The sequence below is a fragment of the Doryrhamphus excisus genome, linkage group LG15, assembly GCF_037039965.1.
Source record: "Doryrhamphus excisus strain RoL-2023G ecotype Guam linkage group LG15, RoL_Dexc_Guam_v1.1, whole genome shotgun sequence".
Lineage (NCBI taxonomy): Eukaryota > Metazoa > Chordata > Actinopteri > Syngnathiformes > Syngnathidae > Doryrhamphus > Doryrhamphus excisus.
The window spans coordinates 17,477,538-17,615,708 of record NC_136371.1 but is presented as its reverse complement, the minus strand read 5'-3'; the positions used below and the strand labels follow the sequence as shown (position 1 = coordinate 17,615,708).

Sequence of the window (138,171 nt, the reverse complement as noted above, 5' to 3'; positions counted from 1 at the left end):
TAGAGCCCTCTAGACATAAAATAACACCCCTATAGTCACCTTTACACTTGTGTTACCTAGTATAGTGGACATTATAAGACAATATAAGACAGTGAAAACCTGTTTATGACCTTCTAAAACACTTTGACATTAAATTAGAGCCCTCTAGACATGAAATAACACCCCTATAGTCACCTTTACACTTGTGTTACCTAGTATAGTGGACATTATAAGACAATATAAGACACTGAAAACCTGTTTATCATCTTCTAAAACACTTTTTGACATTATTAGAGCCCTCTAGACATGATATAACACCCCTATAGTCACCTTTACACTCCTGTTAACTAGTATAGTGGACATTGTTTTTGCAATGGCGGGTGAGAGTGGTTTCCTCCCTTCTGCAGGCAGAGCACAGAGGAGGGCAGAGACCCCGAGACCATCCAGCACGCCGTCTGCAAGCCATGCAAGGTGGCCCACATGGTGGCCAAGCCCATCGTCATCCAGATTCCGGTCTACAAGAGAGTCCACGTCACCTCTTGGTGCAGGTGTCCTTACGAGCTGGTGGTGGGATGCACGTGCGTGTCGGCGAGCGACCGGAATGACGCCCCCCCGACCCCTGCATGTTGACCGTATCTTTAGCTAGTCCTCCATTTTGTTGTTATTGTTTCCCATGGAAAGACTCCCAAGGGTTCCTTATGATGCAAGTCTGAAAAAATATGGAATTTGATTTTATAAATTCCCATGTCTGCAAATAGAAGATGAAATATGGAAAAATATTTTTTCCAAGACTTTTTCTCACAAATTATGAACAACTTATTGGGGTCCGGCTCGCGGGGGCAGCAGTCTCAGATTGGGAAGTCCAGACTTCCCAGTCCCCAGCCGCCTCTTCCGATTCTACCAGGTGCTCACTGAGGGGTTCCCAGTCTCATATTGGGAAGTTTGGGAAATCCAGACCTCCCAATCCCCAGCCACCTCTTCCGGTTCTACTGGGTGGTCACTGAGGAGTTCCCAGTCTCAGATTGGGAAATTTGGGAAATCCAGACCTCCCAATCCCCAGCCACCTCCTCCGGTTCTACCGGGTGGTCACTGAGGAGTTCCCAGTCTCAGATTGGGAAGTCCAGACTTCTCTTCCAGTCTCAGGAGTTCCAGTCTCAGATTGGGAAATCCCCAGCCATCTCTTCTGGTTCTACCAGGTGGTCACTGAGGAGTTCTCAGTCTCAGATTGGGAAGTCCAGACTTCTCTTCCAGTCTCAGATTGGGAAATCCAGACTTCCCAATCCCCAACCACCTCTTCTGGTTCTACCAGGTGGTCACTGAGGAGTTCCTAGTCTCAGATTGGGAAGTCCAGACTTCCCAATCCCCAACCACCTCTTCCGGTTCTACTGGGTGGTCACTGAGGAGTTCCCATTCTCAGATTGGGAAGTCCAGACTTCTCTTCCAGTCTCTGGAGTTCCAGTGTCAGATTGGGAAGTCCAGACTTCTCTTCTAGTCTCAGGAGTTCCTAGTCTCAGATTGTGAAATCCAGACTTCCCAATCCCCAACCACCTCTTCCGGTTCTACTGGGTGGTCACTGAGGAGTTCCCAGTCTTAGAAGTTCCAGTCTCAGATTGGGAAATCCAGACTTCCCAATCCCCAACCACCTCTTCCGGTTCTACTGGGTGGTCACTGAGGAGTTCCCAGTCTCAGATTGGGAAGTCCAGACTTCTCTTCCAGTCTCAGGAGTTCCAGTCTCAGATTGGGAAGTCCAGAATTCTCTTGCAGTCTCAGGAGTTCCAGTCTCAGATTGGGAAATCCAGACTTCCCAATCCCCAACCACCTCTTCCAGTTCTACTGGGTGGTCACTGAGGAGTTCCCAGTCTCAGAAGTTCCAGTCTCAGATTGGGAAATCCAGACTTCCCAATCCCCAACCACCTCCCCCGGTTCTACTGGATGGTCACTGAGGAGTTCCCAGTCTCAGATTGGGAAGTCCAGACTTCTCTTCCAGTCTCAGGAGTTCCAGTCTCAGATTGGGAAGTCCAGACTTCTCTTCCAGTCTCAGGAGTTCCAGTCTCAGATTGGGAAGTCCAGACTTCTCTTCTAGTCTCAGGAGTTCCAGTCTCAGATTGGGAAGTCCAGACTTCTCTTCCAGTCTCAGGAGTTCCAGTCTCAGATTGGGAAATCCAGACTTCCCAATCCCCAACCACCTCTTCCAGTTCTACCAGGTGGTCATCTTGTTCTTTCGGTCACGGGGTGGAATCGTTCTTTGTCCCATGACACTCACGCTCCCACCTTCCCTCACCTGAGATACTTGAGGTTCTCCACCTGGGGCAGGACCTCATTCCCAACCCGGAGACAAACAACAGAGGTCGGTTACATATGGGAAAATGAAGCGTCTTCCTTTGTGGTTTTTCAAGGATTGTTGAGGCCAAATTCAGCATTTCTTCCATCAAAGATCTAAAAATGAGAGCAGAGCAGGAGGAGGAACGTCGCCTGTGAAGATGCGGTGATGTCACCATCCTCTGTGATGCAAGCGGCATCATAAAGCTCATCGGCCGCTTTGTCATCGAGTCAGAAGCAGCCGGAGCAGGAAAATCCCAAATCCAGACTCACCGCAGGAACCCAGCCTCTTCGCACTCCACCATGCAGACACAAGCGGAGACCGCCGACCCCCCAGCGGCGGCCCACACCCCGTCGCCCCTGCAGGAGAAGCTGGCGAGGAACGTCGTCAGCACGCTGATCATGATGATGGTCCAGCGCTTCCCAAAGAAAGTCAGGAAATCCATCGAGCAATACGATGTGCAGCTGATCATCGGCTGGATCTACCGGAAGGTCCTGAAGGAGGTCAACCTGGAGCCCCTGGCCACCCTGGACATGGTCACCTACAACAAATTCATCAAGACGGTCATCGAGGACCTCCTGCAGCAGTATCACTGTCAGGAGAAGCTTCTGGAAGCACTCATCTCGGATGAGCCGTCCTTTGACGACGTGGTGTCCAACTTTCTGACCAAGAACCTCCAAACCTTCAACCTCGCCTCGGAGAAGAGCAATTTCAAGAAGTTCTTCACAGCCCTGGGAAGAGCTTTACTCAAACCCAGCAGCCCACCGCTCGGCATACAAACCGCGTCGTGATTGGAGAACGTCTTCATTCATGTTTGGCAACATTGGCAATAAAATCTTGTCCTCTGTCCGCCATGTTTGATTCCCTCACTGTGCCCGTCCACTCCATGATTAACTTGGTGATCAAATCAAAAGGTTAATCACGTTACTTTAACTTCAAGATTAACTCAGTGGTCAAACCAAAAGGTTAGGCACCGTTACTTTAACTTCATGATTAACTCAGTGATCAAACCATAAGGTTAAGGTCCTTAATTTAACTTCATGATTAACTTGATCAAACCAAAAGCTTAGGCACCATTACTTTAACTTTATGATTAACTCGGTGATCAAACCAAAAGATTAAGCACTGTTACTTTAACATCATGATTAACTCGGTGATCAAACCAAAAGGTTAGGCACCGTCACTTTAACTTCATGATTAACTCGGCGATCAAACCAAAAGGTTAGGCTCTGTTACTTTAAATTCATGATTAACTCAGTGATCAAACCAAAAGCTTAAGCACCATTACTTTAACTTCATGATTAACTCGGTGATCAAACCAAAAGGTTAGGCACCGTCACTTTTAACTTCATGATTAACTTGGTGATCAAATCAAAAGGTTAGGCACCTTAATTTAACTTCATGATTAACTTGGTGATCAAACCAAAAGGTTAGGCACCCTTACTTTAACTTCATGATTAACTTGGTGATCAAACCAAAAGGTCAGGCACCTTAATTTAACTTCATGATTAACTCGGTGATCAAACAAAAAGGTTAGGCACCGTTACTTTAACTTCATGATTAACTCAGCGATCAAACCAAAAGGTTAGGCACCGTCACTTTAACTTTATGATTAACTCTGTGATCAAACCAAAAGATTAAGCACTGTTACTTTAACATCATGATTAACTCGGTGATCAAACCAAAAGGTTAGGCACCGTCACTTTAACTTCATGATTAACTCGGCGATCAAACCAAAAGGTTAGGCTCCGTCACTTTTAACTTCATGATTAACTCAGTGATCAAACCAAAATCTTAGGCACCGTCACTTTTAACTTCATGATTAACTTGGTGATCAAACCAAAAGATTAGGCACCTTAATTTAACTTCATGATTAACTCGGTGATCAAACCAAAAGGTTAGGCACCGTTACTTTAACTTCATGATTAACTTGGGGATCAAACCAAAAGCTTAAGTACTGTTAATTTAACTTCATGATTAACTCGATGATCAAACCAAAAAGTTAGGCAACTCAATTTAACTTCATGATTAACTCGGTGATCAAACCAAAAGGTTAGGCACCGTCACTTTAACTTCATGATTAACTCAGGGATCAAACCAAAAGGTTAGGCACCTTAATTTAACTTCATGATTAACTCGGTGATCAAACCAAAAGGTTAGGCACCGTTACTTTAACTTCATGATTAACCCGGTGATCAAACCAAAAGGTGAAGCACCGTCACTTTTAACTTCATGATTAACTTGATGATCAAATCAAAAGATTAGGCACCTTAATTTAACTTCATGATTAACTCGGTGATCAAACAAAAAGGTTAGGCATTGCCACTTTAACTTCATGATTAACTTGGTGATCAAACCAAAAGGTTAGGCACCGTCACTTTTAACTTCATGATTAACTTTGTGATTAAGCCAAAAGGTTAGGCATCGTCACTTTAACTTGATGATTAACTGGGGGATCAAACCAAAAGGTTAGGCACCGTTACTTTAACTTCATGATTAACTCAGTGATCAAACCAAAAAGTTAGGCACCGTCACTTTTAACTTCATGATTAACTTGGTGATCAAATAAAAAAATTAGGCACCTTAATTTAACTTCATGATTAACTTGGTGATCAAACCAAAAGGTCAGGCACCTTAATTTAACTTCATGATTAACTCGGTGATCAAACAAAAAGGTTAGGCACCGTTACTTTAACTTCATGATTAACTCAGCGATCAAACCAAAAAGTTAGGCACCGTCACTTTTAACTTCATGATTAACTTGGTGATCAAATCAAAAAATTAGGCACCTTAATTTAACTTCATGATTAACTTGGTGATCAAATCAAAAGGTTAGGCACCTTAATTTAACTTCATGATTAACTCGGTGATCAAACAAAAAGGTTAGGCACTGTTACTTTAACTTCATGATTAACTCAGCGATCAAACCAAAAGGTTAAGCACCGTCACTTTAACTTCATGATTAACTCGGTGATCAAACTAAAAGGTTAGGCGCCGTCACTTTAACTTCATGATTAACTCAGGGATCAAACCAAAAGGTTAGGCACCGTTACTTTAACTTCATGATTAACTCTGCGATCAAACCAAAAGGTTAAGCACCGTCACTTTAGCTTCATGATTAACTTGGCGATCAAACCAAAAGGTTAAGCACCGTCACATTAACTTCAAGATTAACTCAGTGATCAAACCAAAAGCTTAGGCACCGTCACTTTTAACTTCATGATTAACTTGGTGATCAAATCAAAAGATTAGGCACCTTAATTTAACTTCATGATTAACTCGGTGATCAAACCAAAAGGTTAGGCGCCGTTACTTTAACTTCATGATTAACTTGGGGATCAAACCAAAAGCTTAAGTACCGTTAATTTAACTTCATGATTAACTCAGTGATCAAACCAAAAAGTTAGGCAACTCAATTTAACTTCATGATTAACTTTGTGATCAAACCAAAAGCTTAGGCGGCGTTACTTTAACTTGATGATTAACTCGGTGATCAAACCAATGACTGAATGAATGAAACAGGTCATGAAAGACAAGTCGTATTTTCGCAGCGAGTCTTTCAAAATCCACTGACGTCATCACTCTCATATGCAAGAGGGTTTGCGTGACATCACGAGGCGGTCCTTTGTCACAGAGCGACGTCGACGCAACTGCTGAGAAGGATGTCACAAGGCGGCGACTGAAAAACGTACTCGAGACTCGGGACGGAGCGGACACAAGAAAATGGAATCAGACTTTTCTCTGGAACAGGAGGCTCTCCTGCCGATCGTGTCCAAATATTTTGACAAGATCTTGCCAGCCCAGTGGTGCCTCCTGGCCGTGGGCCAGTTTGACTCCAGCACGGGGGCCACGCTGGCCGACATGTGCACGGAGATGACCCAGAAGCTGTCCGCCGATGCCTTGAAGATCATCATACCCATGTTCCAGGAGCGCGTTGGGGATGTGAGGATCGACCAGGTGACTCCGGTTCTGGAGGGCGCCATGAACACCGCGTTTGCGTCGGCACTGAGCATTCCCATGCAGGAGTGCGACTTCGCTAACAAAATGGACTCGCTGCTCACGGATGAGATTTCCGAGAGGGTAAACCGCGGTTTGGCGTCGGCGACCAAAGTGGAACAGCAGCTGATGCCGCTCATCTACATGCCCGGGACCTTCACCAACCTCAGCGTGCTCTACCAGATGGTGCGTCTGGCTTGTGGGGCCTTGTGTACTTACCTGGGTCACGTGGAGCCAAAGACCCGTTGTTTCGGACCCTGCTGGCGCCAACCGTCACTCGGGCACACGCACCTTGACCACCCGGAGGTGACAGAAACCAGACAATCTCCGAGTTGGACGTCGTCCTACAGCACAAAGTCAAACATCAGCGTTGACGACACAACCGAAGCGGTGACCAAAATCCTCCGTAAATGGTCGGAACCCAAGGATGCTCAACCTGCGGTCTTACCAACGCCAAGTAAGACCAAGAACGATGTTCAAGACGCGGCGTCCGACATCGTCTCCACCATAGTCGCCGACCTTCACTACGCCTCACACGTGGACCGTCGCCCCAGCAACAGTAGAACCTCAGTCATCCCCCATTTTGATCTGAGGTTGATTCAGAAGACCTTGACCAACTTCTTCGGAATGTTTGCTCAAAAGACCCCACGTAAAAACTGCTTTGTCGACTTCTCGAAGAGACGATTTGAGATGCTGATGGCGGACGTGGCCAGTCAGAGTATCTGGAAGGATTCCGAGTTCCTGGTGAAGCTCCAGGGCTCCGCCGATGCTGAGGCGTCCGTTCCGGGTTTCCTTCCTAAGACTCCGGTCTATCCGCCTCCAATGAGCTTTGAGGCAATCCAGGATGACATCCAGGATTTGTACAACAGTTTTGCGGCGGCGGGAACAAAATCGGCAAAAACCACAGTAACGCTCCGTGAAGACATCACGAGGTTCTCCAAAAAGCTGAGGGATAAAATCTACACGTACGTTAAGGCTAATCAGGCTAATCAGGCTAACCAGGCAACCGCCGAGCTTGCCGCCAAGCCGTCGCTCGCGGGGAGGAAGCGCAAAAAACGTCACTCAGACGTCCTCTTCAATATTGTTGAAGATTCCGTCGGGAAGTTCTTGCAACAGGTGCTCCTCTGGATGGAGATGGAGTCGAGAAAGAGTAAGGACCGCGTGGACGGCGTGGACGGCGTGTGCGGCGCCTTAAACGACATAGACACGCTCATCACCTCCATCAGGAACGCTGACACCGCATCCAGTTCCCAGGACGACGACCGCAGCTCCAGCCAATCCCAACAACACGGCGTTATTGACTCGTCCGCTCACCTCAGCTCCGCCATGTTGGAAAAGCTCGCGCGGAGTCTTGTGAGCCTGGTGATTCTGACGCTGGTCAAACACTTCCCGGAAAAGGCCAGGAAGTCCATGGGACAGTACGAAGTCCAGCTGATCATCAGCAACGTGCATCACAAGATCCTGAATGAGGTCAACATGGAGTACGTGGCGGCCATGGACATGGTCGCCTACAGTAACGTCATCAAGAACGTCATCCAGGACATCATGCGGCAGTACTGGACCACCAAGAGACTTGCGGACGCTTTCAAGTCCAAGTCATTCCGGGAAGCCGTCTTCAACCATCTCACCAAAAACCTCAAACCTTTAAAATCCTCGTCTTGCTGGAGCAGATTCAAAAATGGGTTTTGTTTGTGAGTCTTCCAGGCCTGGAAAAAGCCTGGAAATCAAATCAAAAGGTTAATCATGTTACTTTAACCTCAAGATTAACTCAGTGGTCAAAACAAAAGGTCAGGCACCGTTACTTTAACTTCATGATTAACTCAGTGATCAAACCAAAAGGTTAAGGTCCTTAATTTAACTTCATGATTAACTTGATCAAACCAAAAGGTTAGGCACCGTTACTTTAACTTTATGATTAACTCGGTGATCAAACCAAAAGATTAAGCACTGTTACTTTAACATCATGATTAACTCGGTGATCAAACCAAAAGGTTAGGCACCGTCACTTTAACTTCATGATTAACTCAGTGATCAAACCAAAAGGTTAAGGCCCTTAATTTAACTTCATGATTAACTCAGTGATCAAACCAAAAGGTTAAGGTCCTTAATTTAACTTCATGATTAACTTGATCAAACCAAAAGGTTAGGCACCGTTACTTTAACTTTATGATTAACTCGGTGATCAAACCAAAAGATTAAGCACTGTTACTTTAACATCATGATTAACTCGGTGATCAAACCAAAAGGTTAGGCACCGTTACTTTAACTTTATGATTAACTCGGTGATCAAACCAAAAGATTAAGCACTGTTACTTTAACATCATGATTAACTCGGTGATCAAACCAAAAGGTTAGGCACCGTCACTTTAACTTCATGATTAACTCGGCGATCAAACCAAAAGGTTAGGCTCCGTTACTTAAATTCATGATTAACTCAGTGATCAAACCTGCCTGGAAAACTTTTCAGGGGTCTTAGGACTTTGGACTCGGTGGCCAAAATGGTGCTACATGCACTTGCTTGGTGCCCCAACTTGAAAGACTGTATTAGTCTACCGTTCCATCCGGTTCCGGTTTGGACCCTTTCTCGGCTCCCAGTGGGAGTCTTAGTTTAAAAGTTGAACCCCTTGTAGGACCACCACTGGAAGGTCGGAGATTTGGGGTCTTAGAAATATTTCTCAAAATGATTTCTGTGAATCTTTTACGTCTTCGAGTACACGTCTGGTCTAGAACTCTTAAATGGTTAATCTTCCCAAAGGATCCCGAGGCGTTCCCAGGCTCGTTGAGAGACATGGTTTCTCTGGGTCTTGGGTCTTCCGTGAAGCTTCCTGCTGGTTGGAGGTGCCCTGAACATTCCGGGAGGCCTTCTGACCAGATAGTCACATCGTCTGGTTCTTCTCAACGCACCTTTTCCTTGACGTCTTCCTGGAATCTCCAAGGGAGTTCCCGATGTAGGAAACTCCTTGTATCCATGATCTTTGGGTATTGATATGTTAAAAAATGTTGACGAATCCTCAACGGATGATTGGTTGCTAAGATCATTTTCATTTTTATTGTGATTAAAAAAAAACTAAATTCCATTTTTTTTTCACGAGTGAGATCATCGGAAGTACACCGGAAAGATACCTTATCCGACATGAATTCCCATTCCCGCCCACTGTGGGCCAACTTTATTCATCCCAAACAGTACAAATAATTCACATTATATCAGCAATAGAGCAGGAAAAATACATTAAATCTTCCCAATAACATAAATCTATATATGAAATATATAGTCTAGGCGTATCAGTTATCGGGAAAAAATCCAATATCGGACATCTTGGCGCACCAGCGACCAAGTCTGAGTGATGGGCTCCACACTTCCAAATTTTCAGTGGAACCGGCGTGACAAGCCTGACCCAAAATCCAAATCCAACCCAAAATCCCAGACCTTTACCATAGCCGTATAGCCATGTAGCCACGTAGCCAGTTAGCCAGCAAGCTAAAAAAAAAAAAACGCCGTGCTGCATGTTTCTCCAGGCATCCGATCGTGGGCTTCAATCAATATGATGCTATGCTAATGACATGCTCATGACACAAGACAAGCCAGGCATCAAACATTTGTTTATGTTTCTTTTATTGAGGTTCAAAAATGTACACTTCTATAAAGGCTAAGACAAAACAAATGCGTTCTCATACGTGAAAACAACGTGGAAACAAACACTACCTACAAATATTACGTCCTTCTTTTAGACATATTTGAACGCTAACACCATCTTGCTCATTCGTGTCCTTGGAAATCCACCTGGATGCGTCCTTTCAAACGTGTTCAAGTTCCTCTCCCGTGTGGTCAGTCAGGTTTGCGCTACTTGTGAATTGCCGAGCACACACTGAACAACAAATGTGGTTTCTCTGTTGTGTGTCCCAATAAAGTTATTTTCTGAGAAAAACTTTAACAAAAACAAACCAGGCAAGGAAAAGGTTTCTCTCCGGTGTGGATTCTTGCGTGTGTTTTTAAATCGAATCTTGTACCGCACACTGTGCAAGGAAAGTGTTTCTCTCCATCGTGTGTATTCTTGCGTGCTCCGTCAAATGTGACATCTCGGCGAAGTCTTCGGCGCAAACTGAGCAGGAAAATAGTTTCTCTCGATTGTGTATTCTCGTGTGTTTCTTTAAATCGCCTTTTTGGTTGAATCTTTTGCCGCACGCCGTGCAAGGAAACGGTTTCTCTCCGGTGTGTATTGTCGCGTGTCTTTTCAGAACACCTTTTTGAGAGAATCTTTTACCGCACACCGTGCAAGGAAAAGGTTTCTCCCCGGTGTGTATTCTTGTGTGTGTTTTTAAATTAATCTTAAGATGGAAACTTTTACCACAAAACGAGCACAAGAAAGGTTTCTCTCCGGTGTGTATTCTTGAGTGTTCTTTCAAGTTTGCCTTCTCGATGAATCCTTTACTGCAAACTGAGCAGGAAAACGGTTTTTCTCCGATGTGTATTCGTGTGTGTCTTTTTAAATCAGCTTTTTGATTGAAATGTTTACCGCAAACCGTGCAAGGAAAAGGTTTCTCTCCGGTGTGTCTTCTTGTGTGCACTTTCAAATTTGACTGCTGAGAGAATCTTTTACCGCAAAGTGAGCATGCGAAAGGTTTCTCGCCTGTGTGACGCCTCATGTGTAGTTTCAGATTCCCCTTGGTAACAAACGTTTTGTCACATTGAGAACATTTCCAGCGCGCGTTGTCGGCGTTAGAGGTCACGTCAGCTTCGTGGTCTTCGTCATCGGTGTCAGACTGCGAAGTGATGGCGTCGCTATCTGATAGCGGAGCTAAGAGGTCGTGTGCTGGTGATCCTCCGCCGTGGTCTCCATCGGCTTCTTTTGTCACGTGTTGAGTCGAGCTGCTGCACGGAGTCTCCTCCTCACTTTGGTCGTCATCATCTTCACTCTTCACGGGGACACTAATCACTTGGAACTCCTCCTGTCCATGAAGATACTCTCCCTCCTGACTGATGCTGAGATCTTCCTCTTCCTCTTTAATGTGCCAGTGCTGTAGCTCCTCCTGTTCTTCTTGAAAGTGGGAGGGCCGCGGCATTTCCTGTTTCATGTATTGGCGCTTTGCCTCCTCTTCTTCCTGTTTAAAGCGGCGGTGCCGCGGCTCCTGTTCCATCCGGTATTTCCACTCCTGATGCTCAGGAGGAAGATGTTGTTCGCTGACGTCTGTAGGACACACGAAGACAAAGTCATCAAATGTGAGACATTTCCTAATTTCCTATGTTGTGTTTATATGTTCGGACAATGTCTTTGAGGTTCTCATTAGTGTTCTTCACAGTACTTGGGGTACCTTCAGCTGACACGTGGTGTAGTAGCATACACATTAATATGCTTATATTAAGAAAATGGATCGACACAAAGAAATGCTTTACTAAGTAATGTTAATTAACAAATAGAAAGCTCATACACTTGTGAGAGTAAGAATAAAACCAACCTGCTCCGCGTAACACAGCTTGAGGCTTCATGGAAACAGCGTCCAGTAGTTAACGTTCTGCTACTTTGTTTGACGGAGTTGCTTTGTTCTTTCTTCAAACTACGAATTTTTCTTCACTAAGTCTTCAGTTAGCAAGAATCACCACAGCGTAAAGCATGTTTACACATTTATAACACTTCACCCTTGAGCTCGCTTACCGATGTATTGAAAACTTCCGGCTCTCTTTGTTAGCAGCTAGCTAGCTAAGCTAAGCTTCGAATTTCACTGAAATACTGACTCATTCTCACATGGATAAAACAGTCTCTCGCTGTCGTCCGTACTAAATATGTTTAGTAATTGTTCGTGGTGTTTTTCTTCTTCTTTTTGGTTTTTGTTGGTTGTGTTTTTCTCCGAAGACTACACGGAACGTTTTCAGGGGTGGCGGCAGTTGCGCGCATGCGTTGTCAGTGACATCACTTCCTGAATGGCTTTTCACACTAAAAGCATCGGAACATTACGTTCAACCACTGGCGTCATTAGGGCCTATTTGATTTATTTATTTTAATGTTCTTAAGCACCCCTAAATAATTTTATATTTTCTATTGATTTTTTTTATTTGTTATCGTTTTTTTACAAAAACGTATCTGTCAAATGTCATAATACGGCAAAAGGCTAATAAGCAAGCCAATAAGCATGCTAATGCTAGCCTACGAGTAGTAGTAATAATCAGAAGAAGAAGAAGAAGAAGAAGAATATGCTAATTAATAATATAATAATGGTTATTATATAATTGATGGTTGCAGAGCTTGAGCAGCGGTTTTGCAGTGTGGATTGTGTGTACTTGTGTACATTTAATGGTGGCCTAAAACAATTGAGTATCTCTACTAAATCTGTCCAAAAGTGGGAAAATTATATTCTGGTTCTTGTTCCTTTTTTGGGGGGGGGATTTTTTTTCAATGTCTAATACATTCATTCATATTTTATTTTATTTTATTTTATTTTATTTTATTTTATTTTATTTTATTTTATTTTATTTTATTTTATTTTATTTTATTTTATTTTATTTTATTTTATTATTTATTTTTTATAAATCTTTTACCGCACACCGTGCAAGGAAAAGGTTTCTCTCTTGTGTGGTTTCTTGTGTGTTCCTCCAAATGAGACTCCTCCACGAATTCCTGACCGCAGACTGAGCAGGCAAACGGTTTCTCTCCCGTGTGGATTCTTGTGTGTATTCTTAAATCACCTTTTTGAGTATATCTTTTTCCACATGTCGTGCAGGGAAAAGGTTTCTCTCCGGTGTGAATTATTGCGTGTCTTTTCAAATCAGCTTTCTGAGAGAACCCTTTACCGCACACCATGCAAGGAAAAGGTTTCTCTCCTGTGTGTATTCTCGTGTGCGTGTTCAAGTGAGTTTTATTCATGAATCGTTTGCTACACATTGAGCAAGAAAAGGGTTTTATTTTATTTTATTTTATTTTATTTTATTTTATTTTATTTTATTTTATTTTATTTTGTTTTGTTTTATTTTATTTTATTTTATTTTATTTTATTTTATTTTATTTTATTTTATTTTATTTTATTTTATTTTATTTTATTTTATTTTATTTTATTTTATTTTATTTTATTTTATTTTATTTTATTTTATTGTCACACACTTCAACAGTACTGAGTTCCAAGTGGGGCATTGCACTAAAGGTAGCACACCACAACAGAATGCATGCTAATTTATGTGTACTTTTATTGACAGATGTGCATAATAATGCCAACAATGCTGCTCATATTAATAACAGCAGTTTATATGCCTTGCAGATAAACGGACAGCAACAATGGCGGTCTTTTAGTCCACATCTTTGCTGCAAATGAATCCAATTTCTGTATCACATGAGGTGTCAAACCACTTCTCCTCTGGAAGGAAACAGAAACAAATGAACAATGTCATTCTCATATTGTGTCAAATATTACAATTCAGTGATTTAGACAATTTAGAAAACAGCTAAACTAAAGCACAACGCTAACAACAACCTATTAATAATAACATAATATTAATAATGACCCCAAAACCTCTCACAAAAGAGAAATTAATTCTGAAAAAATGTTAATAATGACATCACCGCATTGCCGCGTTACCTTTGGGTTTTTCCTATTCAAAAACCGCATACGGAATACAGGAAGTGAACAAGAAACATTGGAATCATGTGACGTATTCCATTGTCGCGTGTGCGCAGGTTCAAGTCAAAGCATGACCGTTGAAATATTGAAAATATTCAACAATTATGAAATATTCAACGTTCCTTTGGATATGAATTCTCTGGATGTGTCACGTACCTCCAGCATCAAATCGAAACTGAGTGCAGCCGCTACCGTCGGGCTCGTCACGTCCATAGTCTTCGTAGTCAGTTTCTGTACCATCAGTCCACATCGGGTCCTGGAAGGCAAAGTCCCATTTAAGCCGTGTCTCTATGTATCTATCTAATATCACCATGTACTATATATGGCAGGGGTCTCAAACACGCGGCCCGCGGGCCACATGTGGCCCGCAGGACACTAGTTTGAGTCCCCTGCCTTGATATGAAAGTTTAATGTTAGTTTGATATGGATGCTGTATGGTATCATGTACCCAGAAAAAATTATTACGTTTGATTAATGTTCATGTTAAAGGTTAAATAACTGTTAATAATTATCCTCACTATCTGTGTGGAAGTGGTAAGTTTTTGGTTATTTAAGTTTAAAGGAAATAACTTGAAGGCTACCGTTTAGGTGGCTAGCTCTCTAGTTTGCGAGTTAGCATGTGTCTCAAGACGCTGCAGTTGCGCAATATGTTGTAAATAAAAAATATAAATGTGACTATAGTCGTGTTTTGTCATGTCTACAGGGCTCTAATAATGCTTTGTTCATTTTAATCTGAAAAAAAATAATTTGTCTACCCTTAAGTTTTCTTAAGTTTTTATTATTTGCCGTTTTATTATTATTATTATTATATTTTTTTTATTTATTACTGATTGATTGATTTTCTTTATTCTTGATTTGTTTATTTATTTTTCATCTTATTTTGTGTAGAAAAATAAAAAGTAAGATATTTGAGAACAGTGGAAAATTTATTGTAGAAAATTGGAACCAAAGCGAAGTTTAAAAAAAAAATGTTTTTAATAAATGCATTTTTTCATTGTTTTTTTTCATATGTTTTTTTCTTGTAGAAAATTGGAACCAAAGCAAAGTTTTTAAAAATTTAAAGTTTTTAATAAATGCGTTTTTTTTTTTTTTTGGAAAACCTGAGTCTCACCCAGACCCGAGCTCCAGTGGCCCCCCAAGTAAATTGAGTTTGAGACCCCTGATGTACAGTATATCTTTGTTTTTTTCGTACTGTTGTCGTTTTTGGGAAATAAACCCTTGGTTACAGTACAAATCTGTGGAATCTTTGCACTTAAAATACTTTTAAGTATTACTTAAATACTTCACCGTGGCTAAATCATGGAGGCCGATCCAGCTTCTTCGCACGGTACCATTACCATCCCTGGCCAGTTCTTTCAGAGCTGCATTTTCCAAGCCGTTGTGGATAGAGGCCAGATTCCCACCGAGATGTTTGCAAATGCTCTGACAGGAGAAAATAAAAAGAAGAAATCATATTTCTTTAGACACAGAAAAATGTACATTTTGTTGCAGATCTTTAGAAAAGAGAAAATTTAGAGGGTTTTTTTTGACAAAAAAGTTTATTTTATTTTATTTTATTTTATTTTATTTTATTTTATTTTATTTTATTTTATTTTATTTTATTTTATTTTATTTTATTTTACTTTATTTTACTTGCAAGGAAATGGTTTCTCTCCGGTGTGTATTCTTGTGTGTCTTCCTAATTGATATTTATTAACAAATCTTTTACTGCACACTGAGCAAGAAAAGGGTTTCTCTCCAGTGTGTATTCGTGTGTGTCTTTTAAAATCGGCTTTCTGATAGAAGCGTTTTTCATTATTTTTGCATATATTTACAATCCATAAGAACAAAGCACTTCGCTTGCGTGTTGGTTTACCGTTTTAGCATGGTTAGCATGAGTGTATTTTATTCTGAAACTCACAACTCAGTTTCAGGTGTTTTCCGGTTACACTGAACTGTGCTTCCGGGAGCACTGAGCACTTCCACACACACGCTGAATAACCAATGTTGAAACAGACAAGTATTATTTTATTTTATTTTATTTTATTTTATTTTATTTTATTTTATTTTATTTTATTTTATTTTATTTTATTTTATTTTATTTTATTTTTTTTTGTTTGGTTTTTTTTTGACAAATATGTGCTGTGATTTTGGTGTTTATAGCTCATATTTTCAACAATGTTACCAAATCTTTACAGGATATGTAATGCATATTTAATCAAAGACATAGTGTTGGGTTATGTTATTTTTGGTTATGTTTATTATTATTATTATTATTATTTTCCCAATTTTATAGCATTTCTGAGTGCCTACACATGTTGAGGATCCAATGAAGACAACATTAAAAAAAGAGGCACGGTGCATGACAGCGGGAGTACCTCTGCATCGGCAAAGTTCCTGTCGTCGTTTTTGAAGATGAAACAACGATCATTGACTTGGGTCCATTCGTCAGGACAGTGAAGTTCTGCAACACAACGCTTACCTTAGCGCACGTGAAGACTAGACGTGAAGGTTGGAAGGAGAAACTGACCGTTGAGTAGAGGGTGAAGTTGCTGTGAAGAACATAACACGATGCATTCATGCGTCATCCCATCAGGAAGCCATCACGATGGGTCTGATTGTTACTTACGATTAGAGTCAAGAGTCCGCTGATCCAACACAGGAAGTAGAAGAAGTTAGCGAATGCCATCTGAGGACAAATCATCATCATCATCATACGAGTTAGCGACACCAAGGACAAAGAGGATGTAAAGAAGTGGGTCACCTTTGCTGATATTCGAGGGTGACGAGGCAACAAGGAGGCTGACTTATATACCGTACAGCAGCTTGGAACCACCCCGGAATGTTCTAGTGGACACAAGAACTATGTTCTTCATGACACCGGGCAGGTGGCATTCCAAGCATTCATGAAGATGATTCAATATTGCATGCTGAGCTGATAATTATACATTGTATTTGAAGCGACACCGTGCCCTGAGGGACGCCGCATGTGTTGTGATGCTGTGTGTGAGCGACGTGGCTTTGCCCAAGGGCGACAGTTCCATCAGTTGAACCATTGAACACATTGAACTATTATTATTATTATTATTATTATTATTATTATTATTATTATTATTATTATTACTATCATCATTGTTCTTTTTCTGATTATTACTCAGGCTGCACGGTGGTCGAGTGGTTAGCACGTAGACATCACAGCTAGGAAACACGAGTTCAATTCCACCCTCGGCTATCTCTGTGTGGAGTTTACATTTTACATTTTCTCCGGGTACTCCGGTTTCCTCCCACATTCCAAAAACATGCTAGGTTAATTAGCGACTCCAAATTGTCCATAGGTATGAATGTGAGTGTGAATGGTTGTTTGTCTATATGCGCCCTGTGATTGGCTGGCCAGCAGTCCAGAATGGACCCCGCCTCTCGCCCGAAGGCTCCAGCACCCCCCCTTGTGACCCTTGTGAAGATAAGCGGTAGAAAACGAATGAATGATTATTACTAGTCTAGTATTAGCCTGCTTTTGCCCTATTATATAAAATATATTAAAAAAATATTTTTTTGTAAAAAAAAAAAAAAACTATTAAAAAAAATCTGTAAAAAATATCAAATTATTTAGGGGGCTTAAGAACATATTTTATAACCTATTTTATTTTTCATTTTTTTTTAAAAATAGGCCTAATGACGCCACAGCTTTTTTTTGTAAAAAAAAAATCTATAAAAAAAAAATCAGTAAAAAATATCAAATTATTTAGGGGGGCTTAAGAACATATTTTATAACCTATTTTATTTTATTTTTCAATTTAAAAAAAAATAGGCCTAATGACGCCACTGCTTTTTTTTGTAAAAAAAAAAATCAGTAAAAAATATCCAATTATTTAGGGGGGCTTAAGAACATATTTTATAACCTATTTTATTTTTCAATTTTTTTAAAAAATAGGCCTAATGACGCCACAGCTTTTTTTTTTAAAAAAAAAAATCTATAAAAAAAATCTGTAAAAAATATCAAATTATTTAGGGGGCTTAAGAACATATTTTATAACCTATTTTATTTTATTTTTCAATTTTTTTTAAAAATAGGCCTAATGATGCCACTGCTTTTTTTTGTAAAAAAAAAAATCAGTAAAAAATATCAAATTATTTAGGGGGGCTTAAGAACATATTTTATAACCTATTTTATTTTTCAATTTAAAAACAAATAGGCCTAATGACGCCACTGCTTTTTTTTGTAAAATAAAATCAGTAAAAAATATCAAATTATTTAGGGGGGCTTAAGAACATATTTTATAACCTATTTTATTTTATTTTTCAATTAAAAAAAAAAAATAGGCCTAATGACGCCACTGCTTTTTTTTGTAAAAAAAATCTATAAAAAAAATCAGTAAAAAATATCAAATTATTTAGGGGGCTTAAGAACATATTTTATAACCTATTTTATTTTATTTTTCATTTTTTTAAAAAATAGGCCAAATGACGCCACTGCTTTTTTTTGTAAAAAAAAAAATCTATTAAAAAAAAATCAGTAAAAAATATCAAATTATTTAGGGGGGCTTAAGAACATATTTTATAACCTATTTTATTTTTCAATTTTAAAAAAAATAGGCCTAATGACGCCACTGCTTTTTTTTGTAAAAAAAAAAATTCTATTTTAAAAAAATCAGTAAAAAATATCAAATTATTTAGGGGGGTTTAAGAACATATTTTATAACCTATTTTATTTTTCAATTTTAAAAAAAATAGGCCTAATGACGCCACTGCTTTTTTTTGTAAAAAATAATCAGTAAAAAATATCCAATTATTTAGGGGGCTTAAAAACATATTTTATAACCTATTTTATTTTTTTTCTATTTTTTTTTAATAGGCCTAATGACGCTACTGCTTCTCTCCCGGAAAACATGAACGTGATCAACTAACCCAATCAACTAACCCAACCCGAGTAGGGTGGCAGAGAGCCAATTGTTTATTTAATCTACTTAGACAAACCCACCCTCTGCCTTACATTGGCGCGGGGGCACACATCAAAATATTTACAAAAACGTGGGAACATGAAGTCGTGTGTCAGAAAGCTTTGTCGTTTAACAGACAAGCCAACCTGCTTGTCACCCCCGATACTGCGGTCTGCGGTCAACATGAGTTATGAGTTCATTCATTTTAGGAAGCTAAAAAATGTAATTATGCTCGCATGCCTGGAAAAAAAAAAAAAAACATTTCACAAGACTTTATGACGGTGTGAAAAGGATAATACACTTACAAATGATGGTTGTGCCTCATACGATGCACGAATGATGCACAAATGATGAACGGAACGATGCACAAACATGCTCCAAGGCTCACATTCTAACCACTAATCCATACCATATAATAATATATAATAATATGACTGGAGCTTCAGTTATCACTTGGTAATAAGCCATACAATAGAAATAGCTGACGGCTAATTATGCATAACTCAGAGACACCAACAACGCTATCTGCTGACAGAGATGCAGGAAATAATTTACTATATGTCAAACCAGCATGACAAAGTAACTTCTGGGCGTGCGAGCTGACAAACGTTTTAACTTTGAAATCAGTGGTGTCACTCAAAAGGGACTGAGAATTTTTGCCTGGGGTCGTAAAAGAAAGATTTGTTTTCCAAATTGTGCTGGTAGCTTCAAATGCATCCTTTCTCCTCAGATCGTGGGGCTGCTAGTATTAGCCTGCTTTTGCCCTATTATATAAAATATATTTAAAAAATATTTTTTTGTAAAAAAAAAAAAAATTCTATTAAAAAAATTCTGTAAAAAATATGAAATTATTTAGGGGGGCTTAAGAATTTTATTTTTCTATTTTTTTTTTAAAAATAAGCCTAATGACGCCACTGCTTTTTTTTGTAAAAAAAATCTATAAAAAAAATCAGTAAAAAATATCAAATTATTTAGGAGGGCTTAAGAACATATTTTATAACCTATTTTATTTTATTTTTCTATTTTTTTAAATATAGGCCTAATGACGCCACTGCTTTTTTTTGTAAAAAAAATCTATAAAAAAAATCAGTAAAAAATATCAAATTATTTAGGGGGCTTAAGAACATATTTTATAACCTATTTTATTTTATTTTTCATTTTTTTAAAAAATAGGCCAAATGACGCCACTGCTTTTTTTTGTAAAAAAAAAAATCTATTAAAAAAAAATCAGTAAAAAATATCAAATTATTTAGGGGGGCTTAAGAACATATTTTATAACCTATTTTATTTTTCAATTTTAAAAAAAATAGGCCTAATGACGCCACTGCTTTTTTTTGTAAAAAAAAAAATTCTATTTTAAAAAAATCAGTAAAAAATATCAAATTATTTAGGGGGGTTTAAGAACATATTTTATAACCTATTTTATTTTTCAATTTTAAAAAAAATAGGCCTAATGACGCCACTGCTTTTTTTTGTAAAAAATAATCAGTAAAAAATATCCAATTATTTAGGGGGCTTAAAAACATATTTTATAACCTATTTTATTTTTTTTCTATTTTTTTTTAATAGGCCTAATGACGCTACTGCTTCTCTCCCGGAAAACATGAACGTGATCAACTAACCCAATCAACTAACCCAACCCGAGTAGGGTGGCAGAGAGCCAATTGTTTATTTAATCTACTTAGACAAACCCACCCTCTGCCTTACATTGGCGCGGGGGCACACATCAAAATATTTACAAAAACGTGGGAACATGAAGTCGTGTGTCAGAAAGCTTTGTCGTTTAACAGACAAGCCAACCTGCTTGTCACCCCCGATACTGCGGTCTGCGGTCAACATGAGTTATGAGTTCATTCATTTTAGGAAGCTAAAAAATGTAATTATGCTCGCATGCCTGGAAAAAAAAAAAAAAACATTTCACAAGACTTTATGACGGTGTGAAAAGGATAATACACTTACAAATGATGGTTGTGCCTCATACGATGCACGAATGATGCACAAATGATGAACGGAACGATGCACAAACATGCTCCAAGGCTCACATTCTAACCACTAATCCATACCATATAATAATATTTAATAATATGACTGGAGCTTCAGTTATCACTTGGTAATAAGCCATACAATAGAAATAGCTGACGGCTAATTATGCATAACTCAGAGACACCAACAACGCTATCTGCTGACAGAGATGCAGGAAATAATTTACTATATGTCAAACCAGCATGACAAAGTAACTTCTGGGCGTGCGAGCTGACAAACGTTTTAACTTTGAAATCAGTGGTGTCACTCAAAAGGGACTGAGAATTTTTGCCTGGGGTCGTAAAAGAAAGATTTGTTTTCCAAATTGTGCTGGTAGCTTCAAATGCATCCTTTCTCCTCAGATCGTGGGGCTGCTAGTATTAGCCTGCTTTTGCCCTATTATATAAAATATATTTAAAAAATATTTTTTTGTAAAAAAAAAAAAATTCTATTAAAAAAATTCTGTAAAAAATATGAAATTATTTAGGGGGGCTTAAGAATTTTATTTTTCTATTTTTTTTTTAAAAATAAGCCTAATGACGCCACTGCTTTTTTTTGTAAAAAAAATCTATAAAAAAATCAGTAAAAAATATCAAATTATTTAGGAGGGCTTAAGAACATATTTTATAACCTATTTTATTTTATTTTTCTATTTTTTTAAATATAGGCCTAATGACGCCACTGCTTTTTTTGTAAAAAAAAAAATCAGTAAAAAATATCCAATTATTTAGGGGGGCTTAAGAACATATTTTATAACCTATTTTATTTTTCAATTTTTAAAAAAAATAGGCCTAATGACGCCACTGCTTTTTTTTGTAAAAAAAAATTCTATTTTAAAAAAATCAGTAAAAAATATCAAATTATTTAGGGGGGCTTAAGAACATATTTTATAACCTATTTTATTTTATTTTTCAATTAAAAAAAAAATAGGCCTAATGACACCACTGCTTTTTTTTGTAAAAAAAAATCTGTAAAAATATCCAATTATTTAGGGGGGCTTAAGAACATATTTTATAACCTATTTTATTTTTCAATTTTTTTTAAAAATAGGCCTAATGACACCACTGCTTTTTTTGTAAAAAAAAATCAGTAAAGAATATCAAATTATTTAGGGGGGAACGATGCACAAACATGCTCCAAGGCTCACATTCTAACCACTAATCCATACCATATAATAATATATAATAATATGCAAAGGCCACCGCAAAGGACCCAAATATTCCAATTGCATTTGGTTTATTTGCTCAAAAGAATTTAACCTTTGTATACGCCTCATTCCGAAAGAATAGTACCAATCCCAATTAATATATAATGGGATTAACAGGGATGGAATATTCCTTTTCCCAATCCGATTGAGGTATCTTGTAGCCGCTCAAACGGAAAGCTGTCAGGGTGCGTTTTTCTTCTTCTGTACTTTAGCGCCATCTGTGGAACAGAATCTAAACCAGGGGTGGGCAAACTGCGGCCCGGGGGCCACATCCGGCCCGCCAAGTGTTTGAATGCGGCCCGCCCAATCTTTCCAAAGTATTTCATTTAAAGTCAACATACAACCTGGCATCATGGCCTGAGCCAACCTTTTGATGGTTTTATCAATTTCCTTTTTTGACATGGTCTGTTGTTTACAAAGTGCTCCTGAAAAAAGGGACACAAGCACATAATAATAATAAGTATTATTATTAGATTATTAGATTATTATATTAATTATTAATTAAATATTAATGATATATAATATTATTGTTATATTTGCATATTTTACATAATAATAATATAATAATTATTATTTTAATTTTATTGTAATTATTATAATATTTTATTATTTTTTAAATATTTAAATATAAATATAAAATAATAAATAATAATAGCAGATTGCATGACAATTTTACAGATACAATAATACCAGGTGGACTGTTACGTGTAAAATATATAGTCTGTCAACACCTACCTCAGGGGTCGGGAACCTTTTTGGCTAAGAGAGCCATGAAGGCCAGATATTTTAAAATGTGTATCTGTGACAACCCCTTCCTCTGCTACACATTGGCTGGGGGCCACACATCAAAACATTTGCAAAAACGTGAAAAACTGGAAGACACAACGCACATAAAATTGACATAGCTTTTTGTCATTTAACAGACAAGCTAACCAGCTTGCCCCCCCCCAATACTGCGGTCTGACGACTCCAAACTGACACATGTCAGTATGATTTATGACTTAATTTATTTACAAAGCTAAAAATGTCATTATAATTGCATGCCAAACAAACAGTGATGATGATGATGAATGTGAGACTTAGACTGGAGAGAAACCTTTTGATTGCTCAGTTGAGGTCAAAGGAATTCAACAATGTGTGGTAAAAGCATCTCTTTAAAAAAAAATGATTGAATAATTCATTAATTTTTTACCGCTTATCCTCATGAGGGTCGCAGGGGTGCTGGAGTCTATCCCAGCTATTCCCACCCACATTCATACCAATGGACAATTTGGAGTGGCTAATTAACCTAGCATGTTTTTGGAATGTGGGAAGTACCCGGAGAAACATGCTTGGAGGAGAATATCATTCTTTGTCACACTACAAATATTGTAGTGTACATATACTTTACACGTTTTCATACAATCGCAACACTTTACACACACGTTGGCTCTGCTTAGCGATGTGTTGATAACTTCCGGGTTATCACCTAGCAAGCTAAGCTAGCCTGAGAAGCGTCAAAGAAGTTCAGTGAGATAAGTTTATTCCGACACGAATAAAAATGCCTCTCATTGTCACGTAATCTCTATATAATAAATATGTTTAAATATGATCATTTGTGTTTTCGGGGAAACCCGAAATATAGTTCTAAACTTGGCGGAACGGCCAGTGTGCGCATGCGCTTTGTACGTCATCAGTGACATACACACAGATGCATGGACTTAATCGATAAACAGTTGGAGTACAAAATTACTCTTTAATGATATACATAAAATACATATTTCATTTGACTTTTTAAAATTAATTCATTTTTCGAAAAATAAACCCCCCGGCAGAAGAGGAATTTGTCCGTTTTAGATGTGACGTCATTAGTGACGATCAGAGCGCATGCGCTCACTCTTGGCAATATATTTTGGGGAGGCCTCAGATAAAAATACAACGAATAATTGTTAAACATTTTAATGAGAATGACACAGAGCTTAAGTGTCAACATGAGGCGGTTTTATTCATGTCAAGATAAACTCGTCCAAGTGAATATCGAAGCTTTACAGGCTAGCTGAGCTTGCTAGCAGCTAACAATGACACCCGGAAGTTGTCAACATTTCGCTAAGCGCAGTAGTGTCAGCGTCAAGTGGTGTTAAAGTGTGAAAAGATGTAAAGTGCTGCTGTTGAAGATGTATTCCTAGTACCAGAAAGAACGATAGTAGAGGAACATTCTCGAACAAAAGACTGGACGCTGTTTCCAAGGAGCCTCAATTTGTGATACACAGAGCAGGTTAGTTTCAGTCTCACGGTCACGTTTGTAAGGTCTCCATTTGTTATTAAATACATGGAATGAATGTGTTGTATCTTCAAGAACATATAGAAATGGGGAAAACATAAATCTATGTCTTCACTTCAACACAATTTGTGTTAAATGGCTTTTTCTGAAACACTAACGAAATCCCACTCGATCGACGCCATTTTGTTACAAGCGAGGATGTTGTTTACAAGTCAGAGATCAGTTTTGCTCTGATCAACCAATCAGAGGTCGGAAAAGTTCTGATGTTCTAAAATAGTCAAGATAGCATTCTGGATAGCATCCTATCAGGTATCTCAACTGCTATAGCATGTCTTTGCTATTTATGTCCTGCAGACGTCAGAGAAGGAACTCCAGGATGGAACAAGAGAAGCCACAGCCCCCTCAACTTAAAGAGGAGGAGGAGGATCCACAGTATCTCCACTTTAAAGAGGAAGAAGATGAGCCTCCATCCCCGCGCATTAAAGAGGAAGCGCAGGATCACAGCATCAGTCAGGAAGGAGAGCATTTTGAAGGAATTGGAGAATCACCAGCACATAACCTCTTAGCTCCACTATCAGATAGCGACGACACGACGTCACACTCTGACACTGATGATGAAGACTCTGAATTTCATATGACCTCTCACGCTGGCAGCGCAGACTGGAAATGTTCTCAATGTGACAAAACCTTTGTCACTAAGGGAAATCTGAAAAAACACACGAGACAGCACACGGGAGAGAAACCTTTCATCTGCTCAGTTTGCGGTAAAAGATTCTCTCAAAAGGATGGTTTGAAAACCCACACGAGAACACACACTGGAGAGAAACCTTTCGCCTGTCCGGTTTGCGGTAAAAGTTTCTCTCAGCAGTCACATTTGAAGGTGCATACGATAATACACACTGGAGAGAAACCTTTTCCTTGCTTAGTGTGTGGAAAAAGATTTGATACTAAAGGTAATTTAAAAGCACACACAAGAATCCACACGCGAGATGAACTTTTTTCCTGCTCGGTTTGTGGAAAAGGATTCATTGAGAAGTCATATTTGAAAGTACATACAAGAATCCACACTGGAGAGAAACCTTTTTCTTGCACCGTATGCGGTAAAGGTTTCTATCAAAAAGGTGATTTAAATAGACACGCAAGAATGCATACTGGAGAGAAACCTTTTCCCTGCTCGGTTTGTGGTAAAAGTTTCTCAAAGAAGACAACTATGATAGGACACACAAGGGCGCACGCTCGAGAAAGCGACTTGTGTTGTTCAATAGGTGGTCAGCAATTCCCAAATGGTACGACCTTAACTGAACACATACGAATCCACAATGGGGAGAAAGGTGACAACTTCAAAGGACACGACCAGTTGGACTCCGAAGACCACAAAAAGGGAAGAATGATTAAGCAAGGCAGTATTACCCAAAAAGTATGACTTCAAATGTTGCTAAGTGACTTTATGATGAAATGTTTGCAGGTCCCAAAGATCTAACCCCTTATGTAAATATATATTTTTCTATGTTTATAAGGGCCGTCAATCAATTAAAATATTTGATTGTGATTAATCGCACTTTGTCCATGGTTAATTCAGAATTAATCACATTTAATCACAAATGCAAATATGTTTTTATCTATAATAAGTAGGAAATATCTGTGATAAATGATTAGATGTGCAACTACAATGATAATGACATCAAATTGTATGCAAAATTAAATCAATTGCAGAACTATGAGCCTTATTTAAAACAATACAGTCAGCAAGCATATTTTTATTTTATTTTACAATTTGTTTTTTAGGAAATTAGCTCTTAAACTCACCCACAAATGTTCAGCAAATACAAATGTGAGCGAATGAGACCTCTTACTGTGACACAAACAATTTATTTTTTATTTTTTAATACAGTGTCAACTCAAAATAAGATTTGTTTATTTATGATACTGGTTTTAAATTCTAAATGTTTATGAAAATAAGCCTATTTATGAACATTCACAAATGATTATTATTAAACATTTGCCTCGATGCACCTTTCCTTCACAAAATGTACAAATGAAAAATACCTAAAATTGCAAACTCATTTACATTTAATTTAATTTCATTAAAAATAAATCCGTTGTCCCATATTGGAATCTGGTGACGTGAAAAGTTGTGTGTTTTTTTTAAATATATATTTTATTACAAACTTCAATTACAAAACAGTATAAGCAGAATTACAGGAACATAAAAGTGCAATTCTACAGAACAATAACATCAATAAGAAAAAGTAAATAAAGAAAGGAATGTGCGAGGGATATTGCTTGAAAATAGGAACAACAAAAATAAAAACAATAGAAAACATGTCACTTAATTGCTTTTAGAACGTTCTCCAATGTATGAAAAGTTTTCACTGCTTTTCTGTTTTTTATTATCAGCTTTAGTGATTCATATAATATTTTCAGTTTAGAAGAAAACTGGTGAATATCTATCTTACATAATATCACTCTGGGTTTGTGAAATAAAATGGCCATTGCGGATGGACATTTTGGAGTTAGCACACGTTGCAGGGGGCGCCTTTTGTGTGTGACACCATACCGGAAACAGATGGAGACGGAGTTTTACATTGAAGGAGTATACCTGCTATAATGTTGAGTAAGTCTGCAGATGTAACTGTCCACTCTTTGCTGTTCAGGGAGTAACGGACAAGAGTGAAACAGAACTTCCTCTTACAAAAGAGAAGAATGAGCGACAAAATCAGCAAATGGACGCCTGAAATCGTGTTACACAGAGCAGGTCAGTTTCATTCCGACTCGCTCGTGTTCATTACCTATACATTTATTATTATTATTATTATTATTATTTCTTCATTAACACTACTCGTAAAAAGCTTTTATCCATGAATGTCAATTTTCTTTAGACGAACTCGGGTTTGATTTCAAAACAGTTTGTTTACGTTAAGGCGGCGGCCATTTTGAGGTGCAATATGTATCACTACGCGCAGGCGCAGTACGTCAGGGACAACCAGTGTTGACTACACAAGGAAAAAATGGCCACATACGCGACGGAATATAGTCCCCGGGGTTCTTTCACACCCTGGTAAAAAAAAATGGAATCCACGGTGCCTACAATAAATTGCTGACTCCATTTTTTTTCTCGCTCACATGTCTTGTTTTTGAAGCTTAGCGCCTCCTTCACCAACAATGCAAAATGTAATTTCTTGCAGTTTTGCAATGCATTATATTTGTTTCTGTATTCTTATTCTACTTGTCACCACATTGTTTGGCCAGTAGGGGGTGTTTTGAGTACAACACCTATTCCCGCTGTAATTGCTTTCCAAAACGTCTTTTTTAGTTTATTCCACTCACGGCCCGCCTCCAGACACGCACACTCTGCTGTGATTGGTCACACTCCCGAGATCTCCAGAGGACTTCTGGACTGCTGCTGAACCCCGCTTTCTAATTTTGTAATGTAATGTTACACAGACAACCGTTGACTTACACCGATGAATTAAATTGGTACTTCTGGCTTGCGCTTCTGACTCTTCATCATGACAGAATCATGTTGGAAAGGCATAGTGCAGGTTCACAAAACAGTCCCACAACTCCAAGCACTTGTGCCTGATGCCGGCCTCTTTTCTGTCTGAAACTTTGGCATCGTTTAACACATTTTATAGGTCAGAAACGTTGAAAAAGCATAATATGTCTCCTTTAATGTTTGGGTATACAAGGAAGACTGACGTCTTTCCAGTGACGCCACCAGAAGTGGATTCCACAGATTTTTACATGTTGGCTACACTGAGCTGTAAACGTGACGGTATAAATAAATACGGTATATGTCTGAAGGTTCATGATTGACTGTGTGTCAGGCAGATCTTCTGGTAGCAAGTAGCGTTCCTGTTAACGATACACGGCAGGAAACTACATTTTTTTTTTAAAATAAAGCATATCTTTGTCTTCTTGTGTCCTGCAGACATCAGTGAAGAACATCTTCCCCCTGAGCAGCAGGAGTGAAACTCCAGGATGCAGCACATTAAACACGAAGAGGAGGGTGTGCACCTACGAGATCTCAACATAAAAGAGGAAAAGGAGGTGCCACAGCTTCTTAACGTTAAAGAAGAAGAAAAGGAGCTACAGCCGCTTCACATAAAAGAGGAACAGGACGATCGCATCATCAGTCAGGAGAAGGAGCATCTTGAAGGAATGGAGTTCCCAGTGATTGGTGTCAATGTGAAAAGTGAAAATGATGAAGACGAACATCAAAGTGAGAAGAATCGAGAAGTGGAGCCTCCGAGCAGCAGCTCAACTCAACACATAAAAGAAGCTGACGGAGACCACGGCGGAGGATCACCAACACACGACCTCTTAGCTCCGCTAACAGATAGCGACGACACAACATCACGCTCTGACACTGATGATGAAGACTATGAAGCTGATGTGACCTCTCACGCGGACAACACGCGGTGGAAATGCTCTCAGTGTGACAAAACGTTCGTTAGCAAAGGGAATCTGAAAATGCACACGAGATATCACTCAGGAGAGAAACCTTTCTCCTGCTCGGTTTGTGGTAAAAAGTTTGTTGCTAAGTCATTTTTGAAATCACACATAGCCGTGCATACCGGAGAGAAACCTTTTCCTTGCACAGTGTGCGGTAAAAGATTCTCGCAGCGGTATTATTTGAAGCTTCATACAAGCGTGCACACGGGACAGAAACCGTTTCCTTGCTCTGTGTGCGGTAAAACATTTGTTCAACAAGGTAATTTAAAAACACACACGAGGATACACTCTGGGGAGAAAGCGTTTCCTTGCACGGTGTGTGGTAAAAGATTTGTGCAACAAGGTAATTTAAAGTCACACATGAGAGTACACACTGGAGAGAAACCTTTTCCTTGCTTGGTGTGCGGCAAAATATTCTCTCGGCGGTCTCATTTGAACGAACACACACGAATACACACCGATGAGAAACCTTTTCTTTGCACATGGTGCGGTAAAAGATTCAAGGAAAAAGGCGGTTTAAATAAACACACAAGAGTACACACCGGAGAGAAACCATTTCCTTGCATGGTGTGCGGTAAAAGATTCTCCCAGCAGGCACATTTGAAAGTTCACATCAGAGTACACACTGGAGAGAAACCTTTTCCTTGCGTGGTGTGTGGTAAACGATTCGATAATCAAAGTACTTTAAAAAAACACACAACAATACACACTGGAGAGAAACCTATTCCTTGCATGATGTGTGGGAAAAGATTCGACAATCAAAGCACTTTTAAAAAGCACACAAGAATACACACTGGAGAGAAACCATTCGCTTGCACGGTGTGCGGTAAAAAGTTCACTCAGCAGTCGCAAGTGAAGGAACACACAAGAGTACACACTGGAGAGAAACCTTTTTCCTGTGCAGTTTGCGGTAAAAGATTCTCGAAGAAGATATCTTTGACGGGACACACGAGAACACACGCAAGAGAACAAACCTTTCTTGTTCAGGGCGTGGTCAGCGAGTCACAAATACTACAAACCTGACCCAGCACAAAAGAATCCACACCGGAGAGGAAGTGGATTGCAGTTGGGGAAGTACGAAAAAGCAAGGCAGTATTACTGTACAAGAAGCGAAAGCTGTAGAAAACGACTTTGAACATTTCTAACTGACATTATGATGAAAGGTGTCATTAATCTCATGTATCAACTCACTTTTCTTCTTTAATAAACATACACAAAATCTAAATTCCATCATGCCGGGGCAAAAAAATATAATGGCTTACTGGGAATGCAAAATTGTAATTTCCATACACTGCTCGCTTGGTCCTATTTTAAATTTGTCATAAATAATAAATTCAATTGTATGTTATACTTTCACGGTGTATATGGAATAAAGATTGAGCACCAGTCCAACTTTACTATTGTGTTATTGATGCCAAAAAAACTATTTATAACTTTTGAAATACGTGATTTAACACGATTAAAGCCATGTAGATATGGAATGTCACTAAGAAGCTCACAAACTAACTTGTTCTCAAATGTACTTATTCTAAACTTAAGTATTTCAAGGGGGAGTGGGGGAGGAACTTACCACTTCCACACGGAATGAGAGGCCAATCTTTTTATCACTCGATCTCCGCCATGACATGTGGGGTTGGTGCTGTTGGATTAATAGCCAGCAGTGCCAGCTGTATTAGATGTATGTAATGCGTGCATAATTTATAAAGTGGGTTTTAATACCCATGTTATGTTATGTTTTAAGTATGTATTAAGTATGTATTAAAGTGCACGCACGGACGTCATGTGTTTATCTAAGCTTTCTCATGTTAATGTTCATTTATTACAGGTACCAGATTTATTATTATTATTATTATATCAGACATGACATCAATCACAAATCAATCGTCAATAAAAATATGCCAATACACCTTTGCAGTTGTGATGGAATTGTTTCTAGTTAGCGCAAGTTGCAGGGGGGACGTTTTATGTGTGACACTATATACCGGAAACAGACGGGTGGCTAGTTTTGCATATGAGAATTATACTCGTTAGAATGTTGCGCAAATATACACATTTAAGCGTCTACTTTTTGCGGTTCAGGAAGTAACGGACTAGAATGAAATACAACTTTATTGACCAAAAGAGGAGAACGAGCGACAACGTCAACTACTGGAGGCTGTTTTTAAGAAACATCTACTCAGGTTGTGTGACAAAAGGCAGGTTGGTATGCTTCTTACTATCACGTTTATAAGCTTTCTAATTATTCATTAACACTGCTCATTAAAAATCTCAGTAAAGGTCAATTTTTAATGGGATAAATTGGATTAACAGGCGAACTCCGGCTTGACTTCAACACAGTTTGTTTACTGCAAGGCGGCGGCCATTTTGAACAGCGCAATATGCTGTATGCACTAGCTAGCATACATCGTTAGCATACACCGTTAGCATACATCGTTAGCATACATCTGCCAAAGTGGCCCAACAAAACCAGGTTTTTTGTTCGTGATGCAGCTCAACAATTGCCCAAACAGAACTAAATTGAACTACAACAATAGTTGTCAGCTAGCTTTGTCTCGGTACGGTTTATATAGGGGGAGTTTGACGTCATATTATTATTATATTATTCCGCTCAAAAATGTAGCTATCCTGGTTGGTTTTTTTTTTTTTTTAACAAAAAACGAGTAAGTAATTATTATTGTGCGATCTTAGGATTTCTCAAAAGATTATACGGCTAAAAGCAACACCGTGTTCACACCAACACCAATACAGCGAGGTGGCACAATAATACTGGGCATGTGATGTGCAAATTAACACTGATTTATTATACTAATTATACCCTACTAGTCTTTTCATTCATCAGCGCTCAACTTTGTCAAATTCACACATTAATTAAAAAAAAACAAAACAACACATTCGAGTGTTTCCAAATGCAGCATCTCGTTGTGACCGTTAGATGGCAGTGTTGACGTGTTTCCTTGTTATGAACCACCTGTTTTCTTATAGTTGATTTATAGTATAGTATAGTTTATAGTATAGCTATTCCTACGATCGTACATCATGATGGGGTGAAAAAGTTCAGGAAACGCAGAGAAGCCACCTCTTTTAGCATTTGCTAACCCGATGTGTCTCTTTGCTTGCAGCAGGATTGGAACTCCAGGATGGAACACATTAAAGAGGAAGCCGGTGAGCCGCAGCCACTCTCCATTAAAGAGGAAGAGGAGGATCACCGCATCAGTCAGGAAGGAGACGATCTTGAAGGAGTGGAGGAGTTCCCAGTGATTGTTGTCACCTTGAAGAGCGAAGATAATGAAGGTCAAAGTGAGGAGAATAAAGAAGTGGAGCCTCCGAGCAGCAGCTCAACTCAACACATAACAGAAGCTGATGGAGACCACGGCGGAGGATCAACAGGACATGACCTCTTAGCTCCGCTATCAGATAGCGACGACACAACGTCACACACTCCGGACACTGATGACGAAGACTCTGATATGACCGACGACACACGCTGGAAATGCTCTCAGTGTGACAAAACTTTTGTTCACAAGAGAAATCTGAAAATGCACATGAGGCATCACACAGGCGAGAAACCTTTCACCTGCTCGGTTTGTGGCAAAAGATTCATCGCTAAGTCCATTTTGAAATCACACATAACGGTGCACGCAGTCGAGAAACCATTTCCTTGCACAGTGTGCGGGAAAAGATTCTCACAGCGGTCAAATTTCAACGTTCACACCAGATTGCACACTGGAGAGAAACCTTTTCCTTGCTTGGTGTGCGGGAAAAGATTTTCTCTGCAGTCGCATTTGAAAGTCCACACAAGAGTACACCTCGGAGAGAAACCATTTCCTTGCACGGTGTGCGGGAAAAGATTTTCCCAGCAGTCGCATTTGAAACTTCACACTAGAGTACACACCGGAGAGAAACCTTTCCCTTGCTTGGTGTGTGGTAGAAGGTTCTACGATCAGAGTCATTTAAAAAGACACACAAGAACACACACTGGAGAGAAACCTTTTTCCTGTGCAGTTTGTTGTCAAAGTTTCTCTAAGAAGATATCTTTGGTAAGACATACAAGAACACACACGGGAGAAAACAACTTTTCTTGTTCAGTGTGTGGTCAGCAATTTACAAATAGCACAAATTTGACTGAACACGAAAGGATCCACACCGGGGAGAAACATGAAACCTTTTCAAAGGACGCATCCAGCTGGATTGCGAAGAACACGATCGGGAAATACGAGTAAACAAGACAGTATTTCTCTTTGAAAACAAAACTTGTGCAAAAGAAACCACTGATGATGAAATGTTTGCAATGTTTCTTTCATCGTGTACTGAATGAACACACAATTCTTTAATAAAAGAAACACACACAACAGATTCGCATGGGTTTGATTCCTGGCCAGGGATCATTTATGAACTTTTTTTTTCCAAAACTGCAATATAGTAAGAAAAAACTCTACTGTTAAGTTGCTGTTGTATGAGAATTCGGTGAATATATTTGCCCTAGCCGGTTGTATTAGATGAACAATGTGTGTAATATCACTGCACACTTATATGGAGTACCAGCTAGGGATCATTTTAATGTTAATGTTCATTTATTATCGATAACAGACAGTTAAATCAAACATATCAATCACAAATAAGTCAACTGGATGAAAATCTAAACCGTGTGTCAATAAAACCCGTCAAATCTTTCATTGTGTACGGAAAGGATTTTAATGGAAATAATATTTCGCGTGAACACAAGTTGCAGGGGGGAACATTTTGTATGTGACACTATACCGGAAAAGACGGGTGGTTCGTTGTACATGTGAGGATTGTACATGCTATAATGTTGAGTAAATATAAAAATATTGATTTATTTACAGATCTATAGTATCTATTATGGTTCAGGAAGTAATGTACTATAGTGAGAGAACTTTCTCGAACAAAAGAGGAGAACGGCCGACAACGTCAGCTAATGGACGCTGATTTCAAGAAGCCTCATCACAGAGCAGGTTAGTTTCATTCTTATTCTCGTGTGATTATAAACGTTCTATTTGCTTATTTGTAAAGATTTTCCTCTAGAAGGTTCGTTTATTTTATGAGGGAAATTGGATTAAATGATGGATTCGGTCTCGATTTCAACAGTTTGTTTACTGCAAGGCGGCGGCCATTTTGAACAGAGTGCAATACATATCACTACGCGGACACACGGTACGCCAGTGTTCTTACTCCGCAAGGAAAAATAGACTTATACACGACAGGCTTTGTTGATGAAAGCATGAAACGGAGATCTTAATGGCTGCAATTACAGCTCTAAAATGTATTATTTTGAAATATCTTTATTGAAAATAAGAAAACAAATCAATATCTGTTGAACAGTCCTTTTAAACAACACACTTTAAATTGAAGGAGTCAATCTATGGAATAATTAAGATTAGACTTTAGAATAAAAAAAAAACACTTAATATATTTAAAAGCAACAGTATTATTAATAAATGTAAAACTGCATTATGACCACATAAACTGCTTGCTCTAAAGTCAAAGTTAAAACATTGTTGGAAAATGAAATATGAAATGTAGCCGCCTGGAAGAATATCCGGCGATGCTCCTCGGAGGGCTTGGAAGTGAGGCTTCATAGTGAGCTTCCAGCAGTGCGGAAATAGTGCGTCAAATCTGTCTGAAGAGATGATTGACACATGCAAGAATGTGTAAGAACGCAAGTTGACACGTAACAAGCATTATTTGTATTACGTCTGACGCTGAGATGACACCATCTCATTGCTTTCATCTCCAAAATATTGCACAAACTGTATGTGGCTGTAGCTTATGCTTGCCCCCCCCCCCCCCCCGCCAACCCCCCCCATGCCTCTCGGTCAGCCATTTCACTTTAATGCTCACTCATTTTTTCTTTGTCTTACTCCCATTTCTCCTTTTTTGCATTTTGAAGCTCTGCTTAGGACCTCCTTAAGATCCATCCAGTTTTGTCCGCGTATCCGGGTCGGGGTCGCGGGGGCAGCAGTCTCAAGCCCAGACTTCCACCACCTCTGTTGGATCTTTCAGGTGTCGTAAATACAGTTTTTCAGCTGGTTGTAAAATGTTGATCAGAAGTCGATGTCTTTGTCTTCTTGTGTCCTGCAGACGCCAGTTAGGAACATCTTCCCCCTGAGCGGCAGGAGCGGAACCCCAGGATGGAACGCATGAAAGACGAAGAGGGTGAATCACAGCACCCCCACATTAAGGAGGAGTCACATCCCCCGCATATGAAAGAGGAAGAAGAGCCACAGCCTCCCAACGTGAAAGAGGAAGAGGAGGATCACATCATCAGTCAGAATGGAGAACATCTTATAGGAGTGGATGAGTTCCCGGTGATTGTTGTCCGTGTGAAGAGTGAAGATGATGAAGATCAAAGTGAGGAGAATAAAGAGGTGGAGCCTCCGAGCAGCATCTCAACAGAACCTGATGGAGACCACGGCGGAGGATCACCAGGACACGACCTCTTAGCTCCGCTATCAGATAGCGACGACACAACGTCACGCTCTCCTGACACTGATGATGAAGACTCCGAAGCGGGTATGACCCGTCACAGCGACGACACACCCTGGAAATGCTCTCAATGCGACAAAACGTTTCTTAGCAAGGGACATCTGAAAATGCACATGAGACACCACACAGGAAAGAAACCTTTCGCCTGCTCCGTTTGCGGCAAAAGTTTCATTGCTAAGTCCATTTTGAAAACACACATAGTCGTGCACACTGGAGAGAAACCTTTTCCTTGCACAGTGTGCGGTAAAAAATTCTCTCAGCGGTCGTACTTGAATGTTCACACGCGAGTGCACACTGGAGAGAAACCTTTTCCTTGCTCGGTATGCGGCAAAAGATTCATGGTGAAAGGCGTTTTAAAACAACACACACGAGTACACACTGGAGAGAAACCGTTTCCTTGCGCGGTGTGTGGCAAAACGTTTTCCGAGCAGTCACATTTGAAAGTTCACACCAGAGTGCACACCGGAGAGAAACCTTTCCCTTGCACTGTGTGCGGGAAAAGCTTTTCCCAGCAGTCGTATCTGAAAGTCCACACAAGGGTACACATTGGTGAGAAACCATTTCCTTGCACAGTATGCGGAAAAAGATTTTCCCAGCAGTCACATCTGAAAGTTCACAGTCGAGTGCACACCGGGGAGAAACCTTTCCCTTGCACGGTGTGCGGTCGGAGATTCTACGATCAAAGTCATTTCAAGAGACACGCAAGAACACACACTGGAGAGAAACCTTTTTCCTGCGCCGTTTGCGGCCAAGGTTTCTCTAAGAAGACATCTTTGTTAGGACACACAAGAACACACACAAGAGAAAACAACTTTTCTTGTTCCGTGTGTGGTCAGAAATTTACAAATAGTACAAATTTGGCCGAACACAAAAGCATCCACATTGGGGACTAACTTGAAAAGAACACAATAGTAGAAGTAAGAATAAGCAACACATTAAAAAAAAGCATTGCTAACTAAGAATTTTTGTTTTATCAATCACTTTTCTTCTTTAATAAAAGAAACACACACAAGGGGTTCGAACTGGTTTGATTCCTGGCCAGGGTTTCTTCTGGAAGGGCATAACAATGCCAGCTAAAACACAACAACAACAAAAACGTTTGGTTTAAATGAATGGTTGTTTTTTGGTTGCTATGAGAACGATGACAGTGCCGACAATAAAACTCATGTTCGGGCTATTTTTCAGCTTACTTTATACTATAAATATAGAAAATCCATTTGACGTAGCAAAATATCCAATCTAATGCTAATATTGCTAATTTGCATGTAGCTCATGCTGAGTGCCTTAACAATAACAACCGTTTTGGAATCATATTCAAAGTCAAAATGGGAAATTTCATACTTGCATGTAGCTTCCCTAAAGAACCATTAGGGATGCACTTCAAAGTCCTACACTGTTTGCTGGGTTCGAAACCGGATACTTAACTACTATTCATGCTAGTGACGTCCCTTGTTACGATGCATGACGCATGCGCACACTGCCCGCCAATATATGTATATATTTTCGATTAACTTTCGGAGAAAAGCATAATTGACGGTTGTTAAAACTCATTTCAAAGAAATTAAATGACAGTGACAGTTTTATTCCCGTCAGGATGACCACGTGTCAGTGAATTTTGAAACTCCGTAGCCTAGCTTAGCTTTGCTAGCTGCTAACAAAGAGACCCGGAAGTTAGCAACGCAATGCTATCGTGTTGCGATGTGTAAAGTGCAAATGCTGAGAGCGTTGGTGAGCCAGCGGCTAACCGCGGCTGTGGAAGAAATACTTGCAGTGTTGGAAAGAACCATAGCGGAGTACGAGGAGGAACTTTGTCGAACAAAAGAGGAGAACGAGCGACAACGTCGACTACTGGACGCCGTTTTCAAGAAGCCTCATGTTGTGCTCCACAAAGCGGGTTAGATTCATTCTTACTCTTCTTACATGTTTATAAGCTTTTATGCACGTTTTTATGCACATATGTGTGTCTTTAGTTGTTTTATTTAGATGTTGTATTCATATATTGTTCAGTTCTTCACATTGTGTGTATTACCCCCCAAAAGAACGACCCATTTCTTGGTCGTTTAAATAAAATGCTGTACAGTTACATGACATCCAATTAACGATAATCAACAATAATAATAATTAATCAACGCTTATAGAAAATAATTTCTCTGTGGCGCCCAAAAATGGGGAAAATTTTTTTCCAGGTAAGAACTTTTCCAAACATTCATCAATTAAAAGTAATCATTTTTTGGGAGTAAAAGGTAAATCCACATTGACACGTGGTTGGAATTTGCACCCGGACCTTGAGTTGATTCCACCCAGTTGGTCTCAAATCTAACATTTGTAATAATTAAAAGGCTTGTGAATTATTTTGACGTTCTTCGGTTCTCACCAGGGAGAGAGACCCCTAGCTTGCTCTTGGTCTGACCTTTGATGAAGATACACAGGGTCGTACAGCATTGATTCATTTGTGAAGCACATCTTTGTCTTCTTGTGGCCCGCAGAAGACAGTGAAGAACATCTTCAACCTGAGCAGCAGGAGTGGAGCTCCATGGTTGAGTTGAAGGAGCCAAAGACGCCCCCCGTTAAAAAGGAAGATGAGGATCACAGCATCAGTCAGGGGGGAGAGAATCTTGTCGGAGTGGAGGGGTTCCCAGTGATTTGTGTCACCGTGAAGAATGAAGATGATGAAGATAAAGATCAAAATGAGAAAAAGAGAAGGGTGGAGCCTACAAGCAGCGGCGGAAGTCAACACCTGGCAACAGAACCTGATGGAGACCACGGTGGAGGATCACCGGCACACGACCTCTTAGCTCCACTATCAGACAGCGACGACACAACGTCACGTTCCCTTGACAACGCTGATGAAGACTCCGAAGCCGATAAGACGTATCACGCCGACGACACACGCTGGAAATGCTCTCAATGTGACAAAAATTTTGTCAGCAAGAGAAATCTCAAACTACACACGAGACGGCACACAGGAGAGAAACCTTTTGCTTGCTCAGTTTGCGGTAAAAGATTCATCGATAAGTCAAATTTGAAACTGCACACAAGCATGCACACCGGAGAGAAACCTTTCTCTTGCACAGTGTGCGGTAAAACATTCTCTCGGCGATCACATTTGAAAGTACACGCAAGCGTACACACTGGAGAGAAACCTTTTCCTTGCACGGTGTGCGATAAAAGATTCTACCGCGAAGGTGATTTAAAGCAACACACGAGAATACACACTGGAGAGAAACCGTTTCCTTGCTTGGTGTGTGGGAAAAGATTCACCCGGCAGTCCCATTTGAAAGTACACACAAGAATACACACCGGAGAGAAACATTTTCTTTGCTCCGTGTGTGGGAAAAGGTTCAGTCAAAAAGGTGATTTAAAGCAACACACAAGAACGCACACCGGAGAGAAACCTTTTCCTTGCACGGTGTGCGGTAGAAGATTCTCTCGGCGGTCTCAATTGAAATTACACTCAAGAATACACACCGGAGAAAAAAACTTTTCCTGTTTAATGTGTGATCAGCGATTTACAAATAATACAGACTTGGCTGAACACGTTAGAATCCACAGTGGGGAATCACTGGAACGTTTTTGAAGGAACACATTCCGGTTGGAAGAACACTATAAGAGGGACAAATCAGCACCATGGTATTACTCTTAAAAAGTGGACTTGTGTAAAAAGGACATTTTGATGAAATGTTTGGAATATTTCTATCATTTGTCTTTTTTTTTTAGACTTGGGAATCGCACCTTTGACCTTAAAGAAACCCACACCAGAGCTGGGAATACTACAATACTGCTATAGCGATAAGACAAAGTATTTCAACCTTTTGGAATTTCTTTTGTTCATTCATTTTTTTTCTCATAAAATATGATTCGGTTTTCCAAGTCAATGACATTGACAGATATTGTGTTTTTGTAATTATTATTACTGATTATAATTTCTTTTATAATTTTTTATAATTATAATTAATATAATTAATTTCCCAATTATGGGTTTATATTTAGAACAGGCACTATTCAGGACGGACGTCTTGTTTTTTTTTTTTTTTTACGTCAGGCACTTTGCTAGGCAGCTCGGGGTCTTTCGTGGGACCACAGAACCCGGATGTCGTTGTTGTTGAAGCGTGCGTAAAAGCTTGTCTGCGTTGCTGGTAAAAGGTGAGTTGGGTTTCATTATTACCCCGTCATATTTATCGGCTTAATATTTGCTTATTAATTAACATTGCTCCTCGATAGGTTTTATCCACGAAAGTATATTTTGTTATTGTACTCCTCACGGCCGTTATATCGATATCAAGGGCTCGTGTCAGTATCGGATCGATACTTACAGTTCCATGTGTCAAATCACACATGGACGGGTGTAGATTCATAAAGCTTTTATGCTCTTCAAATTATTCCGGTACAGATTAGGAGCTTTGATGCAACATTAGCGACATCTGGTGGAAGAGTGGAGTCATAGCAGCTCGGGATTATTATTATATCAAAGCAGGTCGCCATTATTAGTTGTTATTTACTCAATTTACCGCTAAAATAACCAGTCCGTTTCGAATCGGTCAAGTGATATGAACATCCGGTGTATGTTTTTCAAACTAAAGCGTAACATTGAAATATTTTTATTTGAATATATTAGAAATTTTATTTAAAGTAATTGTGTGTAAATAATAGGCTGTGCATGTATCGGTATAGCATAGCAGTGTTCACACTTTTTCATCCTGTGAGCTACTTTTAAAGTCACATAGATATACTGTAAACCCCACTATGAACACAGATATTTCGTATATTTATAAATATGAGTATTAATCCACATGTATATTAAGGGCAAACACACTTTTTCAGCATGCATTTACAAGGGAAAAAGATCTACGTCTTACAGTAAAACATCCGGATGTGATAAACAACTTAGAAGATAGCATTATTTGTAAAGGAACACCAAATTTTTAGGTGAGTAAACCTTTCCTGCACACGGGAACGCCGTTCTCGGTGATCTGCGGTCGCCGTGTAGACCGGCAATACGACAACAATGGCGTCACATGACTACAGGAAGAGCTTCATTTGTGCTGCAGTATGAGCGATATTGCGACAAAACCTCGCTGTCTTTGTCTCCGCCCCCCCTTGAAGCAGGATCGGGACTTCAGGATGGAAGACGTTAAAGAGGAAGAGGAGGATGTGGATCCACAGCCACTCTCCATGAAAGAGGAAGATCACAGCATCAGTCAGGAGGGGGAGGAGTTTGCCGTGATTGGTGTCACCGTGAAGAGTGACGATGATGACGATGATGAAGGTGAAAGTGAGGACGAGCCTCCGAGCAGCAGCTCAGCTCAACACGTGACAACAGAAGCTGATGGAGACCACGGTGGAGGATCACAGGCACACAACCTCTTAGCTCCACTATCAGACAGCGATGAGACGTCACACCCTGACACTGATGATGATGATGATGATGATGATGATGATGACGACTCCGAAGCTGACTTGACACGTCACACGGAAAACACACACTGGAAATGCTCTCAATGTGACAAACGTTTTGCTTACAAGGAAAATCTGAAAAGACACAGCAGACTTCATACAGGAGAGAAACCTTTCACCTGCTCAGTTTGTGGCGAAAGATTCCCCATGTGGTCAAAATTGAACGCGCACACAAAGACACACACTGGAGAGAAACCTTATCCCTGCGCGATGTGTGGTAAAACGTTCTCTCAGCGGTCACATTTGAAAGAACACACAAGAAGACACTCGGCAGAGAAACCCTTTCCTTGCACTGTGTGTGGAAAAAGATTCTCTCAAACAAGCGATTTAAAAACTCACACAAGAACACACGCCGGAGAGAAACCGTTCCCTTGCTCGGTGTGTGGGAAAAGGTTCTTTCAAGCAAGTGTGTTAAAGATACACACTAGAATTCACACTGGAGAGAAACCTTTTCCTTGCACTGTGTGTGGGAAAACATTCTCTCAGAGGTCGAATTTGAAAGTACACACAAAAACGCACACCGGAGAGAAACCTTTTCCATGCACGGTGTGCGGTAAAAGATTCTGCCAAGCCAGTGATTTAAAAATGCACACAACACGGCACACCGGAGAGAAACCTTTTACTTGCACCGTGTGCGGTAAAAGATTCTGTCAGCGGTCGCGTTTGAGAGAACACACAAGAATCCACACCGGAGAGAAACCTTTTTCCTGCACCGTGTGCGGTAAACGTTTCTCGCAGAAGAGATCTTTGACGGGACACGCAAGAGCTCACGGCGGAGAAAAAAACATTTCCTGTTCGACGTGCGGTCAGCGATTCACGTATCGCGCAAACTTGACCAAACACCTAAGAACTCACATTGCGGAATAACAGGAAAAGTTGGAAGGACGAATCCGGATGGATTTCAAAGGACACAATAACGGAACAGGACGGTTGTGCTAATACGAGCCTGACTGTCTCTACCACTTTTAATATCTGTACTGTACTGTAAAAGTACTGTAAAATAGCCAATACTAAACAAGACACTATCAATAAATACATGGGACCTCGTATGCTCATTTTTCCGCATTTTTGTATCGAGTTGTAGGCTCCTCTAGAGCAGCTACACAGAATAAGCAGCACATAAAGCTTTCTAGATCTTTCAGAATCTGCACCTATTCCGGCAGTGGTCACGAGGACTTCCGGATAGCTGCCGAACCCAACTTTATAGGAGTTGATAATAGACGGTGCTTTATCTTTTTATAACGTCCGCATATGTGTTGGATCCTGGATCCGATCTGGTCATACTTGGTTTAAGTCATTAGATTCATATGACTTAATGACTTAAACCAAGTCATACTTGGTTTAAGTTATTAGATTCATATATAAATATATTTATTTGGAAAAATAAATAGTCAAAAAAGTTTTTAGACTTTTAGTGCTGGCTTATCAATCAAGTGCTTCCAAATCTATATGTTTATATATTTATATCTGAATCTATGACTTGGTTTAAGTCATTAGATTCATATATAAATATATTTATTTGGAAAAATAAATAGTCTAAAAGTTTTTAGACTTATTAGTGCTGGCTTATTTTTCCAAATAAATATATTTATATATGAATCTAATGACTTAAACCAAGTGACTAATGACATAAACTAATGACTTGGTTTAAGTCATTAGATTCATATATAAATATATTTATTTGGAAAAATAAGCCAGCACTAATAATAAATAATAATAATAAATAAATATATTTATAAATATATTTATATATGAATCTATGACTTGGTTTAAGTCATAAGATACATATATAAATATATTTATTTGGAAAAATAAGCCAGCACTAATAAGTCAAAAAACTTTTTAGACTATTTATTTTTCCAAATAAATATATTTATATATGAATCTAATGACTTAAACCAAGTCATAGATTTGTATATAAATATATTTATTTGGAAAAATAAGCCAGCACTAATAAAATAAAATAAATAAAAAAAATACATATGTACGTAAAAAAAAAAACTAATAAAAAACTTGGATCATAATGCAATTATTGTACTAAAATGTGTTTATTTTGCCCTAAGAAATGACGCCACACAATCACTGAGACGGCTAACATCACAAGAAATAAAAAGTCAAATGCAGAGAAAATATTAAGAATCACAGAACAGAAAGTTGGAGATTTGACGGCGAAGATCGTCCACCTTTTAGTCCACCTTTTTGCAACAAACAAATGCATTCTCCTCTGTGCATGAATTAGCATGCCACTGTTTATCTGGAAGGAAACACAAATAAGTACAATTACTAATATGAATAATGACAAATACTCAAGTACTCGTACCAGACGATTTTATCTTCATGCAGTCTGCACCAGAAGGCTCGCCATTTCCAAAGTCCTCATAGTCTTTGCTAAAACCATCGGTCCACATCATGTCACCCTCCTGGAAGATATGCGCGTAAAAGTGGATTCAACGTATGAATTTTGCTGTTTTTTTTTTTTTTTTGCTCTCGTCTTTCCCTTTGGGCTTTTTTCCCTTCACGAAATCAATCATAGCATCAATCATAGAAATCATACTAAAATTCATTATTTTCCCTCATAATTTTTTTTAGTTTATTTCTGTAATTTTTTTTATTTATTTATTTTAATTGAAATAATTTAAAATATAAATTGTGATTTTTTTTTTTAATTTATCATTAGAATATGTTGAAGTTGTTCCTAGGTGTTTTTTTTTTATTATTTTCCAAATAGTTCCAAATTCCAAAATAGTTCTTTTGCTACATTTTCTTCCCATAATTGTTACTTGATTATGAAAATATTTGGACTTTATTCTATGATTAGTTTTTCCCCAACCTAAAGATTACAAACTTTATAATATTGTGTTTTGTTTGCTTGTTATACATATTTCCACTCCATACTACTAAAATGCATTATTTTCCTTCATAATTTTATTTAGTTTATTCCTGTAAAAAAAAATTTTAATTTAAATGATTTAAAATATAAATTGTGATTTTTTTTAAATTTATCATTAGAATATGTTGAAGTTGTTCCTAGGTGTTTTTTTTTATTATTATTTTCCAAATAGTTCCAAATTCCAAAATAGTTCTTTTGCTACATTTTCTTCCCATAATTGTTACTTGATTATGAAAATATTTGGACTTTATTCTATGATTAGTTTTTCCCCAACCTAAAGATTACAAACTTTATAATATTGTGTTTTGTTTGCTTGTTATACATATTTCCACTCCATACTACTAAAATGCATTATTTTCCTTCATAATTTTATTTAGTTTATTCCTGTTAAAAAAATTATTTAAATGATTTAAAATATAAATTGTGATTTTTTTTTTAATTTATCATTAGAATATGTTGAAGTTGTTCCTAGGTGTTTTTTTTTTAATATTTTCCAAATAGTTCCAAATTCCAAAATAGTTCTTTTGCTACATTTTCTTCCCATAATTGTTACTTTATTATGAAAATATTTGGACTTTATTCTATGATTAGTTTTTCCCCAACCTAAAGATTACAAACTTTATAATATTGAGTTTTGTTTGCTTGTTATAATATTACAACTTGTTATTATTTACTATTTCAACTTCATGCAACTAAAATTGTTATTTGGCGTAAAAATAATACAGTTTATATTCTTGTAAAATTACAACTTTTATTCTTAATATTTTTACTTTATTTTTGTAAAATTATTGCTGATATTGGAAATAAACCCAAAAAATCAGAACCTCTGGAAATACTTCACCTGGACTGCATCGTGGAGTCCGATCCAGGCGTCCACGAAATTAGCATTCGCTGCCTTAATCAGTTGTTTGACAACTTCATTTTCTAGCTCGCTGTGGATGGAGACCAGATTCCCGCCAAAGTTTTTGCAGATGTTCTGACAGGAGAAAACAAAAATAATTAACGACATTTTGTAAACACATTTAGGTAGCGTTGCTGGAATCGGCCACTAGATGTCACTGCTGCTTCATGTTGAAAAGCGGACTTTCTTCTGCTGTGTTGCAGGTAAGCAGCATGAATTCATATTTAGGAATAAATCATTTACTGTCAATTGCTGCAATTTTGTGTTACAAAAATTAGTTCTAACCTTCCTCTTGTGTTAGCTTTCTGGTATCATCTCTTATGTTAACAGGTCGGTTTTGACCCGTGTATTAAATCAGCTATAAAATACACTAAAAATAATAAATTACAATCAAATTTGGTTCTCATGTCTTGGTTGCCGTCTTAGGCTTCCTCATTCATGAAAATATTGGTTTTAATATTTTTGGTGTGGGCATGTAGGCCTTGTTAGTCACTATACCCCTCCATTTTAATTTCCAAAAATGGTCAAATGAACCAAGGGTTAATAAAATCTGTTTTCTATGATCCCAACCAAACCATCTATGACTTGGTTTAAGTCATGTATTTTTGTCATGTTTTTTAGACTTATTAGTGCTGGCTTATTTTTTTCCAAATAAATATATTTATATATGAATCTAATGACTTAAACCAAGTCATACTTGGTTTAAGTCATTAGATTCATATGACCTAATGACTTAAACCAAGTCATACTTGGTTTAAGTCATTAGATTCATATATAAATATATTTATTTGGAAAAATAAATAGTCTAAAAAGTTTTTAGACTTATTAGTGCTGGCTTATTTTTCCAAATAAGTCATTAAATCATTAAGTCATATGAATCTAATGACTTAAACCAAGTATGACTTGGTTTAAGTCATTTTATTTCATATAAATTTCATATAAATGTATATGTATATATTTATATATGAATCTATGACTTGGTTTAAGTCATTAGATTCATATATAAATATATTTATTTGGAAAAATAAGTTTTTAGACTTATTAGTGCTGGCTTATTTTCCAAATAAATATATTTATATATGAATCTAATGATTTAAACCAAGTCACAGATTCATATATAAATATATTTTTCCAAATAAATATATTTATGTATGAATCTAATGACTTAAACCAAGTCATAGATTCATATATAAATATATTTATTTGGAAAATAAGCCAGCATTAATAAAATAAAATAAAATAAAATAAAATAAAATAAAATAAAATAAAATAAAATAAAATAAAATAAAATAACATAAATAACCTAAAACCTAATAAAAATAATGATCATAATGCAATTATTGTACGGGACATTTTTTTTCAACACAGGCATTTTGACATCCGGGTGGCGTTGCTTAAGTCGGCCACTAGATGTCGCTGCTGCTTCATGTTGAAAAGCGGACTTTCTTCTGCTGTATTGCAGGTAAGCAGCATGAATACATATTTAAGAATAAATGCGTTTTGAAAAGCAGGTTTTTTTGCAGTTTTTGTCCAATAAGTTTGAAAATATGTGCTGTGATTAGTTTAGATTAGGTTACTTTAATTTAGTTTAATTTAATTAGATTAGTTCTAATGGGATTCCAATGTTAAAGGGATTCAAATCAATGAAACAACAAGGATGCCCAAATGTATGCACCAGTCTAATTATTTCACACTTTCTGTAAAGTCTATAAACTTCATTTCACTTCCTAATCTATCACTTTTGACCTCATCATCCATACTTGAGAGGTCCGTCACAAAGAATGTGTGAAACGGTGATGGTACCTCTGCCTCTATAAATTTCTTCTCCTCGTTTTTGAAGATGAAACAACGATCGTCCAGCTGGGTCCATCCATCGGGACATTGATGATCTGCAACGATGCTTACCTTTAGTCGCCAGAGCACAGGTAAAAAGTTGGCATGGAGGTAGAGAAGTGATACTGACTTTGTATCGGGTGAGATTGCTGTGAAGAAGAAGAAGACGATGCATTGATGTTTCATCCATGGAGGTTTGAAGCCTCCAGGATGGGTTCCAAATCTTGAGTATTGATACCTACACTTCCACTCAGCAGTCCGCTCATCACGCAGACGAGGAAGAAGAAGTGAAGATCAAATGCCATCTTTGGAACAATCACATCATCATCATAATTATTTGCAACTTAGTGACAGGAAGGATGAAGTTGTGAGATGTTACCTCTGCTGATGTTGGAGACATACAAGATGACAAGGAGCCATCCTTATATACGTCAGCTTGACACCAGCCCGGAATGTCACCTGCGACATCTTCATGACATAACCAGGTGGAATTCTTCCTTTCCTAATCGCACGGCACATCTTTGAATGTATGGAATGTTGAGCTCAATGGAAATTTCTGAAAGCTAAAGCAGGAATATTAATAACCATATCTTTTATTTACGGTGCCCTTTTCATTAAAGCGGACCTCCTATGGTCATTTTTCCATCCTCTGTATTAAGTTGTGGACTCCGATAGAGCAGCTATACAGAATAACCCGCACACTAAAAATGTCTAGATCTTCCAGAATCTACACCTATTCCAGCTGTATTGCCTTCATTCATTCATTCATTTTCTACTGCTTTTCCTCACAAGGGTCGCGCGGGGGTGCTGGAGCCTATCCCAGCTGTCTTCAGGCGAGAGGCGGGGTACACCCTGGACCGGTGGCCAGCCAATCACAGGGCACATATAGACAAACAACCATTCACACTCACATTCATACCTATGGACAATTTGGAGTGGCTAATTAACCTAGCATGTTTTTGGGAGGAAACCGGAGTACCCACGGAGAGAACATGCAAACTCCACACAGAGATGTCCGAGGGTGGGAATTGAACCCTGGTCTGTGCGCTAACCACTAGACCGCCGTGCCGCCCTGTATTGCCTTGGATTTCCAAAACTGTTTTAATGGATTCCACTCACGGCCCGCCTGCGGACATGCTCACTCCGCTGTAATTGGTTACAATCACCAAGCGCTCCTAAGTACTTCTGGACTACTGCCGAAACCCACTTTCTAATTTGGACGATAAATGAATATGGAGGGGTTGAGTGGTTAGCTCGCAGACCTCACAGCAAGGAGCTAGGAGGGTTCAATTCCACACTCAAAAAACATGCTAGGTTAATTAGCGACTCCAAATTGTCCATAGGTATGAATGTGAGTGTGAATGGTTGTTTGTGTATATGTGCCCTATGATTGGCTGGCCACCCAATCTCACGCCGGAAGACAGCTGGAATAGGCTCCAGCGGAGGGCGGAGATTTACATTAACATGTACCAACTGTCATCTATCTGCAGTCTGCTGACCACTCCGTCGCGGCGTGGTGCTTTTCAGCTGTACTTCCTGGGTGTGGCCAACTGGGCGGGCCCGGCACGTCAGTGGACAGCTGACACGTCAAGGTAAATTCGCAGCCGACATTCATTTTATAAAGAAACATAACATGTAGTTTTGAAGTAGTTTTGTGCCAAACTGTAGTTGTAGCATCATGTCAGAGGTACAAAGAACAGGAAAAACTGGTGACTACTAAATGTCACATGTTTGGCCTCTAAAGGTTACACCCAAAGTAAAGGTCAGCTGCCATACAACTATTTGGAGTGGAGACATGGCTTTGAGTTCTTTTGAAAGCTAAACAGGTAGTTATTATTTTTGTTTAAATACAGTGTAAAGACGGATTTCTGGTTTGCCTAGATTTTTTCAGTAATACCTTATTTCATAATAACTAGTTTGGTGCTAAAGCCTGGAAAACACAATGGGACCGTAGCTTCAGTCTGTACCCAATCCATTATATTCATTCATTCATTTTCTACCGCTTATCCTCACGAGGGTGCTGGATATGAATGAATGCTACTGGAGGGTGCTGGAGCCTATCCCAGCTGTCTTCGTGCCACAGGCAGGGTCCACTCTGGACTGGTGGCCAGCCAATCCCAGTGCACATATAGTCAAACAACCATTCACAATCACATTCATACCTATGGACAATTTGGAGTCACCAATTAACCTAGTTTTTTGAGGGTGGAATTGAACCCTCAGAGCTACTAGCTGTGAGGTCTGCGCGCTAACCACTCGACCGCCGTGCCGCCCCCGCCATATTCATTTATTGTCCAAATTAGAAAGTGGGTTTCGGCAGTAGTCCAGAAGTACTTAGGAGCACTTGGTGATTGATTGATAAATAAAATAAATTTGCTAAATACAAGGATGAAGAGTCTTGAACCAGTCATGATGTGCTATATATATCACTATATTGACACTTACTATGGTACCCATTATGGCATTGGATGCTCCTATCACAGAGTACTTTGGTACGGGACAAAAAATTAAAAATTAAAAAAAATTTTAAGAACTAAAAAAAATTTTTTTTGAATTAATAAAATAAATTAATGAATTAATAAATAAAATAAATTTGCTAAATACAAGGATGAAGAGTCTTGAACCAGTCATGATGTGCTATATATATCACTATATTGACACTTACTATGGTACCCATTATGGCATTGGATGCTCATATCACCGAGTACTTTGGTACGGGACAAAAAATAAAAAAAATTAAAAAATTTTAAGAACTAAAAAAATTTTTTTTGAATTAATAAAATAAATTAATGAATTAATAAATAAAATAAATTTGCTAAATACAAGGATGAAGAGTCTTGAACCAGTCATGATGTGCTATATATATCACTATATTGACACTTACTATGGTACCCATTATGGCATTGGATGCTCATATCACCGAGTACTTTGGTACGGGACAAAAAATGAAAAAATTAAAAAAATTTTAAGAACTAAAAAAATTTTTTTTTAAATTAAATAAAATAAATGAATGAATTAATAAATAAAATAAATTTGCTAAATACAAGGATGAAGAGTCTTGAACCAGTCATGATGTGCTATATATATCACTATATTGACACTTACTATGGTACCCATTATGGCATTGGATGCTCATATCACCGAGTACTTTGGTAGGTGACAAAAAAAAATTATAGAAAAAAATAACTTAAACTATATTAGGAAAGCAGGAAGTGAACAAATGTAACAGTTAGTGATTATAAAAGTACCAGATGGAGGGGTAGGATTTAATAAGCTTTGCTTCTTCCTACTCCTTTCGGACATGTGGAACTGGGAACTGATTATGGGATGCATTCAATTGTAATTTGATGCATGTTCAAATGAAATAAAACCATTACAATTACCATTACAGGGCCTCGTTGTTTTCACCGATGTTAGTTGACATTTTCCTCGCGTCAAGGGTCACCAAATGTGTGGATGTGATTTGAGTCGAGATAAAAGTCGAGGTATGTGGAACTTCAAACGGCTAACAGTGACAGCTCTCGTACGACACGGGAACCGGAATTCCTGATGAATGACATAACATTACAACAATATTGTGGATCACCACAATATAATATTAGTAATTGACAGATGTTTTGTTGTTTGGGGTTCCAGTTGGGAGCCCCTGACAAAAACGTTCAACTTCTAAAGGTAGTGACATCATTCGAGTGGAATGAGTGCTGTGAATTTTGCCTCGGGTCCTAACAGAATCCAGATTCCTCTGCTTACAGGAATGCTTTGACTATATACTATATAGTAAAATACTATACTATATGTGTTGGAACGTGGCCAGAGCCAGAGAGAGAGATTGCAGCCTAGGGGGCGCTTCTCCGCTTTCCAGTTTCTTCTCCACTTAATCCTTGAAGAGGTCAAGTAGAAGATTAATTTGAGGAAGTGATGGTTATTGTGCTGTTAGTGCTAATGTTCCGTGTCATCCTTCCTCTTCGTCATTCAGCCAACGTTACATTTTATTTGATAAGTGTGCTTTGTTTTGTAGAAATATTTGTAGTGTTAATAAGAGAAATAAAGACTTTATTGACAAAAGACAGAGACACTTGGAAAGCCGGACTTGTTTGTTCTGCAAAGGGAGCCCTCTTAGGCTAAACCAGGGGTGGGCAAACTACGGCCCGGGGGCCACATCCGGCCCGCCAAGTGTTTGAATACGGCCCGCCCAATCTTTCCAAAGTATTTCATTTAAACTCAACATACAACCTGGCATCATGGCCTGAGCCAACATTTTGATGGTTTTATCAATTTCGTTTTTTGACATGGTCTGTTGTTTACAAAGTGCTCCTGAAAAAAGGGACACAAGCACATAATAATAATAATAATAATTATTATTATTAGATTATTATAATTATTATTAGAACTACTATGATTATTATAATTATTATATTAATGTTAATTATTATATTAATTATATATAATATTATTGTTATATTTGCATATTTTACATAATAATAATATAATAATTATTATTTAAATTTTATTGCAATTATTATAATATTTTATTATTTTTAAAATATTTAAATATAATTATAAAATAATAAATAATAATAGCAGATTGCATGACAATTTTACAGATACAATAATACCAGGTGCACTGTTACGTGTAAAATATATAGTCTGCCCCCCCCCCCCCCGTAAATTTTGTCATATCAATGCGGCCCGCAAGTCAAAAAGTTTGCCCACCCCTGGGCTAAACGAACCAAACGGCTGCTCATCATGTTATCCGGACAGTAAAAAAAAAAACAAAAAAAGACATCATTAAAAATTAAAACAGAGAGTTGCTTTTTGGAACTCCTCATAAAGCTCTACAATAACTACTGGTCATCTTATCGACTGGGATGGCTTCAATTTGGCATGGAAGTAGAACAACGTGACATCAAACGCCACCTTTTATGTGAATGCGTACTGGTCACAAAGCCGAGAACCGGACTTGACAAAGTAAGAAGGAACAAACCACTGTTGCAGTACCGTTGTTGAGCTGCATCTTGAGCACAAAGCCTGGCTTGGGGGAGCCACTTTGGTAGAATACCTCCTAGGTCTATTTTTAGACTGGCTAGCATGCTATACTTATATTATATTATGTTATAATTATAGCTTACTGATTTAATTTTTTTACACCGGATTCCTGCCTGATACAAACCTGTCTGTTTGTTTTATTATGGGTCAAACATTTCATCACAATATCAATTTGTCACATTAGAATGTTATTTGCACTTCTTTTTTTTTTTAATGAGTAATACCATGCTGCACGGTGGTCGAGTGGTTAGCGTGCAGGAGACTCTAGTTCAATTGCACCCTCGGCTATCTCTGTGTGGAGTTTGCATGTTCTCCCCGTGCATGCGTGGGTTTCCTCCCACATTCCAAAAACATGCTAGGTTAATTAGCCACTCCAAATTGTCCATAGGTATGAATGTGAGTGTGAATGGTTGTTTGTCTATATGTGCCCTGTGATTGGCTGGCCACCCAATCTCACGCCGGAAGACAGCTGGGATAGGCTCCAGCACCCCCGCGACCCTCGTGAGGATAAGCGGTAGAAAATGAATTTTTGCTCATCCATAGTTCCCATGATGTGTTCTTCGAAGTTGCATGAGTACTTTAAAAAAAGTTTTCAGTTTTCACCCCACTGTGGATTCTTTTGTGTTCAGTCACGCTTGTAGTACATGTGTCGCTCCGACCACACGTATTCTCTCGAGTGTGTGTTCTGGTGTGTACAGTCAAAGCAATCTTCTGAGAGAAACTCTTAGTGCATACCGAGCAGGAAAAAGGTTTCTCTCCAGTGTGTATTCTCGTGTGTACTTTCAAGTTCGCCTTCTTAATGAACCCTTTACCACAAACCGAGCAGGAAAAGGGGTTTTCTCCGGTGTGTATTCTTGTGTGCGTTTTTAAATCGCCTTTTTGATTGAATCTTTTACCGCAAACCGTGCAAGGAAAAGGTTTCTCTCCGGTGTGGATTCTTGCGTGTACTTTCAAATTGCACTGCTGAGAGAATCCTTTACCGCAAACTGAGCAGATGAAAGGTTTCTCTCCTGTGTGACGCCTCATGTGTATTTTCAGATTCATCTTGTGAACAAATGTTTTGTCACACTGAGAGCATTTCCAGAGTGTGTTGTCCGCATGAGAGGTCACGTCAGCTTCATAGTCTTCATCATCGGTGTCAGACTGCGAAGTGATGTCGTCGCTATCTGATAGCGGAGCTAAGAGGTCGTGTGCTGGTGATCCTCCGCCGTGGTCTCCATCGGCTTCTGTTATGTGTTGAGTTGAGCTGCTGCTCGGAGGCTCCACTTCTCGCTTCTTCTCACTTTGAAATTCATCGTATTCACTCTTCACATGGACACCAATCATTGGGAACTCTTTCAGTCCTTGGAGATGCTCGCCATCCTGACTGATGCTGTGAGCCTCCTGTTCTTCTTTAATGTAGAGGGGCTGGGTGTCCTCTTGTTCCTCTTTAATGTAGGGCAGCTGTGGCTCTTCCTCTTTAATGTACGGGGGCTGCGGTTCCATCCTGGAGTTCCAGATGTTCTTCACTAATGTCTGCAGGACACAGGAAGACAAAGACATACTTTAGAAATGTTCAGCTTTGCTCCGTCACATGAAGAATTGTCCTGAACTAGAATGTGTCTCTGAGGAGCAGTGTCGTGGTTCTCTTATTGGTACTGTTATCCTTGTGCGTGTTTGCCCGATACTCATACTGGATCGGATAGGGACCCGATACTCATACTGGATCGGATCGGTCCCAATCGTAACAAAAAAAAAAACTGCAGGGGAGCCGCCAATTTTGTAATCGAACCGATAAAACGTGAAAAATTGAACAATATATACATATGTCAATATCCGCAATGTAATAATACAACAATAAACACACAAATACTGTGTGAAAATACACAACAGAAATAATGACCTTTTGTTATCAACGGTGGGAAGTGCATAAAGAAAATATTAAAGTGCCGTTAATGAAGAAATAGAAAAGTGGGAGTCAGAATGGAACTAACCTTGTCCGTGTAACACCATTTGAGGTTTCTTGGAAACAGCATCCGGTAGTTCTCCTACTTTGTTCCTGACACTTCGTCCTCATGCTCTGCTATCCTTCTTTCTCACACGACAAATATTTATTTGCAGCTAGTCGCTGATTCAAGAACCCTTTCAGCATTTCGTACTTTTGGACATTTTCACACACTCCCCACTTTACTCTCGCACTCTGCTTAACGATGTGTTGATCACTTCCGGGTTTCTTTGTTTACAAGCGGCTAGCAAAGCTGAGCCAGCCTGAAAAGCTTCAAAGATCATTGACGTGACATGAATAAAACTGTCTCTGTGTCACCTCATGTCTCAAACATTCACATTCAATACGTTTATAATAATTTTCCACGTTTTGGAATTGTGTATAATTGTTTTTTTTTCTCTCCGACGGCTAACCCGGAAATGGAATATATTTCCAAAATGGCGACAGGTCTGCGCACGCGCATTGTTGATTTGTAGCTTCTATTGTGACACGTCGGGCTTTTAAAGAACTGAATTTTGTTTTGCTTGGATACAGTATGGGAATATTTTTGATTTAGGTGTTTTATAATGCAAATAGGTCGTGTATAATACTTTTATTAAATAATTATTAATATAACAATACGTGTTTCATTTTAGTTTCCCATTTGGGAGTATTGTTGAATTTCAGCTGCAATCTCGTATGTGGGCTGCAGAGGGCAGTATAGTTGCATTGTCAGCCATATGGAAATAGTGAATGAAGTTTTCATTGTTTTTATTGTTTCATCACATATTTCATATGAAGTTGTTAACTGTTTTTCTGTTGTTGTCTATTAGCTTGGTTATATTGTAAATCACACCGCTACCTCAAAATATTTCAGGGTTTAAACTATAAAACAAATAAATTACTAAAATTTATTATGAAATTATTATTTTTTTAGCTAATAATTTAGTTTATTAATACGTTAAATAGATGGCTTGTATTATTTATGGTATGATATATATATATAACTTCTTAGCATATCGCAAAATATCAAAGTACTCTATCTTTAACTGGGAAAAGTTAGGACACCCGTGCAGGGTGTTCATTTTCAGCCCTTTGTATGGACTCCTATAGAGCAGCTACACACAATGACCAGCACAAAAAGCTTTCTAGATCTTCCAGAATCTGCAATTCTTCCAGTTGTAAGTCCTTGGCTTTCCAAAACGGTCTGTTTGAATTTATTTCACCCATAGCCCGCCTCCAGGCACGCCCACTCCGCTGTGATTGGTAACACTCCCAAATTCTCGAGGACTTGCAGGGTACTGCCGAACCCCACTCTCTAAATTTGTCAGTACAGGAGTTGATAATTGAAAAGTGGTTAGGAGCTTTTGGTAGGCCTACAGCTTGTACCGGGGCATGCCCATATAAGCTGCCAGCTTCATCAATGCTCTCAAAACTTTGGAATGGTTGAAATAAAAGATAAATACAGTTCAACTGTATCGAACAGTCTGCTACTACCTATGGAGGATGTGCCAACCGTCTCATGTCGCATACCGCCATCCTGAATCCCGTAATCCCCAGCAGCCTCTACTCTCACCCCCCGATCGGATTAGAAGCTCCTGGATCAGAGTTTCTAATCTACACACACTCCCATCTGATGGCCTACATATCCACTTCCTCCTTCCAGGTTGGAAGGTTGAGAACCGAATGATTTATCGAGAAAAACAACATCACGTGTGTCGTGGCTTCATCTTCTCTTCATCTTCCTTTGCTGATCACCTCTATTGAACTGTCAACTTCCTTTTTCTGTACCTTTCAGGCTAAAACCGCTGACAATAACAACCAGACAAGCAGACAGGACCGAAGAAACAAATACACACCAACGCCATATGGGGGGGAACGCTAAGCTGGCGTCAGGTCACAGTGATGGAGCCACAAGCCCTCAGCCGATTGGCCGGATTACTGATTACGCTCAAGTCCTCAATGACGTTAAAACAGTTGAACGGTAAAATTCCCATATTTTCCAAACGTGCATGGCCTTGCAGGCCTCTTTGATATGTATTCCATGGTACTGCAGTATATGAACGTTCAGGTGGCGTGTATCCAACCCAAATGAAAGGATGCAAAGGCCAATTTGATATTTTATAAAGATATATTAATAAGTGATATACATTTCAAGCAAAAACTACATCTCAGCTTTGTGATAAAGGTAAAAAAGCCTGTTATTAGTATCAACTTTGCTCTTTCTGTGTACATTTTCTTTGTAATATTATGACTTTATTCCTATTTATTCACATTATTCTCATTATTCAGGTTTCAGGTTTTAATTCAAGTCCAATTTGCTTAAATAAGCCTATTTACTAATAATTGGCCACATATCATGAAACAGTGATCATTTACTGATGAGTATTGTTCTAAACATGATCTAGCGATGGACGACTGTAATTATGACGATGACTCATTAATGAAAAAACATGATAGAGGGAAGCGCAAAGTGGCAAGGACGGGAACCAGAAGAAGAGATGTTATTATGATAATGATAATCAAGCTTTCAATGGAATCGGCTGTCTTTCAAGCCGGTCTGGCTTTGAGGGCAAAACCCATTAACAAAGTCTGCACCTGCACATTTGGGCCGAAACGCATACCAAACGTGAAATAGAAGCAGTGAAGCCAAACAAAAGCCGACTACGTTCCAGGTGTTTAAGAGGACTTGTGGAGGACTCAGTACGATAATCCCGGGGTTCCCATAACGGACGCGATTGACAGGCGCGATTGTGATGCAAAACGACGCTGTGCTGATAGCGCGCCTCTTTTCACATCCTGAAGCGTTCATTCAGGCCAGCTGAAAGGAGCTGTCCAATCCCGTCTGGGCCCCAAAGAATTTGATAACAGAAAACATTCGTGTCTTTGCACAACGCGGCTTTTGTGCCAAATATCTCAGGAGGTGTCGACTTTGAAACAGGAATTTCAGGATTTGCTCAGTTACACTAAAAAAAGTTGCTTTATTCCTCTATTTTACAAAGGGTTCGGGGTTTAGTCATTAATGAGTTTTTCTTTTTTTACTAAACAAACAACAATTCAGAATTTCAAAAAAGGAATAATGTAACAAGAAAAGGTTGAATAGCACTAATAATGCAGTAGGTCATCACTTTATACCAAGGGGAAGCGTTCTAATTGTGAATGTAGTATCACACATTGGCCACTAGGTGTCAGTAATTGTTCAGTGAACCACATACAGCATTTATTGCAGGTTAAAATAATCTCACAGCAGGTATAATAATAATAATAATAATAATAACATAATAATAATAACACTGGCTACTGTTGCAGCCATATTTTGAACCTCCAACATCACTTCCTGCCCTCTACACATCTGTCTACACGCCCAACCTTTTTTGTCTTGTGTACCCCCAGACCCTTTTTGTCATCCAATAAGTACCTCTTAACTCATGTGTGATGATAATTCTACAAAATATTTTTTTTGTTATCAAAACCAGTGGCGCCATTAAGCCTATTTTAGGGGGCAAAATGTTTTTTTGTACAAAAAAAATCTCTGACAAATTTCATATAATAGGGCAAATACTAGCCTACTACTACTACTAGTAATAATCCTTATAAGTTCCTTATTTGTTTTTGGGATAGTTTGATTTTTTTGGATTTTTTTTTCAATGTCTACTACATTCGTTCATATCCTGTGCATCTCCGGGGGGCTAAGCCCCCCCGCTGTCCTCAGAACCTAGTGACGCCCCTGATCAAAACCAGCGAAAGTGTCAGAGAGTGACGGTTCTCAATCACAAAGATGCAAGCATTACAATAAAAGCATCGAGATAATTCACTTGTCAGGTAATAATAAGACTTTATGTAGCTCAGGAACATTTTTCATATCTTCACTTGCTATATAGATGATAAACACGACAACTGAAAAGGTGAAAATGTGTTACAAATGTGTTTTGTATACACTTCCGTTTCTTACACTATAGAGTAATTCGAAAATGTGCCAATCTCTTAAATTTAAACATCCCTGATGTAAATAAACCTGCCCGTTTCCGCCTCTTTGCTGTGACGTCACTGCAGCCTCGAGACGCCCCCGGCAGTAGCAGCCCGTTGGTCACATTGGCTTGTCTGGCTCCCGAACTTCTGGTACCGGAAGTCAGCTTGTGTTTCATTCAGAAACATATTTTATTTTGGATGTTTTTGTCCGCCCGAGGAAGGTTTGAGTCACCGCCAAGAAGCAGACGACTTGTGGATCACCGGTTGTCGTCAAAGTGGACGAGGTTCGAACCATAAGTGGTCAGTCGACATTATGTTCATTCATGTTGTTTTAGCTATTTGGCATAGTAACTAATTGGGCTCAAAATATGTTCTATCTACTAATTCTGTCATTTCTATGCACCGCAGCTCGTTTTTGTAGAATTAAAAAAAAATAAAAAATGTAAATAACTTATTAATAACACAAATCATTGTTGAAAAAACTTTTCGCATCTTTAATGCTCAAAATGTATCAAAGTGACCCCAGGCATTCTTTAATTATGCGCTCATTAAGTCAAAACGAAATTCATGAATAAAAAGCTAAATGTAATATGACAGTTTGAAGATTCTAATGGTACTCAGCTTTGAGTTATTACTTTTCTAATCTGTGCCTTGATTAATATTCATAATGTGTTCAATTAGCATGCATTGACCCATGCCAGCTACAGGTGGAGTTTTAGCCCTGCTGGTAAGGTCACCTGATAATCTGAAAAGCCCTATTAACACACACACACATGCACACACACGCACACGTTATCACGCAGAACCCATTCACTTCAATGCATCAGAACACACACATTTTTTTCCAAGTCTTACTCCACATCCTGGTTCCCCTTCATCCTCGTCTTTTCAAATATATCCGAGTTTCTACAAGGCCTGGAAGTCTTTGTCCAGCAACATTCCAAGACGGCTGCTGGAAATAGTTATTACAGCGACATCTACCCAGAGATTAGAAACTAATTAAACTTGCGTCTCTTAGATGTTCTTGTCACTGCTGAACCCTTCCAGCCTGACAGGAACGAGTTGATGTTGCAAAGCGAAGGAAGGGAAGGCAGCACTTAGCATGAAGCTCTTTTATCGTTTAATAGTGGAGCAATTATGCTAATTTTTCTCTTTGCATTGGGTTGTGCAGCTACACACGATAACCCACACAACGACCTTTCAGGAACTTCCAGAATCTGCACCTATTCCAGCTGTATTTCCTAGGATTTCCAAAAGGTCTGTTTTAATTTATTGCAGTTTATGGCTCGCCACAATTACTTTTGGGTTGCCACAGAGGGATTCGGTGCTCTCTTCTCACCTTAACCTCAAGTTAACATTATTAGACAGTAATGCTAACATAATGACATTATTGCATTAATTCATGTTCATTACTGCAAAGAGCAGAACACAATTTCATTCATTTACAGATGAAAACCAGCCAATAACAAGAGGACCCAATCTGGATTGACCATGGCTGCCCATCGAATCGTCCAAGTGACAAGCAGCAATCACGTCCTTCCTCGCTGCAAGTCAGAGGGGACGCTCGTGGAGCGAGGCGAGGGGGTGACGACCATCCCCACTGATGTCACAGGTCAGGATGACAGGCTGTTGTGTTCGGTTCAAATCCGGTTGGTGCAAACAATCAGCTCAGTTACCCTCAAATAATTGAGTTGACATAAATCAAAACTTCAAAGAACATTTCTGATTTTTTTTTTCACGCCGAAGGACAAAAACATCAGGACTCCAAGCTCCCTGAACTCCTTGAGTTTAAAGATAGTGGCAACGGAAGAAAGTGTTCCCACATTTCTGGAAAGACTACAAGTTTTTTGAGTGTTCTAGATAAGTACTCGATCGGTATTTCATTGCTTGGTTGATGTTGGCTCAGAGTACTTGTTGTCCCGATCCAATATCGGATACAGGGAGAGTCTTATCTACACAAATGCAAATTACAAGTTCACCGATGTCTGGAGTTGCTTATAGCCTTTTTCACCACAATCGGTGCGTCTACCCAAGTGTCTTTAAACACGGGTAATCCGGCAAAAAAACATGTAACAACCACATTTCCACAACTCAAAATTAGAAATTGGGGTTCGGCAGTAGTCCGGAAGTACCCCGGAGCGCTTGGGAGTGTGACTAATTACAGCAGAGTGGGCGTGCCCGTAGGCAGCCTGTGGGTTGAAGGGTTTTGGAAATGAAAAAAAACGTGAGTTTTAAGCTTGTAGATCTGCAAATGTGTGGCATCCTTTGATGAAAATATGAAATAGCGCATGATTAATGCAAGCAACTATCAATTCATCAGGATAGTATATTATTTCCCAACACTTGAGATTACGAGATTTAGTTGTTACACACCACTAACGCTTCTAACGGTTCTGAGCAGTGAGTGTTTATGAGTGCAAAAATTGTCCTGCACAATTTTCCCGCGGTGGCACAGAACCAGGGAAGTTTAATGCGACCATCATGAAAAATGGCAGGATTTTCGCAAGACCACAACTCCGTCCAACAACCAACGCTCTTTGAAACTTTAGCTTATAACAGAAAAGTAGTAAGCAGCTCCTTGAGAGACATAGTCTTCCCAACGTGTCCAGTGTCTCCCCTGATATATCCTACCAATTTGACATGACCTGAATATCTCCCCAGGAAAGCACCGCCATGTCTGAGGTTCTCCCAGATGACAATGCTAGAAGTCAACGATACATGGTTTTTTGGTTTTTCGGTTTTGTCTCATACATACTGTTGCCGACTATCGTTCTCTGCTTAAGGAATATCGCTTAATGAAGCCTGTTCTACCATTCAACGCTGCAAAATAAGTCATAAAACTATGTACGATTCGGTATCGATATGGAGTGATACTCAGGCCTGCAATATCAGTATCGTACCATCTGGTTGATGCATGATTTTAATTGACTTTTGATTAGCAGCAAAATGAACATAATCAATACTCAGATGAAAATCTAGGCTAAAACGGTCTAGCTTAACCGTTCTTGATTTAACTAATAAAGAAGTTTGTCTGAAGACTTTTGTCTTTATGATGTAAAATCCCGTTTTCTTTCAGTGCCTTCCCCCAGTGCCTTAAGACTGGACATGGCCGCCTCCTACGAGAGCACAAGGGAAGTCGTTGCCATCAGGGATTATTGCTCCAGCAGCTTGACCACGTTGACATTTTCCAAAGGTGATCGCCTCTTTGTGCTGGACACGTCAGGTGGCGAGTGGTGGTACGCTCACAATAACACGGAGATGGGCTACATCCCTGCCGCTTATGTACAACTACTCAACTGCAGAAATTCTTCGCTGAGCGACAGCGGAATGATTGACAGACTCGGGGAGGAGGAGGTTCTGAAGGAACTTGAGGGGTTAGAAGAATGGAAACCCTCCCATTCCGACAACAACCATCCATTTTCTGTTAATCCCTGGGATCAGAATTCCAAAGAAGCAAGTGTAAGAAACTCATCTGATCGTATTTTTTTTGACGGCATCAACTTGGACACCAATAACATCAAGTTCAGTGGTTTTCCCAAACAAGACTTTTTCAGGAGTAAGCGTTCCCGGAGTCTTTCTCAACTCTCTGTTTTACACCAGCAATCAAATACAAACTTCATGGGCCTAAAAGCACCTTTACCAGAGCAGTTTCAGAGCCGAGAGGACTTTAGGACTGCGTGGCTCAACCACCGAAAATTAACCAGGTCTTGCTATGACTTGGAATCCTTAGGCCAGAGTCCCGGGTGGGGTCAGACTCAGCCGATCGAGACGAGCATTGTGTGTAGCTTGGACAGCAGCGGAGGTGTGGTTCAGCTCCCAGATACCCACATCACCATGCACGTTCCAGAAGGTCACGTCAGCCAGGGGGACCATCAGAAGATTTCCATGAAAGCCTTATTGGATCCTCCACGGGAGCTCAATAGCGACCGTTGTTTCACTGTCAGCCCAGTGGTGGAGATCAAGCTCAGCAACATGGACACAAAGTCTTTTGTCGCCTTGGAAATGAAAGTGTCGGTGACACTGAAGACGCAGAGTACCAACTGCGCTGAGGTGCTGTGTGTTCGGAGCGACTCGGAAAACGGGCCTTACACACCCATTTCCGATTGCTACATTTATAAGGACCTGGTCCAGGTGCGGCTGAGCTGTCTGGAGCCGTGTATGTATGTCGCGGTCGTGGTTCAGTCGCTGTACATCAGTCACAGCACCATCACGTGGGACCATGTGCAGAGGAACGTCACACTCGGCGTTTATGGACCCAAGCACATCCATCCTTCGTTTAAGACGGTTGTGGCAGCGTTTGGGCACGACTGCGCCCCCAAGACTTTACTAGTGAGCGATGCTTGCTCCACCCCTCCGGTCACTCTTCAGTTATGGGGAAAGCATCAGTTTGTACTGCGGTTCCCCCAGGACCTCAAGGTGGGGTTGTACCCTAATGTATCTAAGTATCACGTTAAAGTGAGTGAAGGCGGTGGGATGATCCAGGGATTCCATCTTAAAGTAGGCAAGGTCAGTCGGTTAGTCTACGTAATGTCATCGCACGACCCGAACAGCATCTCAGATTTCACTCTGAGGGTCCAAATTAAGGACACGTTGGATCGCATCCTCACGCAGTTCTGTATCCAAACTCCGCAACCACTTCCCAAGTCTGAAGGTACAATGACAGGGCAGAGGAGGTTCTTGAAAAAGAGCGAGGTGGACAAAATCATCTTGTCGCCGCTGGCCGTCACCTCCAAGTACCCCAAATTTCAGGATCGCTGCATTACCAGCCTAAAATTCGGTAAGTTAATTAAGACGGTAATTCGCCAGCACAAAACCAACTACTTGCTGGAGTACAAGAAAGGCGACATGATTGCGCTGCTCAGTGAAGAGAAGATTAAGCTAAGAGGGCAGCTGCGTACCAAAGAGTGGTACATCGGGTACTATCAAGGCAAGATGGGGCTAGTACACGCGAAGAACGTTTTGATTCTGGGAAAGGTCAAGCCCATTTATTGGTGTGGACCAGACCTGACCACGACGACTTTGTTGGAGCAAATCCTCAAACCTTGCAAATTTCTTACGTACATCTACGCTACGGTGAGAACAGTTCTTATGGAGAATGTGGTCAACTGGAAGGCGTTCGCCGACGCGCTCGGCTACGGGAACTTACCTCTCAATTACTTCTGCCGGACGGAGCTGGACAACGAACCGGAGAAGGTGGCCTGCGTTCTAGAGAAACTCAAAGAAGAATGTACCAACGTTGAGAACAAGGAGAGGAAGTCGTTTCAGAGGGAGCTCATGATGGTGAGTAGTGGACATCGCTTGCATCTTTGTATTGTATACGTATATGGCTAGCAACCACCAAGGCTAGCAACCATGTCAAAGAAGTTAGCTAGCTAAAAACAATGTCAACTCTAGCTTTTAAAGGGGACTCCTATACAGTATATTAGCTACACACGATAACCAGAATCGTTCCATTACTTTGGATTTCGTCTTTACCGCGAAAACGGTCTGTTTTAATTTAGTCCACCCATGACCCGGTTCCAGGCAGGCTTACGCCGCTGTGGTTGGTCGCACTCCCGACCTCCGAGTGCTCAGGAGGATGTCTGGTGTTGTGCTGATCGCTGCTGAACTCAACTTTATAGCAGTTGATAAAAGGTACAGGAGTGAATGTAAAAAAAAAGCCCATCAATCTGTGACATCACAAATCGCCAGTGATAGAATGCATTCTGAATCCGAGCATTCGGGGGCATCCCTCTGATTGGCAAGGTATTGTGGAACTTTTTTCAGGGCTCACTTACAAATGTGCAAACCTCATTATCTGAAACTGAAACTGAAAAAAAGTGGAAAAGCCCCTTTAGGGGTAACCAGTGGTGGCCTGGACATTTGGTACCAGGGCCTTCAGTGGGGACTTCACTGGGGAAATGTATTAGCTGCAGACACTGATACTGATGTCACTGTGGATCGCCGTGCTGGCCCTGACAGGCGAATCGAAAGTCTAAAAAATACCCAGGCAATTTGCTTACAGTGTATATGTGACATGGGCCAGCACTCCTGATCCTGAAGGCCCTGTAGACATAGACTTTCTTTATTGTCATTGCACAATAACACAGCAGTGAAATTGCCTAACGAAATGTTGTTGCCTGGCTCCCGTGTAATAATAAATAATAAATAATAAATAATAAATAATAAATAATAAATAATAAATAATAAATAATAAATAATAAATAATAAATAATAAATAATAAATAATAAATAATAAATAATAAATAATAAATAAATAGATAGACATCAAATATGAACAATGTACAGTGTAAACAGTAATTTGTACAAATAATTTAAAATAAATAACAATAATTTAAAGTTTAAAGTGTCGCATTAGATGCATAAATAAATAATAAATAAAACATAAATAATAAATAAAACATAAATAATAAATAATACATAAATAATACATAAATAATACATAAATAATACATAATACATAAATAATAAATAATAAATAATAAATAATAAATAATAAATAATAAATAATAAATAATAAATAATAAATAATAAATAATAAATAATAAATAATAAATAATAAATAATAAATAATAAATAGATAGACATCAAATATGAACAATGTACAGTGTAAACAGTAATTTGTACAAATAATTTAAAATAAATAACAATAATTTAAAGTTTAAAGTGTCGCATTAGATGCATAAATAAATAATAAATAATAAATAATAAATAATAAATAATAAATAATAAATAATAAATAATAAATAATAAATAATAAATAATAAATAATAAATAATAAATAATAAATAATAAATAATAAATAGATAGACATCAAATATGAACAATGTACAGTGTAAACAGTAATTTGTACAAATAATTTAAAATAAATAACAATAATTTAAAGTTTAAAGTGTTGCATTAGATGCATGGTTTAGACAAAAAAAACTGTGGTAGCGTCTGGATCCTGTCAGTCACTTTTTAATGTATCATTGCTGAAATACTCCTCAATTTGCTCCATTCTTTCTTTTGTTTTTGGTACTTTTGGTACTCGTTTTGGAAAACTGGAAATGATGGCCAATCACAGTTAATTTTGGGGGACGTGAACTGAGGAAACCTGAGGATTTTGGGGGAGGAGGAACAATCGAGTGTAGCGTATTGGAGCCTTTTGTGTTCTAGTATGTTCAGTCTTCACCTTATCTTGGTAGAAAGTATTTTATTCTTATTAATAATCTGTTAGAGGACTTTTCTGGTTTGCAATGAACTCAGCATTATTAGCAAGCATCGATCATTTGGATGTTGCTGCCTAAGCAGCACATTTCCTCAGATGAACTGTAATTTATACCCTCGCTCTCACTGTTGCTGTGAGATTTGTGTTTCTCTGGCAACACACGGGTGCAGCTACCCTGTCTTAAACATTGCCAGAACAAAATCCGTGCCTATTAAACAAGACGTTCATTCATTCCTTTTTGCGTTTCAAGAGTGAGGAAACAGTCGGATTATAATTACGCAACTTGTTAGAAGCTTTGGCTGCAACAAAGCGGCAAAGTGATAAAAACCGGCGAGTGATAACTGATACCAGACGCAGACAAAGAGCGCGGAGGCTCCCCCGTTTGGGCAGGTCATGGTCAGCTTCATCGCTCCATTTCGTTTATCATCTTACACCCGAGCGTTCCACTTCCTCTCCACCCGCTCCCACCGCTCACAAAGTCACAGGAAGATACAAAACTGACAGCAGTGTTTTGTGTTGCTGCCGTACAACAGGTGTTCCCGTGTGTAATGTGAGCCGCGGGGCTGGGGGGCATCGAACACCGCCCCAGCAGATCTCTCCAAGCCTGGGATTGGGTTACAACTCATGAGTGTGTTTTTAATTATAGAAAGGTGCATTGAAACACCTCAAGTTTGTAACATACGGAATCAGCATCGGATGCAGAATCGGAAAACGAGATGGCACATCCAGAATTTTCCGTGGTTAAGTTAAAGTTGGGTGTGGGATACTGTCAAACAGTTTTCGCCCTGAAGGTACGGGGGCAGGGCTGGTCAGATGTTTTCCACCAGGGCCACATAGTGAAAATGAAAATATGCACATTATGAATATTTCCAGAAAAAAACTGCTAGGGGAAAAAATTATTGATTGTGTTTTTCCTCATTTTTTATGTTGTTTTTTATTTCAAAATATTCTTCTTAAATCATTTTCTTACTTTAGTATTATGAGTGTATTCCCGGAATATTATAAACTTAATAATAATCCCCAAACTAATTTGCCAAAAATTATAATTGATTTTTTTTACTTTTTTTCTCTTAATAAGTTGAAGTTTCCAATTATTTCAACTTTGTAATTATGACTTTATCACAATAAATTGATCCTATTCTCATAATATTATGTTTTCCGCAACGTTATTTTCGAAAAATTCTAACTTTATTCTTTTGTTACTTTATAAACATTACGACTTTAAAAAAAGTTGTCTTTTTAATTTAATATTTCAACTTTATGCTACTAAAATTAGGTTATTTTGTTCAATTTTGCTGTTCAATTATATTTTTAGAATATGCAGTGGTCCGGTATAAAAACAGTCGCTGCCACAAATGGGCCCCAGGGCCTCACATTAGACATCCCTGTTGTAAGGCATCAAGAGAAAAGGATGGGCGACCTGGCTGAGGGAATTGGGATATCACCAATGCTGGGAATAACTCATCGACTGATGATTAATTTTTGCTTAGCTTGCACCTAACAACAAGCGAATTAGCTGCGTGTACCTGGCCAACCTAGCTTTCAGTCAGTGGTCTTCAATGCACGGCTTAGAGCTTGTTGTAGTTTAGTGTATACGTAAGTAACATGACCTTACAAAGGGTCAACGTCTTTTGGATCCGCTTGATATCTCATGTCAAATCTCTTGTTGAAATGACACGTCCGTCCTAAATAGCTCCGCCCCTTCGCATGGAAAGCCATCATTGTCATGCCGCAGGTTGAAGCTAGTGTGCATGCGTGTGTGTTTGTGTCTATATTTAGACCAAAGCCAGGATGCAACCTGAATCGGCGGATGAAGGGCCTTCGCCTCTCCCTCAATGTCAGCTGGGATAGGCTCCATGATTGACAATGAACACCTAAATGCAGGGGTCTCAAACACGCGGCCTGCGACACTAGTTTGAGGCCCCCGCCTTGATATGAAAGTTTAATGTTAGTTTGATATGGATGCCGTATGGTATCATGTACCCAGAAAAAATTATTACGTTTGATTAATGTTCATGTTAAAGGTTAAATAACTGTTAATAGTTATCCTCCCTATCCGTGTGGAAGTGGTAAGTTTTTGGCTATTTAAGTTTAAAGGAAATAACTTGAAGGCTACCATTTAGGTCGCTAGATGTCTAGTTTGCGAGTTAGCATGTTTCTCCAGACCCTGCAGTTGCGCAATATGTTGTAAATAAAAAATATAAATGTGACTATAGTCGTGTTTTGTCATGTCTACAGGGCTCTAATAATGCTTTGTTCTTTTTAATCAGAAAAAAACAATTTGTCTACCCACTAACTATATGTGGTTTCTTAAGTTTTTATTATTTGCCGTTTTATTATTATTATTATATTTATTTATTTATTACTGATTGATTGATTTTCTTTATTCTTGATTTGTTTATTTATTTTTCATCTTATTTTGTGTAGAAAAATAAAAAGTAAGATATTTGAGAACAGTGGAATGTTTTATCAGAGCTTTTATTGTAGAAAATCGAAACCAAAGCAAAGTTTATTCATTTTTCTGTTTTTAATAAATGCGTTTTTTGTTGTTTTTTTTGGAAAACCTGATGCGGCCCAGTCTGGCCCAGACCCTAGCTCCAGTGGCCCCCAAGTAAATTGAGTTTGAGACCCCTGCCTTAATGTATGTGATGTCAAATTCATATTCCTTATCCCTGTCCACCTCCTTCCATCCCACTAGGCTTTGCTCAAGATGGACTGCCAAGGTCTGGTTGCCAGATTGGTTCTGGACTTTGTGCTGCTAACCACCGCAGTGGAGGTGGCGTCCCGCTGGAGGGAACTTGCTGAGAAACTGGCCCGTGTATCTAGGCAGCAGATGGAGGCCTACGAGGCGCCGCACCGGGACAAAAACGGCGTCTTAGACAACGAGGTGAGAACCGTTCCGTTTTCATTCATGCCCGACGTATTTGTAAACTATTCCTCAAAGCTCTTGTTTTACCATGACCTGGATTTCATCAGTCCATGTGGAAACCGGCTTATGACTTCCTGTTGACGTGGGCCGCACACATCGGGGACAGCTACCGTGACATCATCCAGGAGCTCCATGTAGGCCTGGATAAAATGAGGAACCCCATCACTAAGCGGTGGAAGCACTTGACCGGCACGCTCATCCTCGTCAACTGCCTGGACATCCTCCGCAGCGCAGCCTTCTGTCCCACAGGCTGTGGCGACTTTGCTGTTTAACGCAGGGTTGTACTTACTTACTTGCTACAGTATGTCGTAGTAAGTGTTCCGTATATTGCAGTACAATATGGACACTACACTATTAGCGTCCATCGCTGTGCACCATTTTAGCCTTTTGGGTAGCACCCAAAATGACAAGTGTATGTACTCAAGTGCGCTAATTATATGACGATTGTACGACTTTGCTGCCATCTGTTGGCGACATCGCGGTATAGCAGTGGGAAATCGATCCTAGTATCGATGTCTTTGACCTGTTGGTGTTTTCATCTCTCTTCGTGCTTATTTTCATAAATTGGTGCTGTTTGTATTGTTACATTGATATTATTATATTTAAAAAATAAAGTTTAAGTCATCGGACGCAGGACAAAAAAACTATTTCCTTTATGTTGTGCTAATTTTATGTTATTAATATTTTTTATATTGTTGCACTGTCCTACATTGTTGTGTTTATGTATGATTAAATTGCTCACAAATGAGGTTGTTAAAGAAAATAGTTTCTGTCCTGCAAGAATATTTGCTGTTTCAGGTAGACAGTATCGGTATCGATACGTTTGGACCATCCGCACTTGCGCAGAGGAAACATTGCTCTGAATTCTTCACAATAAAAGCATATCTTCTTCCGGGAGCAGTCCACACCATTGCAGCGTCACCTTCACTGATCTTATTTTGGCACATAGAGCAAGACCGGAAGTCGCTTCTCTTCAACCACGCTTTAACCAGTCGCGTCGTTCCATGGCTTGGTTTATGTCCTCGCGTCACGCATGGCAGTGTGTTGCTGCACAACACACACAAAGACGCGCGAGGACATTTTCCACGACATTTCCACGGCCGTCGTGAGTGAAGCCGGAGATGTTGCGGCTCGCGTGGTCTCCGGAGTGCGTCGGCGCCGCCATGGCCTGCGCCCTGCAGACCCTCCGATAAAGCCTAGCAAGGTTCGGGATCACCTGTCGGGCCTGTAAGCACATCCACCCCCACGACCAGGATGGGGACTAGTTTCTCCAATCTGGCAACCTTCCAGTCCTTGCACATTGTCATGCTCGGCTTGGACTCTGCGGGCAAAACCACGGTGCTCTACCGGCTCAGATTCAACGAGTTCGTCAACACAGTGCCCACCATCGGATTCAACACGGAGAGGATCCGACTGGGCGGTGCGGGGACCTCCAGGGGCATCAGCTGCCACTTTTGGGACGTCGGTGGTCAGGAGAAGCTGCGTCCGCTGTGGAAGCCCTACAGCCGCTGCACGGACGGCATTGTTTACGTGGTGGACTCTGTGGACGCCGAGAGGCTGGAGGAGGCCCGGACCGAGCTGCACAAGATCACCCGCTTCTCCGAGAACCAAGGCACCCCGCTGCTGGTCATCGCTAACAAACAGGACCTGCCGCGGGCCTTGAACGTGGCGGAGATCGAGCGGCAACTGGCCCTGGCCGAGCTGAGCCCGTCCACGCCGTACCACGTCCAGCCCGCCTGCGCCATCATCGGGGAAGGTCTCCACGAAGGCATGGACAAGCTTCACGAGATGATTGTAAAGAGACGGAAGTCCCTCAAGCAGAAGAAAAAGAGGCAGTGATGGATGCATCACGTGACTGTAGAAGTCTCTGTTTACTGCTGATGCTGCAGAAACGCCCCCTATAGGCCAAGTAGAGGCTACGCAGCGCAGGGGAATAGAAACAAGCTTCTTCATGGAGCGACTGGCATAGATGAGCTCCTCACCAGGAACACCGGATGTTCATGCAACATCTCATCAAGTGCCATACCTTCAAGCAAGGAGCCATGCTTTTCATCACATCATGTCGGAAGCCATATTGCCAGGCCTGCGTTGGAGGATGTCCAGGGGTGTCCAAGCTGCGGCCTGACAGTCTTTTCTTTAAAAGACGCAATATTATAAGAAACAGACCAAACAACAAAGAGGAAATTTGGCTTGCAAAAAGTTATGTTACAAAAATGAAGTCAAAATGTTTTATTATTATTATATATTATGTCCTTTTGGGAATATTAGGTGACAGGAATAAAGTCATATTAGTCCAATTATGGCAATATTACAAGAAATAATTCTGAGAAGACAAAATTCAAGAAGAAAGGTGAAATAATTGGAAAATGCTGCAGCAGAAATGGAAAAAAAATTATAATAAAGTCAAAATATTAAGAGAAAAAAATTGTAATGTGAAAGGTGACAATTTTACGAGAATAAACTCGTAATATTAGGAGTAAATAAATAATATTTTAGGATAAATAATATACTTTAAGTAACATAGAGTTTAAATATTTTTAAAAATATATATTATTTTTTAAAATTCATAATATGAGAAAAAAGTGAGGATAAGCGGCATAGAAAATGGATGGCCAAAATTTTGGGAATTTTTCTAATTTTTGGAAAATCGGCTTGGGGAAAAAAAGAAAAACTAAAAACAAAAAAACTATGTGGCCCTCCTGAGAAAAGGTTTGGACACCCCTGTGTTGTCTCCCTTCCAAATATAACCAACAAGTAGCAGAAGATGCCGCATGCAAGCTTAAAGGCTGATTATGTGCCAAATAACTCTGTCAGGAATGCTGTCCAAAACTGTTCCTAAGGTGAGGAACATTCCACCATCATGTTGAAGCCGCCATTTAATATGTCTGAACTTCATATTCAGCCATAACAAGCAGTTATTGAGCTTAGAAACAAAGCGACTTTGTCCTGTGCTTAGAGCTGAATGTTTCCTGTCCATATCCAGCAAGGCTACTATCAGTACTGTATATGCACTCTTCTTTACTTTACATTTGAACCACGGGGAACTGCAGCATGACGTACTTTAAAGCGCACACCAGAGAGCGGGCGTGAAGGTGGACGTGGCCTCGCTGTGACGTCACGCAGTAGCAACACTTGCAGTCAGCGAAACCAAATAATGTGGTGTGAGATGGAAAAAGAAAAAAATGCATTAAAGGAGTATTTCTGGGATTTTGAGCTTTGTGTGTCATTTAGGGTGGGAAATGTGTAATTTTCCCAAACTTACCATTTATTCTTGCAGTGGGAGCTTAATATTCCAATTTTTTACATAATCTTCCTAAACTTTCTTCTCGTAACATTATGACTTTATTCCCATGATAATTTTAATTTTAACTTTTTGTGCCCTGCGATTGGCTAGCGAGTAGTCGCCTGGGATAGGCTCCAGCATACCCCTGTGACAAGTGGAGCAACAGTGAAAGAGCATTTAATTGTTTTGCATGCATCTAAATGAACAAATATACATGATTTGTGCTAACTAAAAATGATCAATTCCCACATTGTTTCTTTATGACACCCCCGCCCCCCCCAAAGAAATCAAATTAAATCAAATTTAAAATTAATAATAATAATAGGTAGAGCAATCAACATTAAGTTGAAATAGTGTGATGCAGAAGCATTTAAGTTATTAATATGAATTTAAGATATGCCAGCAGTTCTTTCATTCTGAGTTCCTGTCATACCACCCCCCCTCAAAAAAAAAAAAAAATTAGTACTTCGGATTTATTGCATTTATTTATGTTTCGGTTAGAGTCAGACCTCCAGGGTTCGTGATGGCGACCAAGACAATACAATGACATTAAAAAGGACCCTTTGCTTCTTCAGATCCAAGTCTTGGATCTTGTAGGTAGTGGAGAAGATGGTACCTGGACAATGCTTACAACATTCCCAATCTACGTGTTTTGAGTTTCCGTCTACAGAACCAACCTATACCCTCCAACACATCCTTCAAAGACTTTGGCGTACCTCAGGGTGCTTGTATTGTATTGTATTGTGGTGATACGGTTCTTTGCAGATCAAAAACACATGAAATAAACATGTTTGGTTGTGTATTCCTCTTCAGCTTTTTATGATGTTCCTTTTTCACATCCTAGGTGATGGCTTTCCTTTTCCTTGGTACACATCCGGCTGCGGTAGATGTAATGAAGTGTAACTACCAAGTGATGTTACTTCATTCTTTTGCTGGGCGTTGCGCGCATACTCTTCTGCTGACGTGCCATCAAGGTTCCAGAGTCCAAAATGAAGTTTTTCATGAATATATGGGAGTACCTTTGCATCAGAGTACAACCTGCACACTGAAATGTACCTTATAACAATGCTTCTAAAAACTAGTTTTATTATATCATAAAAAGGCATTAAAAAGAAAGCTGTACTATATTCTGTATATCATGTAACATTTTTTACAATTATTACTAATTACATTTATTATAATACACTATTAAATTGTATTATTGCTCACATCTAAACAAAAAAAACAGTTATTTTTTTTGTTTGTTTTTTGGGGCTAACAGACTCTACTCTCAAAAGGCGCATGCGCTGAGGGCGGAGCCTGCGGAAGTCCTGACTGGAAGGTCTTTTTGTTTGGGCCGCAGAGACTCGCGACGCTCTGTTCGATTCCTCTGGTTCATAACCGTTTTTTATCTGCATTCATTTCGGTGAGTACCCGCCTCTCTAATTGCTTTGTTTCTCACCGCGCGGCGTGACGCCACGAAAGACGATAAAACATGTGATCCGATGGCGTCAAACGTCGTTGTTGCAAACCGCGGCTTCTGTTACCGTCATGGGCGACGTCGGAGGGCTAGTTAGCTAAATTAGCCCAACTTACTGACATCCCACACCACCCACACGTCCCTGGTGAGCGGCTGTTAAATGACACGTCGCCGGTGTTCGCCGCCGGACGACGCCGTTTCCGTGCTGCCGCGTTTCAGCCATTAAACGCCGGTTTAAGAGCGAACATTGAGGCGGCGCGTTCCAGGGCCCGGCTAACCTGTGCTAGCTAAGCGCATGGTAAGGCCCTCGGGGAGCTAATGCTAACAACCCTTTAATCGGGATAAGCCTGTCAGACTCGTTCTGGTTGAACTTTTAATGCAACATCTTCTACTTTGTATGAGTTATTTAGCGTCAATTTGTTATTTTTATGTACATCGGAATTTAATCGACAATAACACTTGTAGTCGCTTGAATTGTCTTGTCTTTGTTAGCTATTGTGTTGAGGTTATTTTGTTAGCATTGAGGTTAGAATGTTAGCACTTTAGCTTGTTTTTTTCCATGTTATGTGCGCGTAACCTCTCTCAACTGTCATCTTTTTACAGGTGTCTTTTATGAATAATCAAAAGCAGCAAAAGCCGACGCTAACAGGCCAGCGTTTCAAAACGAGGAAAAGAGGTTGGTGGGATTTATACACTTGTCTGGTGTTTTTGTGTCCTTCTGCTTTCTAATACGTGATCAATCTCCGACAGATGAAAAGGAGAGGTTTGACCCTACTCAGTTTCAAGAAAGTATCGTACAAGGCTTGAATCAAACTGGCACTGACTTGGAGGCGGTTGCGAAGTTCCTTGATGCCTCTGGCGCCAAGCTTGACTACCGCCGCTATGCAGAGACGCTCTTTGACATCCTGGTGGCCGGTGGAATGCTGGGTATGTTGTGAAATATTCAACTCATCTTCTTTTTTTAAAGTCTTACTTCTGATACTTTATATCCTGGCGCAGCCCCAGGCGGGACACTTTCTGATGACATGACCCGCACAGAGTTTTGCCTCTTTACGGCACAAGAAGACCTGGAGACCATGCAAGCATATGCTCAGGTAGGCCAGGAAGGATGTTGCACTGACTTGTAAAACATGAGCTGTCGTTCATCGCTCACAAGAAATGATCTCCGCATGTCACGTCAGGTTTTTAACAAGCTGATCAGGCGTTACAAGTACCTGGAGAAGGGATTCGAGGAGGAGATCAAGAAGGTAAGCACGTTGTCAGCAGAAAGACGCACTTAGTTATGCAATAATCAATCAGATGGGCTTGGCCCCTCGTCTGTTTGTATACATGCTGATATTACTAAACTAGTGATTACTTTTATTGTGGCTTTGGTCGGACACATAAGGAAAATGGGGGCTGCTTTTTGAACCTGTGGCTGTTCTCATATTCTATACTCCCAAGTACATGTGCACATCTTTTTTTCTGGTGCCTAACAGCATTAAAAATTATGATTTTTGTTAGTTATTACTGCTTAGTCTGCACTCAACATGAAGTCACAACACAATAATAAAGTTGACAATGCTAACTCATGTCTACACCATTTTTTCTATAAATGTGGTCAGCCGTGTTTGTCACTTGAAGTGGGCACCTTTGTAGGTAAGAACACTTAGGTAGATGGTTGTTGACATAAGCAGATTATACTGTATCGTCGTACATTTATGGCAACATGTTGAGAATTTGAGTTTGAGTGGGCTGAGTTGTTGCAAAAAATACCCGCGACCTCTACATGTCCTTGTAGATTAGTAGACATAAATTTCAGATGCGCTTTAGCATCTGTCTGATGCCGTGTAGTTCTCGTGTTAACGTGTTAGGACTGTTTGTGTAATTATGATTATATTGTGTATGTCCAGTTGCTGCTGTTTCTAAAAGGGTTCACTGAGTCCGAGCGCAACAAGCTGGCCATGCTTACCGGTATTCTGTTGGCTAACGGAAACATATCGGCCTCCATCCTCAGCAGCCTCTTCAATGAGAATCTCGTCAAGGAGGGTGAGGACAAACGAGATGGTTTTCACGGCAGTTTGACATCTTTTAAACGCATGGCGTCTTTTGTTTGCTCAGGAGTGTCTGCAGCTTTCGCCGTCAAGCTGTTCAAGTCTTGGATCAATGAGAAAGACATCAACTCAGTCGCCGGCAGTCTCCGCAAAGTGGGCATGGACAACCGGCTGATGGTACGCTAAAACGTTGTTGTTTTCCTGCTGCGTTTTTCTGACGCCGCCGCCGCCGCACTTTTCGCAGGAGCTCTTTCCTGCCAACAAGCGGAGCTGCGAGCATTTTTCTAAGTACTTCACCGACGCCGGGCTGAAGGAGCTGTCCGACTTCGCCCGCAACCAGCAGTCCATCGGCGCCCGCAGAGAGCTGCAGAAGGAGCTTCAGGAGCAGATGTCCCGCGGAGACCCGCTCAAGGAGGTCAGTACCCAGATGGGGACTAACCTGACTGGCTGTATTTCCCCAGAGAATAGAAGGAAGCGGAAAAATACTGCAATTATTTCAGTCCTACTGTAATCCCCAGTTGGGGGGGGATTTTAAGGAAACTTTAAGGCTGCTTATTGTACTGTGAAGTGTGCCCAAAAAGGTATTTATAAATATTACAAAATGCAGTACTGCTTGATATTACCTTCTTTCTAATTGGGAATTAAGAAATACTTGTTACTTACTCAGCAGCCTTTTTAAACGCCAGCAGGCCCCTCCCATCAGAGAAAATAACACTTGCAAACCAATCACCAATCAATCCCAGCTGTTTTTCAAGGCATAAACATAAAGTACATACTGGCGAGGGATTGGTGTACTCAAAATAAACACACCACCATCCCACCATTACAACATGGAAATATGGGAAAAACTAAACACTGAATTTTTTTAATTACATAATAAAACACGGGAAAGACTGTCGTCGCTGAAATGTGCTCAACATTAAGTTATAGGGCAATTTTTTGGATGGTGGGGAAGACCCCCATCAACTAACAATGATCTACTGCCATCGCAGATCATCGCCTTCACCAGGGAGGAGATGAAAAAAGCCAACCTCTCTGAGCAGGCCATGATCGGCATCATCTGGACCTGCGTGATGAGCTCCGTGGAGTGGAACAAGAAGGAGGAGCTGGTGACCGAACAAGCCATCAAACACTTGAAGGTTTGATGCTCCCCCACCTCACGTTGGTTCATCCTCCATGACGTGACATGTGTGTCTCTCCTCAATCTCTATCCCGCACCGCAGCAATACAGCCCTCTGCTGAAAGCCTTCACCTCCCAGGGTCTGTCTGAGCTCAGCCTGCTGCTGAAGATCCAGGAGTATTGCTATGACAACATCCACTTCATGAAGGCCTTTCAGAAGATTGTGGTGCTCCTCTATAAAGGTCTGGGATGTCTTCTACAATGCCTCTTCCTCTGTTCCCCATTGCATATTTTAAACCTTTTCCCCCACACCTCCACAGCGGACGTGTTGAGCGAAGAGGCCATACTGAAGTGGTACTATGAGGGCCACCTTGCCAAGGGGAAGAGTGTCTTTCTTGAGCAGATGAAAAAGTTTGTCGAGTGGCTGAAGAACGCAGAGGAAGGTGAGAAAAGTTGGGCAAAAAAATTGGGTAAATCCTGAATGGAACCCCAGGGTTCAGATGTTCAACTTCCGTCCCCTGCAGAGTCTGAATCGGATGAAGAGGAGGCAGACTGAAAACCTTATATTGCCAGATGACCGCCCCCCGCCCCCCTTTCTTTATTATTATTTTTTTAAACTGGAGCAGTAGAATGTTGTTGCCCTTTTGACTTCTCTACCTCCTGGTAGTCTCCCACGCGACCGACCTGCACATGTTATATTAGAACTTTTTTTTTTTTTTTTTTAAAGGGATGGGTCCTCCTTTTGTAACTGTCGTGTCATCAGGTCCTGCTCTCGTAAGCGTACGCCCTCTAATTTGGACACCAAACATTCCGTGTGGTTTTTGTGGCCTTTGCTGGCTCTAGTCCGGCACCGGGAGTTCGCAACAATTCACAAAACCAGCAGGCCAACATTTTTTTTTTTTTTTTTTTTTTTTGCCAAAGGCCCCTCCCCCCTCAAAAAATTAAGTTAACTTGGCCCAGCTAATTTTTGACTCTTCCTCCTTCAAACTCGGCCTTCTTTTTGACTTTTGGGAGAACCTGTCCCGCGTGTCATGGTTGGTCCTTTGAAAGACACGCCCCCCACGACCCCGTATAATGCCTCGCCAGTGAACAGATTATTGGTTTCTACTTTCTTTAATCTGATGTAAACCAATTGACTTTTTTATGGAATAAAGACTATTGAAATGTTTACATGCATTTTTATTAGAATTAGTAATTAAACGACACTGGGTCACGGTACAAAAATATTTATTTGTAATGTGCAAAAGTAAAGAAGTAGTCATGTTACACGTTTGATGTAGAAGTAAACACGTTTGAGGTAGTGCAACATTTCCCGGTAGGTTTACATTACGGATTGTACCACTGCAAAAAAATTTTTGATTGTGATCATGCGACGCACTGGGGAGCTGCTGTTTAGTTGGTGGGAGGGGGCGGGGGGTGTTTGTGCAATTAGTGGCACCAAAAATAGCGCAACCTTACTCAAGGTCTCAGGTTGCATCTCAACCAAAACAGTTTGGTTCGCAGGCGCAAAAAATGTGCACAGAAAAAGTGCTTTGCAGTGCTGATTCTGTTACCTTCTAAAGTAAAAATAAATATATTTCAATATGTACAAATGTAAACAAACATGGCCGATGAATCCACCTGTGTCCGAAGCCTCACACTTTAGTTGGCCGCTTCCCGTTGTCTCTGAGCTGCCGAGACAAAGTAAAGTAAAATTTTTAGTATAGCAAAGATTATTGTAGTATAAGTACAAGAAGCCGTGGAAGTATTGTTTTGACCTACTTTTGTGTGGATTATTTCATTCTTTTGTGTTCCTATCAGGCAATGGTGTCCACAAAGTGCAGCACTGTATGCTGGAGCCTACCCCACTTAAGCAGGAAGCGACTAAAGGCCACTCACTTGTTTCCTCTGATTGCTCAGACAGAAGGTGCAGATGGACCGCAGCGGTCGCACGGAACCGGGCGTGACAGCGCGGTGGCGCAGGCAAGGCTGCCCGTCTCGGCTCTCCTCCCCCAGCAGCAAGACGTTAGCCAGGTGCGAGATGTAGCTGCAAGCCAGACGCAGCGTCTCCACCTTGGAGAGCTTCCTGTCGGCGGGCTCGGTGGGGATGAGCGTGCGCAGTGCGGTGAAGGCGGTGTTGACGCTGTGCGTCCTGTCTCGCTCCCGCGCGTTGGCGGCTTGCCTCTGTTTGCTGACACCCGGCGGATGCGCTTCTCTGCCGCTTCTCGCTCTGTCGCGTCTCCGTCGTCTCTTCCGTCTGGCCGGTGCGCGTAAAGCCGCCGCTTCCTCCTGGCAGTCAGTGGACTTCCCGTCCCAGTCGTCGCGGTCCGAGGCGACCGAGGCGAGGCTTTCAGCGCTCTCGCTGCTTGCGGACTTCATCGTGGCGCTCTGACGTCTGAGTGGCGCTGCGGCAAGGCGCGGCGCGCACATCACTTTATCCTATAAGGGTGAAAATAGCACCGTGTGGCCAAGCAGCTGCTGCTGATCCGGTGACCGAGGGGGTCCGCTCCGGATCAGCATAGCATTTCTACTGAATGACGGCTGCTTTGGGGTCGCCAGCCCACCGCGGAGAAGGGAAGACAGGTGGAGAGTGCAGGAAGGGTAAGCGGGGGCAAGGGGGGGTCACCTGTTGTCCTTGAGGATACAGGTTTAAGCTCCATGTACGGAGTCCTCCTTAATATAGCTCAATATGCACTTTTTGGATAAACTTTGTTGTGATACTGCAATATTGGTATCGATCCGATACAAGGACAGCATTGATTTTTTTTTTTCACATAGGGGTCACCACCGGAAGTGAGTAATTTGGTGTTTGAGGATGAGAAGCGCGTCCTTCTGAGTGAACAGTCCAGGTGGGACTACTTGTCAGTGCCAATGGCGGCCATCCTCACCCCCTCCCTTTTGCCACCTTGCCTCCTGCCATGTTTGGACTCGATATAAATATCCGTGGATCGCTAGCCACGTTTACATGTGGAGTCGTTCCTATTTCCGAATGACTTTTTTTCCTTAAGCTATACATGGAAAGGAATATTCCAATCTCCTGTTTTACACGCGCCGCAATAATCAAACAGAACAGTCAAATGGAGCATGCGCAGTAAAGCGTAAACATCGACATCACGTGATAAAACCGGGTATCCGAGTTTTTCTTTCGCTTGTTGGAGTTTTTCTTTGGATTGTTGGAGTTTTTCGTTCGTACAGTCTTGAAATTTAGTTTAGCTTAAAAACAAACTTTCCGCAACAGTCCAGCCTCCATTTTTAAAACCGAAGAACGTCTCGAGCTGCGTGTTACGTCATATCCGAGCATGCGCTGAAAGAACGCACCCGGGATGAATTTAAACAGGAAAATATAAAAATAAATCTTGCTAATTTATAATTAATCTATGTACATATTTTATATAGATATATATTTTATTTTAAAATAAAAACTGGACTTGTAAATAAAGTATAGAAAGGTTTAGATTGTGTTCCCTAGATGGCGCTAATGCACACAAAAGCTGCTTGCCAACCGCCAATAAACAACAGAAGAAGAAAAACTTTAATTTTGAGCGAATACAAAATACTTTAATCGGATTGGGAAAAGGAATATTCCACCCCTGTTAATCCTATTATATGTTCATTCGGATTGGCATCGGATTGATGTCAGATCTACACTTACAGAGAGTGACAATTGGCTGACTATTCATGTGTATCCTATTTTTTATTTGTTGTTGTAGAAAATGTTCTGACCACCAGAGGGCAGCCAATCCCGTTGAATGAGACCCGTTCTTTCCAAAACAACCGAGCATCGACAAAACCTGTCAAACATGGGCTGCACGAGTGGTTACGGATACGGGTTCGTATAAGAGTTGTTGTCAAACATGGGATGCATAGTCTATATCTATATACCTATTATCTATATTTGAGCATGAAAAAACTGTTTATGACCTTGTAAATCGTTTTTAACATTATAAGAGCCTTTGTACATGAAATAACATCCCTATAGTCACCTTTACACTTCTATTAGCCAACATAATTAAGTAGACATAATTAGAGAAAGTAAGATATAAGACATAATATAGACTCATACATGATATGATTTATAGAGGTCCTTAATGTTGTGTTTTGTATTTTACAGTTTCTGTACACTACTTCCTGTGGTGGCTATTGAATGTCTTTTTTATTGTATTTTACTTTTCCTCACAAGGGTCTTATTATTATTATTTAAATTTTTTTAATTTTATATTTGTGATAGACTGAGGCCATTATTTCAAAGTGGGAAGTGGCGAGGGATTACTGTACACGTCAGGTGTGTCCAGTGTGCGTCTGTTAGCAGTAATTTTACCAAAATAAAGTCAAAATATTGTGAAAAATTTGTATGTAATTTAATGAGAAAAGGCTGTATTAAAAAATAATAATGTTATAATAAAACAATGAAAAAAGGGAAGGGAGTTGACATAAAAAAAATGTTAATTTTTTGGAAAATTTGAATGGGAAAAATGATTATATTATGTGAATAGTCAGAATATTATGGAAAGAAAATGGACAAAGATTATTCAAGATATAAGGAGAAAGTGTAAATATTTTAAAAAAATTTTAATGGAAAAAAACCTTGATTTTACAAAAGGAAAAAGTTTTATTCAAATGAGGAAAAAAAAGATGCAACTTGTAATAATGTGGGGAAAAATAATGTAATTTTAGTTGAATTGAGTTGAATTAATAATAAAAAAAATATTAAGAAAATATTAATATTATTAAATATTTGAATATTATTTGAATATTTGAATATTATTTGAATATTATTAAATATTAAAAAAATATTAAATATTTGGAAAATGTAAAAAAACTGCTAAAATGGGGGAAAAAAAGCAAAGAGTGAAGTTGATACTAATTAAGGCTTTTTCCGCACTTCAAGCCGGGGCCATGCACGCCTCCCAAGCCCACGAGCCACACGCTGCAGCAAAGTCGGGCTATCGCACGTCAGGGTGGAAGTGGTGCAGAGCTAACGTGGCATCGTTAATCTCTTAATCCTCATTTCCTCGCCGCCCCCGCGGGCCTGAGCGGCTCGCCTTGAACTTTGGCAGCCAAGTCAAATGCTTAACTCCTGCCTTCCCAACCTGGACGCTCACAGTGGGGCCTTCAAATCACATGTCACTTTTATGAATGAAGCTAAAAAGCTACTCTGCTGTGTTTGATGTCCTCTAATGCATCTTGGGTGTTTTCTTTTGCTATTAGGAGTCTTTGTGTCACATACTCATATAAAACATATACTCATATAATACACTATAAGATAAAGGAAGTGAGTGACGTCAATAGAATGACGAGCTGCCTCATTAACGAGTTTCACCGTGTGCATCCTGCATGCTCCCCTGGAACCAGACGTCTCGTTCTTTAGCGTGTTGCTGAAGAGGACGAGGTGGGGCAGCTTTGAGGATGACCCCGGACCACCACAATGTTTGACTCCGCTGGTGGTTCGTTCAAGTGGACGGCTGGAAAAAGAACAATGTGTTAGTTCATCAATAAATCATGCTGTTATGTTGTTTAATATGCATATTATTGGTAAATAACACAAAACCAAAACCAAAACAAAAGCCTATTTAATTAAATGTTAATGTATTTTTGCCTACACAAGGCATTTTCAATTATAACAATTACTAAAGGAGCTAAAGTATAAATACCAGGCATTCAGAGAACACATTTAAAGACATGATGATATGTAGTATTCTGTACTGGTTACCATGTGTCAGTTATGTTACCAGTTAGGAACCAGGAACCAGTTATAGAGGCGGATAAAGAGGACAGCGAGACTTGAAACGTACAGAGGAAGACGCTAGAAAGCAGCTATAGATGCGGATAAAGAGGACAGCGAGATGAGATGCACAGTGAAAGAAGATAGAAAGAAGACTAGCGAGAAGGACAGGGAAAGAAGATAGAAGTAAGTGACAGATACAGATAAAGAGGACAGCAAGGCAAGTTAGATGTTCAGAGAAAGACGATAGAAACCAGCTATAGATGCGGATAAAGAGGACAGCGAGATGAGATGCACAGTGAAAGAAGATAGAAAGAAGACTAGCGAGAAGGACAGGGAAAGAAGATAGAAGTAAGTGACAGATACAGATAAAGAGGACAGCAAGGCAAGTTAGATGTTCAGAGAAAGACGATAGAAACCAGCTATGGATGCGGATAAAGAGGACAGCGAGATGAGATGCACAGTGAAAGAAGACAGAAACAAGTCTGGTGCAGGTTCAAGAAGATAGAAAGGAGTGATAGATGCGGATAAAGAGGACAGCGAGACGTGAAACGTACAGAGGAAGACGCTAGAAACCAGCTATATATGCGGATAAAGAGGACAGCGAGATGAGATGCACAGTGAAAGAAGATAGAAACAAGTCTGGTGCAGGTTAGAGAAGATAGAAAGCAGTGATAGATGCGGATAAAGAGGACAGCGAGACGTGAAACGTACAGAAAAAGAAGATAGAAACCAGCTATAGATGCGGATAAAGAGGACAGCGAGATGAGATGCACAGTGAAAGAAGATAGAAACAAGTCTGGTGCAGGTTAGAGAAGATAGAAAGGAGTGATAGATGCGGATAAAGAGGACAGCGAGACGTGAAACGTACAGAGGAAGACGCTAGAAACCAGCTATAGATGCGGATAAAGAGGACAGCGAGATGACATGCAGAGTGAAAGAAGATAGAAAGAAGACTAGCGAGAAGGACAGGGAAAGAAGATAAAAGTAAGTGACAGATACAGATAAAGAGGACAGCGAGACGTGAAATGTACAGAGGAAGACGCTAGAAAGCAGCTATAGATGCGGATAAAGAGGACAGCGAGATGAGATGCACAGTGAAAGAAGATAGAAACAAGTCCGGTGCAGGTTAGAGAAGATAGAAAGGAGTGATAGATGCGGATAAAGAGGACAGCGAGACGTGAAACGTACAGAAGAAGACGATATAAACCAGCTATAGATGCGGATAAAGAGGACAGCGAGACGTGAAACGTACAGAAGAAGACAATATAAACCAGCTATAGATGCGGATAAAGAGGACAGCGAGACCAGACCAAAGGTGACAGTGTAAATAAAGTTTTCCACAGATTTATGTTGATTCTTACCCTCTTGGAGCAAAGAGTACTTCCTGACACGGCGCCGACTCGACTCCGACACGCACACACGTTGGGTCGCACACAGCGGCTCCCGTGCAAACACTTTTGTTGACAGTGAGCTGCGAGATGACACAAGATGGCTGCCATTAATCACATAAAGGGGATACCAACCATAATGGCATCCACAAAGGGGTGGAGCCTGACACATTGCACTCTGCTGATTGGCTGGTAGTGTTACATATTATTAATACGCTTTTTCATTCGGTCTAATACTTCTCATATATGTCTTCACACTCACATAGCACAAAAAAATAAGAAAATGTTTATTCATTCATAAATCATTGGGTGTTTCATTTGAATATATATCAAATAACATGCATATTTTTGGATTCATAACAGGCCATATTCAACCGCATAATTTATTAATGAATATAAAATAGCCCAAAGTGGCAAGGCATTAGGTAATCATAGATAACTGGTAAAATACTCACGGATGTGGCACAATAGTCCGTACCATCCTGGGGCACAGTGGCAGGTGTTGGGTCCCACGCATTGGCCGCCATTCAGACACTCGTGCACACAGCTGGCTGAAAGGGGGGGAGGTGGGGATGGGATGGGGGGGTTGAACAACCGTGAGTGACGAAATGGGAGGTGGCACACACACACACACAACGATGGCACTGCTTACGTTCTTCGCATGTTTTTCCTCGCCAACCTGACGGACAGTCGCAAATGTGCGGACCCACACAGCGGCCGCCGTTCATGCAGGTGGGCTCACACACGCCTGAACAAAAAGGACAGAAAGGTAGGAGCGGATGCAAATGCACTGACATGGACTTATGCCAGCAAAAAAATCACACTGAATTTGGTGTTTTTTGACAAAAAACGTAAGGGGTTAGTATGTCGTTTTTTTTCCGTTTTTTTCAACTTGCTTCTAATGCACTTTTCTGGTTAAAAAAAACCCTGAAAAAAACGACATACTAACCCCTTACGTTTTTTTTCAAAAATTGACACCCTAATATTTTGGTATTTTATGCAATTTCTTGGTGCTCCTGGGGCCCCTGTTGAGTGTGTGTGAGGTTTCCTCCATTTTTTTCCACCAGAAAAAAGCATTTGAAGCAAGTTGAAAAAATGAAAAAAACGACATACTAACCCCTTACGTTTTTTTCAAAAATTGACGCCCTAAAATTTTGTCATTTTATGCCATTTCTGGGTGCTCCTGGGGCCCCTGTTGAGTGTGTGTGAGGTTTCCTCCATTTTTTTCACCAGAAAAGAGCATTTGAAGCAAATTGAAAAAATGAAAAAAAACGACATACTAACCCCTTACGTTTTTTTTCCAAAATTGACACCCTAAAATTTTGGTATTTTATGCAATTTCTTGGTGCTCCTGGGGCCCCTGTTGAGTGTGTGTGAGGTTTCCTCCATTTGTTTCACCAGAAAAGAGCATTTGAAGCAAGTTGAAAAAATGAAAAAAACGACATACTAACCCCTTACGTTTTTTTCAAAAATTGACGCCCTAAAATTTTGTCATTTTATGCCATTTCTGGGTGCTCCTGGGGCCCCTGTTGAGTGTGTGTGAGGTTTCCTCCATTTCTTTCACCAGAAAAGAGCATTTGAAGCAAATTGAAAAAATGAAAAAAAACGACATACTAACCCCTTACGTTTTTTTTCAAAAATTGACGCCCTAAAATTTTGGTATTTTATGCAATTTCTTGGTGCTCCTGGGGCCCCTGTTGAGTGTGTGTGAGGTTTCCTCCATTTTTTTCACCAGAAAAGAGCATTTGAAGCAAGTTGAAAAAATGAAAAAAACGACATACTAACCCCTTGCGTTTTTTTTCAAAAATTGCCGCCCTAAAATTGTAATTTTATGCCATTTCTGGGTGCTTCTGGGGCCCCTGTTGAGTGTGTGTGAGGTTTCCTCCATTTTTTTCACCAGAAAAGAGCATTTGAAGCAAGTTGAAAAAATTAAAAAAAACGACATACTAACCCCTTACGTTTTTTTTCAAAAATTGACACCCTAAAATTTTTGTATTTTATGCCATTTCTGGGTGCTCCTGGGGCCCCTGTTGAGTGTGTGTGAGGTTTCCTCCATTTTTTTCACCAGAAAAGTGCATTTGAAGCAAGTTGAAAAAATAAAAAAAAACGACATACTAACCCCTTACGTTTTTTTTCAAAAATTGATGCCCTAAAATTTTGTCATTTTATGCCATTTCTGGGTGCTCCTGGGGCCCCTGTTGAGTGTGTGTGAGGTTTCCTCCATTTTTTTCACCAGAAAAGAGCATTTGAAGCAAGTTGAAAAAATTAAAAAAAACGACATACTAACCCCTTACGTTTTTTTTCAAAAATTGACGCCCTAAAATTTTGTTATTTTATGCCATTTCTGGGTGCTTCTGAGGCCCCTGTTGAGTGTGTGTGAGGTTTCCTCCATTTTTTTCACCAGAAAAGTGCATTTGAAGCAAGTTGAAAAAATTAAAAAAAAACGACATACTAACCCCTTACGTTTTTTTTCAAAAATTGACACCCTAAAATTTTGGTATTTTATGCCATTTCTGGGTGCTCCTGGGGCCCCTGTTGAGTGTGTGTGAGGTTTCCTCCATTTTTTTCCACCAGAAAAGAGCATTTGAAGCAAGTTTAAAAAATGAAAAAAACAACATACTAACCCCTTACGTTTTTTTCAAAAATTGATGCCCTAAAATTTTGTCATTTTATGCAATTTCTGGGTGCTCCTGGGGCCCCTGTTGAGTGTGTGTGAGGTTTCCTCCATTTTTTTCACCAGAAAAGAGCATTTGAAGCAAATTGAAAAAATGAAAAAAAACGACATACTAACCCCTTACGTTTTTTTCAAAAATTGACACTAAAATTTTGGTATTTTATGCAATTTCTTGGTGCTCCTGGGGCCCCTGTTGAGTGTGTGTGAGGTTTCCTCCATTTTTTTCACCAGAAAAGAGCATTTGAAGCAAGTTGAAAAAATGAAAAAAACGACATACTAACCCCTTACGTTTTTTTTCAAATATTGACGCCCTAAAATTTTGTTATTTTATGCCATTTCTGGGTGCTTCTGGGGCCCCTGTTGAGTGTGTGTGAGGTTTCCTCCATTTTTTTCACCAGAAAAGTGCATTTGAAGCAAGTTGAAAAAATTAAAAAAAACGACATACTAACCCCTTACGTTTTTTTCAAAAATTGACACACTAAAATTTTGGTATTTTATGCAATTTCTTGGTGCTCCTGGGGCCCCTGTTGAGTGTGTGTGAGGTTTCCTCCATTTTTTTCACCAGAAAAGAGCATTTGAAGCAAGTTGAAAAAATGAAAAAAACGACATACTAACCCCTTACGTTTTTTTTCAAAAATTGCCGCCCTAAAAATTTGTCATTTTATGCCATTTCTGGGGGCTCCTGGGGCCCCTGTTGAAAGTGTGTGAGGTTTCCTCCATTTTTTTCACCAGAAAAGAGCATTTGAAGCAAGTTGAAAAAATGAAAAAAACGACATACTAACCCCTTACGTTTTTTTTCAAAAATTGACACCCTAAAATTTTGGTATTTTATGCAATTTCTTGGTGCTCCTGGGGCCCCTGTTGAGTGTGTGTGAGGTTTCCTCCATTTTGTTCACCAGAAAAGAGCATTTGAAGCAAGTTGAAGAAATGAAAAAAACGACATACTAACCCCTTATGTTTTTTTTCAAAAATTGACACCCTAAAATTTTGGTATTTTATGCAATTTCTTGGTGCTCCTGGGGCCCCTGTTGAGTGTGTGTGAGGTTTCCTCCATTTTGTTCACCAGAAAAGAGCATTTGAAGCAAGTTGAAAAAATGAAAAAAACGACATACTAACCCCTTACGTTTTTTTTCAAAAATTGACACCCTAAAATTTTGGTATTTTATGCAATTTCTTGGTGCTCCTGGGGCCCCTGTTGAGTGTGTGTGAGGTTTCCTCCATTTTGTTCACCAGAAAAGAGCATTTGAAGCAAGTTGAAAAAATGAAAAAAACGACATACTAACCCCTTACGTTTTTTTTCAAAAATTGACACCCTAAAATTTTGGTATTTTATGCAATTTCTTGGTGCTCCTGGGGCCCCTGTTGAGTGTGTGTGAGGTTTCCTCCATTTTGTTCACCAGAAAAGAGCATTTGAAGCAAGTTGAAAAAATGAAAAAAACGACACACTAACCCCTTACGTTTTTTTTCAAAAATTGACGCCCTGAAATTTTGTCATTTTATGCCATTTCTGGGTGCTCCTGGGGCCCCTGTTGAGTGTGTGTGAGGTTTCCTCCATTTTGTTCACCAGAAAAGAGCATTTGAAGCAAGTTGAAAAAATGAAAAAAAACGACATACTAACCCCTTACGTTTTTTTTCAAAAATTGACGCACTAAAATTTTGTCATTTTATGCCATTTCTGGGTGCTCCTGGGGCCCCTGTTGAGTGTGTGTGAGGTTTCCTCCATTTTTTTCACCAGAAAAGAGCATTTGAAGCAAGTTGAAAAAAGGAAAAAAAAACGACATACTAACCCCTTACGTTTCTTTTCAAAAATTGACACCCTAAAATTTTGGTATTTTATGCAATTTCTTGGTGCTCCTGGGGCCCCTGTTGAGTGTGTGTGAGGTTTCCTCCATTTTTTTCCACCAGAAAAGAGCATTTGAAGCAAGTTGAAAAAATGAAAAAAACGACATACTAACCCCTTACGTTTTTTTTCAAAAATTGCCGCCCTAAAATTTTGTCATTTTATGCAATTTCTTGGTGCTCCTGGGGCCCCTGTTGAGTGTGTGTGAGGTTTCCTCCATTTTTTTCACCAGAAAAGAGCATTTGAAGCAAGTTGAAAAAATGAAAAAAACGACATACTAACCCCTTACGTTTTTTTTCAAAAAGTGACGCCCTAAAATTTTGTCATTTTATGCCATTTCTGGGTGCTCCTGGGGCCCCTGTTGAGTGTGTGTGAGGTTTCCTCCATTTTGTTCACCAGAAAAGAGCATTTGAAGCAAGTTGAAAAAATGAAAAAAACGACATACTAACCCCTTACGTTTTTTTTCAAAAATTGACACCCTAAAATTTTGGTATTTTATGCAATTTCTTGGTGCTCCTGGGGCCCCTGTTGAGTGTGTGTGAGGTTTCCTCCATTTTTTTCACCAGAAAAGAGCATTTGAAGCAAGTTGAAAAAATGAAAAATACGACATACGTTTTTTTTCAAAAATTGACGCCCTAAAATTTTGTGATTTTATGCCATTTTTTGAGTACTCCTGGGGCCCCGGTTGAGTGTGTGTGAGGTTTCCTCCATTTTTTTCACCAGAAAAGAGCATTTGAAGCAAGTTGAAAAAATGAAAAAAAACGACATACTAACCCCTTACGTTTTTTTTCAAAAATTGACGCCCTAAAATTTTGGTATTTTATGCAATTTCTTGGTGCTCCTGGGGCCCCTGTTGAGTGTGTGTGAGGTTTCCTCCATTTTTTTCCACCAGAAAAGAGCATTTGAAGCAAGTTGAAAAAATGAAAAAAACGACATACTAACCCCTTACGTTTTTTTTCAAAAATTGCCGCCCTAAAATTTTGTCATTTTATGCCATTTCTGGGTGCTCCTGGGGCCCCTGTTGAGTGTGTGTGAGGTTTCCTCCATTTTTTTCACCAGAAAAAAGCATTTGAAGCAAGTTGAAAAAAATGAAAAAAACGACATACTAACCCCTTACGTTTTTTTTCAAAAATTGACGCCCTAAAATTTTGTCATTTTATGCCATTTCTGGGTGCTCCTGGGGCCCCTGTTGAGTGTGTGTGAGGTTTCCTCCATTTTTTTCCACCAGAAAAGAGCATTTGAAGCAAGTTGAAAAAATGAAAAAAACGACATACTAACCCCTTACGTTTTTTTTCAAAAATTGCCGCCCTAAAATTTTGTCATTTTATGCCATTTCTGGGTGCTCCTGGGGCCCCTGTTGAGTGTGTGTGAGGTTTCCTCCATTTTTTTCACCAGAAAAAAGCATTTGAAGCAAGTTGAAAAAAATGAAAAAAACGACATACTAACCCCTTACGTTTTTTTTCAAAAATTGACGCCCTAAAATTTTGACATTTTATGCCATTTTTGGGTGCTGCTGGGGCCCCTGTTGAGTGTGTGTGAGGTTTCCTCCATTTTGTTCACCAGAAAAGAGCATTTGAAGCAAGTTGAAAAAATGAAAAAAACGACATACTAACCCCTTACGTTTTTTTTCAAAAATTGCCGCCCTAAAATTTTGTCATTTTATGCCATTTCTGGGTGCTCCTGGGGCCCCTGTTGAGTGTGTGTGAGGTTTCCTCCATTTTTTTCCACCAGAAAAGAGCATTTGAAGCAAGTTGAAAAAATGAAAAAAACGACATACTAACCCCTTACGTTTTTTTTCAAAAATTGCCGCCCTAAAATTTTGTCATTTTATGCCATTTCTTGGTGCTCCTGGGGCCCCTGTTGAGTGTGTGTGAGGTTTCCTCCATTTTTTTCACCAGAAAAAAGCATTTGAAGCAAGTTGAAAAAATGAAAAAAACGACATACTAACCCCTTACGTTTTTTTTCAAAAATTGCCGCCCTAAAATTTTGTCATTTTATGCCATTTCTGGGTGCTCCTGGGGCCCCTGTTGAGTGTGTGTGAGGTTTCCTCCATTTTTTTCACCAGAAAAAAGCATTTGAAGCAAGTTGAAAAAAATGAAAAAAACGACATACTAACCCCTTACGTTTTTTTTCATAAATTGACGCCCTAAAATTTTGACATTTTATGCCATTTTTGGGTGCTTCTGGGGCCTCTGTTGAGTGTGTATGAGGTTTCCCTGTTTTTTTCACCAGAAAAGAGCATTTGAAGCAAGTTGAAAAAATGAAAAAAACGACATACTAACCCCTTACGTTTTTTTTCAAAAATTGACACCCTAAAATTTTGGTATTTTATGCAATTTCTTGGTGCTCCTGGGGCCCCTGTTGAGTGTGTGTGAGGTTTCCTCCATTTTTTTCACCAGAAAAGAGCATTTGAAGCAAGTTAAAAAAATGAAAAAAAACGACATACTAACCCCTTACGTTTTTTTTCAAAAATTGATACCCTAACATTTTGGTATTTTATGCCATTTCTTGGTGCTCCTGGGGCCCCTGTTGAGTGTGTGTGAGGTTTCCTCCATTTTTATCACCAGAAAAGAGCATTTGAAGCAAGTTGAAAAAATGAAAAAAACTACATACTAACCCCTTATGTTTTTTTTCAAAAATTGACGCCCTAAAATTTTGTCATTTTATGCCATTTCTGGGTGCTCCTGGGGCCCCTGTTGAGTGTGTGTGAGGTTTCCTCCATTTTTTTCACCAGAAAAGAGCATTTGAAGCAAGTTGAAAAAATGAAAAAAAACGACATACTAACCCCTTACGTTTTTTTTCAAAAATTGACACAAGAACAGGCCATGAAGTGATGCAGAAGAAGACTCACTTTGCTCACAGCGCCTCCCAGAGTATCCTTGCAGGCACGTGCAGACGTTGTTCCTCGTGCACAGGCCGCCGTTCTTGCAGGGCGGCGTGCAGATGGCTGCACGAAGCGGAGACAGTCAGTGGTCCGGCATCCGAAGGAGCTGAACATTAATGACTCTGACGCACGTACCGTTCTGACACTGCGCCCCGAAGAAACCACGAGGGCACTTGCAGGTGTCGGGCCGCACGCACCAGCCGCCATTCAGACACACGGGAGAGCACAGAGCTGCGGAGTGCAAACATCAGCGCCGAGACGTTCACTAAAAGGTCATTCGTCTTCCACACTCACCGGCCTCACAGGACGGCCCACTCCAACCGGGCCGGCACCGGCACTCGTCTGGTGAGACGCACCTGCCACCGTTGTGGCAGTGGTGGCTGCACACCACTACCATCAACAAAGCACACAAACACACACCGTGTTGTTATGAAAGCATTCAGATGACACAAGATGTTGCCGTCATATGCAGTACTGCACAATATATGTAGTACTGCGGGAAGTATTGTACAGAAACTGGACGTTAAAAACAAAATAAAAGCATCTCTCCCGACATGTGTGTCTATATTATGTCTTATTTTCTCTTATATTATAACATATTATGTCTTATTTTCTCTTATTATATTTGTTAATAGGTGTATAACAGAGACTATAGGGGTGTTATTTCAGGCCTACAGGGCTCTAATAATGTTAAAAGCCATATTTAAAACAGGTTTTCTACGCTCTAACTTTGAAATATTCAATTGATAAATGATAATACTACTAATAATAATAATAATAATAACAACAATAATAATAATAATAACAATAATAATAACTGGATGTTAAAAACAAAAGAATCAACAACAAGCATCTCTCCCAACATGTGTGTCTATATTATGTCTTATTTTCTCTTATTATATTTGTTAATAGGTGTATAACAGAGACTATAGGGGTGTTATTTCCGGCCTACAGGGCTCTAATAATGTTAAAAGCCATATTTAAAACAGGTTTTCTATGCTCTAACGTTGAAATATTCCATTGATAAATAATAATAATAATAATGATAATAATAATAATAATTATTATTATTTAGAGTAGTTAGAGTTAGAAAGTTAGAGCATAGAAAACCTGTTTAAATAATAAAATAATAAAATAATAAAATAATAATAATAATAACTGGACATTAAAAACAAAAGAATCAACAACAAGCATCTCTCCCAACATGTGTGTCTATATTATGTCTTATTTTCTCTTATTATATTTGTTAATAGGTGTATAACAGAGACTATAGGGGTGTTATTTCAGGCCTACAGGGCTCTAATAATGCTAAAAGCCATATTTAAAACAGGTTTTCTATGCTCTAACTTTAAAATATTCAATTTCTTATTATTAATAATAATAATGATAATAATAATAATGATAATAATTATAATAATAATAATAATAATAATAATAACTGGACGTTAAAAACAAAAGAATCAACAAAAAGCATCTCTCCCGACATGTGTGTCTATATTATGTCTTATTTTCTTTTATTATATTTGTTAATAGGTGTATAACAGAGACTATAGGGGTGTTATTTCAGGCCTACAGGGCTCTAGTAATGTTAAAAACCATATTTAAAACATTGACTCCATTCACTCTTAATGTGTATGACTGTCCTATTGTATTTATATCTAAGATGGCTTATTTTTTTATTATGATGTCTCCTGCATCAGGTAATAATAAGTGTAAAGGTGAATATGGGGGTGTTATTTTATGTCAAGAGGGCTCTAATAATGGTAAAAGGTGCAGTTTTATATGCTGTAATTGTAGTAATATTGAATCTTTGCGATAATCGAGGGGCGACTATAGCACAGTACAACATATAAATAAAGCAGAAAAAATAAATGGAATAAGACAAATATATTTGTAGGCGTCAACTCACTGGTCTCACATCGGGGTCCGACAAAACCGTAAGGACAGGAGCACATCTGCGGCCCCACGCACGTGCCTCCATTTTCACATGGCGCCCTGCACAGAGCTGCAAACACGGATGTGGGTTACGTTGGAGGGAGGGAAATTATACAAAGATGAAATGAAGTTATACCATCCTGACAGCGCTCTCCATGGAACCCGCGGGGGCACTGGCACACCCCCGGGGCCATGCAGGATCCTCCATTCACACACTGTGGGTCACAAATTGCTACAAAACATAAAAGTAAGTCAGTTTCTATGCCGCTTATCATCACTAGGGATAAGTTAGGGATACAAATCCAGATCTTGCGCCCCCTTTTATGATTATATAGATATGGTTTTGTCTTTGAAATGTACCTGTTTGACAGCCCGGACCGGCGTAACCCGCCTTGCAGCGGCACTCGTTGGGCGCCGTGCACTCCATGTTCCGTCCGCACGCGTGCCTGCAAACGGCTTAAAGAACAAACATGTGCTTGACAGACGTCACCCCAGAAACCGAATGACGGTTCAGGTTCGGAGCTCACCTCGACATGTTTGTCCGTCTCCTGTGAAACCGACTGGGCAGGCGCCGCAGCGAAAACCGCTCTCCGATGTCGCATTGCATTGGACACCCGGAAAACAGGGGCGGTCATGACACGTCACATGATTAGTCACATGTACTTGGATCGGCGACACGTTCTTGTTCGTGGACTCCGTCAGCGAATAAGGCAAAGATCTGAGCGCCGCAGTAAGAGGGCGTACAGGTCTTACGGAGGTCCGGTGTTTGGTCCGGGAGGATGCTACATAATTAAGCAGGAAGTGGGTGGTCTGTCTGGACTGAGTGATGAGGTGAGGAGTGGGCGGAGTTACTTTGGAGGGTGTGTCTTGTTCAGACGGCTAAAATAAAAAGAAAGCGGTGAACTGGATGTTAAAAACAAAAGAATCAACAACAAGCATCTCTCCCAACATGTGTGTCTATATTATGTCTTATTTTCTCTTATTATATTTGTTAATAGGTGTATAACAAAGACTATAGGGGTGTTATTTCTGGCCTACAGGGCTCTAATAATGTTAAAAGCCATATTTAAAACAGGTTTTCTATGCTCTAACGTTGAAATATTCCATTGATAAATAATAATAATAATAATGATAATAATAATAATAATTATTATTATTTAGAGTAGTTAGAGTTAGAAAGTTAGAGCATAGAAAACCTGTTTAAATAATAAAATAATAAAATAATAAAATAATAAAATAATAAAATAATAAAATAATAAAATAATAAAATAATAAAATAATAAAATAATAAAATAATAAAATAATAAAATAATAAAATAATAAAATAATAAAATAATAACTGGACATTAAAAACAAAAGAATCAACAACAAGCATCTCTCCCAACATGTGTGTCTATATTATGTCTTATTTTCTCTTATTATATTTGTTAATAGGTGTATAACGGAGACTATAGGGGTGTTATTTCAGGCCTATAGGGCTCTAATAATGCTAAAAGCCATATTTAAAACAGGTTTTCTACGCTCTAACTTTAAAATATTCAATTTCTTATTGTTAATAATAATAATGATAATAATAATAGATAATAATAATAAATAATAAAATAAAAGAAAGCGGTGAACTTCAGACCGACTCATGGCGGCGCTCTTATCTGGGATGAGACTTACCCCCCTGGTATGGGCTCTGTGGGTGGCCGCGACAGGAAGTACACTGACTGTTGTTCTACCGAGATCACCAGAGACCGCCTCCCTCCTACCGGTACCACTTCCTCTCTCTGAAGCCAAATTCTGATGCAGCGTGGCGTCTCGTTTGGAAGGCAGGGCGGGTAAATGGAGGCTGGACACTTTGCTGCTGCTGTGCGGGGATCGGCTCTTTTGGCCTGCCGGCTGTTGAGGTGGAAGGTGATTGGACGCTGATTAAAAAAAAAAAAATTAACAAAATTCCAATTCAGTTCTCTTTAACAGAACGGGGATCCCGCCGGGTTCAAGTCCACGTACCTGCCTTGGCGTTCTTTACGCAGGTGCGGCCGTTGCCGTGGAGACCGGGCGGGCATCGACCACAAACGTAGCCAATATGGGGGAAGCGTCGGTTGATGCACTGAACGCCAGGAAAGCAAGGCCGGCTGGCACACGTGGCTGGAAAATTGACAGGAGAAAGATTTCATCCCGAAGGACAGACATATTTTATTCCATATTTCCATATTTCCATCCGATACGTCTCACGTTCTCACCTGCAACAGGTTTCCCTTTGTGATGCATCACACTGATGATGTTCTTCTCGAGAGTGCTAACCTTCACAGGGTCTGCTGGAATTCCTGCCATGCTCTTGGCAGCCTGGATTTGATAAATAATAATAACGATAATAATGATAATAATAATAATGACAACAGACAGAGACTATAGGGGTGTTATTTCAGGTCTACAGGGCTCTAATAATGTTAAAAGCCGTATTTAAAACAATTTTTTTACACTCTAACTTTAAAATATTCAATTGATAAATAATAATAATAATAATAATAATAATGATAATAATAATAACTGGACGTTAAAAACAAAAGAATCAACAACAAGCATCTCTCCCAACATGTGTGTCTATATTATGTCTTATTTTCTCTTATTATATTTGTTAATAGGTGTATAACAGAGACTATAGGGGTGTTATTTCAGGTCTACAGGGCTCTAATAATGTTAAAAGCCGTATTTAAAACACATTTTTTACACTCTAACTTTAAAATATTCAATTGATAAATAATAATAATAATAATAATAATAATAATAATAGTAATAATAATAATAATAATATAATAACATTATTATGTTAACAGGTGTATAACAGAGACTATAGGGGTGTTATTTCAGTCCTACAGGGCTCTAATAATGTTAAAAGCCGTATTTAAAACAAATTTTTTACACTCTAACTTTAAAATATTCAATTGATAAATAATAATAATAATAATAATAGTAATAGTAATCATAATAATAATAATAACATTATTATGTTAACAGGTGTATAACAGAGACTATAGGGGTGTTATTTCAGTCCTACAGGGCTCTAATAATGTTAAAAGCCATATTTAAAACAGTTTTTCTACACTCAAACTTTGAAATATTCAATTGATAAATAATAATAATAATAACAATAATAATAATAATAATAACTGGACGTTAAAAACAAAAGAATCAACAACAAGCATCTCTCCCGACATGTTTTCTCTTATTATATTTGTTAATAGGTGTATAACAGAGACTATAGGGGTGTTATTTCAGTCCTACAGGACTCTAATAATGTTAAAAGCCATATTTAAAACAGTTTTTTCTACACTCTAACTATGAAATATTCAATTGATAAATAATAATAATAATAACAATAATAATAATAATAATAACTGGGGGTTAAAAACAAAAGAATCAACAACATTTGTGTCTTATTTTCTCTTATTATATTTGTTAACAGGTGTATAACAGAGACTATAGGGGTGTTATTTCAGGCCTACAGGGCTCTAATAATGTTAAAAGCCATATTTGAAACAGTTTTTTCTACACTCTAACTATGAAATATTCAATTGATAATAATAATAATAATAATAATAATAATAACTGGGGGTTAAAAACAAAAGAATCAACAACATTTGTGTCTTATTTTCTCTTATTATATTTGTTAATAGGTGTGTAACAGAGACTATAGGGGTGTTATTTCAGGCCTACAGGGCTCTAATAATGTTAAGCCATATTTAAAACAGTTTTTCTACACTCTAACTTTGAAATATTCCATTGATTAATAATAATAATAATAATAATTAATAATAACTGGACGCTAAAAACAAAAGAATCAACAACAAGCATCTCTCCCAACATGTGCGTCTATATTATGTCATATTTTCTCTTATTATATTTGTTAATAGGTGTATAACAGAGACTATAGGGGTGTTATTTCAGGCCTACAGGGCTCTAATAATGTTAAAAGCCATATTTAAAACAGTTTTTTCTACACTTGAACTTTGAAATATTCAATTGATAAATAATAATAATAATAATAATAATAATAATAATAATAATAATAATAATAATAATTAATAACCTTGATGAAGGAGGAAATTTTGCTTCTATTTTGAGGAAACTGCCTCAGTTTTTGTACAAATTTGTCGATTCACCCTTACTGCTGACTCAGCATCCATGCTAAATAACCTGTCATGGGGCCAAAACAAGAAGGTGAAAAACACTATTGAATTTAGTCCCGCATCAACTACAACATTGATCCACTCCTCATTTATGATTATTTTACATTGTTTACTGCATGAAAAAAACATAATTATGTTATTGTTCATACAGTATTTTTGGGTGACTGGAACGGTTCTTCTCGAGAGTGCTAACCTTCACAGGGTCTGGTGGAATCCCTGCCATGCTCTTTGCAGACTGGATTTTTGGGTTTAGAGTTGTTGGGTTCTGCAAAAGAATCCCTGGAATCCCGTCGATGGGTGTTCTTGGACCCGATGTGGGAGCGATGGTAGCAGGCTCCTCATCCTCATCCACTGCACAACGGAGATTCATGATGATCGGATCACTCAAAGGGTCCAAAGTCACCTTAGTCCTTACCTTAGTCTTACCTGTGCACACGGTACCATTTCCCTGCATGCCTTCGGGGCAGGGACCGCAGGCGTAGGAACCGTGATTATTAAGGCATTGAACCCCTGTGAAACATGGCTTCCGCTCACACTCGTCAACATCCTCCTGACATACTGCGCCTGCAGAGACGTGCGTGATGATCATGCCAGGAAACCACGGGAACCAGAAGGAAATTGGTACCTGTCAACCCTGCGGGACACTTGCATCGGAATCCACCTGCTGTGTTGATGCATGTTCTGTCAGCACACGGCGCCGGAAAACATGGGTCCACGCTATCATTACACAGGTGGCCATGCTTCCCATCGGGACACACACACAGGTACTTCCCACTGCCGGCAGGGAAGCTGACATCGGTCACGCATGAGCCGCCATTTTGACATTCACACGGCAACACGTGGATCTATTAGGAAGCAAACGCGATTATGTAATCATAGTCGTTATAGTCATCACTTGTAGCAGCTACCTGAACCGTAAAGGTACTACGAGCATCACACTCGTCCGACAGCGTTAAGGAGAAACTCGACTGATGCTCCTCCTCTTCCGGAGCTGATGGGACTTCCCAGATGAGAAGCCCGGCCGGCGAGAGCGTGGCGTTCTTTGCGCCGGACTCCAGTTGAAATAACACGGCCGAGCCTTCAGTGTCTGACGCCGCAAACTGGAAGACAAAGTTCTCTCTGGAAAATGTCCGAAGGTCGCTTTGAGGTCGATGGAATTTTGGTGGCCGGTTGACTAGAAGAGATGTTAAACAACAGGTGCATGTTGGGAAACCCAAACTTCAGCAGCCGACCTCATGGTAAACGCAACCTCACTGATGACAAGGTGTGAGCGTTCAGAGCTACACCGTACCTTGGCTGAGGGACCACGTGAATTTGGAGGAGTCTGGATCACAAAGCAGGCACGGACTTCCTGGATTTATGTCACCTTCCGCGAAGCACATCCCGTCAATGTTACATATCCGGTCCTACCCGGAACACAAGAACAATAAACCGCAAGAACATTACGAGCTAATTTTCTGCAGCTTTTGGCGACCGCAGGCGAGCTTCTCTTTGCTACCTTGTGCGTGTTCACTCGTAAAAGCAATAACAACAGGACCCCCCCCCCACCTCCATGAGGCTTTTTATGGACACTTGAACGCAACCAGCTGCCGTGTTTTGGGGGAGGGCAAACATGTCTGCTTTTGTCATCACCGGCACTTCCTATGGTAATGGTAATGGTAATGGTAATGGTAATGGTAATGGTTTTATTTCATTTGAACATGCATCAGATTCCAATTGAATGCATCCCATAATCAGTTCCCAGTTCCACATGTCCGAAAGAAGTAGAAAGAAGCAAAGCTTATTAAATCCTACCCCTCCATCTGGTACTTTTACAATCAGTAACTGTTACATTTGTTCACTTCTTGCTTTTCTAGTATAATTTTTATTTAATTTTATTTTAATAAAAAATAAAATGTTTTTAATTTTTAAACATTTTTGAAATTTTTTTGATGGTTTTATTTCATACAATTGAATGCATCACATAATCAGTTCCCAGTTCCACATGTCCGAAAAGGAGTAGGAAGAAGCAAAGCTTATACTTTTACAATCAGTAACTGTTACATTTGTTCACTTCCTGCTTTTCTAATATCATTTTTATTTTTATTTTATTTTTTAAATAAAAAAAAAAATTTAAATTTTTTTAAATTTTTGTAATTTTTTTTAATGGTTTAATTTCATTTGAACATGCATCAGATTCCAATTGAGTGCATCCCATAATCAGTTCCCAGTTCCACATGTCCAAAAGGAGTAGGAAGAAGCAAAGCTTATTAAATCCTACCCCTCCATTTGGTACTTTTACAATCAGTAACTGTTACATTTGTTCACTTCCTGCTTTCCTGATATAGTTTAAGTTTGTTTTTTAAATTTAAATTTAAATTTAAAATTAATTTAAAATTAAAATAAAATTTAAAATTAATTTAAAATTAAATTTATATTTAAATTTAAAATTAATTTAAAATTAAAATTAAATTTAAAATTAATTTAAATTTAAATTTAAATTTACATTTAAATAACTTACATTTGTTCTACTGTCCTAATATAATTTAAGGTATTTTATTTTTGTTTATTTTATTATTTGTTTACATTTTTAAGTGTTTGTCCCATACCGAAGTATGAGCTGATATGACCATATAATGACATAATGGTTACCATAGTAACGGTCAATATAGTGATATATATAGCAAATCATGACTGGTTCAAGACTCTTCATCCTTGTATTTAGCAAATTTCTAGTTTTTGCCATCAGTTTATCAGAAGAAGAGCAAGAAATGATCCATCTGAGTTACCTTTAACTTACACAGTCCTGAGCCCGACGCCGGGCACACCTGACAGGTGCCATCGTAGATGGTCAGCACTTTGGTTTGGCTGTACTGGGATCCGTCGTTGGTCACCTGGGAACAGGAAACAGCCACAAAAATGACTAAAGAATTCATTAGAGCAACAAAGCCTCACTTGAATGACACCTTGATCTCCCAACGTGCGTATGCTTTGTCGACCATCAAGAAGTCTTCTGTGTTGACGGCGGCACTGCTCAGTGACGGAACGCTGCAGTCCAAAGCCTTAGAGCTCACAAATGCTGCTGCGGTTCTGTGTTTTTCACCCGGAATCCAAACACCGTTTACATACTGTGGAAGGAGAGAAGAAGAGGATCATGGAAGTTTCCACCAAGTAGTGCAGTTTCTGGGTGCTGGGAACTTGGATTATATTATGATATTTATCTTAACATAAAAATGAGATGAGTTTATATCGGATATTCCTGACATTAGTGTTCTGGAAAAAAATTGCGGAAGTAGGTTAGTTCTGGGAAATATCGGATATTGGTAAAAAAACAGGATCTAGCATGTCTAATTATTTTACAATATTTGAAAATGATGAATATCATCACTTTCTCACGCAAAGTGGTCTGCATATATAAAATATACAAATTAGCATGTTAACATAATAAGATACTCTATTATTATTTATTGTAAATTATTTAAATTATTTGTACAAATTACTGTTTACGCTTCTATCTATCTATCTATTGTTCATCAAGGTTAATTATTCTTATTCTCATTATTATTATTATTATTATTATTATTATTATTATTATTATTATTATTATTTATCAATGGAATATTTCAAAGTTAGAGTGTAGAAAAACTGTTTTAAATATGGCTTTTAACATTATTAGAGCCCTGTAGGCCTGAAATAACACCCCTATAGTCTCTGTTATACACCTATTAACAAATATAATAAGAGAAAATAAGACATAATATAGTATAGTAATATAATACAAATATTTGTGGCCAGAGGTACCAGAATTTTTCCAGTGGGGGGAAAAATATTGTGAAAAAATAAAGAATTCTACAGAAAAACTGTTTTAAATATGGCTTTTAACATTCTTAGAGCCCTGTAGGCCTGAAATAACACCCCTATAGTCTCTGTTATACACCTATTAACAAATATAATAAGACATAATATAGACACACAAATATTTGTGGACAGAGGTACCAGAATTTTTCCAGTGGGGGGAAAAATATTGTGAAAAAATAAAGAATTCTACACAAAAACTGTTTTAAATATGGCTTTTAACATTATTAGAGCCCTGTAGGCCTGAAATAACACCCCTATAGTCTCTGTTATACACTTATTAACAAATATAATAAGAGAAAATAAGACATAATATAGACCACAAATATTTGTGGCCAGAGGTACCAGAATTTTTCCAGTGGGGGGAAAAATATTGTGAAAAAATAAAGAATTCTACAGAAAAACTGTTTTAAATATGGCTTTTAACATTATTAGAGCCCTGTAGGCCTGAAATAACACCCCTATAGTCTCTGTTATACACTTATTAACAAATATAATAAGAGAAAATAAGACATAATATAGACACACAAATATTTGTGGACAGAGGTACCAGAATTTTTCCAGTGGGGGGAAAAATATTGTTAAAAAATAAAGAATTCTACAGAAAAACTGTTTTAAATATGGCTTTTAACATTATTAGAGCCCTGTAGGCCTGAAATAACACCCCTATAGTCTCTGTTATACACGTATTAACAAATATAATAAGAGAAAATAAGACATAATATAGACACACAAATATTTGTGGACAGGGGTACCAGAATTTTTCCAGTGGGGGGAAAAATATTGTGAAAAAATAAAGAATTCTACAGAAAAACTGTTTTAAATATGGCTTTTAACATTATTAGAGCCCTGTAGGTCTGAAATAACACCCCTATAGTCTCTGTTATACACTTATTAACAAATATAATAAGAGAAAATAAGACATAATATAGACACACAAAGCCAAGTTTTTCTTAAGCAGAGTCCTGACCCCCCCCCCCTCCAACCCCCTACTGAGAAAACTCATTTCAGCTGCTTGTACCTGCGATCTTGTCCTTCTGTTAAATGACCATTTTTAAATACGTTTTTTTGTTGAATTATATTTTTATATTTTTAGAATGTGGAGTGGACCAATAAAAAAACAGCAGCGGGCCACATTGGCCACCGGGCCACACTTTTGACACCACTGAACTGGACCGACAATCAGCTACTTTTGACAGTGGAAAATCATTTCATAGCGTATCAAAGTCAACATGGCTGAACCACGCGAGGTTGCTCACCTTCAGTCTGGTGGCTTGGCAGCTCAGGTTGGGAGAGTCCATGAAGCCCAGTCCGAAGACCTGGATTTTTCTGCAGTCGGATATTCTGATATCACACAAGCCGCCATTTTCCAGGTCACTTAGCTCAAGCGGCTGTGCTGTTTCAACCAGAAAACCAAAAGTCGCTAATTAGCGTTGAAATCAAAGTATCGTGAGAACATCGATGAGACTCACCGACGGCGACGCTGCAGTCGTATGAGCTGAAGCTTCGGTGACATCGACAGCCAAACTCTGTGCACTCGCCGTTGCCATTGCATAAATTAGGGCACCGCAAGGCAGCCATGACCTCCCCAGGAAGTCCCCGGTGACCGAGTGGCTCCATGTCCTTCTGGGCCCGGTTGTCCAGCAGTCTCCTCTCGCACTCATTCTCCAGGTAAGAAAGCAGAGCCTCATCCCAGCTCAAATCATCTTTCAGCTGAAGATCCAGAATACAGAGGTCCACAACTTCGTCGAGACGTCGTCCCAGCAGCCCTCGGCACACTGTTCCAACTGTGGAGTTGGACAGTGCAGTGTGGCACACCTCCAGAGCTTTGCCGGAAGTCAGACCGCTCGGTGTAGGCCAATGAGGTCGAACCTCTGGTCGCAGTTTTATGAGGTGATCCTCTGGGAAAAAGTATGCAAGGTGCTCCAGGTCTGACTGGGTCAGAATTTGAGAGTCCAAGACCGACTGGAAGTCAAACATCGTCTGTCTCCTCAGTCTTTCAGACAAAATTAGAAGATCATCTCTGAATGCTTCTTGGTTGTCATTATGGTCGTTAAACTGGGGGCGAAACCTGTCCAAGGAGTGACCGGAGGACAGGTTCAGGGTTCTTGCCTCTCTTTTGGGATGCTTGATGTACTCCAGTGTGGTGTCCACAGAAGGGAACACAGATATGTAATCCACATTGTCCTGAGCGGTGCAATCAGAGTGAGACAATAAACCAAGTCCCTCTTGGGAAGAACTCTTTTTCCGGCACCGGCAGAAAGATCTCTTGTCGTCTTTTCTGGAACCAGGAGGGGTTTTGTCGAATAAACTGTCACCAGGAGCTATCCTAACCCAGACACGCAAACATGAGTCAGAACATGACACAGGCGTTATTAGATGATACCTAAGTCCCACCTCCAGTTCTCTATGAAGCCATGCAAGTCATCATGGCTGACTTTGGAACCGTGGATGTCATTGTTGCTATTGCGGTCAAAGGTTCCGCAGAGGCCTTGTGTGTTCCCGAAGTCAAGACTCGGCGCCCGGATGGACAGACTCATCCCCCACTCGCCAATGTCAGCACGGACAAAAGCCCCAGAAGGAAAAATCATCTGCGGAGTGGAAACCTCGTACACATGAACGTTTCTGCAAGATTTAGGCTCTACTAGCAAGACCGGATACCTACAGTGATTTTCTTTCCCTGGTGAGATTCCAGAACACGGACCTGGCGGCTGTAACCATTCTCCTCACCGAGGACTTTCACCGTGATCTGAGGTCTCGGTTCCTGCGGTCGACCATTGCACATGTCAAATATGGCTACGTCGTTACCCTCTCGAGCCGCAACACCGCAGGCGCAAGCCACAGCGTACTGACGACCGCCGCAGTCCCACTGCCGTGAGTGGACCTCAAAGTCCCTGGAGAGGCTACGGTACAGAAGGAAGGTACCAGTCTCGTGGTTGTCGTAGCGCCTGCGTGAATATGTGAAAGAAAGCAAATACATCCGAATTGTGTTCGATCTCCCTGCACTTTAACTACCTGCCGTCCAGCGTGATGACATGTGGATCCGTCAGTGAGTAGCACATGGAAGTGGGGACGTCCTGGACCGTGACCTGCAGGCAGAGGAAAGAGAGCAAAAAATAAGTGTTTTTTTTTTTCCAAAGCCTTTTTGACCCTGCTCTTTGATGTTTTCATTAAACACAGATGGAGAAGTCGTCCTCAGAGCCAAGTCGTCTCTGGGGCGGACACTAATGATCATGTAGAGCAATGACCCCGCCCCCACGGCTGTCATATAAACAGAGACATCCTTTCATTTATTTTTCTTCTGGTTATATAATTGTGCATTAAAATGGGTCACCGTTATTAGATATAATCTCTTCGCTGATCCCACAACAATAGACCCTTCCCAGAGGATCGACAGCAGGGGTCTCTCTCAACTTACCTGGGGGGGCGCTGGGGGGAGTCTGGTGTGAGGCTGGGCTGCAGCAAGCATTCCCAAGCACCATGTGAAAGATAAGATGTGGTTTTCTCTTGGAATATACATATTTAAATCCGTTTTTTAATGTTTTTTAACTGGGAATGTCTAACACGGTGGTCGAGTGGTTAGCGCGCAGACCTCACAGCTAGGAGACCGGGGTTCAATTCCACACTCAGATATCTCTGTGTGGAGTTTGCATGGGGTTTTTTTCCGGGTACTCCGGTTTCGTCCCACATTCCAAAAAAAAAACATGCTAGGTTAATTAGCGACTCCAAATTGTCCATAGGTATGAATGAGAGTGTGAATGGTTGTTTGTCTATAAAACAAACACCCATTTGTTGAAAATAAACAAATTTTCAACAACAACAAAAAAATTTCCGGGTGACCCTCGTGAGGAAAAGCGAAGAAAATGAATGAAATTTTGTATTAAAATTGTATTTTAATGCATCTTTTACTTTTTTATTTCTTTTTCTCGACTGTAAAGCGTTTTTTAGTACTCTGAAAAGCGTGATTCAAATAAATAAAAATTATATACTATAGCTTCTTAGCATATCGACGTGTTGCTTTGTCAGGAGTTCAGGTATGTTAACAATAGTATTCTTGATGTCGGTGCTGCCAACTCGCCTGACATCATTTACCAGCTTTTCCATTCATTTTCTACCGCTTATCCTCACGAGGGTCGCAGGGGTGCTGGAGCCTATCCCAGCTGTCTTGTGGCGAGAGGCGGGGTCCACCCCGGTGGACTGGTCGCCAGCCAATCACAGGGCACATATAGACAAACAACCATTCACACTCACATTCATACCTATGGACAATTTGGAGTCGCTAATTAACCTAGCATGTTTTTGGAATGTGGGAGGAAACCGGAGTACCCGGAGAAAATGCACGCATGCACGGGGAGAACATGCAAACTCCACGCAGAGATGGCCGAGGGTGGGAATTGAACCCCAGTCTCCTAGCTGTGAGGTCTGCACGCTAACCACTAGACCGCCGTGCCGCCAGCACGATACAAATAAATTTAAAAAAATTATATACTATAGCTTCTTAGCATATCTACATGTTGCTTTGTCAGGAGTTCAGGTATGTTAACAATAGTATTCTTGATGTCGGTGCTGCCAACTCGCTTGACATCATTTACCAGCTTTTCCATTCATTTTCTACCGCTTATCCTCACGAGGGTCGCGGGGGTGCTGGAGCCTATCCCAGCTGTCTTTGGGCGAGAGGCGGCGGCCAGCCAATCACAGGGCACATATAGACAAACAACCATTCACACTCACATTCATACCTATGGACAATTTGGAGTGGCTAATTAACCTAGCATGTTTTTGGAATGTGGGAGGAAACCGGAGTACACGGAGAAAACGCACACATGCACGGGGAGAACATGCAAACTCCACACAGAGATGGCCAAGGGTGGAATTGAACCCTGGTCTCATAGCTGTGAGGTCTCCGCGCTAACCACTCGACCACCGTGCAGCCCCACTTTATTATTATGCCCAATTAAAGAGCCTCATCCTTTAAACAAGCTCACTTGCCTCTGAACATTTTTTGTGGGACTCAAGTTCCACGGGCCAATTCCCATAAGAAGTGACAAAACCTTTCAGGAACCTACAAACGCCTCAAACATCCCTGGAATGTTCTCATCGAGCCTTAAGGTCCTCCACGCACACGTAACATCAATATGGACTCACTTTCAGCGAAGTCGCCATGTAACCTCTCCAAAGACGAGGTACACCTGCTGCGACAGCGGCGCCGATCATGCTGATCCGATTCCCATCCCGTGTGAAGTCGGTGACAGCGGTGACGAAGAAGGAAACCCGGGCGCAGATTCCCTTGTGGCAGGTAGGGGAAGTTGGCCGGAGCTCCACCTGGCAGGCGGAGAGCGCCACATTGGAGACCTCGTCTCCGAGCCGGTCTGTGGACGCCAGGGAGTAGAGGAGCACAAGTGGCTGGGGGTGTTGGAACAGTCGGAATTTCAACAGCTTATTCCAAACGGAGAATAGGAATAGGATTTTTTTTTTTTCGACCACTTCACTTATTTGTTTACATTTTCCGGATCTCATTTTTTTGTGATTTTAAGGAGAAATCAAGTTGTTCCTGATTAGTGATAAGCAGCTGGTTTTACCTGGTTCCTGCACACTCAGCACCACAGGAACGCCACACTTGTTGACATCGTAGCAGGAGAGAGGAACCGTGCTGATGATGCTGACCTCGTGTTCCTCGCCATTCTCCGCTATATGTAGCGACGGAACTGAGAACTGGACAAAAAAAAAAGAACAAAATTGATTTTCTGTTTTTGCTGTCGAAGCCCAACAAAGTGCCTGCTCACCTTCAGCCCAGCGTAGAAGGCTTCACTCTCCCTGGGAGAAGATCGGCTGCCGGTGACGTTGGCTTGGACCGTTGAGACACTGCACGAGAACTGCAGGACAAACAACCTTTGACATGTAATGTCTCACAAGCAGGATTCTTTCCAGCACGAGACAAGATGTTTGTCTTCCATCAAAACATTTTCACAGAACACAGAGACGACATTAAACTGACCTATGACCCCGCCCGTTCCAGACCCGACTAATCCGACCCCGGAGCCCAAATATGGGAGCACAGCATTCAGCAGCTGCATATGACCTCACCTCACTTTCACTTCTTCATATTTCCAAGCCACGCGTCATCGCTTCGGGAAATTAAATGATCTACACATTCCTCTGTCATCCATGGCTCCACGTGGGAGGTCACGGTGACACCTGTGGCGTGCGAGAAGCAGCAGGTCGCTGCTTGCTCCTTCGACTGACGAGAAGATTAGAACCTTGCGCGTGGCAGTGTCATGTTATTAAAACCTCGGGAACGCAGGTTTCAAACTCAAGGCCAGGAAGCGAAGCAAAATGGAAATCATTGTTTTCTTCTTTAGAATGGGACCATGCAGATGCGGATGCTTAAGATCAGGGGTCTCAAACTCAATTTACTTTACTTCCTTTCAACTTAAATCGCCCAAAACTTACCACTTCCACACGGATAGGGAGGATAACTATTAACAGTTATTTAACCTTTAACATGAACATGAATCAAATGTAATAATTTTTTCTGGGTACATGATACCATACAGCATCCATATCAAACTTGCGTGGGCCGCGCTAACGTTAAATTTTCATATCAAGGCGGGGGCCTCAAACTAGTGTCCTGCGGGCCACATTTGGCCCGCGGGCCGCATGTTTGAGACCCCTGGTGTAGATTCTCTTGTTCCTCCAAGGATTTGTGTATCAAAACTGTGAGATGTAAAGGGTAAAACTTTATTTAATAAGGAACTACCCAACCCTAACCACTACTCATTAGTACCTCGTTAACTACTGTATTTGTGTGTACTTTATTGTAAGGTGAGCCCAAAAAGTTGTAATTACGAGATAGGGAAGTCTTAAATTTTGAGAGAAAAAGTCAAAGGCGGGGCCTCAAACTAGTGTCTTGCGGCCCACATTTGGCCCGCGGGCCGCATGTTTGAGACTACTGGTGTAGATTCTCTTGTTCCTCCGAAGATTTGTGTATCAAAATTGTGAGATGTAAAGGGTAAAACTTTATTAAGGAACTACCCAACCCTAACCACTACTCATTAGTACCTCGTTAACTACTGTATTTGTGTGTACTTTATGGTAAGATGAGCCCAAAAAGTTGTAATTACTAGATAGGGAAGTCTTAAATTTTGAGAGAAAAAGTCAAAGGCGGGGCCTCAAACTCGTGTCTTGCGGCCCACATTTGGCCCGCGGGCCGCATGTTTGAGACTACTGGTGTAGATTCTCTTGTTCCTCCGAAGATTTGTGTATCAAAATTGTGAGATGTAAAGGGTAAAACTTTATTAAGGAACTACCCAACCCTAACCACTACTCATTAGTACCTCGTTAACTACTGTATTTGTGTGTACTTTATGGTAAGATGAGCCCAAAAAGTTGTAATTACTAGATAGGGAAGTCTTAAATTTTGAGAGAAAAAGTCAAAGGGGGGGCCTCAAACTAGTGTCCTGTGGGCCACATTTGGCCCGCGGGCCGCGTGTTTGAGGCCTGTTTGCCTTTAAACTGCCCACGTTACGCTTTGATTGGCAGGTTAATGAATGAATGCAATAGCGCTGATGACTGATCCAGGGCAGCAGAGTCAACTCGCCCTGGTCGGCGAGGCTCTCCGGGCGATAAAACGACCGTGTTTGTTTATGATACTTATTGCTCGTTAAGGCGTCAAACCAAAAAATGTCATCTGGTAATAATTACCGTCTCTCCCAGCCTGAAGTGAACGCCATCCATCTCCACCAAGGCGAACGGCTTCACCGTGGACTCTTGACGGATCTGGACCTTCATGCTGTGGCTGATGTGACGCGCCCAAACCACGTGGAAGCCTAGCGGGTGACTCCATGGTGGCGGGATGAAGGAGCACCTCAAGTGGACGCTGTGGCCGATTAGCTCTGGAGCGATGACCGGCCGCGACAGCAAGGACGGCAGAGCGGCTGTAGGCAGATGATGCGACGGGTAGAGCGGAGATGGTTGACGAGGGTATTCTATTACTGAAGTGAGCTTACCTTTGCACCGCCCGTTTGCCTCCACCTCACCTGGCGGGCAGATCCGAGGTGCCAACGTTGGAGCAACTGATGGCAGAAAGAAATGGTTGCACATGCACTAATCGAAAAGTCGAGAGAGCTAACCCTCGAGCTAAAATCCTACACGGTCAACTCCAAGTCCAGCGCTACACTGACTGGCATCCGTTACCCTCACCCCCCTGAGCCGCACTCTCATTTGGGCCATGGCGGCAATGCAACCTGCTTGGCTCAGCCAGAGCACTAGCCGTTGAGCTAAAAGACTGACTACTCCATTGTGGTTCAGGTTCAGGTTCAGGGAGTGAGGTTTACGAACCTTTGGCGCAGTATCCCATGCAACCCTGCGTGGGCTGCAGGTAGTAGAGCATGAAGTCGCCACAGTTGTGCACCATGACGGGGATGCGGAATAGGCAACAGTCTTTGGTGCTGCCATGGAAGAATTGCCAGGTGGCACAGGCAGAAACCTGGCGAACCTCACCGGGCCGCGGTAGGGGCGTGTCCTTCACTGAGAGCCACACGGGTGCCTGCGTCCCACAGCGATTCATCTGCGGGGGGGGGGGGGGGGGGGCATAAACAGCAACATAAGTCGTAAGAACGCTGAGACGCTCTCAGATGCAGAAACTCGTACGTGCCTCAACGCAGCTGGTCGGCATCTCAGCTGGCTTGTTGTTGATCTTGAATCGGTACCACGCCGGCGCCAGCGAGTGGTCGCAGACCAGGTCTTGGATGGACGTACTCTGTATCTCAGTGGAGTCGAAGTCAACACTGCGGTAAGGGTTCCACAGAGTGCGATGGCCTCCAGAGGAGCACTCTGGTGCTGAAGATACAAAGACTATATGTTCAGTTCTTACGGTACCATCGTTCCATGTCTGACAGTCCTGCAACCACGCCATTTGTAGGCGGAGTCTAAATCCAGCAAATAGCAGATAACGCCACAGGACGGCAAAAGGATGTTCTTTTACCTCCTTTGGACAAACTTGTGTTGGGCTTTTAGTTTTTTCACACTCAGGCTTGGACCATCTGACCAGGAGTTGGTATGGACCACCAGTGGTCTCAAAGTCACCTTACCTGGGGGGATTTTGGTGAGGCTGGGTCGTATCATGGTCTGCTGAGTGACCCCCCCAAAAAGTCCAGGGCCACGCTAATAATAATAAAAATAATGATCAAGCTCATTAATCATGAGCTGAAAATGCCCCCCGGCCACATTTTGGACACCACTGACCCACGCGTTTTAAGGCAATTTCGAAGCTGCTTGACTTTACAACCCCGTTAAAGTTTACAACCACAAGCTTTGAAGTGCCTTGGGAGACAAAGGATGTCAACAAGATGGCCGCAATGAGTCACGATGAGGTCAGGAAGACGAAAACAAGAACAGACAAGAATGGTGTAGCTCAGGGGTCTCAAACTCAATTTACTTGGGGGCCACTGGAGCTCGGGTCTGGGTGAGACTGGGCCGCATCAGGTTTTCCAAACCCCCCCAAAAAAAACTAACAAGTTATTTTCTTTAAACTTACCACTTCCACACGGATAAGGAGGATAACCATTAACAGTTATTTAACCTTTAACATGAACATTAATCAAACATAATAATTTTTTCTGGGTACATGATACCATACGGCATCCATATCAAACTAACATTAAACTTTCATATCAAGGCGGGGGCCTCAAACTAGTGTCCTGCGGGCCACATTTGGCCCGCGGTCCGCATGTTTGAGACCCCTGGTGTAGATTCTTTGTTCCTCCAAAGATTTGTGTATCAAAATTGTGACATGTAAAGGGTAAAACTTTATTTAATAAGGAACTATTTAATAAGTGAGCCACTATTGTTGATACTCATGCTGATACTTTTTGCTTACAATTGTTTAAGTTCATTTAATGAGTTAGTGGTGTTGAATTGACTTATTATTATAATCAAAATAACACTCATCAATATTTGAAAAACTTCCAAGACTTTGGATGGCGAGCAAGGTAAAAAGTAAATCAAAGGGCGATCACTTACCGAGCAGCGCAAACGTCCCGAACTGCGCCACAAGCAGCACCAGCAGCACCAGCTGTGGCGCATTTCCCAAATGGCGCACAAAAGGAGCCGATGCGCCACTCTTCTTCATGTCTGCGTGCGTGGGAAACACCAACGACGGGCGGGGGAGCTTCAGTGGCGCGGCGGTTCCATCGGAAGTTTAGTGCAGAAGTTGCAAAATGTCAGCTGAGTGGCGCAAACACCAGCTGTTTTGCGCGGATCGCTCGCCGTAGACTAAATGCGTCAGGGGTCGCAGCGAGGAGGAGGAGGAGGAGGAGGAACTTCAAGGAGGGATGGTGGTTGGTGGTGGTGCTGGGGGGTAAACATCAGGTCGAGCTGCAAATGAAAGGACAGGTGTGCGCATGCGCACATAGCTTCTCATTCTCATGTCCCTTAACGCCTTTACTATCTTTTTTTTTTGGTGCCAACATTTAAAATACCAACAAATAAAACACAACATCATCGAGAGAAAACACAGATATTTGTGAAAAGAACTGAAAGATAAAGATTTTATGACAAAAGTACAATATATGTCAATGGTGGCCAAAATAGAGAAAAATGTTGCAATTTTATAAGAATAAACATGTACTATTATGAGAAAAAATTATGTCATTTTAGTAGCATAGAGTATTCAATTGAAATTTGGGGAAAATTAGGTTGGGAAAAGGTAATAATATTATAGGAATAAAGTGAAAATATGACAATAAAGTCCTAATATTACATGGCAAAATGTACAAAAATTAAATTGAAATAGCTGAAAATTAAAAGAAAAAAACAACAACAGAAATGAAAAAAAAAACTACTGGAAAATAGTAAAATAGTCAAAGAAAAATCGTAGTTTTAAATAATTTTATACATAAAAAAATAACTGCAGAAATGGAAAAATGATGTTCTTGTATCAGAATAAAGTCAAAATATCAAGAGAATAAAGTCAATATTTGGAAAATTCTATAACATAATGTAACTAATGTATATAATTTCTTAGCATATCTACACTTGTTGCTTTACAAAATATCAAAGTGCCAAAGTTATATTCTGCTTAGGACACGTCTATATGTTTATTCAAACATATTATTGAAAACAGAAACGTTACACCTAAGAAACACAGGAACAGGTCGTGTGAATGTACATTGTATTTGCATGCTTGATTTGTGTACATAAATAACATTCATTTCTTACGCGGACTTTTCTGCCCCCTTGTGGACGTTTTAGCTAAATGCCTACAAACGAGAGAGAGGGGCGGCGTTCCAAATCGCTCGATTCCACACTTCAACCAGCATTTTGATCGCATTGAACGCACCGTTCACTGACAAATACGGCAAAAATACAGTACCCGGATGCTGCACTCAGCCCTCAAACAGCAGCGGAGAGTGCTTCCTGTTTTTGTCACGTGACGTACTATTTACCCGACGTCATGAAGGCAAGATGTCTGCCATCCGCTACAAAACAACACAGTAAATAGAACCAAAGTAAAGCCGAAACTACGTGACATTATTGAAGGAAAAATATATTTTTTTAATTTAAATTTTAAAAGTGAAAGAGAGGCTCTCCGTCTTAAACTATGAGGTAAATATATCGTAAACAAAAGTAATGCTAACAGCTGCTTTATTTGTGTAATACGCTTTGTATAGTTCAATGACAATGAGCACATTCAGTAATTTACGACGCTCAGAATAAAAAAATACTCACCAATGAGATGTGGGATGCAAGGGTTAAACAATGAGCCCGTTTGAGGAATGATTAACTGGAGGGATGCCCTCACAGGTGAAAGTCCCCCGATAGACGACTGGTGAATATCTGGAGCTTGGATCTTCACTGTGAGTAAAAAGAAATAAGTTGTTCCATTCATATATTTTTATAGCTTTTATGTACTGTATGTTTATGTTTTTCTATTAAAAAAATACTCAAGGTGAGTATTTTACTCACCCATGACTCTTAAAGAAGGCGTCTCATCTCTGGAAGTTTCACAAATTGTCTCCTTCATATTGAGAGGAGCCAGACAAGGATGGCAGGCATCTGGTCTGGATGCTCCTACCTACTGGAAGGAGGCCTTGGGGAAGGACTGGGAACGCCTCAAGAGGAGCTGGATGAAGTAGCCGGGGAAGTCTGGGCTTCCCCGCTTCGGCTGCTGCCCCCGCAACCCCGATCTCGAGGGCGAACAGAAACCGATTTCCACCCATTGTTGTCCCTACGACTCTCCCATAGGAAGCAGCAATGGACCGCTTCACTGGCTTGACGGCGAGAGAAACCGTGGAGCATCTCGCCACCTTGCTGCGCTGCGCTCCGACCTCTGAGAAGGTGGCTGCTTTCCTGGACGAGCACGACGAGCTCCGACATCTCAGGGAGAACTTTCTGGTGCCCAAGATATCCGATTTACCTCCTTGTCAGTTCATAATGTCTCGTCATTAGCATTTTCTCGCATTTTCTGAGTGCGTCATCGTCATGTTGTGACCCACAGCGGATTTGGCGCTGGTGGACGGCAGCCAAGACGGCATCTACCTGGCGGGAAACTCTTTGGGCCTGCAGCCCAAGATGGCCAAGCGATACTTGGAGGAGGAGCTGGACAAGTGGGCCAAAATGTAAAACACAGCCTCACTCGTGTGTGTGTGTCCCCCCCCCCCCCATGATGAGGACTTCACGGACGTGTGTGTTTGTCAGGGGTGTGCACGGCCACACGGACGGGTCGCGACCTTGGGCCTGGGCTGAGAACAACTTGGAGGAGCTCATGGCAAAAGTTGTTGGTAATTTCCTTTTAGACTTTTTTGAACAACAAAGATATGAAGACCCCCCACCCCCCCACCCCAGTCCGTGTGGGGTCGGACTATAATTCACCGGACTTTAGCATCCTTTGTGGTTTTGTAGAGTCCAAAGTCTAGGTGGAGACACCCTAGCGTTCTCTCGTTAAAGCCTGATCACCTTCTGGTGAGCTTGGATGTGCAGTACACCCTTTTCTCGTTACAATACGACTTTTTCCTCTTAGTATTTGTGTAGTATAGTACTTCAATCTTTTGTTTTAATTTTCCAAGTATTTCAACTTTCTTATTGTAAATTTTCCTCTCATAATATTTTGACTTTATTCCCATTATATAACATTCCCTCAACCTAGAATTCAGAAAATTTTATTTCTAACTTATTATAACTTTATTATAACTAAAAAAAAATTCAATTCTATGTTACTAAAATGATATTATTTTTGTCAGAATATTATAGGTGTATTCTCATAAAATTTGGATTTTTTTGCCCCACTTTTTTTGTTTTGCTTATTTAAAATTCTTGTAAAATTGCCATTTTTTCTAGTTTTTTTTGCTGTTTTTTCCCCAACTATTTAATTTTTTTTCTCGTAAATTTTCTTATCATAAATTTTCTTACCATAATATTATAACTTGGATGAGTGGTTAGCACACACGCCTCACAGCTAGGAGACCTGAGTTCGATTCCACTCTCGGAGTTTGCATGTTCTCCCCGTGCATGCGTGGGTTTTCTCCGGGTACTCCGGTTTCCTCCCACATTCCAAAAACATGCTAGGTTAATTAGCGGCTCCAAATTGTCCATAGGTATGAATGTGAGTGTGAATGGTTGTTTGTCTATATGTGCCCTGTGATTGGCTGGCCACCAGTCCAGGGTGTACCCTGAAACATCATCCTTTGTGACGTTGCGTTTGTGGTGTTCTTTGTTCCAGGAGCGCTTACGGAAGAGGTGGCGCTGATGAACGGTCTCACCGTCAACTTACACCTGCTGATGGTGTGACCACCGAAAATCGAAAAACTCGAAAATCGGTTCAATGCCAACGCTCCTCAGTAACGTTTCTTCGACAGCTTTCCTTCTACCAGCCCACGGCGGCACGACGCAAGATACTCCTGGAAGACAAGGCCTTCCCTTCCGATCACGTGAGTGACTCGGGATAGCATGTTAGCATGTTAGCATGTTTGACACGCTGTCCTCTTTCAGTACGCAGTCGAGTCGCAGATCCGACTGAGAGGATTCGACGTGGCGGACAGCATGTTGCTGCTGACATCTAGACCGGTACGTCCCGCACAGTATCGATATCGATATATCAAGACTTTGCTTCCATACGCTCCCAGGGGGAGGAGACTCTACGGACAGAAGACATCCTGAACGTGATCGAAGCGGAGGGCGACTCCATCGCCGTGGTGCTGCTCAGCGGGGTCCAGTACTACACCGGTCAGCTGTTCAACATGGCCGCCATCACGCAGGCTGCTCAGAAAAAAGTGAGGCGAAGGCGCGATTACGTACTTTTCTCCGCCGCTACCGTTTGACGGGGTACCTTTGTGGATCAGGGCTGCCTGGTGGGCTTTGATCTGGCCCATGCGGCGGGAAACGTTGAGATCCAGCTGCACGACTGGGGGGTGGACTTTGCCTGCTGGTGCTCCTACAAGGTCTGAAACATGCGAACACACACACACACATATGAAAACTACATGTGTGTTTTTGTGTGTGTTTGTTTGCTTAGTACTTGAACTCAGGTGCCGGTGGCCTTGCAGGAGCGTTCATACACGAAAAACATCACGCCATCAAACCTGCGTGAGTACACACGCACACTGGCACAGTTTTATAAGAATAAACTAAAAAAAAAAAATCATGTTTCAGTCGCATAATGTTGAAACATTAAAGAAGGTTGTTATTTTTAAAGTACTAATGAAAACAACAAAGTGACAAATAATTTTTTTGTAAAATTAGTTTGTGGAAAACGTGGTAATATTATGGGAATAAAGTCAAAATATAACTGTAATGCAGGCATAATAATGACAAGAACATTTAGAAGAAAACAGTTTAAATAGTTAGAAAAAAAGCAGTAATTTTACGAAAATAAAGTCAAAATATTCAGATAAACAGTCGTGTTCTAACTGTGTTTCACGAGAATAAATTCATATGATTTAGTCATTTTTATGCTTGAAAATGCTAAATTCATGCAAAACATTTGAAAAATTCAAATTAAAAAATTAAATTTACATTAAAAACATAATAATTGGCAATATTCAACCACAAAACAGCCTGATTCTGATTAAATAATAAATATGTATATTTTTAAATATAATTGTGAAACTAATTTGTTGATTTTTGGAATGTTGTCAATTTTATTATGAAGGTCACGTGTTCCATGTTTACAGGCTGACAGGCTGGTGGGGTCACGACTTGAAGACTCGCTTCCAGATGAACAACGGTAACCATTTCATTCACAATGCACAATACTGCCATCTTGTGGCCGCCACACTCACTGCTTCCTTCTCCCCTCTAATTTTCCGTCAGTCGTCGCTTCCTTGGTTTTCCGCACGTATTTTATGGCTATTTCTGTATTATACCGATGCTGTTACAGTTGAATGAACGCAAACAGAAACAACTTTTGTTGTAACGAACTAATTTTCAACGAAACAATATGCTCTAGCTCCGCTTCTGTAAGTCCAACTGAACTAACTACGAGCTTTAGCTTTTGTCGCCATCTGGTGGACGTTTGCGGTAGCAACAGTTTTCAGTGTTTGTGTTAGTATTTTATTGTTGTATTTTACCCACAGCAAGTTTTTTTTTTATTAAGGGTCATTAAGATTGTAAAACGAATGAAATAAAAATAACTGAAATTAATAATGAAATAAATAAATTCAAAAAATATGTAATAAAAATATAAATAACTCAATAATACAATGATAATTTAAAAAAATACTAAAAAAACAAAACAAAAACACTGTTACACTGTCTGGCAATGCTTAAGGGAAAATGTAACAATGTAACTAATTTTCATAAAACTACAGAACATCAAACATAAAAATAAAACTATAGAACTACAACTGAAATGGCGTCATATTCCGGCCTTTGTCGCCATCCTGTGGACATACGCTGCACCTACAGATGTGTTTTTCATTCATTCATTTTTCTACCGCTTATATATATATATATTTTTTTAATAAATTATCGTGTACTAACCATGGCACGTTTTTCGTCATGGGGCATTATGTAATAAATAAATCCATAAAAATATTAACTTTGAAGTTAATAACTAAAACTAAAAAGAAAACGAATGAATGAATAAATGATTAAAAATAGCATGTCAATCAATGCTACAGTGAAAAAGCACATGCATGCATTACGTTGCGTCATTGTTTTGTGAAGATGACGATGCAACATCTTGGTTTGTGTGCGCAGTGCTGGACCTCCAGCAAGGCGTGAACGGCTTCAGGCTCTCCAACCAGCCCATTTTGCTAGTGTGCCCCCTGCAGGCCAGCCTGGAGGTACTGCAGTCACTCGCCTACGCCTACACCTACGCCTACGCCGTGATGCCATTTGTGGTGTTGACTTACCCCGCAGGTGTTCCACATGACCAGCATGCGGGCGCTGCGCAGGAAGTCCGTGCTGCTGACAGGATACTTGGAGTATCTGATATCCCACTACTACTCCGAGGACCCTTCCCAGCCTGGGAAACTCCAAGTGCGCGTCATCACGCCCTCTGACCCCGAGCAAAGGGGGTGTCAGCTGTCGCTGCGTTTCTCCGTACCCATTCGGAGCGTCTTCCAGGAGCTGGAAAAAAGGGGCGTGGCTGTGAGTGGCCTTAAGTCTATCATGTAAACTCCTCCGCCGTGCAGGAACCCATCACATTTTGCTTTGTGCCCCCCCCCGCCCCTCCCGCGTCAGTGTGACATGCGTGAGCCGAGTGTCCTGCGTGTGGCGCCGGTGCCGCTCTACAACTCATACCGGGACGTCCATCGCTTCGTCCAAAGTCTGGGTGCGGCCCTCGCCGCCAGCCGCTCCTGATCCGCCACCGGCCGCTCCGCTTCACCGAGAGAGACAATAAATACTTCATTTTTAAACGTTTCACCCGCTAAGACGTTTATGAAGCCGCCGTCACCTCCATGACCTCTCTGACATCAGCACGCTCTAAAAATAGAATTTAACAAGAAAAAACAACAGCAAAAATGTGAAAAATCGGCAGTAATTTTTCAAGAATAAAGTCAAAATCTTCTGAGAAAAAATAGTTAGTCTAAATATTAAAAGAAAAAAGTAATTCTAATGAGAAAAAGTAGCTATTTCACACAAATAAACACAAATGACAAAATAATGTCATTTTAGCAGCATAGAGTAGTAGTTACTGAGGAACTAAGGCACACGTTTTAGAGTAGTTACTGAAGAACTAATGCAGTTATGTGGTCCTAATGATTAAGGCACGGCAATTTAGAATAGTTACCGAAGAACTAATGAGTAGAGTAGTTACTGAGGGACTAAGGCACACCAATTTAGAGTAGTTCCTGGTGACCTAGTGACCAAGACACTTCAATGTAGACTGGTTACTGAATAACGTATGAGTAGAGTAGTTACTGAGGGACCAAGGCATACCATTTTAGACTAGTTACCGGGGAACTAACTAAAAGGACCTAATGATTAAGGCACACCAAGTTAGAGTAGTTACTGATGAACTGATGAGTATAGTTACTGAGGAACTAAGGCACACACATTTAGAGTAGTTAACATCGATTTAGAGTAGTTACTGAGGAACTAATGAGTAGAGCGGTTACAGAGGGACTAAGGCACACACATTTAGAGTAGTTACCAGTGACTCGATGACCAAGGTACATCAACTTAGAGTGGTTACTAAATAACTAATGAGTACAATAGTTACCGAGGGAGTAAGGTACACCAATTTAGAGTAGTTACTGATGAACTAATAAAGAAGTTATGAGGACCTCATCATTAAGGTACCCCAATTTAGAGTAGTTACTAAGGAACTAATGAGTATAGTTACTGAGGAACTAAGGCACATAATTTTAGAGTAGTTAAAATAACTTTGGAGTACTTCCTGCAGAACTAATGAATAGTTACTGGGGAACTAAGGCACACGCATTTAGAGTAGTTACCGGTGACTCGATGGCCAAGGTACATAAATTTAGAGTGGTTACTAAATAACTAATGAGTAGAATAGTTACTGATATAGTAAGGTACACCAATTTAGAGTAGTTACTGATGAACTAATAAAGAAGTTATGAGGACCTAATGTTTAAGGTACACCAATTTAGAGTAGTTACTAAGGAACTAATGAGTATAGTTACTGAGGAACTAAGGCACGCAATTTTAGAGTAGTTAACATAACTTTTGAGTACTTCCTGCAGAACCAATGAATAGTTACTGGGGAACTAAGGCACACGCATTTAGAGTAATTACCGGTGACTTGATGACCAAGGTACATCAATTTAGAGTGGTTACTAAATAACTAATGAGTACAATAGTTACTGAGGGAGTAAGGTACACCAATTTAGAGTAGTTACTGATTAACTAATAAAGAAGTTATGAGGACCTAATGTTTAAGGTACACCAATTTAGAGTAGTTACTAAGGAACTAATGAGTATAGTTACTGAGGAACTAAGGCCCGCAATTTTAGAGTAGTTCACAGAACTTTGGAGTAGTTCCTGAAGAGGAATTAAGGCACACACAGAGTAGTTACCGGTGACCTGATAACCAAGGTACATCAATTTAGAGTGGTTACTAAATAACTAATGAGTACAATAGTTACTGAGGGAGTAAGGTACACCAATTTAGAGTAGTTGCTGATGAACTAATAAAGAAGTTATGAGGACCTCATCATTAAGGTACCCCAATTTAGAGTAGTTACTAAGGAACTAATGAGTACAGTTACTGAGGAACTAAGGCACACAATTTTAGAGTAGTTAACATAACTTTGGAGTATTTCCTGAAGAGGAACTAAGGAACACACATTTAGAGTAGTTACCGGTGACCTGATGACCAAGGTACATCAACTTAGAGTGGTTACTGAATAACTAATGAGTAGAGTAGCACACACATTTAGAGTAGTTACTGTTGACCTAATGAGGAACTAATTTGGCACATACATTTAGAGTAGTTACTGAGGACCTTGTTAGGGACTAATGAGGAACTGAGTAGTGTAGTAGTAGTGAGGGTTAGGTAATAATAATAATAATAATAATAATAATAATAATAATAATAATAATAATAATAATAATAATAATAATAATACCTGATATCGGACCCATTTTGCATCACTTGTGTGTCTAAGGGCAGGTGAGCATCGAACATCCAATACACCTCATAGACTCTCTGATGCACCTTGACAAGACACAAACTGGAGCTGACAGTGTGTGTGTGTGTGTGTTTGTGTGTGTGTGTGCGTGTGTGCGTGTGTCTATTTGTAGCTCATCTGGGCTCTGTTGGCTGCGGTGAAATGACAAGGTAACACAACTGGAGGGTCAGCTGTGTTCCAGGGAATCAATCTCGGCTGACAGCAGTGTCTTCGGGATACTTGATGGTGACATGCCAACCCACACCAAGGAGACTTAAAAGTAACACACACACACACACACACATTCCCATGTTATAGATATTCACTGTCATTCCGTTTAAAGAGTGTTTGCGTGTTGCTGCTGAAGGTTCATCCAATGTCCAGCAGAGGGCAGCAAAGCACCAGCATATGTTGCATACATGACCACACTACTGGACAGTTTATTTTTAATTATTATACTATTAATAACATATGTAACATAACAGTTGTTAAGCAAAACTGGTTTCGGTCTTTTAACTATTTTCATTTTTTCTGGGAATTTATCATATTTTGATGATAAATTCCATTATACACAACACTCATACTGATCTGGTTCACTTTTAAGAGCATGGATGTCGTCTTATGCAATTAGCATTTTCCATTATTTTAAAAAGCAGCAGATCAGGGGCAGCCAAATTGTGGCTCGGGGCCATTGGCGGCCTGTGGCTTTAAAAAAAACAGTAACAGTAAGTTTCATTACAAATATTTACAGGAATAAAGTCCAAATATAAGACAAAAAATGGTAATCTGATGAAAAAAGTAAAAATTTGTACATGAATAACGTTGGACTATGTATTGACTATGTATGACTTTATTTTTCTTCACTGTAAAGCGCTATAAAAAAATAAAATGTATTATTATTAATAATAATATCACAAGAAAAAATAATAAAGTGAAAAACAAACAAAGTTGTAATTTTTAAAAAACTGTTGGGCAAAGGTATTATATTAAAGTCATAATTTTATAAAATTATTTCATAAAAGAAGAAATTTTACAAAAAGAAAGTTGACAAAGTTGGAAATTTTAAACAAAAAAAAATCCCAGCAGAAATGAAACAAAACCGCTGTTATTGTAAAAATAAAATAAAGTCCCAATATGAAGATATAAAAAGTATATAAAAATATAAAAAGTCAGATTCTAATGAGAGAAAAAAGCAATTTTACAAGAAAAAGCTCATCATATTATGAGAACAGAAAAAAAACTAAACGAAAAAGAAAAAAAAGCGACCAGAACGACCAAAAAATAAATAAAAAATCAACCATAATTCAACAATACTACGATCTAAAACGCCACATTTCTCATATTATTATTGTTGCACACTACTTACAGGCAGGAAGAAGCCTATTGTGAGACTAAAAGCATCCGCTATCCTTTGTATCATTCAATTTGTGTAGCTAACTGCGTCATAAGCTCAACCCAATGAACCATTGCGGCCACTAGGCGTCGCCAAACTCAAACCACCACTTTTACTTAAAAGCACAACACGTTCAAATGTGGTCAAAGCGTGAAAAAAAAGTGCGACTTATACTCCGGAAAATCTAATCTTCCTCATTCCAAGCGGACTAAAACCCGTTGCGCCCTGAGGTCGACCGAGCGGTGGCGGACGCTAACCGTGTTCTCTGCGGCGGCAGATAAAGACGAGGTCAACACCCCCCACCGAGCGAAAGCAAGAAAGCAATGCTGGCCCAATCAAAAGTTCTATTAACCTGGAGAGCCAGGAGCTAATTGAGCGAGGGGGAAGCGCTACGTCTCCTGCAAAGCGTCTGTGCGGCGCCGTTAGCACGTGGCGGCGTGACACGTCTGACATGTTTGTAATTATGAGGGATAATAAGACGTCGGAGTGGGCAAACAGCTGAGCAGGACACTTGGGCCGCAACACAAAGATTCTTCCGACCTTTGATAACCCACACAGGCGTTACACATCCAGACGTGGGGGGGGGGGGGGGGGGGGGGGGGGGCTTCTGAACGTGTGGAGATGATGGGACCGCCTCTGATGCTCTCTTATCTCCTGCAGCGGGTGAAAGATGTTCTAATCTGTCACCGCAATACTCTTAAACCCTGGTGCGGCGATTGGACCAACTTTTGTTCTTTATAATCCTCCATGCCAGAGAGGGGAGGTCATGTTTGTCAAAAATGTGCTCGCCAACCCCCCCTCGTCCACCCCCCCCCCCATGGCTTAATTTAGAATTTACGGCGCATTTGGAACTTCACGCCAGCCACAGACTCCCAACCCATGAGAATAGCAGCATGAAAACAAAGATGCAGCCCCTTTTTGAGTTCGATGGCTTTTAGCTCAACGGCTAGCGTTACTCGACTTAAAGGTTCTGTTTGTCTTTAGCAGCAACAAAAAATACAAGCCCACCACAATATTTCCATAGCACGTTGGTAGTATGAGGTGGTTACCCATGGCTTTTAGCTCAACGGCTAGCGCTGCTCTACTTAAAGTCTCAGTTTGTCTTTAGCGCCCAACAAAAAATACAAGCCCACCACAATATTTCGATGGCACGTTGGTAGTATGAGTATTACCCTGGGCTTTTCGCTCAACGGCTAGCGCTGCTCTACTTAAAGGCTCTGTTTGTCTTCAGCGCCCAACAAAAAATACAAGCCCACCACAATATTTCGATGGCACATTGGTAGTATGAGGTGGTTACCCACGGCTTTTAGCTCAACGGCTAGCGCTGCTCTACTTAAAGGCTCTGTTTGTCTTTAGCGGCAACAAAAAATACAAGTCCACCTAAATATTTCGATGGTACATTGGTAGTATGAGTGTTACCCTGGGCTTTCAGCTCAATGGCTAGCGCTGCTCTACTTAAAGTCTCAGTTTGTCTTTAGCGCCCAACAAAAAATACAAGCCCACCACAATATTTCGATGGCACATTGGTAGTATGAGTATTACCCTGGGATTTTAGCTCAACGGCTAGCGCTGCTCGACTTAAAGTCTCAGTTTGTCTTTAGCGCCCAACAAAAAATACAAGCCCACCACAATATTTCAATGGCACGTTGGTAGTATGAGGTGGTTACCCACGGCTTTTAGCTCAACGGCTAGCGCTGCTCTACTTAAAGTCTCAGTTTGTCTTTAGCGCCCAACAAAAAATACAAGCCCACCACAATATTTCCATGGCACATTGGTAGTATGAGTATTACCCTGGGCTTTTAGCTCAACGGCTAGCGCTGCTTGACTTAAAGGCTCTGTTTGTCTTTAGCGGCAACAAAAAATACAAGCCCACCACAATATTTCGATGGCACATTGGTAGTATGAGTATTACCCTGGGATTTTAGCTCAACGGCTAGCGCTGCTTGACTTAAAGGCTCTGTTTGTCTTTAGCGCCCAACAAAAAATACAAGCCCACCACAATATTTCGATGGCACATTGGTAGTATGAGTATTACCCTGGGCTTTTAGCTCAACGGCGAGCGCTGCTTGACTTAAAGGCTCTGTTTGTCTTTAGCGGCCAAACAAAAAATACAAGCCCACCACAATATTTCGATGGCATATTGGTAGTATGAGTATTACCCTGGGATTTTAGCTCAACGGCTAGCGCTGCTTGACTTAAAGGCTCTGTTTGTCTTTAGCGCCCAACAAAAAATACAAGCCCACCACAATATTTCCATGGCATGTTGGTAGTATGAGGCGGTTATCCTGGGATTTTAGCTCAACGGCTAGCGCTGCTCTACTTAAAGGCTCTGTTTGTCTTTAGCGCCCAACAAAAAATACAAGTCCACCACAATATTTCGATGGCACATTGGTAGTATGAGTATTACCCTGGGCTTTTAGCTCAACGGCTAGCGCTGCTCTACTTAAAGTCTCTGTTTGTCTTTAGCGCCCAACAAAAAATACAAGCCCACCACAATATTTCGATGGCACATTGGTAGTATGAGGTGGTTACCCACGGCTTTTAGCTCAACGGCTAGCGCTGCTCTACTTAAAGGCTCTGTTTGTCTTTAGCGGCAACAAAAAATACAAGTCCACCAAAATATTTCGATGGTACATTGGTAGTATGAGTGTTACCCTGGGCTTTCAGCTCAATGGCTAGCGCTGCTCTACTTAAAGTCTCAGTTTGTCTTTAGCGCCCAACAAAAAATACAAGCCCACCACAATATTTCGATGGCACATTGGTAGTATGAGTATTACCCTGGGATTTTAGCTCAACGGCTAGCGCTGCTTGACTTAAAGGCTCTGTTTGTCTTTAGCGCCCAACAAAAAATACAAGCCCACCACAATATTTCCATGGCACGTTGGTAGTATAAGGTGGTTACCCTGGGATTTTAGCTCAACGGCTAGCGCTGCTCTACTTAAAGGCTCTGTTTGTCTTTAGCGGCCAAACAAAAAATACAAGCCCACCACAATATTTCGATGGCATATTGGTAGTATGAGTATTACCCTGGGATTTTAGCTCAACGGCTAGCGCTGCTTGACTTAAAGGCTCTGTTTGTCTTTAGCGCCCAACAAAAAATACAAGCCCACCACAATATTTCCATGGCACGTTGGTAGTATAAGGTGGTTACCCTGGGATTTTAGCTCAACGGCTAGCGCTGCTCTACTTAAAGGCTCTGTTTGTCTTTAGCGGCCAAACAAAAAATACAAGCCCACCACAATATTTCGATGGCATATTGGTAGTATGAGTATTACCCTGAGATTTTAGCTAAACGGCTAGCGCTACTCGACTTAAAGGCTCTGTTTGTCTTTAGCGCCCAACAAAAAATACAAGCCCACCACAATATTTCGATGGCACATTGGTAGTATGAGTATTACCCTGAGATTTTAGCTAAACGGCTAGCGCTACTCGACTTAAAGGCTCTGTTTGTCTTTAGCGCCCAACAAAAAATACAAGCCCACCACAATATTTCGATGGCACGTTGGTAGTATGAGGTGCAACATGTGCAACAATTATGCCGAGCCCTCAAACTTATTATTTCACGTTGACCTTCTCGCCCTTGAACGCAACCATCTGTCACGGGGGGGCTTGCAGCCTCAGCTGAAACGTTGTGTTTTGGTTACAGCCAGAAGAAATCTAAATATTTGAAGCGATCGGATCCACGTTCTCGTCATTGTTACCTTGCGTCTGTTTACTTTGGACCCGTGCGAGGCGGCAGACCTGCGGCGCCGCAACTCATCTGTGTACATCGTTTAGATGACAGCGTGGTTTACACAACCCCCGATTTCGTTAGGACGCTGGAAAACACTTTCTGCTGCCCGACGACGCATTCCTGTGTGCACCTCCAGCTGCGTTCGGGATGGATGAGGAGGTGGCAGATGTCTCGCGTCACACCGGTGGTGGAGTTACGCAATGCAGCGTTCAGGGTCCGATTGTTTCCCGGCACAAACTTTAGGTTTTTGTTGTTGTTGTAAAAACACAACCTTGATTTTTGTGTGTTTTGGTGTCTAATTGGATGGATGGGATGGGATGGGATGGATGGATGGATAGATAGATAAACTTCCTTTATTGTCATTGCACAATAACATAGCAGTGAAATTGCCAACAAAATGTCGTTGACTGGCTCCTGTATAATATATAATAATAATAATTACCCAGGCTCGTTAATACCTAAACACTTCAGCACTCCCCTCAAATTCATGGAGAACACAATAACACAGAATTGAAATTGCCAACAAAATGTTGTTGACTGGCTCCCGTATAATATATAATATATATAATAATAATAATCTATAATAATAATAATTACCCAGGCTCGTTAATACCTAAACACTTCAGCACGCCCCTCAAATTCATGGAGAACACAATAACACAAGAGCGAAATTGCCAACAAAATGTCGTTGACTCGCTCCCGTATAATATATAATATATATAATAATAATAATCTATAATAATAATAATAATAATTACCCAGACTCGTTAATACCTAAACACTTCAGCACTCCCCTCAAATTCATGGAGAACACGATAACACAGAAGTGAAATTGCCAACAAAATGTCGTTGACTCGCTCCCGTTCATATATAATAATAATAACAATATATAATAATAATAATAATAATAATAATTACCCAGGCTTGTTAATACCTAAACACTTTAGCACTCCCTTCAAATTCATGGAGAACACGATAACACAGAAGTGAAATTGCCAACAAAATGTCGTTGACTCACTCCCGTATAATATATAATAATAATGTATAATAATAATAATAATTACCCAGGCTCGTTGATACCTAAACACTTTGCACTCCCTTCAAATTCATGGAGAACACAATAACACAGAAGCGAAATTGCCAACAAAATGTCGTTGACTCGCTCCCGTTCATATATAATAATAATAATAATATATAATAATAATAATAATAATTACCCAGGCTTGTTAATACCTAAACACTTTAGCACTCCCTTCAAATTCATGGAGAACACGATAACACAAAAGCGAAATTGCCAACAAAATGTCGTTGTCTCGCTCCCGTTCATATATAATAATAATAATAATAATATATAATAATAATAATAATAATTACCCAGGCTTGTTAATACCTAAACACTTTAGCACTCCCTTCAAATTCATGGAGAACACGATAACACAGAAGTGAAATTGCCAACAAAATGTCGTTGACTCACTCCCGTATAATATATAATATATATAATAATAATGTATAATAATAATAATAATTACCCAGGCTCGTTAATACCTAAACACTTTGCACTCCCTTCAAATTCATGGAGAACACAATAACACAGAAGCGAAATTGCCAACAAAATGTCGTTGACTCGCTCCCGTATAACATCTAATAATAATGTTATATAATAATAATAATAATAATAATAATAATTACCCAGGCTCGTTAATACCTAAACACTTTAGCACTCCCCTCAAATTCATGGAGAACACAATAACACAGAAGCGAAATTGCCAACAAAATGTCGTTGACTCGCTCCCGTTCATATATAATAATAATAATAATAATATATAATAATAATAATAATAATTACCCAGGCTTGTTAATACCTAAACACTTTAGCACTCCCTTCAAATTCATGGAGAACACGATAACACAGAAGTGAAATTGCCAACAAAATGTCGTTGACTCACTCCCGTATAATATATAATATATATAATAATAATGTATAATAATAATAATAATTACCCAGGCTTGTTAATACCTAAACACTTTGCACTCCCTTCAAATTCATGGAGAACACAATAACACAGAAGCGAAATTGCCAACAAAATGTCGTTGACTCGCTCCCGTATAACATCTAATAATAATGTTATATAATAATAATAATAATAATAATAATAATAATAATAATAATAATAATTACCCAGGCTCGTTAATACCTAAACACTTTAGCACTCCCCTCAAATTCATGGAGAACACGATAACACAGAAGTGAAATTGCCAACAAAATGTCGTTGACTCGCTCCCGTTCATATATAAAAATAATAATAATATATAATAATAATAATAATTACCCAGGCTCGTTAATACCTAAACACTTTAGCACTCCCCTCAAATTCATGGAGAACACAATAACACAGCAGTGAAATTGCCAACGAAATTTTGTTGACTGGCTCCAGCACAATATATAATAATAATAATAATAATAATAATAATAATAATAATAATAATAATAATAATTACCCAGGCTCATTAATACCTAAACACTTTAGCACTCCCCTCAAATTAATGGAGAACACAATAACACAGAAGTGAAATTGCCTACGAAATGTCGTTAATGTCCCGTATAAAATAAAAAAAAATAATAATAAAATAAAAATAATAATAATAATAATAATAATTACCCAGGCTCACCTTAGCACTCCCCTCATATTAATGGAGAACAAACTTCTGTCTTGACCCAACCTAATCATAAACACGCAAACTTGACCTTGAACGCACCGTAACACCGAAACATTTTGATGCTTCCCCCAAATTCATGGAGGACAGAATGAACCTGAAAACAATCACCGCTGGACCTTGACAGCAATTCTTGGTCTTAGACTGAAAACGGCGATAAGAAGTTACCAGAAAGTGTAATCGGCCCGCATGTCAGACGCCTGAAAGAAAGCGTGCCTTGCTTTTCACCAGCCGTAAATATAGAAACATCATACTTCTCATCTGCGCCGCAAATTTGCAATTTACAAATTAATCCCCCTTTGGAAAAGTGATCTTTTATCTTATTTTGAAGGGGCGCCATAACGTCGAGTCGGTGTTGATGCTGACTGACGGAATAATTCACAGCTCGGGCGACCACCAGCCACCGCCTCTGTGATCTGTCGGCGCAAACCACGCCTGGACTTAAAGGTCTATGAAAAGAGGCAATTTCCGATTATCACGCTTGGATCTGTCAGGCAGTTTGGGTGCTCGTTAATCTCCCCGAGTGCTTGGCGTTGATGATGGTGTCCGTATGCGGCTTTAATTTGGCCACTTCAGACCGCGGCGAGATGAAGATGTTATGAAGATGCGAGTGCCTGCCTCGGAGACGCTTGTTGTGCGTCACGTTATTTTGAAACATTCATGTTGCGCCATCGCGGTCCTTGGTTCTAGTGCTTCTACCCTGGGGTCGTGGGGGTCAGCGGTGAGGCGGGATCTAGCTAAAGACTCAACACACAAAATGAGCTCCTGCGGCTCAACCTCACAACCTCACAACCTCAATGTGAGATTTTATTACGACTAAACGTTTGCCAAAGTAACTCTCATGCAAATTATTCATAAAACATAAAATGACTGAAATGCATAGGAGTCATGCTGTTGCTGAATGCTGCCACACAGTGGCCACCGCCAGTTACTGCAGGTGGCCAAGCTTTGGAAGCTTTTCTAATTGCACAGTTTTAGGATTCATAAACCGTTTAAAGTAGAGAAGGTTTTTCTTTGCCAGACAGAGAAGAAGAAATATATTTGTGCATTCATAATAATTCATCTGGAGGCATAAACTGCAAGACAAAACGATTATTATTCCCTTATTCAGACATTTTGTCGTGATTGTTTGTAAAATAAAGACCTAAATGAAGTATAAATGTGGAATATAAATGTTAAATTAAAAAAATTAATAAATAATTATTTATAATAATTTACAATTTTTATATTTATAATTTGATATTTAATTTAATATTTATAATATTTATTATTTTATAATAATACTTTTTTAATAAATATAAATATAAAATAAACAATAATGTACCCCGCCTCTTGCCCAAAGACAGCTGGGATAGGCTCCAGCACCCCCGCGACCTTTGTGAGGAAAAGCGGTAAAAAATGAATGATGAATATTTATAATATTTATTATTTTATAATAATAATTTATTATAAATAATAAATATAAAATAAACAATAATGTACCCCGCCTCTTGCCCGAAGACAGCTGGGATAGGCTCCAGCACCCCCGCGACCCTCGTGAGGAAAAGCGGGACAAAATGAATGAATTAATGAATTTACAATTTATAATTTGAAATGTAATTTAATATTTATAATAATTATTATTTTATAATAAAAATTTATTATAAATAATAAATATAAATATAAAATAAATAATAATGTACCCTGCCTCTCGCCCGAAGACAGCTGGGATAGGCTCCAGCACCCTTGTGAAGACAAGTGGTAGAAAATGAATGAATGAATGAAATAATAAATTAATAAATATTAATAAATATAATAAATAATATTTGCCTTGTTTTTAGCCCTAAATGAAAGTATGGATATTGTATTTTAACGCATCTTTTACTGTTTTTACTCAACTCTATTTTTATTTTTTTCTCTACTGTAAAGCGTCTGAGTACTCTGAAAAGCGCTATACAAATAAAATGTATTAATATTTATTATTATTATAAATAACTAAATTGATGTCTGCATCCGCAGTCACAAACATGTGCTGTTTGCATATTTATTTTTACATAGAACATTTAATATTTGTATTTAAATGTAAAATTCAATGTAACATTTCTATGTAATATTATGTGAAATATGAATTGAATATATATATTTCATAATCTCTAGTGCCGACTCCAAGAGATGTTTCAGCAAGCGGAGAAGGGAGGGGCTATGGTGGGGCTTTCGCTGTTGTCGCCGTGTGCAAGCGTCCGGGGGGGGCGTGCCTGTGCACTCTGACACCAGCCCCCCCCCCGGGAAAGTGCGCTTGTTGCCGCCCAAGGCGTCTGCGAGCGGGATCGGAGCCAGAGTCAGGAGGTCAGCTCCATGTCCTGGAAGCAAACCGCGACCTACTTTCAAAACCAAACAACCTGCCACGGCGCCTTGACGCGTCGCCTCGCTCGCAAAGTCAGAAGGTCCACAAGACGGGAAAACTTCGGGTTGCATAACTTGGGAATGCGATCGTTATTCCGGAATCGCATCCCCAAAAATAATCCCAACGTCAAATTTGTGTGTTTCCTGTGGCATTGGACGCTTTGTGTCTGTAAGTAATGTGTAACTATAATACTGCATATGGGTTAGCAGTCTTGTGTATATTATACATAATTATTATTATTATTATTATTAGTCTTTTTGCCTCACTAATCAGCTTTATAGCTCAAACAGTGAGAAATTGCACTTGTTCGGACATTCTTGAATGCACCACAGTTGCTGAGAAATGCAAAAGTGAAACAGTCGGGTCTCAAGGTGAAAAACAACGTAATGAAACCTCATATTACAAATATACAACATAAAGTGGCTAGAAATATTTCAATATTTAACAAATATTGAACAATATTGAACAAAGCAAAATTTTAAATCACTCCACACTCTTTATATGCGACCATATCTTACTTATTGTATGGAAATATGGGCTAATAACTATGAAAGCAATCTTCACTCGCTAAATGTACTGCAAAAAAAGGCCAGTAAGGATAATTCATAATGCTGCCTACAGAGAACATACTAACTCATTATTTCTAAAATCACAAATACTTCAACTTGCTGATATTAGCTAAAAATGTCATCCAATAGTTCTCTACAAGAGAGGAGAAATATGAAAAAAATAAAAATAAAAATAAAAATAAAAATAAAAATAAAAATAAAAATAAAAATAAAAATAAAAATAAAAATAAAAATAAAAATAAAAATAAAATAAATAAAAAAAAATAAAAATAAAAATAAAAATAAAAATAAAAATAAAAATAAAAATAAAAATAAATAAAAAAATAAATAAAAATATTTAAAAATTTAAAAATTACAAATTATTATTAAATTATTATTCTTCCTACTCCTTTTGGACATGTGGAACTGGGAACTGATTATGGGATGCACTCAAGTGTCATCGGATGCATGTTCAAATGAAATTAAACCATTCCCATTCCCATTCCCATTCCCATTCCCATTCCCAATATATGACGGTAAGGAGTATGGATTATGGAGACGAGGCTAAAGGCTGCATCTATTTTTAGCGATCACGATCGTTACTCAGTGGTGAGTAGCTATACGTTTTATATTTTTTTAATTTGTTTAGTTATAAAAAGTGTGTATAATTGTGCGTTCTTAGCTTTCGTTGCTAGTAAACAATAGCAATTGAAGATAGAAGGGTTGAATCTGACGTCCACATGAAGGAGGAGCGATATTTTAGATACCTCGCATCGGATGTTAAAAACCTGACGAAATTGGTACGCGTCTAGAAAAAGTCGTATCAAAATCGGACACAAGGAATTACGAAGATATCCGAGTTTCCCGCTTCATCACGCAGGATGTAAACTTCAAGCGTAAGACGGAAGCATCTCGTCACGCCGACCTCACACAGCCCGTAGCGCTCCAGATCTGCTTGGCTCAGGATCACCTCGGCTGCCGGTTTCAAGTCTGACTCTTGAGGCGTGCCGGAGATCTTATAGGGTTTGAAGTTGAGAGCGCACGGCACCGGCGAGCACCCGCGTCTCCTTTCACCTCGCAGCGTTTTGTAAGCGCCCGAAAGGAAACGGGAGAAGTATCAAGCAGAAACAGCGCATCACCGGGAGGCACGGCGGCTGCTTTGGATCAGTACCTCGCCAACCGGCCAATCAAAGACGATGCCGTTCCGAAGCTCCCTCAGACCTGATCTGCTTCTTCTTCTCTACAGCCTCCGAGCTTTTTCATGCCGGTGAAAACATGTCAGAATACATGAAAGCAGCCAGTTTGCCCCACCAGCTAAGGCGCAGTGAAGGCTCCATCACGGCAGGAGATGGAGGGAGGACCAGCTAAGAATATCTGTTCGAGTCCCGATCCTCCGTTGTGTTCCGCAACTGTTCCTTTTCATTTTATTTACAATATTTATTGACGTGGAATTACCTCTAAAGTTCCACATTTATTCATCAAATAAGCCGCCATTTTAGTAAGCATTTTCATACATAAAATCCAAATATAATACATTCTGATGATAAAGCACACTCACACATTTAACCTTCCTTTTGTGCAGGGGTGTCAAACTCAATTTACTTGGGGGCCACTGGAGTTAGGGTCCGGGCGAGACTGGGTCGCATCAAGTTTTCCAAAAAAAAAAAACAAAAAACGCATTTATTAAAAACAGAAAAATTAATAAACTTTGCTTTGGTTTTGATTTTCTACAATAAAAGCTCTGATAAAACATTCCACTTTTCTCAAATATCTTAATTTTTTTTTTCTACACAAAATAAGATGAAAAATAAATAAATCAAGAATAAAGAAAATCAATCAATCAGTAATAAATAAATATAATAATAATAACTAAACGGCAAATAATAAAAACTTAAGAAACCACATATAGTTGGTGGGTAGACAAATTATTAATATTTTAATAATATTAATATATAATAATATATAATATTATATATTATTTTTATATAATTTATATATTTTATATATAATTTTATAATATATATATAATATAATAAAATTAATATTAATATTTTTTCATTCAAATTAACAAAACATTATTAAAGCCCTGTAGACATGACAAAACACGACTATAGTCACATTTATACTTTTTTTTATTTACAACATATTGCGCAACTGCAGGGTCTTGAGACACATGCTAACTCGCTAAACTAGAGAGCTAGCCACCTAAATGGTAGCCTTCAAGTTATTTCCTTTCAACTTAAATAGCCAAAAACTTACCACTTCCACACGGATAGGGAGGATAACTATTAACAGTTATTTAACCTTTAACATGAACATGAATCAAAAGTGATAATTTTTTCTGGGTACATGATACCATACAGCATCCATATCAAACTAACATTAAACTTTCATATCAAGGCGGGGGCCATATTTGGCCCGTGGGCCGCGTGTTTGAGACCCCTGCCATAGATGTTTCTTTAGTGATTAATACTAAAATGAGAAAATAAATAAAACTAATTGATTTAAGAGATATGTTCTATAGCTCTCAGTAATAGCCAAGTAACAAAATAATTATATTTATGAATATGATTCTTTTGAGGTTCATATTCTTTAATAAGACTTTAACTTACTTTTAAGACGATTACAATGAAAACATCTAAAAATATACGACAAATTATTGCAATCGACTAAATTAATTTCACTCTGTGTGTATGCTACAGGCCCCGCCGACACCCGCCGACACAAAGAGTCTACACGACTGCTGAAACCAATGCACAGAGTGAACTCTCAATGGTGGGCCAAATGAGAGTTAATTATTATTTATTGTGATTAATCGTGGTTTTTTTCTTTGGTTTCTTCATCCTGTGAAAACACACTTAGCGGGATGTACACGTCTTTCGCACCGGAAGTCCGCTCGGGACGATTTTAGCTTCCCTAAACTTTTGCATGAGGGCCACAACGGTCCGCTCGACGATACGGAGAGGAAAACAACGAGGAAAAAAATCAGGAAATGAAGGCACCGCACCGCCCGTTTAAGACCTTATTGCTTTTGAGTGCGTCTTTACTGTTTCCGTATTTTGACTGAAATCTTAATGCAGCGAGGATTAAAAGGATTACAACATAATCTGGAGTAATCCAAAGCGCCACGGACGGAGGAGTGCTTGTAATCACAGCGTAAAAGCTGTCCGGAGGTCTGACAACATTGTCAGTCACATTGAGGATTAAATATTTGTGGCAAAACTTTTATTAATGTGGGGCTGGGGTGGGGTGGGGTGGCGGCAGGGCCAGTTCATAGCGGCGAGCGTTGGCCAGCTTGCTGTCAGGATAAAACATCTCCAATTTTTTTTTATTTTTGACGAGCGCTCAGGAGGTTCATTACACATGTGGATCACGAGAGGGGGGGGGGGTTTGAGGAAGGAAAATCAATTTTTATTAGCTTTACTGAAGTGCCGTCACGCCGTCCATTAGCTCCTCCATGAATTCATATTTTGCCAAGACGCCGCCGCGTGTATATTTTAAGGATTATGTACCGCATCACAAGAAATCATCTTTGCAGCTAAATGAGCATTTCATCGATGCTGTTTTGGGAGGGGGGGGGGGGTTGCGAGGGATTTGACACTTGTATTGACATTTATGCAACAAATACAGATAAATACTAGAAGTCTAAGCCGTGCAAAGAATGCCAAACTGATGAATGTTGACTTTGGCGCCCCCTGGTGGCCAGCAGCTGCAACACCACATGCTGACAGCAGCTGGGCCAATGTTTCAGTCTGAGAAAAGCTGCCAGACTGCTTTTTTTTTTTTTTTTTTTTTTTTTTTTTTTGCCTTGAAGCTGTAATGAGGTCGTGCCTCAGGGAGGCAACATATTAAAGCCTAAAAATAAAAGCACCTTCTGCAGCCAGAAAAGCAGGAAAAGACTGTCAAACAATGAAAGTGAAGAGAATCCCCAAAGGTGGGAAACAAGCGGTCAGGCCTGAACGACCAGAAAGAGCAGGAAAAAAGCAGCAGCTCACACTTCACGTGTACATTGAATGAAATCATGTTCGCAAATTGGGGTGCCCCGGATATCCCATATCAATATCAGCAAAAAAAAAAAAAAACATAAAAAATGAGGTCGGGCATCCCTTGTCTATCGCAGTTAATTGGTTCCAGACCTGATTGGATTTCTGCAAAGTCGGATTCCTTATTTATAAACGGAAAATGTTGTCGTCATGCGAGTATTGAGTCATGAGTATTCATGCTTCATTTAGGCAAAAAAGTACCTAAATATGCAAAGTACTAGTGATGATTTCTGAATATATTTGTTGACAAAGCAAGTTAGTATGAAGTACAATATATGAAGCACAAATTTGGGAAGGATTACATTATGGTAATGGTAATGGTAATGGTAATGGTAATGGTAATGGTAATGGTTTTATTTCATTTGAACATGCATCAGATTACAATTGAGTGCATCCCATAATCAGTTCCCAGTTCCACATGTCCAAAAGGAGTAGGAAGAAGCAAAGCTTATTAAATCCTACCCCTTCATCTGGTGCTTTTACAATCAGTAACTGTTACATTTGTTCACTTCCTGCTTTCCTAATATAGTTTATGTTTTTTTAATTTATTTTTAAATTTTTAAATTTTTAAAATTTAAATGTTTAAAATGTAAAAATTTTTAAATGTTTAATTAAAAACATTTTTAAATGTTTAAATTTTAAATGTTCAAATGTTTAAATTTTTAAATTTTTAATTTATTTTTTGTCATGTACCAAAGTACGAGGTGATATCTAAATACGCCTTATTATTAGAGCCCTCCAGGACATGAGCTAACACCCCCATAGTCATCTTTACTCAATCCGTAACTGTTATATTTGTTCACTTCCTGCTTTCCTAATATAGTTTACTTTTTTAAATTTATTTATTTTTAAATGTTTAAATTTTTAAAATTTTAAATGTTTAAAATTTTAAAATTTTTAAATGTTCAAATGTTTAAATGTTTAAATTTTTACATTTTTACATTTTTTAATTTATTTTTTGTCACGTACCAAAGTACGAGGTGATAACTAAATACGCCTTATTATTAGAGCCCTCCAGGTTTTTTTTAATTAATTTATTTTTTTTTTATTTTTAAAATTTAAATGTTTAAATTTTACATTTTTTTATTTTTTAATTGTTTTTATTTTTTTTATTTTTTATTTTATTTATTTATTTGTCACGTACCAAAGTACGAGGTGATATGAGCATACAATGACATAATGGTTACCATAGTAACTGTCAATATAATATATATAATATATATATATATATAGCACATCATGACTGGCCCATGTGGCCCATGTGATCACGACAGCGTGTGCTAACATGCTAACAAAATAGCAAGGAACAAGATGGCGTCTGTTTTCTTGTTACAAAAAGACGCTTGAGCTGAGTGTAAAATGCAGGTTGCATTCATGGACACTGGGTCATTACATATATATATATATATTTCCCAAGCAGAGTTAGGGTTAGAAACCCAGCAGTTGAAATGACTTTTAGAAATGACCCCACTGCTTAGCTCAAGAGCACAAGGGTCCTGTGAAAACCGCTATGCTTCCGACCCGGCACACACGCAGTTTTAGGAAATTCCAGTTTGCTCTTCTCCCCCTGAAGGCCTCATGAAATGACACCACAGAATTGGAACACAGACGTTTTGCTTAGTAAGTTCTTCTGGTTCCTCTTCATGTGGCAGGTCCACATCCTGGACGGAAGATGTCAACTGTCACAGACCAGGACTCTCCGGGAGCGCTTTACCTTTGGACCTACGTGGGTCACCTCAGACGTGACCTGATCCGCTTCCCGCAGGAAGCGACAAGAATGCAATGGATGGCGATCAAAGGAGCTGAATCACAACCTTGTCAGTCATCGACTGGGTGGGTTGGTGGGTCCAACCACGGTACGACTGACCCAGTGTGAGTACGTCCAAAGTTTAGGCGGGCGAATACTCGAGTCCGCTGCACAAACCCGACCCTTGCAACAAGTTCTACCTTGCTAGCGATGTCATGAATCCCCATCAGCCATTTCCCAGAAGGTCCACAAGCAGCTAAACCATCTGCTTCTGTGGAGCGAAGATCTGCGTGCATCGATGGCTAACCACACTAAAAGTGCGTCGGGTGGCCCGACATCAAGGTTCACTAGCCTGTCAACATTCAGCTGCAAATAAGAGCGGCGGGGGACAAAGCGGGGCGAGTACTTCAGAGTCTCCTCTCAGAAGCCAAATAAGAAACACTCCAGCACATCAGACAGAAGGCTCTGACAAATGGAATCGGATCCCGCCTCCCACGGGCACCGCATCCCGTCTTTCAGCCCGTGGGCTCCGCGTGGAGGAGACGGTTCAGACCTCCAACTAAGAAACAACGAGGGGATCTGACAGGAACGGAATGTGCTTGCCACTAATGATGCACCTACCAGAACGCTTGGCAACTCGCACGAAGACGACAAAGCCTTCGAGGAAAGTTTGTCAACTTAAATCTTTCTTGGTGAACTTTCACCACGAGGAGACGCGACGACAAGACTTTGTCTTAATTAAACCCATAAGGGATTATGGGTAGTGTAGTTCCTTACTTTTTAATCTCACTAAGCAAACAATTAATCTATTATCTATTCTCAACTATGCATTAATCGACTTACGCTTTCTCTTTACCCGGCTACGTCGCCACTTCTCCCGCGGGATTCAAACGCATTCCGAGGCCAATTGAGAAACATACTGTAGATGAGAAGGTGGGATCTCATAGGATTGTTGCAGTCGTCACAGGCAGACAATGGTAATGGTAATGGTAATGGTAATGGTAATGGTTTTATTTCATTTGAACATGCATCAGATTCCAATTGAGAGCATCCCATAATCAGTTCCCAGTTCCACATGTCCAAAAGGAGTAGGAAGAAGCAAAGCTTATTAAATCCTACCCCTCCATCTGGTACTTTTACAATCAGTAACTGTTACATTTGTTCACTTCCTGCTTTCCTAATATAGTTTGAGGTTTATTTTTAAATTTTTAAATTTTTAAATTTTTAAATTTTTAAATTTTTAAATTTTTAAATTTTTAAATTTTTAAATTTTTAAATTTTTAAATTTTTAAATTTTTAAAATTTTTTTTACATTTTTTTAATTTTTAATTTTATTTATTTATTTGTAACATACCAAAGTAGGAGGTGATACGAGCATCCAATGACATAATGGTTACCATGGTAACTGTCAGTATAGTGATATATATATAGCACATCATGACTGGCCCATGTGGCCCGTGTGATCACGACAACGTATGCTAACATGCTAACAAAATAGCAAGGAACAAGATGGCGTCTGTTTTCTTCAGCTGAGTGTAAAACATTTGTTCACTTCCTGCTTTCATAATATAGTTTGAGGTTTATTTTTAAATTTTTAAATTTTTAAATTTTTAAATTTTTAAATTTTTAAATTTTTAAATTTTTAAATTTTTAAATTTTTAAATTTTTTTAATTTTTTTTTTTAATTTTTAATTTTTTTAAATTTTTTATTTTATTTATTTATTTGTAACGTACCAAAGTAGGAGGTGATATGAGCATCCAATGACATAATGGTTACCATGGTAACTGTCAGTATAGTGATATATATATATAGCACATCATGACTGGCCCATGTGGCCCGTGTGATCACGACAACGTATGCTAACATGCTAACAAAATAGCAAGGAACAAGATGGCGTCTGTTTTCTTCAGCTGAGTGTAAAACATTTGTTCACTTCCTGCTTTCATAATACAGTTTATTAATTTTTTTTTAAACAGTCTTGGTGAGATGTTGAGTAAAATATCAGCAGACATGCGCTATTCTTGTATGTTGAAATGACAAAAAATTTCCCAGCTAGTTCCCAGAATTCCCGCCATCCATCTTCTTCCGCTTATATAGCGTTGGACTGCAGGGGCGACAGACTAAGCAGCTACTTTTTCAAGCTCTTCCCAGGAGATCCCAATGTGTTCCCAGGCCAGTTGACTCCAATACGTCCTGGGTTTTCCCTAAGACCACCTATGGGCCTGGAATAACTCCCTCGGGATGCATCCTGACCATGTCCTTTGAATGCATCGGAAAGTCCCTCACGATGCTGAACCACTCAAGCCAAGCCAAGGCGAAGGTGAGGTTTGGCACGTGTCGCCGTTGACAGTGAGGGAGCGGAAATGTGAGACACAGGTCACATGACTCGAGTTGTCTTCCCAATCATCTTTTGGTTTCCACACGCGTGTCACCTGTCGGTGCAATTAGGCTTGTCGACCGGCCGCTCGACGCAGCCTGACTGCGGAGGCGCAAAGACATCAGTCACCGGGTGGTTGGCAGCCGCGTCACGGTCCGTTTGATGTCACAGAGTTGACGTGACCGGGTCCGCTACCCTGCGGCGGGTACGTATTTTTGGAAAGATCCAGGTTGATCCATCCAGAGTGAGACTCTTTCATTGTATTGGAAATATGATCTAAACCTGAAACACTTCTATGCTAGGACTACGTTAGCATAGCATTTCAGTATGTGGAATCAAACTATGGAATGGATTGAGTAAGGAAATC

At 39.8% G+C, this 138,171-nt stretch overlaps 11 protein-coding genes and 1 long non-coding RNA gene across 21 annotated transcripts; 7 read left to right on the top strand and 5 right to left on the bottom strand.

The window, feature by feature from the left end:
* Positions 1–9,920: 9,920 nt before the first annotated feature.
* On the bottom strand, positions 9,921–12,210 carry LOC131104537 (uncharacterized). Its single transcript, XM_078796479.1, has 2 exons — positions 11,750–12,210; positions 9,921–11,481 (listed from the first exon to the last, which is right to left on the bottom strand). The coding sequence occupies exons 1-2, from the start codon at positions 11,778–11,780 to the stop codon at positions 10,286–10,288; spliced, it is 1,227 nt and encodes a 408-aa protein (XP_078652605.1). The 5' UTR covers positions 11,781–12,210; the 3' UTR covers positions 9,921–10,285.
* An 11,722-nt stretch (positions 12,211–23,932) lies between these two features.
* LOC131104740 (uncharacterized) lies at positions 23,933–41,780 on the top strand. Its single transcript, XM_078796834.1, has 7 exons — positions 23,933–24,299; positions 24,660–25,722; positions 28,278–29,780; positions 34,871–36,154; positions 36,894–37,158; positions 37,751–38,838; positions 40,368–41,780. Exons 2-7 carry the CDS (start codon positions 24,682–24,684, stop codon positions 41,583–41,585), a joined length of 6,399 nt encoding a protein of 2,132 aa, XP_078652960.1. The 5' UTR covers positions 23,933–24,299; positions 24,660–24,681; the 3' UTR covers positions 41,586–41,780.
* On the top strand, positions 30,706–34,903 carry LOC131104741 (uncharacterized). Of its 3 annotated transcripts, none has more exons than XM_078796484.1 (4): positions 30,706–30,955; positions 31,883–33,733; positions 34,669–34,781; positions 34,860–34,903. In XM_078796484.1, exon 2 carries the CDS (start codon positions 31,898–31,900, stop codon positions 32,978–32,980), a length of 1,083 nt encoding a protein of 360 aa, XP_078652610.1. In that variant the 5' UTR covers positions 30,706–30,955; positions 31,883–31,897; the 3' UTR covers positions 32,981–33,733; positions 34,669–34,781; positions 34,860–34,903. The 3 variants fall into 3 exon arrangements, with proteins under 3 accessions (XP_078652610.1, XP_078652608.1, XP_078652607.1); XM_078796482.1 differs by having other exon boundaries at positions 30,706–30,959; XM_078796481.1 differs by having other exon boundaries at positions 30,706–30,959; positions 31,880–33,733.
* Positions 41,781–42,789: 1,009 nt separating the features above from the next.
* On the bottom strand, positions 42,790–46,647 carry LOC131104739 (galactose-specific lectin nattectin-like). Its single transcript, XM_078796833.1, has 5 exons — positions 46,581–46,647; positions 46,313–46,491; positions 44,450–44,584; positions 43,039–43,138; positions 42,790–42,972 (listed from the first exon to the last, which is right to left on the bottom strand). The coding sequence occupies exons 1-5, from the start codon at positions 46,645–46,647 to the stop codon at positions 42,905–42,907; spliced, it is 549 nt and encodes a 182-aa protein (XP_078652959.1). The 3' UTR covers positions 42,790–42,904.
* Positions 46,648–50,444: 3,797 nt separating this feature from the next.
* Positions 50,445–53,563, bottom strand: LOC131104539 (uncharacterized). Its single transcript, XM_058051843.2, has 2 exons — positions 53,362–53,563; positions 50,445–52,903 (listed from the first exon to the last, which is right to left on the bottom strand). Exons 1-2 carry the CDS (start codon positions 53,401–53,403, stop codon positions 51,968–51,970), a joined length of 978 nt encoding a protein of 325 aa, XP_057907826.2. The 5' UTR covers positions 53,404–53,563; the 3' UTR covers positions 50,445–51,967.
* A 1,588-nt stretch (positions 53,564–55,151) lies between these two features.
* LOC131104532 (SH3 domain-binding protein 4-A) lies at positions 55,152–68,149 on the top strand. 3 transcript variants are annotated; one of them, XM_078796472.1, is made up of 6 exons: positions 55,152–55,335; positions 57,405–57,620; positions 58,769–58,932; positions 60,397–62,600; positions 67,229–67,417; positions 67,507–68,147. In XM_078796472.1, exons 3-6 carry the CDS (start codon positions 58,812–58,814, stop codon positions 67,729–67,731), a joined length of 2,739 nt encoding a protein of 912 aa, XP_078652598.1. In that variant the 5' UTR covers positions 55,152–55,335; positions 57,405–57,620; positions 58,769–58,811; the 3' UTR covers positions 67,732–68,147. The 3 variants fall into 3 exon arrangements, with proteins under 3 accessions (XP_078652598.1, XP_078652597.1, XP_078652599.1); XM_078796471.1 differs by lacking the exon at positions 55,152–55,335 and having other exon boundaries at positions 57,249–57,620; XM_078796473.1 differs by lacking the exons at positions 55,152–55,335; positions 57,405–57,620 and adding an exon at positions 57,709–58,577 and having other exon boundaries at positions 67,507–68,149.
* A 282-nt stretch (positions 68,150–68,431) lies between these two features.
* LOC131104542 (ADP-ribosylation factor-like protein 4C) lies at positions 68,432–70,129 on the top strand. Its single transcript, XM_058051846.2, has one exon. The coding sequence runs from the start codon at positions 68,714–68,716 to the stop codon at positions 69,296–69,298; it is 585 nt and encodes a 194-aa protein (XP_057907829.1). The 5' UTR covers positions 68,432–68,713; the 3' UTR covers positions 69,299–70,129.
* A 1,883-nt stretch (positions 70,130–72,012) lies between these two features.
* Positions 72,013–76,522, top strand: bzw1a (basic leucine zipper and W2 domains 1a). Of its 2 annotated transcripts, none has more exons than XM_058051840.2 (12): positions 72,013–72,147; positions 72,805–72,877; positions 72,952–73,128; positions 73,201–73,295; positions 73,383–73,448; positions 74,094–74,229; positions 74,302–74,411; positions 74,479–74,649; positions 75,227–75,373; positions 75,458–75,596; positions 75,675–75,797; positions 75,879–76,522. In XM_058051840.2, the coding sequence occupies exons 2-12, from the start codon at positions 72,814–72,816 to the stop codon at positions 75,908–75,910; spliced, it is 1,260 nt and encodes a 419-aa protein (XP_057907823.2). In that variant the 5' UTR covers positions 72,013–72,147; positions 72,805–72,813; the 3' UTR covers positions 75,911–76,522. The 2 variants fall into 2 exon arrangements, with proteins under 2 accessions (XP_057907823.2, XP_057907822.2); XM_058051839.2 differs by lacking the exon at positions 72,013–72,147 and adding an exon at positions 72,213–72,346.
* Positions 76,523–76,565: 43 nt separating this feature from the next.
* On the bottom strand, positions 76,566–78,655 carry LOC131104540 (transcription factor 15). The gene is made up of 2 exons (XM_058051844.2): positions 77,233–78,655; positions 76,566–77,024 (listed from the first exon to the last, which is right to left on the bottom strand). The coding sequence occupies exons 1-2, from the start codon at positions 77,761–77,763 to the stop codon at positions 76,989–76,991; spliced, it is 567 nt and encodes a 188-aa protein (XP_057907827.2). The 5' UTR covers positions 77,764–78,655; the 3' UTR covers positions 76,566–76,988.
* Positions 77,929–80,801, top strand: LOC144901800 (uncharacterized). 2 transcript variants are annotated; one of them, XR_013629904.1, is made up of 3 exons: positions 77,929–78,182; positions 79,044–79,162; positions 80,686–80,801. It is a non-coding gene; the product is annotated as an uncharacterized LOC144901800 (long non-coding RNA). The 2 variants fall into 2 exon arrangements; XR_013629905.1 differs by having other exon boundaries at positions 80,222–80,795.
* On the bottom strand, positions 79,443–111,607 carry LOC131104531 (von Willebrand factor D and EGF domain-containing protein). The gene is made up of 35 exons (XM_078796875.1): positions 111,516–111,607; positions 109,809–110,162; positions 108,442–108,626; positions 108,126–108,354; positions 107,795–107,860; positions 107,490–107,722; positions 105,572–105,661; positions 105,368–105,500; positions 104,934–105,157; positions 102,804–102,877; positions 102,454–102,736; positions 102,186–102,379; positions 101,261–102,117; positions 101,048–101,184; positions 98,900–99,061; positions 98,723–98,827; positions 97,246–97,360; positions 96,863–97,128; positions 96,580–96,799; positions 96,381–96,518; positions 96,148–96,305; positions 94,008–94,110; positions 93,775–93,912; positions 93,445–93,689; positions 92,307–92,658; positions 92,140–92,235; positions 91,916–92,011; positions 91,754–91,849; positions 90,139–90,234; positions 89,980–90,075; positions 89,812–89,907; positions 83,099–83,194; positions 82,902–82,997; positions 82,420–82,529; positions 79,443–80,795 (listed from the first exon to the last, which is right to left on the bottom strand). The coding sequence occupies exons 2-35, from the start codon at positions 109,915–109,917 to the stop codon at positions 80,784–80,786; spliced, it is 5,706 nt and encodes a 1,901-aa protein (XP_078653001.1). The 5' UTR covers positions 109,918–110,162; positions 111,516–111,607; the 3' UTR covers positions 79,443–80,783.
* On the top strand, positions 111,225–136,447 carry kynu (kynureninase). Of its 4 annotated transcripts, XR_013629903.1 has the most exons (16): positions 111,225–111,392; positions 111,591–111,643; positions 112,032–112,209; positions 112,285–112,405; positions 112,485–112,567; positions 113,506–113,567; positions 113,642–113,713; positions 113,775–113,849; positions 113,909–114,055; positions 114,125–114,223; positions 114,298–114,368; positions 114,956–115,008; positions 115,983–116,068; positions 116,145–116,375; positions 118,998–119,144; positions 135,332–136,447. XR_013629903.1 is itself a non-coding variant. In XM_058051838.2 (15 exons), exons 3-15 carry the CDS (start codon positions 112,041–112,043, stop codon positions 119,028–119,030), a joined length of 1,302 nt encoding a protein of 433 aa, XP_057907821.2. In that variant the 5' UTR covers positions 111,225–111,392; positions 111,591–111,643; positions 112,032–112,040; the 3' UTR covers positions 119,031–119,599. The 4 variants fall into 4 exon arrangements, 3 of the variants coding, with proteins under 3 accessions (XP_057907821.2, XP_057907817.2, XP_057907818.2); XM_058051838.2 differs by lacking the exon at positions 135,332–136,447 and having other exon boundaries at positions 118,998–119,599; XM_058051834.2 differs by lacking the exons at positions 118,998–119,144; positions 135,332–136,447 and adding an exon at positions 116,469–117,712 and having other exon boundaries at positions 111,227–111,392.
* The last annotated feature ends 1,724 nt before the right edge of the window (positions 136,448–138,171 follow it).

Coding starts and splice junctions, on each gene's coding strand:
- LOC131104531 (XM_078796875.1), bottom strand. CDS start 109,917: ATGAAGAAGAGTGGCGCATCGGCTCCTTTTGTGCGCCATTTGGGAAAT. Junction 105,501..105,571: donor CCTTCTACGCTGGGCTGAAG/GTGAGCAGGCAC, acceptor TTTTTTGTCCAG/TTCTCAGTTCCGTCGCTACA. Junction 82,998..83,098: donor AGGAAAAACATGCGAAGAAC/GTAAGCAGTGCC, acceptor CCCCCCTTTCAG/CCAGCTGTGTGCACGAGTGT.
- bzw1a (XM_058051840.2), top strand. CDS start 72,814: ATGAATAATCAAAAGCAGCAAAAGCCGACGCTAACAGGCCAGCGTTTC. Junction 73,129..73,200: donor GGTGGCCGGTGGAATGCTGG/GTATGTTGTGAA, acceptor ATCCTGGCGCAG/CCCCAGGCGGGACACTTTCT. Junction 74,230..74,301: donor TGAGAATCTCGTCAAGGAGG/GTGAGGACAAAC, acceptor TTGTTTGCTCAG/GAGTGTCTGCAGCTTTCGCC.
- LOC131104532 (XM_078796473.1), top strand. CDS start 58,812: ATGGCTGCCCATCGAATCGTCCAAGTGACAAGCAGCAATCACGTCCTT. Junction 58,933..60,396: donor CATCCCCACTGATGTCACAG/GTCAGGATGACA, acceptor GTTTTCTTTCAG/TGCCTTCCCCCAGTGCCTTA. Junction 67,418..67,506: donor ACGGCGTCTTAGACAACGAG/GTGAGAACCGTT, acceptor GGATTTCATCAG/TCCATGTGGAAACCGGCTTA.
- LOC131104540 (XM_058051844.2), bottom strand. CDS start 77,763: ATGTGCGCGCCGCGCCTTGCCGCAGCGCCACTCAGACGTCAGAGCGCC. Junction 77,025..77,232: donor TGAGCAATCAGAGGAAACAA/GTGAGTGGCCTT, acceptor TTGTCTCGGCAG/CTCAGAGACAACGGGAAGCG.
- LOC131104542 (XM_058051846.2), top strand. CDS start 68,714: ATGGGGACTAGTTTCTCCAATCTGGCAACCTTCCAGTCCTTGCACATT.
- LOC131104539 (XM_058051843.2), bottom strand. CDS start 53,403: ATGCTGTTTCCAAGAAACCTCAAATGGTGTTACACGGACAAG. Junction 52,904..53,361: donor AATGGTGTTACACGGACAAG/GTTAGTTCCATT, acceptor TGTGTCCTGCAG/ACATTAGTGAAGAACATCTG.
- LOC131104739 (XM_078796833.1), bottom strand. CDS start 46,647: ATGGCATTTGATCTTCACTTCTTCTTCCTCGTCTGCGTGATGAGCGGA. Junction 46,492..46,580: donor ACTGCTGAGTGGAAGTGTAG/GTATCAATACTC, acceptor TCTTCTTCACAG/CAATCTCACCCGATACAAAG. Junction 43,139..44,449: donor GACTCCACGATGCAGTCCAG/GTGAAGTATTTC, acceptor CATATCTTCCAG/GAGGGTGACATGATGTGGAC.
- LOC131104740 (XM_078796834.1), top strand. CDS start 24,682: ATGGAACAAGAGAAGCCACAGCCCCCTCAACTTAAAGAGGAGGAGGAG. Junction 25,723..28,277: donor AAGGCAGTATTACCCAAAAA/GTATGACTTCAA, acceptor CAGCAGGAGTGA/AACTCCAGGATGCAGCACAT. Junction 29,781..34,870: donor AGTCACAAATACTACAAACC/TGACCCAGCACA, acceptor GACGCCAGTTAG/GAACATCTTCCCCCTGAGCG.
- LOC131104537 (XM_078796479.1), bottom strand. CDS start 11,780: ATGAAGCCTCAAGCTGTGTTACGCGGAGCAG. Junction 11,482..11,749: donor AGCTGTGTTACGCGGAGCAG/GTTGGTTTTATT, acceptor TGTGTCCTACAG/ACGTCAGCGAACAACATCTT.
- kynu (XM_058051834.2), top strand. CDS start 112,041: ATGGACCGCTTCACTGGCTTGACGGCGAGAGAAACCGTGGAGCATCTC. Junction 114,369..114,955: donor CATCACGCCATCAAACCTGC/GTGAGTACACAC, acceptor CCATGTTTACAG/GCTGACAGGCTGGTGGGGTC. Junction 116,069..116,144: donor CCCTGCAGGCCAGCCTGGAG/GTACTGCAGTCA, acceptor CTTACCCCGCAG/GTGTTCCACATGACCAGCAT.
- LOC131104741 (XM_078796484.1), top strand. CDS start 31,898: ATGGAACACATTAAAGAGGAAGCCGGTGAGCCGCAGCCACTCTCCATT.